This window comes from Cornus florida, unplaced genomic scaffold (genome assembly GCF_030987335.1).
Source record: "Cornus florida cultivar Cherokee Brave unplaced genomic scaffold, ASM3098733v1 CherokeeBrave_3.0.0_Hap2_Chr04, whole genome shotgun sequence".
Taxonomy (NCBI): Eukaryota; Viridiplantae; Streptophyta; class Magnoliopsida; order Cornales; family Cornaceae; genus Cornus; species Cornus florida.
In genome coordinates, this window is record NW_026775574.1 from 72,612,772 (window position 1) to 72,756,950 (window position 144,179).

Sequence of the window (144,179 nt, forward strand, 5' to 3'; positions counted from 1 at the left end):
TTTAACAAACTTAATTTACTAAATGAACCAGATCCACATAGTCCATTAGGAAGATTCTCTATAACTTCCATGTCTTCTAAAAGTAGTACTTCAGCTTTCTCCATCAAAATGTTAAGCTTCATCTTCATAGGAAAACCATATAGTTTCAATATCCTTGTTGCTGAATGGCAGTAGTCAAAACAGCTCCCAATGGATATTTGAAATCTGATCAACGACTTAAACAGAGGCTCAGTGAGGGGCGGCAGTAACACAACATCTGGCACAAAAACTGGTAAACTAATTAAGCGCTTCAATGAGTTTAGTTCATTAAGACTTGCATTGTCTTTAACCACCCATTGGCCAAACTTGTCTGGAATGTACAATTCCTCAAGCTGGAATAGACTTGATATGACACCCGAGGGAATGATCTTGAGCTCGTAACAGTACTTCACATCCAACAACAGCAAACTAGTCAATTGTCCTATTTCTAGAGCCAGTTCTTTGATATCAGAATCTTCAATGCATAGTATCTCAAGTTTTTTAAATTCCTTTAGAAAAGTTACATTCACCAATTTACAGTTGTATAGCCGTAACATCCTAAGATTTTTAAGTGACGACGGTAGTTCCGAAATCTGCATATTACACAATTGTAAAACTTTAAACTTCTTCATCACTTTAAAAAAGCTACTTGGAATTTCTGATGAAAGCTTACGGAATTCCAACATTAAGGTGCATACTTCTGTACATTCTGAATCATCGGGTAGCACACAATCATCGTTGAGCCTTAATGAGATTGCTTTGCATTGTTTATATTCATCCTCGTCTATCCACTTTCGGACACTAGCTTTCACTAGAAACATGGCATCTTTCTCTTCTAATGCAATTGATATTGCCACATCTCGAATGACATCGTGCATTTTGACAAAGTTTTAATTCCTGCCATTTAACAAGAAGTTAGATCTCTTGAGGGTACCAATCAACGTAGGTGTTCTCTGTCTTGCTTTTTCCATTGATTCTCTGTCTGTGCCTTCAAGAAATCTCGTTCCCAGCCCATATATTGCCAAGTCATCAATAGAAATTTCAACATCTCCCAGAAACAAACAATAATGCAGAAAGCATAACCGCTGATCTTTCAGCTTCAGATACTTGTAGCTCAACTGTATGCCCGAATACAGTTTGTCTGACACTCCTGAAATATTATATGCCTTCGAATGTTTCAATTGTTCAAGTGCATTATTCCACCCATCATTTTCTTCATACCGCAATGCTGCTCCAATTGTAACTATTGCCAACGGCAAACGATCACGTTCACGACACACTTCTTCAGCTACAGAATGCAGTTCACCAAAGTCTGTAAAATCTCCCACCGTTTTTTTAAATAAGTCCAATGCTTCATGTTCTGACAAAACCCCAATTTCGAACTCCTTTTCCGCCATCCGAAGGGACACCTTTTTATCGGGAGGTCAAAATAATCTTGCAGCCCTTGGTATGATTATCAGCGGCGGGTATTCCAATGTCCTCCAACTTAATTTCATTATTCCAAGCATCATCTATCATTACAAGAATCTTTTTACCATTTCTCAATCTATTGCATATTCGCGCCTTTCTCGCATTTTCAAGCTCTTCGTTCAATTCCAGATTCAAACTTTTGGCAAGCTTTTGTTGAATATCTGTCAAAATTGGATTCTGGGAGACAACAATCTGGGCGACCTCATCGAACAGGCTCTCTTTTTCGGCTTGTTGAGCAACTTCTTCCATCATCCTTGTCTTTCCAACACCAGGCATTCCGTGTATCCCAATCTTATAAGTCCCATCATCTTTTAGTGCCTTCATGATCTCTTCAAAAACAAACCCCCTGGATTGAAAACTCTCATAGTTTATGCTGTATGTCTTGTGCCAAATACGAGTGAGAGGACGTTGGTATCCAACATCAACAAAATTGTTGCCATCATCTATAAGCTTGGTAACATCAGGCTTCTTCTTTTTTTCCTTCCTTACCCAATCGGTACCGTGAGCAAACATCAAGACACTTGAGATTATCTTTGCTTTGGAGTAATCTGCTCTTGTCATCTTCCATGCTCTGCACTTTCCTCTGCCACCCCAAAACATCATCGTGAAGGTCTTCGTCATTGTTCCCGGCTGCAACAACCTTTATCTGGACCCTTGCCTTGGTAAGGCTGAGTTTATCAACTTCATCTGCAAAATCCTTAATGTTCGTCTTGCAGTGAACCAAATAACCAAATTGACGCCCGATGGATTTGTAGCAAAGGTCTCTGATGAGCTCCAACATGGTTCCCACAACAGCACTAAAGATGTCGCCCATTTTCAATTTTTTTTCTCTCTCTCTCTCTCTCTCTCTTGAAGGAGACGATGCAATACAGAATATAAAGGAAATGACCACAATAGAAATATAAAAAAACTAGTTTTTTTTTTTTTTTTTTTTTTTTTTTTATTTAAGGAGAGCTAAGAAATGAAAGGGAGAGACTACAACACAAATGCAGAGTATGATTTTGGATGACAAGCAGAGGTGAAGAATTTTTTTGAATTTTTTTTGGGAAAGAAAAGTGAAGATTCACAAGGAAACACACAAGAGAGATGCAAATTCAGTTGTAAGAGAGAGCCTAATTAAAATTTAACAGAAAAAACTAACAGAATTGATGTGGGAAATTGCACACACAGGAAGAAAACAAAGAAAGAAATCAATAGAAATGAATACAGAGAGAAGGTTGTTGTTGTTGTTGAGGAAACTAAAGAAGAGATTTAAAGACATACCTCTGAATTATACATATCCCAAATTCAAATGCACCAATTAGCTTTGATTTTCGATGACCAAGAGAAAGAAAATGGATGAACCAAAAGTGAAGAATCAGTGGATGGATGATGGCGACACCGTGAGAAGAGAGGGAACAGAGATTGTGTGTGTGTGTGTGTGTGAGACAGAGAGAGAGATGCAAATAGTAAAGTAATTATTGCTTAGAACGAAAAACAAAGAATACAGATTTTTCACCTCAGTCATCATCACACTCCACGATTTGACATGACACTGACAAAGTTATCTAACCAGCTTTTAAGACCAAATAGTAAATTTTACTCCCACTATTCCAAATTAAACACAAATCACATTTCCAAAGACGTTTAATTTTGTTTGTGGGTCACAACCTCTAAAAACGATTTTTAATTTAGAACAGAGGGAGTTGTATCTTATGTTAAATTCATAATTTTAAATTAATTATACTAATTCAAAGTAAATAAAAATTTTCTCAAAGGAATAAATTTTAATTAAGTGCATTTCACTTTAATTTACCATGAAAATTAAGAGTCTCTTAGGATTATTTTTGCTGGACAAAATCAAGAGACATAATTTTGTAAAATTTAAAAGTCTTTTTATCACGTTAGTAATTGTAATAAATTCTTATTATATTAGCTCTGTTACATGATAACTTAAATTTACAGTTCTTTTTTTCTAAAGTATGAATTTTTTTAAAAAGAGATCATGTAATTCTTAGAAATATAATTTTGATTTTGACTATAAATTTGGAGAGGCTGGATAATAGTTTTAATGGAAAATTATGAGAAGCTTGAATGAAATTACATCTCTCATTTAAGTAAAAAATATATATATATAAAAATGAATAACTTACTAACCAAATTTCAATTAAAAACTGAAGGTAGTTAACTTTTTATTAACGACATAGTAATATAAAATGCATTTCAGAATAACAGTAGCTCTAAATATGAATAGGTAATGAAGTTTAATACCTAAAATCTAAAACTAAAAAATACAGTCAAGATAGGGACATTGCATATTCTCAAAATAACTTGTAAAGTGTTTTTCAAGGTTAAATTTTAAAAACAAAATGGGAATTAGTTATTTTTTAAAATAATAATAATTTTTAAATCTTGTGAATCTTTTCAGTGACAAGATGTGAGAGTGAGTTGGGAATTGTTACAAATAAAGAAATAAAGAAAAAGGTCAAAGGACGTCATTAATATTCATGATTAATGAATCTTGGCGCACTAACACATTATTGTTGTCGGAGATGCTTTTGGTAAAAAGCAGTTGCAATGTATTCCAGAGTGACTCAGAGATTTAGGAGAAATATTTCATTATGATAATTGCAATTTAAATTCTTATACAACTAAACAAAAATTCATTTTTTTAGAATCCTTTAACCCATTAGAAACTTATCTCTAGTTTTTTAATTGAAGTTTTAAATCTTAATTTTGTATTCATCACAATTATCAAAACGTCAAGGCATGATTTATGTTATTACTACTTTGACATTCATATATTTTTTGTTTAATAATAAGTATATTTAAAAAAAAAAAAAAAAAAAACCAAAGGAGATAAAAATGACAAATGAACCAACGGGCCAGTGTCCAGCGGTATCTACCTCTTACCTTCCAAAGGGAGGTCAGGGATTCAAATATCATAAAAGACATATGTGTGTAAGTACTAATTAGGGAAAAAAATATATATATATGACAAATAAAAAAACATTATTTCTTGTTATGATATTATATTATTAAAGATCATAATAAAAAGGCGCGACTGATGAAGTCTTTCTTTCATTCATTCATGACTATTGTTACAGGCAAATCTAGATATTTTATTTATTGTTGAATTTATTTTTGACGATGTTCATATAATCATCTACAATAAAAAGTTTATTTTATAAATTCCATTAAGTAATAACATTTAATTTAAAAAGTTGGTGACAATTCCATTATCTAAAAATTTCACCCAAATTTGGTCTATACAGCAAGATACTTTATTTGTTCTCTCTGTTTTTTTTTTATTATTATTATTTAAAGGAGCGTCTTGAAATTATTGTAATTGAAAAAATTAAGTTGAAGTTTTAATTATTACATGAGCATCTTGACAATTAAAAAGCAAAATACAGTAACAATTTTGGTCTTTGCTTTTGATGGACTTTTCATATTCACATGGTGTGTCGGACTTTGGATTTACTTTTGCATCCAAAGGTCTCTCTATAAAGGTCTCTCTATAATTTGGATCTCTGATTCTTGTGCATAATTTATAATTACAAATAGTTATTGTGGTAAGTGATTTTTAACGGTGAATCTTAATAACAAAAAAAAGAAAGAGTCAGTTGTCTTTTTCAAAATATATATATATATAGTGTCGGACTTTGGATTTACTTTTGCATCCAAAGGTCTCTCTATAAAGGTCTCTCTATAATTTGGATCTCTGATTCTTGTGCATAATTTATAATTACAAATAGTTATTGTGGTAAGTGATTTTTAACGGTGAATCTTAATAACAAAAAAAAGAAAAAAAAGAAAGAGTCAGTTGTCTTTTTCAAAATATATATATATATATACATAATAGACAAAAAATTTGTACTAAAATCGTGTAATTTACAAAAGATTATTTTAATTAAATCTAAATTAAATTAATTATTATATAAATTCATAATGCAATTTTATTAAATAACTAAAACATGACCAACAAGAATTCAAATAAAGATAAAAGCCAAAGATAAAAAGGAATTGAATATCATTGGAGCAATGTGATAATTTTGCAATAGTGTTGGGGTTTTTAAAAATTGGTTGGGGTTTTATGATCAAAAATTAAAAATAGAGGGATTTTTATGATTTTAATCTTTAAAAAAATGAATTTATGTATGTTGTATTTGGCGGTATGGAATTTTTCTTCATTTTCATCAATTTCAATACTAATTCTAAAATTTCAATTATATACATGTCAAACATAGTCGAAGAGTATTTAAATTCACTTAGTCACCCTCTAAGAAAAATAAAAGATAATAATTGAAATATCAAAAAGACAAAATTAGTGATCATAGTAGATCTATGAGTATGACATTTTCATGTCATGACACCGTATTATTAAAGGCTGAAAAAAAAATGACTTAATTAACGCTTTAATAATTCAATTGGTGACGTATGTTGTGTAGTGTCGCCGGTCTGGTCACTCAATAAAAGGATAAAGTTTTGAAATCCAAGCCAAGTGGGAACTGCTTAGAGAGATTTAAGAATATTTTTCCCTCTAAATAACAGCTCACCTAATTTTTCAGGCAAGAGTTTGCGGTCTTAAATATGAGCATTGAATGAAGGGAAAAAGTACATGAGATTAATTGAGAAAGCTATCGCATATAAAATGTATGTCTATATATATATATATATAGAGAGAGAGAGAGAGATTTACAGAAATGAAAGGAATGGCGTTGACACGATATATATCTTGATTAATCACTGCTACCTTCAAATTTTCAACAACAAAGTTTACGAATTTAGCGTTGCAAGGAGTCGGTTAAAAATTAATCCATGGAGTTTTGACTTCTACGAGCATTTTTAATTAATTATCTCTATATTGTTCAAGTAAATGCACATGGAATATAATTTCTCTCTATCAATTCCCTTACAATCTCAATTAATTTTATTTTATTTTATTTTTTTATCTTTTAATAGTTTATGTTGTTCACCTGTGAATTACAATTATTTTTAATTACTTAAAATATGAATTTTAATTTTAATTTAATATTTGTATTTATATCTAATAACTAAGAATTATTTAATTAAGAAATTATAAACCCTTAAACTTTAATCTTTATTCTTAAAATTTTGCTTTTTACTAATAAATGTGCAAAATGACGACGCATTTGACTTCATAAAAAATTTAAAATTTTAATTACTCAAAATATGTTACTAATTGATTATTTGTAGAAAAAATTTTGATTGATGGAAATGAAGAAAACGGTGATTTATTTAATTAAGAAAAGCGGAGCAATAAATTGAGGGGGAGGCGGACAGTTGTATGAGAATCCGTTGAGAGAACTTATACTCCTAATTTTCTCTCTAAATAAAAAAGTTCACCTAATTTTTCAGGAAACAGTTTACTTTCTTAAATACGAGCATTGAATGAAAGGAAAAAGTACCCTAATTTTTCCGAAAAACAGTTTGCGTTGTTAAATATGAGCATTGAATGAAAGGAAAAAGTAGATTCATATAAATGTGTGTGTATATATATATATATATATATATATATATATATATATATATATATATATATATATATATATATATATAGGGAATATTCGACTAAATAAGAATTTCACTTAACATGGTTCAAAGGGAATAGATAAACTTAAAGAGATAAAAATAACAATTACTGTCCTATCCAATGATTTTGACAATCTGGCATGGATAAGGAAAATAAATCCTTCTATAAAAGAAGTCATCGGTCAACTTAAAAAGGTACGCCATAAATCCCATATTGGATCCTTTATCGGGGAGGGAATCGTCAAGTATTAACTTGATCGTCGGAGTGCACCCGGCCGGTACCACGCCGGTCATCACTTCTCTTTGTCTTACAGGATTGTTCCGGAGTTGACTTGCAGGAATTGCCACGGGCTCCGGAGCGTGTAGATTTTTGCATCAACAATATATATATATATATATATATAGAGAGAGAGAGAGAGAGAGTAAAGGAAGAAAACAAAAATGGTACTATGAGTCCATTACCTAAGTCACATAAAGTGAAAGCGAGAGCGTGAGAGCGGCATAATTAAGTCATAAATAGTAAAAATTTGAGCCACAACGCGCGCGGAGTGTGATAACAAGAGCGCGCTCAGAGTGTGAGAGCAACACCCGTTGAGAAAAATTGTGTAACTTAGACTATGACACTATAATCATCAATAAAGATTGAAAAAGAAATGTTGGTGGCCAGTCCCCCATCATAATGTGAAAGTCTAGGTCCACTGGATAAGGTTGGTTTTGTGATTTCGAACTAGTAGTAAAAAACCATGTGTACGGTCCAATGCAACACTATCATGTTCTATATGATTTACTCCTTCCGTCTCAAATTAGGTGTTGCCTTTAGTTACAGTTGCCAAAGGCGACACTTAATTTGAGACGAAGAGAGTAGATCAATAGTATGTCATCCCTCAGTTTAGTCTATTCAAAATAAAATTTGAGACAAGTTTCATAAATCAAAATTAGTTAGACATAGTTACTAAAAGCAATAATTTTGTAATCTTGTGAATTTTATCACATTTAGAATTGTTTTGAGCCATTATTAGCTCTTTTTGCTAGATCAGAAAAGAACTTAACTTCTACATTTTTTGCCCCAGAAAATAAAAAAATTTCAAAGATTTTTGGACTCCACTTGAGTAAATTCAAGAGCCAAAAGCATTATTTTGGCTCTTCTTTTCGGTACTCTCTCTGTCTATAGAAAAATAAATTCATATATCTAAATTCTCTTAAGTCACACTCTCTCGAAGATTAGTAAACGAAATAATTAGAATACGAAGGGCACAAAACAAAAGTAGTGCTCATTAATTTGATATAAGAGTCTTCCATAACCAAACTAGCTAATTTGACAAACTTAAAGAAAAAAATAATTTCAAAAGCTTGTGAAATTTTATCACGTGAAGAATTGTATTGACTTCTTATGTAACGGCCTACTCCACCACATGGTATGATATTATCCGCTTTGGGCCTGAGCCCCCACGGTTTTGCTCTTGGGTTTCACCCCAAAAGGCCTCATACTAATTAGAGGTGACACACTTCCATATAAGCACTTCACCTTTTCTCTACCCAGGGGATGTGGGACTATGCACCCGTAGCTCGCCAGTGTGGTAGCCTGACAGTGTCTCTCGCACCCGCCCACGGCACACCCGCCCACAAGGTCATCACAATCCACCCCCTTAGAGGCCCGACGTCCCCGTCGGCACACTTCCGGCTGTGTCAAGCTCTGATACCATTTGTAACAACCCACTCCACTACATGGTATGATATTATCCGCTTTGGGCCTGAGCCCGCACGGTTTTGCTCTTGGGTTTCACCCCAAAAGGCCTCATACCAATTGTAGGTGACACACTTACATATAAGCACTTCACCTTTCCTCTACCCAGGCGATGTGGGACTATGCACCCGTAACTCGCAGGGTGGTAGCCTGATAGTGTCTCTCGCACCCGCCCACGGCACACCCGCCCACAAGGTCATCACAATCATTTGTAACGACCCACTCCACTACATGGTATGATATTATCCGCTTTGAGCCTGAGCTCGCACGATTTTGTTCTTGGGCTTCACCCCAAAAGGGCTCATACCAATTGGGGGTGACACACTTACATATAAGCACTTCACCTTTCCTCTACCCAGGCGATGTGGGACTGTGCACCCATAACTCACCAGTGTGGTAGCCTGACAGTGTCTCTCGCACCCGCCCACAAGGTCATCACAATCCACCCCCCTTGGAGGCCCGATATCCCCGTAGGCACACTTCCGGCTAGGTCAGGCTCTGATACCATTTGTAACGAGCCACTTTACCACATGGTATGATATTGTCCGCTTTGGGCCTGAGCCCGCACGGTTTTGTTCTTGGGCTTCACCCCAAAAGGCCTCATACCAATTGGAGGTGATACACTTACATATAAGCACTTCACCTTTCCTCTACCCAAGCGATGTGAGTAACGAAGAGGCTTAAGCAGATTCCATTGTCAGGCAAGTTAATTCTTGCTTATATCCTGTATATATGATTATCTATGATTTAATTATAAAACTCATGATAATTATGTTTAATTAGACTTACAATATGGAGATTACACATGGAGATACTGATTTATTTGAATTACATTATATTTCAGTTGATAGTTATTATATATGTGAATTAGAATGATTTATTTTATCGAGGTATTGGTGTTTTCCTTGATCGGATTATGGATATATCAAAATGATTGGATGTAAAATCTCTCAACTTTTATGTATAGAAGAGAATGTCAGTGTATGATTTTAGTTGAATCCATTGGTTGATCTGGTATAATTATATAATAGGTATGAATAATGTTATTTGAACAGTGTAGATCTTATACATTAAGATTGGGATGGACTGCTACAGATAGATATATATGTAACAAATTGTCTATACATATGTACATAATTATCGGTGGGATTAATTTAATCTATTGTAGGTCACTACTAGGATGTGATTTTATAGAAGCTTCATGATTGATCTTTCCAGTGAACAATCAATATATCAGCCGGGACCAAGTGTCCATACTTCCACTGACAATTAATTGAGAAGTCAGAATCAAAGGGTTTTAAAACAAGAGCATCCTTGCATGCTTCAACCAGAATAATGCTACCATTTGTCCGTGCATTTGTCTCTCGGACTAGGCTTTATATGCACCTTGGATGGATATATATATATATAGATGTACCTATGTTAGTAGTTGTAGATAAGGCTCAAGAAATGCAAGTGATTTATTGCCTTATACTAACACAAGAACTATTATCTTATACTAAAATCTGGTACGTGACTCACATCATACATCCACTAAAACCATGATTAAATCCGTAAAAATACATTTTATTTAAAAATCCATCAATCCAAAGGAAATTTATCATATCCCCAACTAATAAAAATTCCAACAACAAAATGAATCTTATTACAAAATGTTTGCTCGGAAACAATAATAAAAGCATAATGTAGAAATTCGAAAATCTCCATCTCCCCTTGAGCCTCTTTTGCAACCTAAATCCATATGCACCTGAAAGTAATAAAGTGGTAAGCTCACAAGCTCAGCAAGAAATTGCTAAACACTGTCATCGTTCAGCAAGTCAATCCTTACTTATAATCCGTATATATGTACTTAAATAAGTGACCTTGAAAAGATTTACTAATTATTGTCATTCTATAACTTTAACTCAAACTGTAAACCTGTAACCCATCTAGAATTTAAATTACTAAAATTCCACTTACCTCACATGAGCCCCTGGGTCCCCTCAACCAGTTGGCGTTCTAATGCCAATACCTCACATGAGCCCCTAGCTCCACTCCAAATAAATGGTGTGAATTGCATAATCCCTGACTACCAAATACACACATGTGGCTGGGTTGTACGTCTACTCACCCAGATGGCCCCTGACCACGTCCACATACTAAGGGTACCTTTAGCCCAATGGCCATAACAAAAGAGTATTTCACTCCTGGAGACAGTCCTTGACTACGCTCAACAAACTTATCATTGGGTAAGTCCCAGACTACTGCTCCAACTAGTTTAATCTCTTTAATTAAACACTAAATATACTTAATCAACTTTTACTCATAATATCATGAGTTTATCCAACACCTTAATTAATCATTCACTAATTAATTAATACCAACGCATAGTCCTAATTAGAATAAATTACAAAACTATACTCTAAATTTCAACCTCAATATCATTCAAAATTGTTCTGCCATTAATTATATATAATACTCCATAAATAAATAATTGAAACCAAATCCATGAATCCCACTCAAACATAACGTCAACTGTAACAACCTATTTCTTATTGTTTTGTATTAAATTACTGTTACTAATCGATTTCATTGTTCTTGATCCTTTTCGTATTCCCAAAGAAGTCCCTACTTCGTAAGCCAGTTCTTCTGTTTTGAATTTATGATTCCAGTCACCGTAGCCAGGATTGCATCTGATTACCTAATAAAAACTCTCCAGCCAAAGCCAAAGGTTTGGATTTTTTTCTAAACTTTATTGGGTCCCACCACATCATCATTACCATTATTTATTCCAATTCTTTTCTCCACCTTCCAGGCTTCTACGGATTCCTTATCTTATTCTTTCATATCTCCTTTACTAAATTAACACTAAAAACAAAAACTATCATTAACCCCAATTACTAAATTTCCTTTACACAACCCCACAATCCATCAGTATAAATCTATGCTACTCTGCAACTCCAATTAAACAAAAAGAAATAATGAATCAAATAAAATTCCTAATCACTCAATAACTCCTTGTATAATCTCCATATCTCCAATTAGAAATAATTATCATGAGTTCTACAATTAAATCATATTTAATAATCTAACCATTAAAACATAAATAAATACAGAGTTATAAACAAGAATTAACTTGCATGAATTGCAATCACCACTTGAGCTTTTCTTTGCTCCACCACAACGAATAATCCTCGGGATAGCAACGTAGATAAAAAAAACTGAATACACAACTAAGTCTAGATATATCCATATATATATCCAATAGTTGAGTTCAATAAGACCTCTTTTAATTTTCAAAGTAAATTAAATGATAACTCTGTTATCCCCTTTTAAATACAATCACCTATTTATCCTTTTTTTGTTTTAAAAGATAATTCCTATACAACAATATGCGTCCATAAATATATATAATAATAATAATAATAATAATAATAATAATTTACGGGGTATTACATTCTACCCTCCATAAAAGAAATTTCGTCCTCGAAATTTTCTATAATAATCATTTCAACTCAAACTTCCGACTCTTGTTTCCATCTTGTAATGACGTAATATATAGACAATCTCCTCTCAATTGAATAACTTAGATGAATCTAAAGATATGAGAAGATTAACGCTCTAGAAAGTTCGTATAGGACATGCAACACATTCTATTCTATACAATTTTATAAAACTTCCATAAATTTCTAAAACTTCTCTCATATTCTAAAAATATTATAACCACTTCCTTATTACCCATGCTTCCATTGCGCACTCTGATCACATGTCATAACATCTCATAGGAATATCTATCTAGTCCATATATCCCTAAATCATGAGTAATAAATACTCTATCAAATCTGCAAGTTATTTGCTCTGATACCATTTGTAACGACCCACTCCACCACATGGTATGATATTGTCCGCTTTGGGCCTAAACCCGCACGGTTTTGTTCTTGAGCTTCACCCCAAAAGGCCTCATACCAATTGGAGGTGACACACTTACATATAAGCACTTCACCTTTCCTCTACCCAGGCGATGTGGGACTGTGCACCCATAGCTCGCCAGTGTGATAGCCTAACAGTGTCTCTTACACCCGCCCATAGCACCCCCGCCCACAAGGTCATCACAATCCACCCCCTTTGGAGGCCCGACGTCCCCATCCGCACACTTCCGGCTGGGTCAGGCTCTGATACTATTTGTAACGACCCACTCCACCACATGGTATGATATTGTCCGCTTTGGGCCTAGGTCCTCACGGTTTTGTTCTTGAACTTTACCCCAAAATGCCTCATACTAATTGGAGATGATGCACTTACATATAAGCACTTCACCTTTCCTCTACCCAAGCGATGTGGGACTTGTGCACCGGTAGCTCGCCAGTGTGATAGCCTGACAGTGTCTCTTGCACCCGCTTATGGCACACCCGCCCAGAAGGTCATCACATCTTAGCAGCTCCCCATTGCCTAACAAATATAACAACTTTAATTATTTAAACCAAAAACGAATTTTTTATATTTTTGGGCGAGATAGCCAACTATTTTTTTTGAGGTGGTATTCAATTCACTGGTGTGTAGGAAGATTTTTACAAACTGTACTGTTAGTGCATCTATTAGGGCATTCGCCTTCTCCACCTTCACTTCTACCTATTTCTTTCAACGCATAATCTTAGTTGTGTGTGAAGACTTGCTACTGAAAGTGAGAGTAAGTATCTCAGGCTCTGGCAAGCTTGAACCGTTAAAGATGTTAGATTTTGAAAGGCCAAAAGTCTCTCGAGGTCCATTATCTAGATATGCGCCAATTTAGATAAACAAATCAATGTCAAGTTTACAATGCACATGAAGTTTAATATTAGAGGTCCCATAACAAAATCGGTACATATATGATGCAGTAGCAAATTTAAAAAAATTTGGCAATGAAAGAGAGAGCCAACTACATCAACTTCAAGATACTGCAAGTCCAGAATAGGAGTGAGAACTTGGAAAAGGATCCCTTCAGTGTATGGGGAGAGGGTAAAAAGGTTTAATTACTATATATGTTGGTCTAGATTTTTGGGAGTTCTTTTTTATTTTATTTTTATTAAATAAGAAAAAAGAATCGGTAACTTAAAAAAATATTGTATTTTATACAACTTTAATAGAGTTGATGCTTTTACTATATTGAAAGAATTTGTAGGTAAACAAGCTTCACCCGAGCATAGAAATAGAAAAAGCTTATACAAGTTAAATTCAGAATTATAAAATTCGTGTAAAAAAAAAAAAAGAAAAAAAAAAGAATCTTAAATTTAAATAAAATTGTACAAAAAAAGAATAAAAATTGCATTAAGACAATAAAGTTAACCATATATTCAAATCATATTATGATACATGAATTGTCAAATTAGATATGCAAAAGGCTAATATCGTCTCAGAAATCAAATTTTATTCAAGAATGCCCTTTTTAAGTCCAGAAAACTTTCAAATTCAATAATAATTAATAAAACTAAAGAAAATTTATTTTTAAGAAGAAAACAAAGTGACTAATAAATGTTGATGAGATGAGATGACATCAGGTGACTCTTTGAATGTGAATGATAATTTATATTGCCATTGTTCATTTGTCTGGTTTTTTTATTTTATTTATTTGTTGATAAGTACAACACAAACCCACTAATATTGCTAGCCCCAAACAGGACACCCTCCCCATCTATTATTGTCCCAATGGAAATTTAATTAACGTGCAACCTTTTACATGGTCAGAAAACACAATAAAAATATTTGTTTGCATGTGTATTAGGATATCATTCTCCCTTACATTTTTGTATTTAAGAGAGTATTGTCCACACTTAAAAAATTTATTACTAATTTAATCTCCGTTTAGTCAATAATCTTACCGCGATGATTTCTTATTACTAATGATTAATCACAAGCCAAGGCAACCAATGACCAGCTATGCTCTTTGGTTTTAATTAATTTATTTTTTCAAAAAAAAAAAAAACAAAATAAACCAAATCGAGCATATCACCAATGAGAGGAGAGTGCATTTCGAATTATTGCATCTAAAATACCACACAAATTTATTGCTGCTTGTTGGTTCTTATTTAGTACACCAAAAATTAGAATAAAATAGAATAGTATTTATCTAGTATTTACACAAAAAAAAAATAAATAAATAACATTGTTCAATTATTCAATAAAAATTAGAATAAATTTTTTTTTTGGGGAATAATTTTTTAATGGTTACTTTTTATTTTTTTTTTTGCTCCGGTCAAAAGAGGCAATCAAAAAAAAAAAAAAATTTAAATTTTTTCTTATCTTATAAAAAAGAGACCAAAAATATTAAATATTAAAGATAAGGAGAGAAATCTAAAAAGACATTTGTGTGATTTAAAAAGTAATAATTATTTACTTATAAAATTAGGATTAGGGTTGAAATTGTCATTTCATTTAAAAATTGTAGTCCAAACATTGAAAAGTAGAATGCACCTCCCATAAAAAATTCACTTATTAGTCAAAAAAATTAACCATTTGACACCTACGGATCAAAATAATATAAGGTATGAGTAAATTCGGACCATTACTGATTACCAACAAAGACTTGGAATGAAGTTTATGTCTTCATTTTTTTTTTTTTTTTTTTTTTTCAACTTTTAAAATTATTTATTTATTTATAAGTAAGTAATGGATTATGTCAATTATATAGGAGTTTCCAGTGACGGAGCCAGGATTTCAAGTGAGGGGGGCACACTGCCAAAAAAAAATAATAATAATACGGAGTATATATATATATATATATATATATATATATATATATATATATATATATATAACAACTATAAAATTTAAAAAGACAAAGAAGAAGAAAATTATTAAAATATAAAAGGAAAATAAAAATGAAAAAACTTTAATAGGAAATAGTTAAAAAGTTTCAATTGAGGAAGAAAAATTTGACTTTTTCTATTAAGGAAATTTAAGGAATGTGAAAGGTAAAAGAGAAAATAAAGAAAAAATAAGAATATAATTTTAAGAATTACAAATTTGAGGGGGGCACTATATAAATTTTGTCATATATATGAATTTTTTTTTAAAAATTACCACATATATTATAGGTTGCTGGCCAATTCAGGGGGCACGTGCCCCCCTAGGTCTTCATTGATTCCGTCCCCGGGAGTTTCACTTTTCTATGAAATTCCACCATTAACTAATAACTAGACATACGATAGCATTGCACTCCTTCAACTTTGATCGCAGTTGTCTAAGTTGGAAGAAATGGGCCTGACTTTTCTAAGTAAAACATGGCCTGGCCCAAAACATTAATGAGCCGCTGAGTGGTGCATGGATTATTAGCCTTGTCATCATCATCCAACCTGGTTTGCCAAATAGGCAGTCTTCATAAACATCTAGTCCAAATGCATTTAATTTGGTACAGGCTCAAGTTGTGGTTATTAATTATACACTAAAAGAACAACAATTATACACAAAAAGAACAAAAATTAGAAGATTTGTATTTTATTTTTTTCTTTTCAAAATTTAGAAAAAAATTTGACACCAGCGTGTCTTAAGTTTCCACTTAACTGTGTAGTCTTATTAATTAAATTTTTTTGATAGAAAAAACAGGGTAAAGTACCAAAAAAAAAAAAAAAAAAAAAAAAAAAAAAAAAAAAAAACACACCCTGCCATAGCAAAATGGGTAAATATTTCTGATTTTCAAACAATCCTACATTTTTCAACTTGAGCAAATAATAATATTTTCTCCATTTGAAGATTAAAATACTTAAAATGCCCTTAAAGCAAAATTAAAATATATATTTTAATTTACATTTTTATTAAAGGTATTTTGAGATTTTATAAAGAAAAAAAAATGTAAAAATTAACTACCAAGGGCAATTTGTTACAAAATTTTAAATGTTAGGGATTTACATGCTTTTTTTTTTTTTTTTTTTTTTTTTTTTTTTTTTTTTACACATTTTTTTTGTATATGAATAGTTTGTTTTGCACTTTACCCGATCTCTCTCTATATGTATATATTTTCACATAGGGGAGAGAGAGAGAGATCTAAGTAACTAAAGAGTAGAGACACGGAAGAATTCAAGTGTGAAAAGACTCTAGTGAGATCTAAGTCAATGCAACTTCAGGCCTAGATAATCAGGTGTGCTAATGAATAGACTAAAAGGACCAAATGGGACACTTTTCATTCCTCTTAATTAGTTAATAAATTTAAAAAAATCACTACTTGCCATCCACAATTGAATTAATGAAAAAGATAATTACCTGAATTCATAATATAATAAGGTTGTGGGCGGTTGGATTAATGAAAAAGACAATTACTTCAAGTTCAAAAGTTATGTGAATTTTTATTATTGTACTAACCCTTTATACATAAGAAGAAAAAATAAATATATATGAAAGTAATTGGAAGTGGTTTTCTATTTTTAAGAATTAATCTATTTCCAAATGTCACCCTCATAATTTTTTACCTCATGCTAGTGGTGAAACTCAGGTTAATCTCGAGATTTAGTTCAGAAGCGCGGCTCAGAAGCAACTGAAATCTCTTGATTCATTGAAATGGCAGATGCTGCATTAGTATAGTTTTGGTACACTGCATTGGTTGTCTCTCTCTCTCTCTCACTCGCAGACACATTTTCGCGTCCATGACAATAGTAGCATTTCGCCTCAATACTGCATTTAGAGACGATGAAAAGAAATTCAATGCGATCACATGAACATGAAGAATAGCTAGCAGCTATGTGCAGATTATTATGAAATAAGAATAGCTAGCAGCTGTGTGCAGAAATAAGTTGCACCAAAAGAAAAAAAAATTCATTCAGCAAAATGCATACATGATTAATGAAAGATATATCAGTGCAGCGCAAAATCTCTAAACATTCTCTTTCGAAATCGAACAAGTACTTGCCAAAAAAATCGAATTAAGATAATTAAAAAATCCAAGGAAAAAACATTGTTCATGAAGACCTAAATTGAAGAGAGCAGGGGGTGAGTAAGTCACTTCACTTCCGTTAGGAAGTATATATTCTACAACTGATATGTTCTACTCTTACCTTCATCATAACCACTAAAATGTAAGAATATGGGTCACACTGCAGAATCTTGCCCAATGATTAGTACTCGGGTTCCTATTCTTGATGCAGGAACTTCAAAGGAAGTGGACCAAAGTAGTAGGACGGATCTTAGGCCCATATTTTGCAATCAACCTGTTGAATTTAGGATTTTTTCTGTTCCAAAGCTTGATTATATTTGGAAGTATGCCCTTCTCCACTCCTCTTATTATCTTATTTTGTAGTTTGTTAAATTCGGTTTCATCAAGATTGAGTAATTGCTGTGGTTTTTAAGAATGTCTTATACACATTTTCCTGACATGCCACGCAGAGGCGAATTTTTTCTGTTCCAAAGCTTGTTTCTGGTATATATACATTATAGGCGCAGTTTTCCTTGCAGACTTATTTTTAAACCTTTTCATATGCCTTTCTTGCAGCTATGGAAGAAATTATAAGAGCATGTTGGAGTGCATGATCAATTATGATTTACCTCTTATAGGGAAATTTGATGGAATTGAACTTTTAATATTTTCATCCAATGTTCTTCCTGAAAACTCCCAGTGTAAGGCCTAATCTTCATGGTCTTTGCTTATGCATTGGCATTTTCTCAGTTGTATGTTATGTTTTTGGCAGGTTGGAATAAGTTGTTTTTCTTATGGGGTGATTTTAGAGAAAGGAAGGTCAACAATGTAGAATGTCTTGGCTCTCAAAATAAAACTTCTAACCCCAGCTTGAACGATGTACCCTTGGACCAGAATTTGGCCTCACTTGGTATGTTTGGGTCTCGACACATGTATTCTTCTGGAAAGCCAAGTGAATGTTTATCTGCAGCTAAGTTACTCTACAATGTAGAACGATCATCTACTTACATCGATCCTCTAGAGTTGCCCTCTGTTTCTTCTACTAGAAAGGATGGGAATCGTAAACTTATATTACATTCTTCTAATATAATTATGTAATTGATTAGTCATTATAATTATGTAATTGATTCCGAATACAAAGTTCTTGTGTTAAATTATATGGAATGCCATGGGAATGTACTTGCATAGTGAAAAGAGTCGAGCCCATAATATACTCTCTCTCTCTCTCTCTCTCTTCAAGTAACTTCTTTGGAACATCATGTATTGAAGAGATGTAATTTCATAAAACAGAAACAAAATTGACAGTGGAGAAACGCTGCTGTTGTGGTATGTACTGTATGTTTAATATTTTAAAAAATAAACTGAAATCTACTAAATGGCTAAAAAGTAACTATGCTAAATAGAATGGAATTCTTGGCAGCAAAAAACATGTTCCATAGAATGTTTGTAAAATGAATTGAGGGTTCAGGTCTCCACTGGGGCGTAATGGGGGTGTGTGTGTTGAGTTGTGTGTCTGCACTCACTGAAATACAAAAGGGAAATGAATAAACGATGTTAATAGCAAGAAACATTTTGGCCAATGATTTAGTGAAGTATGCCAGTACATGTTGTAATAAAGTTGAATGGCAGAAAATGACTTAGCCCAATCTATTTGGCTGTTGTTGCCTTGGATTACAAAAAAAAAAAAATCTATTTGGTTGGTGGCTTAGGATTGGTGCTTGTATATTCTCACACTATTATAATCATCTATCAATGCTAAAATTTCAAAGCTTAATATTCTTCCCTGATTTTGTAAAATCGGTGCTAATTTCTACTTGTTCTAATTGCAGAAAGAACATGAAGTTACTGAGAGAAAGCAAAGAGTTTCAGCAAGTCAAGGTCCAGTGGGTGGCATGTCAGAGGTCATGTCCTCAAAATCGCAAGTTATGGCATCAGATTACAAGGATCAGCTGGGGTTTGAGTTTTTAGATCTTCAACTTTCATTAGGGGCTGGAAAAAATTTGACAACGCAGCGGCTCAGGCCTTCATTTCTTGGGATTGTGGAAGAAAAGCATAACCAAGACAAGGTTCCAAGTTCTGTGGCGAGCAAGAAAAACAATGATGGTGGTGAATTCCCAGTATCACTCGATCTTTCCCTTACTTTACCTTCTCATGATAAGTGAACAAGTTCCGAGGCCTCATTCAAACAAGAAGAAGAAAAAAGCAGTTTTTGCTCGAGAGTTTGAGTACTAGCTGCTTGTTTGGTGGTTTCTGGAAGACTTGGATATAGAAATGATGCACTGTAAATAGGGCTTGAAATGGATGTTGTTGGTATAGACTAGGCTAGCATATAATGATCTTGATGCTGGTTTTTGTAGAGAACAGATTTTCCATGATATCATAATCACATGACTTTTTTGCCCCCAAAACATTTCTATTGCCTCTCCTTTTTCTATGTTTTCCTGTTCATTTCTCGTTTGATGTCATGAATATCGAAGCAACTGTTTCTTGTTTCATCTTGTTTTATGAAGTGATGAAAAACAGTTTTCATGGCCGAGACAGTTTGATATCTAAAACCCCATTTTTAGGGTTTCTTTCTTTCTTCTCTCCCTTTTTTTCATTCTTTTTTATTTTATTTTTTATTCGGAAGGTAAAGCAATGTATTGATAAAATAAAAGCACGTGGCAGTTGCGTTTTTTTTTTTTTTTTTCCTAAGACTAAGAGAAGATGAAAAGAAATTGAATGCAATCTTGGTGGTTTTTGGAGTATGACAGGAAATAGCTTGTGGTGGTAATAAATAAATTAATGGATAACATGTTATTTTTAACAACCAACTATAGACACTACTTTTGGTCCTACTACATTTATTAAGGAACTATATTAATTGAAAAAAATAAACTGCAAAATGTTGGAAGCACCATTCCTTTCATTTTCTTCAAAGATAAAATTTGATAAAACAATAATATAAAAACAACTCATCAATTGATAAATAAATAAATAAATAACTACTAAGAATTAAAAAAGTTCAAGAGAAGTTAAGTCCAATACACACTTGCCAAAAAAAGAAAAAAGAATTGAAGTCCAATATAAGATAATTAAACATCAGACAAATGGATATAATTCCATTTGAGGATTGAATTCCATTCACCTCTAGTCTACTTTATTTTGTTATTCAACATTTTTTTGCATAGATTTTTCACCATTGTTTCGACAAATGGATATAAATTTTAGAAATGAATTAAAACTCAAATAAGCTTGACTACTTGAGCTCGTTTTTCACTGCTACTATTAATTATACACAAAAAGAACAAAAATTAGAAGATTTGTATTTCATTTTTTTTTTCTTTTCAAAATTTAGAAAAAATTTGACGCCAATTTGTCTTAAGTTTCCACTTAATTGTCTCTTCTTACTATTTAAAGGTCTTTGATAGAATAAAAAAGATAAAGAGCCAAAAAAAAAAAAAAGAAAAGAAAAAGAACCCTACTATATACAAAATGTGCAAATTTTTAGTCATGTTAAAAAAACTTTACATTTTTCAAATTGGACAAATAAGGACATTTTCTCAATTTGAAGATTAAAATTCCTAAAATTCCCATAAAGCAAAATTAATATAGATATATATATATATATATATATATATATATATATATATATATATATATTAATTTACATATTTATTGAGGGTATTTTGGGTTTTATAAAAAATATCAAAATTGACAATCATGGACAATTTGCTACAAAAATTCAAAAGTTAGGGATGTTTATGCATATAATTATAAAAAATTTGAAAATAAACTTTTTTTATGACTGAATTTTTATTACTTAATTTACAGAAAAATGACAACCAAACAAGTTTTTTTTATTTTTTTGAAGTTTTTTATTTTCAATTTTCTGAAAAATAAAAATTATTTCAAAAACTTACAATGGGCCCACATGCCTAACTATGATGCAGGATTTTTAAAGAAATAGAGAATAAAGTAAATCAAGACAACAAAATACAACATCAATTGTAATGTTAAATAGTACAGTATCTGATAATACATACAAAATAATTGTACGGTTTGTTACTAGGATCAAATACAACATCAATTGTATCAAACAATGAATTAATAAAAATGCACCTTTTAAGTTTATTATTATTATTATTTATTTATTATGTTTTATCAATCACACTGACACAACTTTACTCACCAAACACGCCACACAAATATAAATACAAAGTCTGATGCACTCAATGCACACTTTTTGGCCTTCACATCATCATCAAGACTTGTTGTTTCTAATTATCCTCCGCTTGTTCCTGAGAATCAAACACAAGTAGACTGGTTATATGAAAAGCATTGGCACAATCATTTTTTCACTAGTCAACATTTGACCACTACTATGCTGGAAAAACATCTTTTACTAAAATTTCATCGTACCTTTCCTTTCCCAACCAACCACCTCTGCACATGGCTATTATCCTCCGCTGATCATGGCTATTCATCATCATCATCATCATCATCTTCATCATCTTCTTCATCATCTTCATCATCATCATCCTCTTCTGATTCCTGAATCAAACAGAAGTAGATGTGTTATATGAAAAGCATTGGCAGAATCATTTTTTCACTAAAATTTCATTCTTACCTTTCCTTTCCCAACCAACTTCAAGGATGGGAAATTATCCTCCGCTGCACATGGCTATTAAGGTCGCTCACATCGTGTTGGTCCTCAAAATCAATTCTTAAGGTTATGCCTCCAGATGTGGTTATGCCTCCTGATGTGAAGGTCTGCAATTTGGGACATTCCTCCAGACAAACCAACTTCAAGGATGGGAAATTAAAAGCATTATTTGTCCCACAAAAACATGTAAGGTTTGGTAGCACCCACAAAAACAGTTTTTTAAGTTGAGAGAACACAATTTCATCCATGTCATCTTCTTCTCCTTGTCCTTCACTTCTAACTATTTCTTCCATCACACTACATTCCCTAATTGTTAGGTCTCTGAGTTGTGTGAGACCTCTTGCTATTGAGAGGGAGAATACATACCTCAGCCTGTTGCATGTACTAACATACAAAGACGTTAGGTTGTGAAACACCAAAAGCCCCTGCGATTCCAATTTAGGTAAATCCCTGAGTGTCAATTCTTTTGCTTGAGAAGACACAATTGCCTTTCTTTCAATGGCACCAAGTCCTTCAAGGTTGAAGATAACCTCCAATGAGTCACAAGATTCCAGACTCAGTTTTTCAACAACCTCAAACCACTGTAGCAGGGTACAAGCATTCACTAAGTTGTTGTATTTCTTCACCTTCATGGATCTTACTTTGTACAATTTTTTCTGAAAACCTCCAATGATGCTTTCATTACCTAGTACCAATTCCTCCAACAAGATAGGAAATTCAACCTGCTTGCAGAAATCAATCACTATGTAGAGCATGTATATATATTCATAAAAATAAATTTAGATCAAACCAAGCAATAATGACTACCCCTTTGTTATGCACATTCTAGTTTTCAGTTGTAATTCCATTTCATGTTCTACAGGTAAATAAAATTATTCTCAAACCATATATGTAACTGCATATTAGCCAGTGGAATTCATTTGAGACTCTGCTTTTGACTTTTGAGGCTCTGCTACATAAATAGATGGATGTAATTGATGTGCCAAAATCCATTAATAATTTCAGTTAATGAAATAACACAAAGCCACCAAAACACAAGGTTAAGTGGAAATCTAATTGAAATCCATTTTAAAATTTTCAGTTGTTTTGAGTGCACCAAATCATTAATTAAGGAAACAGGTGCGTGTGTACCTTGTAGTTGAAGAGATCAGCTTCTTGTTGGGGAATATCACTGTCCTTCAGTACACTTTCTTCTTCACCTCTTCTTGAGCAGCAGATACCGCTGAGCTTTGGCAACTCTTCAAGTCTTATAGTGTTTAATTGAGGGAACACCAAGGTCTTACCACCACCTTCTTCTTCTTCTTCTTCTTCTTCTTCTTTGGATCCACCAATATTACTGTAGCAGAAACTTTTGAGGTTTTGCAATTTTTTAAGCTCCAATTTCTTTAATTGAGGAAACCATTGAATCACACTGCCTTCTTCAATAGCAGCCACTTCTGCTCCATATACCATTGAATCACATGATACAACTTCAAGACTTTCAAGGTTCTGTAACATTGGGAATGCATTGGGTGGAATTACATTCACTAGTTTATCGCATTCATGAACGGTGACAAATCTTAGCTGCCAAAAGGATTCTTGTGCTTCTGAACCTAGGAATAATTGTTTGTCCCATATCACTGTGAGTCTTTTCAATTTTCCAATTTTCAATGCCTCCAAAGCTGGAAACCTAACCTGCAAAATTCATTACATCCCATTTTATTTTAATTAATGTGGGAAAAATCACACAAGGTCAAACTAAAATACCCCACTAAATTAGACTTGTTAGAATGTAATAGTTAATTTAGATAAATGAGTGAATTTGAAATTAAGAGATATAGGCTTGAATAAAATTGATGTCAGTTTTGAATGTTCAAGGTGATGTTTGGTTAGATTCAACTAAGCAGTAATGAGTAATGCAGTATCAGTCGATATTAGAAGTCAATGAAGATGCTTTTCATGCCGAAAATTTGCTAGACTAATTGAGAATACTATTAAACAATCAAACGAATTTTAAGAATATCAATTGGATTTCTGTTTTTCAAATATGTAATAATTAATTAGAGTCACCCCATTCATTTTCTAATTTTGCGAAAGTCGATGAAAAAAGTTGAGTTTTCTTTATATATATATATATAATTTAAATTTTGAAAATTTTCCTGACTTTATAATGTGAGTTTTCTTAATATATATATATATAATTTAAATTTTGAAAACTTTCCTGAGTTTATAATGTGAGTTAATGCCTAGAAGCTAGTTTTAGAATTTAAAAAAGGGAGCCGATATTTGCAATTCACTTTTTTAATTCTTTTAAAGGAAATAACAAAAAAAATTCATAAATTTAACTCTTTTTTTTTTTTTTTTTTTGACAAAAGATAATATTTATTCAACAAGACAAAATAAGAAATAAAATGATAATATTTTATGTCCAAAGCTCTTATTTAGCAATACGAAGTCAAATAGGCAATGCCAGCTCTATTGTGTGTCCAGAAGGGGATCATGGTGCATTTGAGCAGAATACTCATTGGTACGTGGTGCAAATTTACAAGACTTTTTTTTTTTTTAATTAAATGGTTCCATATAAATGGTTGAAATTAATTAAGAAGTCCAAACTGATTGGCTTGTGAAAACTTTTCACTAATTTATGGAGCTCAAAAGGGACACTGGCGGCATTGATGCAAAACTAACACAATCAACAAAAATAATCCCCAAATTCATGCATGTGTCAGTGAAAAAAAAAAAAAAATTGCGGTAGTATGATATCCATTCTATTTTTAATTATTTATAATTATTTCTATAGTTAAATTTTAGTTACTAGCTTGCACCAAATATATTATTAATATTTGGTGCCAAAAAAAAATATTATTAATATTTAATACTATTTTAGTTACTAGCTTGCACCAAATATATTATTAATATTTTGGTGCCAAAAAAAAAATTATTAATATTTAATACTATTACAGTGAGTTTGAATTCTATATATGTAGCGAAATCTTCTTGCCTTGGTTTAAAAAAAAAAAAGAGGAGAATGTGTACTTGAAGATTTAGATTGTAATTATATAAGAATAATATTTAAGTACTCATTGGTAAGATGTACACCGTCTTCACAACTGATATAGATTAATAACAAATGAACACGTCTTCTTTCATTACAAAATCAAAGATGGTTGTAATTATAATTATAATTATTTGTCCAAATATGAGATGGTACATCATCACTGGTGATAACCTAAATATTGTCCATTATATAATACAGATACTTGTCACTTAAGTTATAATTGGGTTCATTGAAAGAGAAAAAAAAAAAAATTAGAGAGGGGTTAAGATTAAAATATATATATTATTCCATATTTCAAAGGATAGATATTGCATTTGAGAAAAATAATCATTTATTTATAGAGTTAGGATTAAAAATGTCATTAACTAAAAAAAAAACTGAATTGAATTAGCGTTGTACAAAAATGTTCATCAAGAGAATAAATTTACAATTCAAATCATATTGTGATCTAAAAATTGTTAATTTAGGTATGCAAAAGCTAATATTGTTTTCTGATTGGATAGCATGCTCCAACCCAAGCATAGTGAATCAGATTTTATTTAGAAAGTAATTGAAAACTAAAGAGAAAATTCTTTTAAAGGCAAAAACGAAGTGCCTAGTAGATACTGAAATGACATCAGTTTGATCTTCGGATGTGTAGTGAAGGATCGGATTCTAACAATGTACATAATATGTAGGTGAATCTTCATTCCTTGCAACGTTTGTTGAACTAGTTAGCAAATAGAGCAGTGAAAAAGACAATTACGTCAATTCATCATATAAAAGGGTTGTGAGAACTGAGAATCCCAATTTGGATAAACAATAGTCCCTGCTTAATAGCTATTATGTTGTTATTTAGGAGATAGAACACATGTACCTTGTAATTAAAGAGGGTTTCCATTCTGCCAAAATTCTGCTCCGCAATTTCTTCTTCTTTCTCGGATCCACAAATGCTGCAGAAACTGTTGAGGTTTGGCAATTGTTGAAGGGTCAAGTGTTTTAATTGATGGAAGACAATGATCTCATCATGCCCTAGATCTTCTTCTCCGTCTTCGCTTAATAGTCCCCTTTCAACTGCAACAATCTCTTCCATCTTCTCACAATCGGTCACTTTTAATTCTTGGAGGTGCACAAGATATTTTGCCATGGATGATGAGAATACATTTATCAAATTGTGACTTTTAGAAATGTGGAGTTGTGTTAGGTTCTGTAACCTTGGGAGAACATTGGCTGGAATCACATTCACCATTTTGTTACATCCATTGACCTCTATGCACTTCAGGAATTGGAAGTTATCTTCTGCGTCATACAATAGAAGTGATTGTGATTGGTCATTCCATATGGCTTCAAGGCTTTCCAAATTTGTAATACTCAATTTCTCCAAGGCAAGGAATGCAACCTACAAAATTCAACATATATTTTGTAGTTACAAAACTTCAAGATTATATCTATATCACAAGTTTCTGCTCCTATCGTTTTAAAGAGCCCAGAGAAGAGAAAAGCAAAATGAGATGGGGAATTTCACTATTCTTCAATCTTTATTATAGGATTTTCATTTACTCTGTTTATTATGAATAATTGTCCTTTTAAATTGTTCAAATGTAAATTTATTTTGTATTAAATTCCTTGATATATAGGTGGGTTTGTAATGTGATTCATATAGTTCCTAATATACATAATATATTTGAGTCGTGATGCCCTAGGGTAAATTGAAAGCTTAATATATATATATTCATGAATATACCTCACTTATGGTATTTTAATATATGACACGTGCAATTTTTATTAAGTTTGATTGTTTGTTTGATATGTGACTGATATTTTTGGCAAATGCATAAATAATGGAGTTATGATACATGCATATGACAATTCAGAATTATGATTAAGTGTTACCGAATACATTTCAATTGTGTTAGCTCAATATATTCTTAAGGACTTACTATTGTGATTGGAAATTTATGATTGAAAATTTGTGATCAATTCTTGGGATAAAGAAATTGTCTGAATTCACAAGTGCAATGAACTAAATTTGACAGGTGAGTTCAGTAATTTGTTATATGGGTTGTACTGAAAATTGTTTGATTGAATAGATTGATACTGTTGAGATTTGTAAACTTGGATGTAAAGGGTGTAAAAACTTCACTTTGGATGGCAAAGAAATACCACTAGATTATTGCTTTGGTGTTAAAGCATGAGATTGTTAATGTCATCAAGTTTTTCAAGTTGTCTAAATTCTTCATAAACAATTCCTCCAATAAAGAAAATTTAACCTGCAAAAATCAGTTTCCACGTGATGATACCAATAACTCAACAAGTATATCTTAGTCATTAAGAGGAACATAAAGGAAATTTCAATTAGAACACGCACATTGGTAGCTCATTTTCTTCTACTAAGACTCGTTTATTGAAAACGAAGTTACTGAAAAATTTTAGTATGGTTTGAAACCAAGAAACATTTCTATATTCTATAATTTAACAGAAAGGAAATCTTATTTTATGATAATAAGTGCTTTACTTTTGGAAAATGTTTTTTTTTGGATAATTGCACAAATTTGAAAAGCCAATCAAGAGGTTCATCTTTATGCCAAAATCTTATTTAAATCGTAGTGAGCTGAATTTTTTTTTAGCGCACTGAATTTTCTTTCTACAATGACTGGTTTCACTCAAATTCAAAGAGAAATAAAATTTTCACAACTTATGCACATATAATAATCTTGTTTGTTACAAGTTTTAAGACATCCTAATGCATAAATTGATTGGGAATATGTTTCACCCACAATGTTTCATTGTGAGTATATAGTTGACTGGGTTTTCATATAAAATTAAGGAAGGTTTACATTTTGAATTAAAAATTATTAAATATCAAATCAATGAAATAGCACGTTTTTATATATTAAGAAATTCTATACATTCACATTGTTTCCATATTGCTGTAGTAGGACTTTTCAAATTATGAATTATCAGATCCTCAATACGACCAGCAAATTTCATTATTTATGTTACATTTTGTAATAAAGAATCCAACAGTTGGGCCAGATATTAGTATATTTTGTTATAAGTATTCAATCTGCAATAACAAGCATCCTTTCAATTTGTGAATATGTCAACTCATTGTGGTTCATTAGGCTATAGAAGCCTGTCACACATTTATAATATCACACTTTGTGTTCAATTAGTGAAATTTGGCACTCGTATCTCTTCCAAGTTGTCTAATTTCTTCATAAACAATTCCTCCAAGCAAGGAAATTTAACTTGCAAAATATCAGTTTGCAAGTGATAATACCAATAACTCAACTAATATATCTTAGTCACTAGGAGGAACAAAAAGGAGGGAAAGAGGGCACAGCTTCCCTTTAAAATAATGGTTTAAGTTTTCTTCCAATAATTACTTGGTATCTACTGATTTCATATATGAGCTTCACAATTAATGCTTGTAATAATTAATGATTTTAGTTCTTATTTTATTTAGATAATGATGTATAAGCAGATTAAATAAATCAACAAACAGATTACAGCACAATCACTTGATATATTCATAGGAGTTCACAAATGGTGTTATTTTTTCCCCCTCCTTTTTCGGTTGCTTAATGTGTGGTTTTCTTTTGAATTATAATACTTGGATGAGATTAGGAGAATACTCCTGGAATCCATATTTCCTAATTTATAACCAAGTCATCAAATAATTAAAATAGTCCAATAAATAAGTGAATATAGTAGTATTTTGTTCCGCCTGACGATTTGTCATATTGTCTTCATTGATGCAAGTCTCAACACTACTGGTAGTACTCACAAAGATTTATTCAATTTTATGGTAGCTTCATAGTTGTCATCCCAATGAGACCAGACCACCAAATAAATAAAATTATGCATCACTGCATATTTTTAGTTTGTAGTTGATTATAATTTCAAAGTTAAATTATATTAATTTTTTTGAGATTTTTAAATTTAATTATTCACACATACTCTCAGTTTAAAAATTTTACATTGACCTCCTAAGAGTAGTTGACTTAGTAAGAAGATCTAAATGACAGGAAGAAAAAAGAATACTAAAATTTATCAGAGACTATATTTAAGGACATGTGAGTGAAATAACACAAAGCCAAAACACAAGGTTTCGTGTACCCACTAATGGTTAATTAAGATTAATTAAGGACACGGGGGTGTATGTACCTTGTTGTTGAAGAGTGCTTGTTGTTGGGGAATATTACTCTCCTCCACTACCAATTCTTCTCCTCCTCTTGTGGAGCAGCAGAAACTACTGAGCTTGGGTAAGTCTTCAAGTCTCATGGTCCTTAATTGAGGGAACACAACTGTTCCTTCTGCCCCCTTTGACCCTTCAACTTTAAATACCTCTTGCAGGGACTCACATTGTAGCACTTTGACTTCTTCTAGGTTCTGGAAACTTGTATGCAATTCTGTTGAAGCAACATTTAATAGCTTGCGACACCATTCCAATTCTAACTTTCTCAGTTTGGAAACACAGTCGTTTGAAATTGTGCTGTGCCATATCTCTTCCAAGCTGTCTAATCTCTTCATAAATAATTCTTCCAAGCAAGGAAATTTAACCTGCAAAATATCAGTTTGCAGGTGATAATACCAATAACTCAACTAGTATATCTTAGTCATTAGGAGGAAAAAAAAGAAGGGAAAGAGGGCAGAGCTTCCCTTGAAAATAATGGTTCAAACTAAAAATGAGACCAGACCACCAAAAAAATGAAATTATGCATCACGGCGTATTTTTAGTTTGAAGTTGATTATAATTTCAAAGTTAAATTACACTAATCTTTTTTGAGATTTTTAAATGTAATTATTCACACATACTCGGTTTAAAAAATTTGCATTGATCTCCTAAGAGTAGTTGAGTTAGTTTGAAGATTTAAATGATAGGAAGAAAAAAAAAAACTGAAATTTATCTGAGACTAAATTCAAGGACATGTGAGTGAAATAACACAAACCCACCAAGGTTTGGTGGAAATCTAATTGAAATCCATAAATAATTTCAGTTGTTGAGTGCACCCCTAATGATTAATTAGGATTAATTAAGGACACAGGACGTATGTACTTTGTGGTTGAAGAATGCTTTTCGTTGGTCAATATTACTCTCCTCCACTACCAATTCTTCTCCTCCTCTTCTGGAGCAACAGAAACTACTGAGCTTGGGTAAGCCTTCAAGTCTCATAGTCCTTAATTGAGAGAACACCAAGATCTGAATGAAATAACAAGCTTTTAAGAACTAGAATTATTTTAATTTGAAATAAACCTTAAACACAAAATGTTGGGTCTCAGATTTTAAAATTCAGGCCTGACAAAGAGACTAGACCCTGGATTGTTACATTCACACTGTTTCCTCAGTCCACCAGCCTAAATTCTATATATTAAGAAATTCTATACATTCACATTGTTTCCATATTGCTGTAAGACTTTTCAAGTTATGAATTATTAGATCCTCAATGCAACCTGCAAATTTCATTATTTATATAGATTAAGTTGCATAGCACTTCCCATCCAAATCCAAATTTGGAGAAAGAAAAATCTTAACCGAAAACACAAGCCATCAACTCTAAATTTGGAGTTAAAATAAATAACTAATAGATTATTTATTGCATAAGTTTGTTTTAAAATAATTTAGGGGGGGAAAAAAAAATTAGTACTATACAGAAAATAAGAAGCGGAGAGAAAAATAGTACCCTAACTTGGGTAGGAAAAAGAAACGTAAGAGAAGAACCAAATTTTAACTTAAAAGACTTAAGAGAGCTGAAAAGGACATAGTAGGATGCTCAAACGTGCTTCTTCATCTCTTTTTTCACTAGTGAAAATTTACTGATTTTTCTAATTATGACAAAAAACATTTTTTTTTTTTTAATATGACAATTTATTTTATATTAGGCCGTGTTTGTTTTGACGTAAAATATTTGAAAATATTTTCTTTTTTAGGTAAAATATTTTTTTTGTTTTTAATTATTCAGCAGAAGTCTAGGTTGAGTCCATCGACAGGACGCGTAAAATAAAAAATATTTTACATCCAAACAAATGAAGGCATAATGTAAATTAATTAAAAAAATGCTTCTTGGGCCAACTATTCCAACCAAAACAATGGGATGGCATTCAAGTGGGACGATTGGGCTAACCATTTAAGTCGGAATGGTGGGCTTGTAAAGCACAATTAGCCATTCAATTAATAATTGCAATTAAATATAGAAATTTGAATAAGAGTTGTGATATGGAGATGTACTTTTAAAGCCCAATTAGAGATGGGGTTTGGGCCCATTTAGCTTTCAGAGTTTGAAGTCCAAATCTTTATTGTTTGAATAAAGAAAGTAGAAAAGTGTAAAAGTTTTGCTAATAAATGCATGTTACGATGGTCCTAATAGATGTAAAATCAAATACAAAGATTAAAAAGAATATAGAAACTAATGGAAGGTCTCTAATTTACGGAGTAATATATATAACCTATTGCATGAAAGTTTGAAACATGCTGTGTGTGGTTGCATGAAAGTTAGATGTAACGGTACAAAGTTTGGTAGTAGCTTAAAAACTAAAAATATATTAACTAGCATGCTGCCCAAATTTTCTTCTACAACACAAGTTTATTGTAAACGAATTTACTGAAAATTTTCATTATAGTTTTAGACCAAGAAACATTTTCTATATTCTAAAATTTAATGGAAATCGTATCTCATTTTAAGATACTGAGTGCTTAATTTTTGGCAAATACTTTTTTTGGATAACTGAGCCTGCACAAATTTTAAGAGCAGAGTTTTTCATTTTTTTTAGTAAGCTGACTTCGCTTTCTAAAATTACTGGTTTCACTCAAATTCATGGAGAATTAAAATCTTCATATTTCACAACATATGGACAGATAATGACATAGTTGATTGGGTTTTAATTTAATTTTTAACGGGAGGTTTACATTTTGAATTAAAAATTATTAAATACGTAGTCAATGAAATAACAAGCCTTTAACAATTAGAATTATTTTAATTCGAAATAAACCCTAAAATTGGTACAGTGGTGCAAATTTACATGACTTTTTTCTTTGGGCAAATTTTTTTAGTTAATTGTTTACATGATTGGTTAAAATTAATTATGACAACTTTTCACTAATTTTATGGGGCTCAAAAGGGGCAGTAGCGGCAATGAGAACAAGAAATTGCACACGAATGATGCAAAACTAACAGTCACAATCAACAAAAATCATAAAAAAAATTCATGTATGTGTCAGTTAAAAAATAAAAGAAAAAAAGTAATTGTGGTAGCATAAATCAAGTTAGATTTTAATTATTTCTATAGTTAGATTTTAATTACTATCACAATGAATCAGATTTTATTTAGAAAGTAATGAGAAAATTCTTTTTAAGGCAAAAATTATAATTAGATTTTAATTACTGTCACAGTGAATTTATGTACATACCTTGTGGTTGAAGATGGCTTCCACTCTGGGAATGATTTGATCCACTGTTTCTTCATCCTCTTTGGATCCATGAGTGAAACTTTTGAGATTTGGCAACTTTTCAAGTTGCAAATACTTCAATTGAGAGAAGACAATGATCTCATCATGCACTACATCTTCTTCTCCTAATTGTCCCCTTTCAACTGCAACTATCTCTTCCACTGAATCACAAAAATAGACTTTAAGTTTTTCTAGCTTCTGTAAGCTTGGGAGCATATCGGAGACAATCACATTCATCAATTTCTCACAACTCCATACACTCATGAACCTTAGGCTTTGAAAGGAAACTTGTGCTTCCTTCACTATAAGTGATTGGGATTGGCCTTCCCATATAGCTGTAAGGCTTTTCAATCCTTCAATATGTAGTTGCTCCAAGACAGGGAATGCAACCTGCAAAAGTATGAGTAAATTCATTACTATATATTCAATTGACTATTCAATTGACTAGTGGCAGCCGATTATTAGTAAATTTTGCAACCTACTATTTTAAAACGAAAATTATGAGCGCTGCATGAAGAGTCAACTATAGTTATTTTTTCTTTTTTTCCTAATTTGTTTTCCAGTAAAAACTAGTGGTGTTGTTATTTGATACACAATTACAAATCAAAAGTTAACTATTTTCGGAAAAAAAAAATGTATTTTAAGAAACTAAATGGTTTTATTATTATTTTTCAAACAAATGAAGCACAATCCAGCTATTCTTGGGCTGCTTTCTCATTTAGGAGCCTACTTGTCTTTGGAATTAAAAAAACCCAAGTAATACTTTGATTCTGCTTTGACTATTTTCTGATTTTTTTAATTAGATTTTTTAAATTTCTTATATATGCTATTTTAATATATGACGTGCTAATTTTATTGAATTTGAAGATTTTTAGATTAATTGTTTGTTTGATATGTGAAATAACAAGTCTTTAAGAACTAGAATTATTTTAATTCTAATTAAACCATAAATCCAAAACCTAGGATCTCAGATTTTGAAATTTATAGTATGACAATGAGACTAGAGTGTGACCATTCACGTTGTTTACTTAGCCTTAATTCCATCTATTAAGAAATACAGTTATATAACCATTATATCACAGTAGAGAAATCAGAGCAAGTTTCAATGTTGCACTAACAAAATGACTCTCCAATTAGAGAAAAACGAAATTAAAATTTTAGCACCTGCATGTATACAGCCAGAAATAATATATGGGAAAGAAATGAAAGCAGGTTTTAAGGTTATTGCATTACTTGAACTTGCTCCATTGGGACTTGAACCCTCACCTCAATTTTAAGAGCCTAGAAGGTTTTACTAAATTATAACTTTTGTATTAAAGCATGAGATGTCTTTCCCAATATATTCAATCAATGTACTGTTTTTGAAGCTTATTCAAATTTATTTATTTTTGTTAAGTTTATGCATTTATAAGCCACAATTAAGTATTCAATTTGCAATAAAAAGCATCCTTTCAATTTGTCAACTAATTGTGGCTCATTAGGATGTAAGATGGTCCTACACTGATACTCCGCATTTACTGTTTAATTAGTGAAATATGGCACTTGGATACACGGGTGTTAGTCAACATCATTCTCCAAGATTTTTGGTTGATTGTTTGGAGAACATCATATATTTTTTGCGGAATAATTACACTTATCCAAATATAAATAAAATTTTCATAGTAATTGTAATTTTGTAGGTTTTCAAAAAAAATGATTTCTTTATATTTCCGAAAAAAATTTTTTTGCCAAAAAACAAAATTGATTTCTTTAGAAATTTGAATAAGAACTGTGATATCGAGCTGTACTTTTAAAGTTGGAATAGAGATGGGTCTGAGCTCGTTCGGTTTTCAGAGTTTGAAATTTAAATCTTTCTTATTAGATTGAAGATATGTAGAAAGGTGTAAAACTTTTGCTAACAAATACATATTAAGATGGTCCTAATCGGATAGATGTAAAAACTTATACAAAGATTAAAAAGAATAAAAAAACTAATTGAAGATCTCTAATTATATATATATATATATATATATATATATAAACACTTGTTTGCATGAAAGTTTGAAACATACTATGTGTGTGTGCCCAGTTGCATGAAATGCGGTGCATGACAAAATTAGAGAGTCGGATAGGGCCGACTGGAGCCTCAATCAAATTAGGCAATTGTCAAAGGCATATGAAGGCCCGAAAATTTTCAAATTTCCTTTTATAAGTTATGCTTCAGTTATTTCTTAATATTATCAAACCCTAATCAAATACATAAATTTTATATTAGGCTCTAAATATTTATATCCTATAATAATCTCTTTTTAATCTCTTTTCTCTCTCATCATTCATTCCGTTTTTTAATTAAACTCCACGTATTTTGTTAAACCCCAACCACAAATTTAATATTGGCCTCAAAAATTTATATCCTTAAATAACCTTTTTTTTTCAAAAATTTATATCCCAGTTCTTATTATACACACCTACTTTACCTTGTCTTTCGAAAAAAAAAAAATTTTGTTGTACCATTTTGTTAATTACAAGATGCAACTGGATATTATCATGACAGCCACTAAGTTCTCTAAACTCGATCTTTTATTTAGAAAATTAGATATTTTCTGGATATCATCACTTTATATTCTGGAGTGAAAATAAAACACTAATATATTTTTAATTGCATAAATTTTTATAAAATAAAACATATAATAATAGTACTCTGGGGAAAATAAAAAGTGGAGAGAAAAATAGTACCCTAAGGAAAAAAGAAAAGTAAGAGAAGAGGAGCTAAATTTTAACCTAAAAGACTTGGGCTCTGTTTATTTGGATGTAAAATTATATTTTTATTTTATGGTGTTTGGTTGTTGTAAAATATTTAAGAAAAAAAAAATATTAAAATTTAACAAAAATAACTTACGTATCAATTTCGACAAGTTATTTTATATGTTTCGTCTGATAGACTTGTTCTTAACTTCGGTATAGACATTTACCAAATATCAAAAAATTAAAAATAAAAAAATATATATATATATTTTACCTAAAAAAGAGAAATATTTTCTTAAGAAAATATTTTACGTCGAAACAAACGAAACCTAAATGTAAATTATTTTAAAAAATAATTCTTGGGCTAAACATTCCAACCAAAATAATGGGATGGCATTAAGGTAGGCCCAATGGTCCCACCATTTCTGTTGGAGTGGGCTTGCAAAGCAAACTACCCATTCAATTAATATTGCAATTAAATATAGAAATTTGAATAAGTGTTGTTTCATGAAGCTGTACTTTTAAAGCTTGAATTAGAGATGGGGTTTGGCCCATTTGGCTTTCAGTTTGAAGTCCAAATATTTATTTATTTTTTTGTATAAAGATAAAAGTAAAAGAAAGTGTGAAAGTGTAAAACTTTTGCTAATAAATGCATGTTAAGATGGTTCTAATCTCATAGGTGTAAAAACATATACAAAGATCGAAAAGAATATAAAAGCTTATGGGAGATCACTAATTTAATATATATATATATATATATATATATATATATATATATATATATAAATACTTGTTTGAAATGGGGTGTGGTGTGCCTGCATGACATATATATTGACATGTTTGTATTTAGTAGAGTAACATGTTAATATAATGTGCTAATATACAATTAAGGTTACAATAGAATCAACAAGTTTGTTGGAGAAGCTTCAGCAAAAAACTTCTTTGTAATGCAAAAAAATAATATGTGTATATATATATATATATATATATTAATTTTCATTTTAATTCAATTTAGGGTACTAATAAAATATATAATTATATACCCTTATTATCTTATATAATATTATTATTAAGGAAATTTTATATTATTAACTATAATATTGTATTTTTCTTTATTTTATTTTTGGTTGAATTATATTTCTAATTAAAATAAAACTTCTAAGAATATAAAAATGACTAGAATATCTCTAATTATATTTAGCATGACACATGAATGCTTCATGTCTGTCTGAGAGTGAGAGTGGTGCATATATATATATTTTCTAGACAAGGGTCTCCTAATTGAATATGTGTGCCATGAAGACATAAAGCTCTTGTTGGCGGCGTTTCCAAATTTCACTCTCTCGTGGGCTCCTTGATCCTCAAACAAACCAGCCCATCCCCTTAGTAAATGGGCTTTGAGGAATAGGTCTAGTGACCTTGAGTGGGACACTTGGCCCACATGGCTCATTTCTGCCATTGATTCTTATTTTCTTGTTTTGCCATACTTTCTTATTCTCTTTGCATCTTGTCAGGGAAAAAAAAATGGTAAATTAAAAATATTGAACTTTGAATTTTATTTTCCTAAATAAGAAATATTATAGTTTATATAAGTGTACTAGTTTGTATTTTTTTTTTTTTTTTTTTTTGGGAAAGAAACCAGCCCTTGGTAAGTGTAATAGAATTTGCTTTTGATTTACTAAAAAAATTTGTAGTTAGCAAAGCATAAAAATAATTTATTCTAAATTATTTCAACATAATAATAATTATAATAATAATAATAAAGCAGAATTATAATGTTTTAAGAAAAAAATAGGATTCTAAATTTAACTAAAATTGTACAAAAAGAGTATATTAAAATATTAAAATTAACTACTATTCCAATCATATCTACAAATTATCAAATTAGACATGCAAAATGGTAATAATATTTCCCAGCTCAAAACCAAGAACAGGAAATCAATTTTTATTCAAGAATGTCGTTTTTTAGTCCCAGAAACTTCCTAATTTGACACTAATTCCAAAATAGATATATATTTTTTTAAGAAGAAAACAAAGTGGGTAGTAGATATTGATGAGATGATATAATTTGTTAATAGGTAATAAGTTAATAACATACAAACCACTCCCACCCACTTATTACTATCCCATTGGAAATTTAATTAAATGTGCGACCTTTCCTGCTAAAGGAGGAAGGAGAAATAAGCTGTTTCATTTTCATCATACAAACCACTCCCACCCACTTATTACTGTCCCATTGGAAATTTAATTAAATGTGCGACCTTTCCTGTGAGAGGAGGAAGGAGAAATAAGTTGTTTCATTTTCATTGTTTAGTCTGTTAATCTTATATATTAATTATTAAAGAAGTGAAGTGTGCCCATAATATTATTGTTGCTTAAATGCAATTACTTTACCGCATTAGAGACTTTGTTAGTAATACTCCATAAATAAATATTACTCCCATATTAGATGTCTATGTTTAGATATTGGAGTTTTTAAAGGGACATGCAATTAATGCATTGTCCCCTTTTAAAATTATCAATTTGTCCATTTTAGTTTAAATATATATAGTTACCAAGTTTTAAATTTTTTGAAAATGAAAGGACAATAATGAAAAGATAAGTTTATTTGTTTTGACTTTTCAAAGTAGAAAACTAATTTGGAACATCAAAAAATGATATAGTAGAGTACTAACATGGGACAGAGGTAGTATATATATATATATTTATGGACGCATATTATTATTTAGGCATTATCTTTATTTTAAATTTAGATGAGTGATTGTATTTAAAAGGAAATAGCAGAGTTATTTATTTAGTTTATTTTGGAATTTAAAAAAAGTTCTTATTTAACTCCATCACTGAATATATATATATATATGTAGACTCCGTTGTATCTAGTTTTTTACCTACGTTGCGATCTCGAGGATTTTATATGTTTATCGCGGAAAAGCAAAGAAGCTTAAGCTGATTGCAATTACATTCTTGCTTTGATCTCATGTATATACTATAATCTATTATTAATCATAGAATTAATTGCCTTGTGTTAGGAATTTGATTAAGCGTACTTGATCATGTGTTGCATTAAAGCACGAATGAATTTATGTACTTTTATACCTATATTTGTGTCCATGTATATTTCTTGTACATCTTAAACTTGTTGTCTAGGGTGTAAGGAGGTAGTAATGGGTGTGTGTAATCAGCATGTATATGATATTACATCTATATCTGCACAAAGTATGATTCAATTTGACATTTTACTGTTATGGGATTGAATTATGGAATCTAGTGAATCGGTAGTATTTTATATATTTCATTTGGTCATGCTTGGTAAATTTAGTTTAATGATATTACATCTACATTTGCACTAAGTAGTGTGAATTGCTGAAAAGTGACTGATTGACTGGTGGGGGTTTAGATACTAATCTAATCTTTTATATAGTAATTAATGAGAATGAGAAATTAGTTAGCTGACCTATAAATGATTCTATATATAGGTTATTTTAAGAATTTTATTTAGTGATTATATGGTCTGCTACGTATATTTGGTCTGCTAAGTATATTTGAAGGCACTAGAATTTGAATGTAAATTGGTGGATTTTGGAAGTAATTATTTAATGAAGGGTGCAAACCTTAGTTGAGTGAACTGTGGATTCTTGATGTGGGTATATGCATATAGGTTGTGTTGGAATTGTTTACTATATAAATGTACCAATGCAGGTGTGAGATTAAGTTATTATAACTAGGTTGTGGGTGCAATTGCTTCTATGTTCATATGTAATTACGGTTATATTATATGAATAAGTCTAGGACTGAGAAATTTGAGTGGAGGAGTCATGGAAGCAGTGTTTAGTTGATAGACATTAATTATGAATAGAAGCAATGAATTGAAAGATTTGATGTAGTTATACATGTGCTGTTAGGATTTAACATTGGCATGGATATAGATAATCTTTTGAAGCCCATAATATACGATACAGTTTGAAGTCTTTTGTACTTGGGTTTTGGAACTGATTTTGTCTAGATCATGGACTTGGAGATTTCAAATTTGGACCATAAGTATGTACTGGTATGCTAGTATTTATTAATTATTAAAATATTTTAAGTATACGAAGTGCACATTTAACGATGAGTTAGAATTGCTAAATGTTTGAGTCAATTATTAAATCAGTATGATTAATGATTTGTTGAGATTAGTGGTATAGTTAGGAATGGTCCAGGACCGGCCTATTATGAGTGCGCTATTATTGATATCGTTATTGGACTAAATGTGCCCTTAGTATTTGGATGTGGTCAGGAATCATTTGGGTGATCAGACATACAATCCAACCACATGTGTGTATTCGGTAGTTCGAGATTATACAATTCACAACATTTAATTGGAGTAGAGCTTGGGACTCATGTTAGTTAGTGGTATTAAAGTAGCCACCCGTTTTGAGGGGAACCCGGAGCTTATGTTAGGTAAGTGAAATTTAGTAATTTATATTTAGATAGTTTACATGTTTATTACTACTAATTTAAGCATGTGTTATTATGAATGAATTATGCGAGTCACGTATCATATTTTAGGGTGTTACATTATTTTTTAAATAAAAAAAGAAAAAAGAAAAAAGAAAAAAAATATATGATAGAGGAAAGAGGCCAATAGCTTGTGGTTGAAGAGAGCTTAATTGTTGCCCAAAAAAAAAAAAAAAAAAAAAAAAAAGGGCTTAATTAATATTATAGTTAATCCTGGAAGTTAATGACTCTGGATGATATTTTTAGTGGTCTTGTTGTATGATATTTTTCAAACAAATGAAGCACAATATTGTAAACACTTTCGAAGAAAAAAAAAGTACTTCAGCTTTCTCCATCAAAATGTTAAGCTCCTTCTTCAAAGGGTGACCCACAACTTTCAATATCCTTGTTGCTGATGAGAGATTTTTTCCAGGATTCCAGAAGTCTGAGGAAAGATGAAGCTTGCTCCCAATGGATACTTCAAATCTGTTCAACGACTTAAACAGGGGCTCAATGAGGGGAGGCAGTAACATAACATCTGGCACATAAACTTGTAAACTAAACAAGCGCTTCAACGAGTTTAGTTCATTAAGACTTGCATTGTCTTCAACCTCCCATTGGTAAAACTCACCTGGAATGTACAATTCCTCAAGCTGGGTTAGACTTGATATGACACCAGAGGGAATGACGTTGAGCTCATCACAGCCGCTCAGATCCAACAAACGCAAACAAGTCAATTGTCCTATTTCTGGAGCCAGTTCTTTGAGATCAGAATCTGCAATGCATAGTATCTCAAGTTTTTTTAATTCCTTGAGAAACGCTACATTCACCAATTGGCAATCGTATAGGCGCAACATCCTAAGATTTTTAAGTGACGACGGTAGTTCTGAAATCTGCATAGTACGCAATTGTAAAACTTTAAGCTTCTCCATCACTTTAAAAAAGCTACTTGGAACTTCTAACAAAAGATTGCGGGATTCCAACATTAAGGTGCATACTTCTGTCCATTCAGAATCATCTGGAAGCACACAATCATCATTGAACCTTAATGAGATTGCTTTGCATTGTTTATATTCATCCTCATCTGGCCACTTAGTGACACCAGCTTTCACTAGAAACATGGCATCTTCCTGTTTTGATGCAATCCATAAGGCGACACCTCGAATGACATCGTGCATTTTCACAAACTTTTCATTTCTACCTTCTAATAGCAAAGAAGATATCTTGAGGGTATTGACAATTGCATGAGCTCTATTCCTTGCTTCTTCCATTGTATCCACACCTAGGAGAAGCCTCAATCCAACTCCATACCTTACCAAGTCATCTATGGAAATCTGAGCATCTTCTCCAAACAAACTACAAAGCAAAAAAATTGATTTCGTATCTTTAAGCTCCAGATATTTGTAGCTCAACTCTATGGGTAAATAGAGTTTTGCCGGCACTCCCGGAATGTTCTCTGCCCTAGAAATTTTCAATTGCCTGAGTGCATCTTCCCAGTCCGACTTACTCTTATTTTTTAGTGCTCCTCCAATTGCAAGTATTGCTAATGGCAAACCTGCACATTCTTCACACACCGCTTCCGCTACAAAACGCATATCATGAGGTCTGATAGAATTTCCCACCTTCTTCTCGAATAGGGACCATGCTTCATCTTTCGATAAGTCTCTAATTAAGAAGTTCTCATTTTCAGGAACCCCCATTACTTCACACACATCTCGCCTCCGAGAGGTCAGCAAAATTTTGCAACCTTTGGTTTGATCATTTGTAGCTGGAAATCCTATGTCCTCCAACTTAATTTGATCATTCCAAACATCATCTACTATTACAAAGATTTTCTTACCATTTTTCAATCTGCTGCGCAGCAGCCCCTTCCTTGCATATTCAGTCTCTTTATCTAACTTCATATTCAAACCTTCTGCAAGCTGTAGTTGAATATCTTTCAAATTTGGATTCTCGGTGACAACTATCTTGGCAACCTCATCAAAAAGACTCTCTTTTTGTGCTTGCTGGGCAACTTCTTCCATCATCCTAGTCTTTCCAACGCCAGGCATTCCATATATTCCAATCTTGTAAGTCCCGTCATCTTTTAGTGCCTTCATAATCTCCTTAAAAACCAACTCCCTGGATTGAAAACTCTCATATCTTGTGCTGTGACTTCTTTGCCAAATACCAGTTAGAGGAGGTCGGTGTGCAACAGTGTCAAATTTGCCGTCCTCTATAAGCTTAGTAACAACAGTCTGCTTCTTCTTTCCTTCTTTACCCAACCGATAGCGCGAGCAAACATGAAGACACTTGAGATTTTGTGTGCCTTGCACTAATCTGTCCATGTCTTCTTCCATCGTCGTCAATGAGCTCTGCACTTTGTCCAGCCACCTCGAAACATTATCCTCAATGACTTCAGTATTGTTCAAGGCTGCATCAACCCTTGTTTGGACACTTGCCATGGCGTCTCTGAGTTTATTAACTTCATCTTCGAGATCCTTAACGTTTTTCTTGCAGTGAACCAAATAACCAAATTGGCGTCTGATGAATGCGTACAAGCTGTCTCTGATGGGCTCCAGCATCGTTGCCACAACATTACTAGCAATATTGTCCCCCATTTTTAATTCTCCAGCAACCTTCAACGTCTTTCTTTTTCTTCTCTCTCTGTAAGAGACGATGCAATTCAGAAGACAAGGAAATGGAAGCAATAGAAATACAGACAACTACAACTGCTATTAGAAAGCAAGAGACTCCAAGGAATTTACTTAGATGAAGCTAGCTACTAAGGTGTCTCACATCTATAAATAGACCTGACATATGTACAAATTCAGTTGTAAGAGAGAAAACTTCAAATTCAACACAAAAGCTAGGAGAGCGAAAGTGAGAAATCGCAGAGAGAGACAGAGACGAAATCAGATGTAAGAGAGACCATATAGAGGCAACATGAAAAAAAAATAAAAATTCACAAGAGAGAAACAACCTTGGGCATAAAAGTGTGCACAAACCAGAGAGGATGAGTGACGCAAATTTACGTAGAATACTAAAAGAATTTTAGTCTTTGCTAGATGAGAAAATTATTTGATTTATAAATTTTTTACCCCAAAAAAATTGGGCTCCACCTGAGTGAATTCAAGAGCCGAAATCATCAATTGGTTCTTCTTTCGGTTCTCTCACGGCCTATTACTCTTTTTTAAAAAAACTTGTCATCATTGTGCTGTAAAGAAAATTAATCATATATGTTGGGTTTGTTGACTCAAAATTGCATAAATTATTATTATTATTTATTTATTTTGAAAGACTAAAATTTGTGAAAGAAATTGTGTCCCATCATGCTTCTATTTTAGAGTTGAGATTGGTTTAGTAACTCCTTACCTACAAGTGTTATAATTCTTAAAACATAAAACGTACCTCTGGCTTGTGGATTTGTCTGGATGAGCTAGTAAGTTGGTCTCTAATTTGATTTTTGATTTTGATTTTGAATCCCAAAAAGTGAAGATTGACAAGATGATTCAGAGGGAAGGGGTTGCAGATGGTGAAAGCTAAGAAACTAAAGGAAGAGACTTCAAGACAAACACACACAGTTTGATTTTGAATGACAAACAAGTCCAAAAGCAAGACAAAGAAAAGTGAAGATTTTATTTATTTATTTATTTTCTCCGGAAAGAAAGTGAAGATTCACAAGGAGACAGTCGAGAGATAGAGATACAAATTGAGTATTTCAAATTGAACAGAAAAACTAAGAGAGTGAAATTGCAGACACAGAGGAAGAAAAGAAAGAAAGAAAACAAGACAGATGATGCAATACAGAATACAATAAAAATGAAATGGAAGCAATAGAAGCTAATACAGTTGTTGAGGAAACTAAAGAAGAGATTTGAAGACATACCTCTGGCTTATGCCAGTTTTGTCCAGATAATGCTATATATATTCCAAACCCAGTTGAACCGATTAATAAGTCCGATTATCAATGACTGACAGACCAAGAGAAAGAAAATGGATGAACAGAAAGTGAAGATTCAGTAGATGGATTACGGTGCAAATTCATATGTTAGAGAGAGACACCAGAATGAAAAGTAATTATTGCTTGGAATGAAAAACAAAATATGGTGCTGTCAAAGTTACCTAACTAGCTTTAAGACAAAATAAAGTGCAAGAAATTTTACCACTAGTATCCTAAATTTTAAATTAATTATACCAACTCAAAATTGGTAAAACTGAATAATAGTTTTGATGAAAAATTAGGAGAAGTTTTGATGAAATTACACATCTTTTCATTATCAACATAGTAAATCTAAAATGTACTACTTCAGAATAACAGTAGCTCTAAATATGAGTAGTAGTAAATGAAGTTTAATACCTAAAATCTAAAACTGAATAATACAGTCCCAATGGGGACTATTCAATAGACACAATTTTAATCAAATTGGTTCGGATTGCTTTCTTAAATCATTGATCACAAAAAAAAAGTTTGCCATAAAAAAATTTTTGAATGCCATAGACACTCATGTTTCACTCAAATTTAGATACTGGAATATTTTTCTTACAGAATTTCAATAAATAGAATTTCATTGTGTGCTCTCACGGGCTTAGAAGCGTTGGCAGGGATTCGAGAGATAAAGTCTTTAAAGTTTAGTTTTATAATCGCACCATTGACTTGAATGATGCGTGTATTGTGGGGTTGATACACGCATTCTACTAAAAAAACAAAAAATCTGAATGCCATAGACACTAATGTTTCACTCCAATTTGGATACTGGAATATTTTTCTTGAAGAATTTCAATAAATAGAATTTCATTGTGTGCTCTCAGGGGCATAGAAGCGTTGGCTCCGAGAGGTAAAATCCTTAAAGTTTAGCTTTTGAATCGCAGCCCCGACTTAAATGGTACGTGTATTGTGGGGTTGATATACGCATTCTACTAAGAAAAAAAAAGTCCATTGTGCAACTTTGGGTCCTATATGAGAATAATTACTTTTAAATTTTTTTTGAATCACCCTAGGATAATCTTTTTAAGTATTTGGAACATTAGAACAAAACTCTTTGCATATTCTCAAAATAAATTGTAAAGTGCTCTGTGAGAAAGAGAATCCACATTAGAACAAATATTTTGCATATTCTCAAAATAAATTGTAAAGTGCTCAGAGAGAGAGAGAGAATCCACACCATTGTTATTTATTAAAAGACAATTTTATTATTATTATTATTATTTTTAGAGAAGCAAATCTAACATAGAGTTATCTCATTATGAATTCTCCATTTCAACTAATTTTAAAATATATTAAATAATTTATTTAAATTTTTACACATCTTAAAAAATTGTCTCATTTCAATGATCAAATATAACTTTTAAAATATTATATTCAGTTTACGAATAAGCTCATGTACGTCAACACTATATAATTTCTTTTATTTTTTTATAAGTTAAAACAACTGACATATATGAGATGAGACTCAAACTTGAAGCATTTGACCACAAACACCAACACCATGCCACTGAAATCTTGAATTATTATAAGGGACCAAGAAAGGAAAAGGCAAAAGGACGTCATTAATGTTCATGTCATGACTCATTATCATTGCATCATTGACTTTTGTTCACAGGAACAAGGTAAATGAGATTCGCTCTGACAAGAAGTAAAATTTGCATTTTGATGTTCAAAGTGACTGTAAATTAGAGATTTAGGAGCAATATTTTATTACGATAATGGCAATTTGAATTCTTATACAACTAAACATAAATAAATTTCTTTAGAACCCTTGAATCCATATAAAATCTATCTCTAGTTCTTTCATTTAGGTTTCCTTAATTTCGTATTCATCACAATTATCAAAACATCATAGCATGATTTATGTTATTACTAATTTGAAGTCCATATATTTTTTGTTTCAATGTAGAAAAAATAATAAGTATATTTCAAAGAAAAAGTAAAGGAGATAAAAATGATAAATGAAAAAAACCCAATTTCTTAGCTATGATACTATATTATTAAAGATCAAAAATGGAAAGGGCTAAACTGATGAATCCTTTCGATAAATTTAGATATTTTATTGGGTGTTGGATTTATTTTTGATGGTGCACCTGTAATCATAAACATTAAAAAAATTATAATATAAATCTCATTAAGTAATAACATTTAGGCTTTGTTTGTTTAAACATAAAATGTTTTCCTTGTAAAACATTTTTTAAATAAAATATTTTTATCTAATATATATATATATATATATATATATATATATATTATTTTTAGGTGTTTGGCAACGGTTGATAAAATATTTTTTAGATCAACTTTTATGCACAATTAACTCTTTATTTCTTTAGTGTTCCTCACCAACACGCAATAGCTTGTGTAAAATGATTTACGAAAAAATTTTGGTAAATCATTTTCAGTCATTTGGGGATAAAATGTTTTACATGAAAAATAATTTTATAACCTTGAAATCTTCCAAATACCGAAAAATAAAAAATAAAAATAATTTTTGAAAATTTTTTTGCAGTGAAACTTACGGAGCCTTAATTTATAAAGTTGGTGACAAATCCATTACTATCTTTATTTGGTATATACAATGCTTACAAAACTTGATATAAAATTTAAAGATTTTGAAAACAATATATTTTATTATTATTATTATTTTTTAATTAGTACTCACATAAACATACCTGATCTTTTTTAAAAAAGTAAGAACATGATATCAATAAAATGTCTCCATTTTATTGGTTCACATATTAAATAAATATATATAATTCTCTTAAACTCATGAAATTATATTCCTTATACAATTGAACATACATATATTACTTTGGAAATTTGTTTTAAACTAATCTCGTATCCACCACAATTATCAAAACATCGGAACATAATTTATGTCATTACTAATTTAAAATTCATATATTATTTGTTTCATTTAATTTGATTTCAAGTCTTTAGTCACTTCAAATTAATTTTTTGATAAATCAAAAAATTAATTTTTGTACAAAGGTAAGGTCATTGCAAATTTAAAGAGAACCTCAGTGTCAAACTGTAACCAAATGATAAACCTCAGTGGCATCTATTGATGAGATGTACTGTAAATAATCTTTGTTTTGAAGTCTTCGTGTTTAGAACCATTTATTCACGCGTCCGGTGCGCCCTTGCGAGTAGGTGTAACTCGCTATTTCACGCGCACACGCGCATCGATTCAAAAGGAAAAGTCAAGAATAATAATTGGATACGAAAAAAAAAAAAAAAAGGACAAAGCAATTAAAAAAGCAGATAATTGTGGTGAGTGCTTTACTGCTTTTGCATTTTGGGTGGACTTTTTCTAAATAAAATGACTTTGGATTTACTTTTGCATTCAAAGGTTTGGATCTCCGATTCTTGTGCATAATTTACAATTACAAATAGTTATTGTGGTAATAGCTTTTTGAGGGTGAATCTTAAAAATATTATTTAGGTACCCATTACTATGGATTTCCATTATACTTAATGTTAGTAGATTAATAATAAATTAATACATTTTATTTTAATTATCAAATTATAGATGGTATATTTATTTATTATTGATTTATATCAATAATGGTATGATTTACACCCTCATTAATAGATACCTAAATACTATGCGAATGTAATGACAAAAACAGAGTTAAAGTAAATATTTTATAAAATTAATAATACTTTATTGTTGTATAGTAAAGAATTTATATATACTCTTGTTATTAGGTATAAAATTTAAACTCAAACTTTCATATATATACATGTTTACAAAATTTAAAAATTGAGAAAATAATATATTTTATTAACTATTCATAGAAAAAATAAAAAATATTGTACTAAAATCGTGTATTTTACAAAAGAATTTTTAATTAAATTTAAATAAAATTAATTATTATATAAATTAATAACGCAATTTTATTAAATGACTAAAACATGGCTAACAAAAATTCAAATAAAGATAAAAGGGAATTGAGAATTATTAGAGCAATGTGATAACTGTGTAATAGTGTTGGATTTTTAGAAACAGATTGGGAAATTATGAACAAAAATTGAAAATAGTGGGATTTTTATGATTTTAGTCCTTAAAAAAATGAATTTATGTATGTTGTGTTTGGCGACATGAAATTAAAAAAAAAAAAAAAAAAAAAAAATTTAATTTCATCAATTTTAATGCTAATTCTAATTATATACCTGCCATACATAATAATACAGTATTTAAATACGCTTAATCACTCTCTAAAGAAATAAAAAAATAATAATTAAAATATTAAGGAGACAAAATTAATAATTATAATGGTCCCATGAGTATGACACTTTCATGTCTAACGATGGAAAAGGAAATGACTTGATTAAAGTTTTAATAATTCAATTGAAGAAGTAGGCCAATGTTGCTCTTAATAATGAGGAGTAAAAAAGGTTTTAGTATCAGTATCACTTATACATATGGAAGAAAACAAAACTGGTACCATGACACTGCAATCACCAATGAAGACTGGAAAGTTAAAGTTGGTGGCAAGTCCCATCATAATTGACGGCTCTGAGTCACCGGATAAAGTTTTGCGAGTTCAAACCAATAGTAAAAAAATACATGTATGATTCACATCTGGTGATAAATAATGTCTCTCTTATTTAAAATTTTATTTTATTTTTTAATAATTTTTACCATATTTACTAGACTCAAATTATAATATTAAATAAATATTTAATTTATTCAAAATTAAGCAATGAATTAAATAATTAAATAACACTTTGCCGATTAGAGTTATGTCCGGCACTTAGATTTAAAGCGTTTTTTTTACACGCACACAATTGGTTGATGCATTCTAATTGTGGTAACTGGTAAGTGTTTTTTAAGGCTAAATCTTAAAAACAAAATTAGAGTTAGTTGTTTTTTTTCTAAAAAGAAAGAAAAAAAAAAAAACAAAGACATAAATGGAGTGTAAACTATAGAGTAAATATTTTTTAAAATTATATGCTTTATTATAATGAAGTAAAGAATTTATATATATTTTGTTATTAGATACTATAAAATTTGGACCACCCAAACTTTCATATATATATACATGCTTACAAAACTTGTATCATTGTGCTGTAAAGAAAATTAATCATATTTGTTGGGTTTGTTGACTCAAAATTGCAAAAATTATTATTATTATTTATTTATTTTATTTTGAAAGGCCAAAATTTGTGAAAGAAATTATGTCCCATGTTTCTATTTTAGAGTTGAGATTGGTTTAGTAACTCCTTACCTACAAGTGTTATAATTCTTAAAACATAAAACGTACCTCTGGCTTGTGGATTTGTCTGGATGAGCTAGTAAGTTGGTCTCTAATCTGATTTTGATTTTGATTTTGATTTTGAATCCCAAAAAGTGAAGATTGACAAGATGATTCAGAGGGAAGGGGTTGCAGATGGTGAAAGCTAAGAAACTAAAGGAAGAGACTTCAAGACAAACACACACAGTTTGATTTTGAATGACAAACAAGTCCAAAAGCAAGACAAAGAAAAGTGAAGATTTTTTTCTTTTCTTTTTTTTTTCTCCGGAAAGAAAAGTGAAGATTCACAAGGAGACACTAGAGAGAGAGAGATACAAATTGAGGTGTAAGAAAAAGCCTATTTCAAATTGAACAGAAAAACTAAGAGAGTGGATGTGGGAAATTGCAGACACAGAGGAAGAAAAGAGAGAAAGAAAACAATAAAAATGAAATGGAAGCAAAAGAAGCTAAACCCAATTGAAACGATGAAGTCTGATTATCAATGACTGACAGACCAAGAAACAGAAAGTGAAGATTCAGTAGATGGATTATGGTGAGACAACAGTGAGAGGAGAGAGAACAGAGATTGTGGGAGAGAAATATGCAAATTCAGATGTTGGAGAGAGACTCACTATAATAAAAAGTAATTATTGCTTGGAACCAAAAACAAAATATGGTTCTGTCAACGTTACCTAACTAGCTTTAAGACAAAATAAAGTGCAATAAATTTTACCACTAGTTACAATCCTAGACTTTAAATTAATTATGCTAAATTAATCAAAATTGGTAAAACTGAATAATAGTTTTGATGAAAAATTAGGAGAAGTTTTGATGAAATTACACATCTTTTCATTATCAACGTAGTAAATCTAAAATGTACTACTTCAGAATAACAGCAGCTCTAAATATGAGTAGTAGTAAATGAAGTTTAATACCTAAAATCTAAAACTGAATAATACAGTTCAAATAGGGACCGTTCAATAGTCACAATTTTAATCAAATTGGTCCGGATTGCTTTCTTAAAACATTGATCGCAAAAAAATGTTTACTATAAAAAAAATTCTGAATGCAATAGTCACTCATGTTTCACTCAAATTTGGATACTGGAATATTTTTTCCTGAAGAATTTTAATAAATAGAATTTCATTGTGTGCTCTCAGGGAGTATAGAGACGTTGACACTTGACAGGGGTTCAAGAGGTAAAGTTCTTAAAGTCTAACTTTTTAATCGCACTGCTGACTTGAATGGTACTTGTGTTGTGGGGCTAATTTATGTTATTACTAATTTGAAGTCCATATATTTTTTGTTTCAATGTAGAAAAAATAATGAGTATATTTCAAAGAAAAAGTAAAGGAGATAAAAATGATAAATGAAAAAACATGGCACAATTTCTTTGTTATGATACTATATATTAAAGATCAAAAATGGAAAGGGCTAAACTGATGAATCCTTTAAATAAATTTAGATACTTTATGGGGTGTTTGATTTATTTTTGATGGTGCACGTGTAATCATAAACTTTAAAAATATATATAAATAAATCTCATTAAGTAATAACATGTAGGCTTTGTTTGTTCAGACGTAAAATGTTTTCCTTGTAAAATATTTTTAAAATAAAATATTTTTATCTAAAGTATATTTTTTTTATTTTTAGGTGTTTGGCAACTATTGATAAAATATTTTCTATATCAACTTTTATGCACAATTAACTCTCAATTTATTTAGTGTTCATCACCAAACAGGCAATAGCTTGTGTAAAATGATTTACAAAAAAATTTTGGTAAATCATTTTCGGTCATTTGGGAATAAAATGTTTTACATGAAAAATAATTTTCTAACCTTGAAATCTCTCAAATAACAAAAAATAAGAAAAATAATTTTCAAATTTTTTTTTTACAGTGAAACATGCCGAAGCCTTAATTTATAAAATTGGTGACAAATCCATTACTTATCTAAAGATTTCATCCAAATTTGTTTTATACAACAAGACACTTTATTTGTTCTCTCTGTTTTTTTCAAAGGAGCGTCTAGAAATTATTGTAATTGAAAAAAATTAATTAACGTTTTAATTATTTTTTTTTCCTAATTCTAATTATAAGGCCCGATTTAATGCTTTAAAATGTAACAGAAGTGAAATAGTCAGACGATGCGAGATTGCAGATGGTGAGAGCGAGGACGACAGAGTAAAAGAGGTTGAAAGAGTGAAAGAGTGCGTGTGTCACGAATGTCAAGTTTATAAATTATTATTATTATTATGAGCAGTGATAATTACTTAATGGAATAATTTTTAATTAGTTATGTATACTATATCAAATATAAGTATGTGAAGGATTTTATTTTCTTATTTGTTATATAATTGACCAATTAATTGGTACTTACACACTTATACCCTAATCTCTCTTTAAATGGTAAGAACATGTATCGCTGGGCCACTAATCTATTGATAAAATGACTCCATTTTATTGGTGCACATATTAAATTCATATATATAATTCTTTTAAACTAGTAAAATCTTATTTCTTATATAATTAAACATACATCTATTCCTTTGGAATCTTGTTTTAAACTAATATCGTATCTATCACAATTATCAAAACATGGGAACATAATTTATGTCATTGCTAATTTGAAATTCATATATTATTTGTTTCATTTAATTTGAATTCAAGTCTAAGTATAAAATATAATTGTTAATATAATTAGATTATATTATAGTTGTTGTATAGATTAGTCACTTTAAATAAAAATTTTGAATTTTTTGTACAGATTATTACAAACTTAAAGAAAACCTCAGTGTCACACTGTAACCAAATCTCATGAGAGAAATATACCGATCATTCATATGATTCCTTTGCATTACTTTTCTGTCTTTTTTTTATTTATCATAGGATCATAGCCATCGATTGATGAGATGTACTGAAACAAATGCCTCTAAATCCTACATCTGATCTTTGTTTTTGAAGTCTTCGTGATTAGGACCATTTATTCACGCGTCCGGTGCTATTGCGAGTAGGTCTAACGCTCTATTTTCACGCGCATCGATTTACAAGGAAACGTCAAGAGTAATAATAATTGGATACGACAAAAAAAAAAAAAAGGACGAAGCAATTGAAAAAGCAAATAATTGTGGTAAGTGCTTTACTGCTTTTGCTTTTTAGGTGGACTTTTTCTAAATAAAGTGACATATTCACATGGCGTGTCAGGCTTTGAATATACTTTTGCATCCAAAGGTCTCTCTAGAAATGTGGATCTCCGATTCTTGTGCATAATTTACAATTACAAATAGTTACTGTGGTAAGTGGGTGTTTGTTTTTTGGGTGAACTTAAGAACAATATTTTGGCACTTATTAGCAGAGGGATTTATACTTATACTCATTTTTTTTCATGTGAATTAATAATAAATAAATATATTTTATTTTAATTACTAAATTATAGATGGTATGTTTATTTATTATTAATTCACATCAACAATGATATAGTAAATGTTTCTTAAAATTAATAATACTTTATTGTCGTAAAGTAAATAATTTATATACACTCTTGTTATTAGGTATAAAATTTAAACTCAAACTTTCATATATATTACATGCTTATAAAATTAAGGGTTAATTACAACGACACCCCTTGAAATTTGTCATATTGACATTCATATACAACTTAGCCCTTTTTTGGACAAAGACACCCCCTAAAGTTACAAACTTAAACAATGACACCCCAAACATGATGAAAGTACATGTTTACCCTTTTGATCACATAAAATGACCAAATTACCCTCATCCAAAAAAAATTTTCTTCTTCTAAATTTTCAATCTCCCATTCATTCCGGCCAATACACAACCACCACTCACCACCACCACCGCAACCTCCACAACCATCATCTTTTTCCCCATTTCACCACCATCACACAAACCCAACACACATGGATCACACCATCCAAAAAACAAAAAGGAATCTCGCGGCGAGCAAAGAGAAGCCTTCACCGGCCAAGCCCTCACTAGCCATCGCAAGTCCTTCACGACTGAGCCATCCACAGTCAATCCAATTCCTAACTCGCCTCACCCACCTCCGCCTCTCAGCCATTGCTCTTTGCATCGACAACAGCACCGGCGTCTGCCACCTCACCCTCAACCGATACCCAACACACCAACCCTGCTCACAGATCTAAGATCCTCCTCAACAAATCTCTCTCTCCCTTAATCTTTTATTCTCTTCACCTTCATTCCCTGACATTATATCTATAGTCTATATATATATAAATGGGGAGTCAAGAGTCAAGACAAAGCATAGGAGACCCTTAACTATCCAATCAAATTATCACACTTGGTGGGTCTCTCCCTCTCCCTCACTGTTGTTTCTCTCTGCAAAAAGGCCCGGCAATTTGGTTTTAATACGGACTGGGGGTTTGAGGGTGTGGAAGACGATGAGGACAATTGAGCAGTTTATGTGTGTGTGTGTGAGAGAGAGAGAAAAAGATAAGATGAGAGGAGAGGAGATGATAGTTTGGTCATTTTAGGTGAAATTAAAATATTTTTAGGGCATATTAGACATTTCACATAACTTAAGGTTGTGTTTGGCTCTGCTTTTTTTAAATTGGGTGTCATTGTTCAAGTTTGTAACTTTAGGGGGTGTCTTTGTTCAAAAAAGGGTTAAGTTGTATACGGCTGTCAATATGGCAAACCTCAGGAAGTGTCGTTGTAATTAATCCTAAAATTAAATATAAAATTTAAAAATCGAGAAAATAATATATTTTATTAACTTTATAGAAAATTTTAGGGTTAATTATAATGACACCCCCTGAGGTTTACTATAATTACAGCTATATACAAGTTAGACCATTTTTGAACGATGACACCCCACTAGGTTTGATAAAGTTAACAAAGACACCCCTTGCTAGAATTTTTTATCCAAACAGACCCTTAAAAGGTGAGAAAAGACTAAATTGCCCTTCAATAAAACACTAATTTTTAATTTAAAATATCCAAATCTTCAAATGACAGAATTACCCTTATGAATTCTAATTTTATATCTCTATCCTCTCTCACTGAAAACCAGAAATTTTGCCCCCAAAACCACCACCACCTACCACTGCCACCTCCACCAAAAAACGAAACAGAGAGATTGCAAATGGGTTTAGTGAGAATTATTGTATACTATTAATTAATTTTTCTGTGCCTATCCAATGTGTTTCTTCAATTTTGTGGGCAAAAAAATATATATATATTTCTTGAAATAATGAACAGGGGCAATAGTGGTAGAGAGAGTGGAGGCGGTGCCGGGCCTTCGTCAAAGCATCCACTGGCCGTGGAAACTCGGCGGCGAGCTTGCGAGCAAGATGGAGAGCACGGGTGTGGATGAACTGCGGCTAAGCGGTGACGGACTAGCTGTGACGGCTTGATGAAGCCGATAGAGACGGACTGGTTAATTGCGGCGGTGAGCGAGGAGGGACTCTCGGCTTTGATGATGTCCACCGGCGGGCAAGGAGAACTCGGTTGTGGATATCTGCGACCGGCGATGAGAGCGACGGCGAGCTCGGCCAGTGGCTGTGGATCGGTGAGACAGATCTGAATGTCCACCAGCAGGGACTCTCGGCTTTGATGATGTCCACTGGCGGGCAAGGAGAAGTCGGTTATGATTTGCGACTGGCGATGAGAGCGACGGCGAGCTCGGCCGGTGGCTGTGGACGGTGAGACAGATTCGGCGAGGGAGGTGGAGCTCGGCTGTGGTTGGCAACGGTGCTGCTATCCCAATTTTTTGTTAGACTTGGTTATATATATATATATATGATGGTGTTGATGTAACAATGTATATATATAAGGGCAAATTTGACTTTTCATAAGTTCTGATATTTTCCCACAAAAATGAATTAAACATTGAAGGGCAATTTCGTCTTTTTAACATTTTAAGGGCTTGTTTGAATCAAAATTCTCACAGGGGGTGTCATTGTTCAAAAAATGGCTAAGTTATATATGACTGTTAATACATCAAACCTTAGGGGGTGTCGTTGTAATTAACCCAAAATTTTAAAAAATGTGTACTAAAATCGTGTATTAATAATGTAATTTTATTAAATAACTAAAACACGGCTAACAAGAATTCAAATAAAGATAAAAGGAAATTGAGAATTATTGGAGCAATGTGATAATTTTGTAATAGTGTTTGGTTTTTAGAAATAGATGGGGGTTTTATGAACAAAAATTGAAAATAATAGGATTTTTTTTTTAGCCTTTAAAAAAATGAATTTATGTATGTTGTGTTTGGCAGCATAGAATTGAAAAAAAATAAAATTAATTCAATTCCATCAATTTTCATACTAATTCTAAAATTCTAATTATATACCAGCCAAACATAGTAGTAGAGTATTTAAATTCACTTAGTCACCCTCTAAAAAAAATAAAAGATAATTATTGAAATATCAAGGAGACAAAATTAGTGATTATATTGGCCCTATGAGTATGACATTTTCATGTCATGATACTGTATTATTAAAGATTGAAACAGAACTGACTTGATTAAAGCTTTAATAATTCAATTGAAAACTTAGGCCAATGTATTGCTCTTAATAATGAGGAGTAAAAAGTTTTAGTATCACTATCACATATACATACATACATATATATATATATATAGAGAGAGAGAGAGAGAGAGAGAGAGAGAAAAAAAAAAAGGAAAGGAAGAAAACAAAACTCGTACCATGACAATGCAATGACCAATGAAGACCCAAAAGGAAGTTGGTGGCAACTCACATCATAATTTTACAGATATGGGTCACTCGATAAGATTTTGCGATTTCGAACCAATGGTAAAAACATAAAGGTATCATTCACAATAAGTAATGTCTTTATCTTACCATACTAGTATACTCAAATTATATTATTAAATGTATTTAATTAAATAAACGTTTAATTTATTCAAAATTAAGCAATGAATTAAGTAATCAAATAGCACTTTGCCGATTAGAATGATATTCAGAACTCAGATTTAACACGTTTTTATACACTAACACAATTGGCTGATGTATTCTAATTGTGATAAGTGTTTTTCAAGGCTAAATTTAAAAAACAAAATCAGAGTTAGTTGTTTTTTTTCTAAAAAAAAAAAAACATAAATGGAGTGTAAACTATAGAGTAAATATTTTTTAAAATTATATGCTTTATTCTAATGAAGTAAAGAATTTATATATATTTTTGTTATTAGATATAAAATTTAGACCACCCAAGCTTTCATATATATACATGCTTACAAAGGTAGATATAAAATTTAAAGATCAAGAAAATAATATATTTTATTGATTTTTTTATATTTTACAAAATAATTTTAAAATTAAATTAAAATTAAATTAATTATTATATAAATTCATAATAAAATTTTATTAAGTAACCAAAACAGGGCCAACAAGAATTCAAATTGAGACGGCCCAAACCCGGATAAAGATAAAAGGAACTGAAAAGTATTACGAGCAACAAATAAATATAAAGGCGAAAGGACGCATGGGCCAATGGCGAGTGCTATTATTACACAAAGAAAGATCAAAAGGAAAAATGGCTCCATTTTATTAGTGCTCATGTTGACAAATAAAAATGCTATTGAAGCTACATTTTAATATTAAAATTGATTGTAAATTAAAAATCATGATAAATATTGTATGACAATCATGCCAATTTGAATTCTTATTCGCATGGATTGCAAATAACTTATTTTATTATATTATTTTAAATTTACATATATAATTTTTTTAAGCCCGTGAAATTATATTTTTATTTTAAATTTACATATATAATTTCTTAAACTCCTTAAATTATATTTTATGCTTTTAAAATCTTATTTTAAACTAATCTGGTATCTAGCTCATTTATCAAAACATCATAACATAATTTATGTCGTTACTAATTTGAGATCCATATATTATTTCTTTTATGTAATTTGAATCCAGTTTTAGGAGAAAAATAGCAACATCCCAAAAAAATCATCAAAATGTCAAACAAAAATAATTTTTATTTGTTTGCTTGCAAGAGGAGAGAGAGAAAGAGACTGATTCAAAAGGAAAAGTAGAGGACAATGATTAGATAGGACCAAAAAAAAAAAAAATAATAATAAAAATTGCAAATGAACACAATTAGTTATTGCATTCACAATTAAAAAGCAAATACAGTGACAAATTTATATGTGTCCATCGTTGGATTTTGCTTTTGCATTCAAAGGTCTCCGGGATTTGGATCTGTCTGAGTCGTTTCCTTCATTTACATGATTATATATACATATATATATTGTATATAATTTACTCTAACAAAAAGAATCAATCAGAAAAGAAAAGAAATAAAATATTTGAAACTTTTTAAGAATTTGGTTGAATATAAAAAGAAAAGTTATGAAAAATTAAAATTTCCGCAATCCTCAATTTTTTCAAAAATGTTTCTTGTACAAAATACACAAAAATAAAATTTTTGTCTGAAATTAACATTTTATTAATTTGTATTTTTATTTTACCCAACAATTTTTTTGATATTAATTTATAACCAACAATAACATTTTTTTTTTATTGATTAAAAAGAATTGCAGTCCAACAACAACTTTATTATACGCCAAATAAAAAAAAAATTACTTTATTATTGATATGATTTTAATTTACCTGACTTTCATTCTTAATTGTTTTCCATCATAAATAGAAATGAAATAAATAGTAATTTATAAGGTCTAAATTAATTAAAAATACCGTCGTTATTTTTATATATACCACTACTAATTAATTCTTTATTGTTATTCTACTATTTATTTTATTAATTTATAAAATGAGGGCAATTTAAGTTGTTTATAATTCTCTTGAATAAATTTTCATCCTAACCAAATTCATGTTAAAAATTTAGGCCCTATCATCCTAACCAAATTCATGTTAAAAATAATTATTTTTTTTTCATTCACTTCACTTCTTTTTTTTTTTTTCCTTTCTTTTTTTCTTTTGTTGCTATTTCCATCTAAACAAAAGAAAGCCATAGTGACTAATAAAGATAAAAGCGAAAGAACACTAAGTTCACATGAATCATGTCATGGCGCACTAGCAATCTAGCACCGCTTGCATTATTATACTAAGAAAGATCGAAAGGAAAATGGTTGACTCCATTTTTTTATTGGTGGACAAATTGGCAAATTAAAAATCTATTACATTTGTTGGATACGCTTTTGGTAAAAAGGTATTATAAGTATTGCAAAATGATTTAGGAAAAAAAAATAAGTATTGCAAAATGTATCATTGGCTTTTGTTCTTAGGGAGGTAAATGAAGTTGTCCATCCCAACAAGTGGTTTGTTAATTTCTCTTAACGTTCATTTGAATAAATAAATAAATTTGAAATTAATTGATGTTGAAAATGACAGTAAATTAGATTTTTAAGAAAAGTATTTTGTAATAATAATGACACTTTGAATTCTTGTTGTCATGGATTACAAATAACTCATTTTACTATATTATTTTAAATTTACATATATAATTCTCTCAAATTTCTAGAGTTGTATTTCTTATACAATTGAACATCAGTCCATTCATTTGGAATCCTGTAATCCATATGAAGCTATCTCTAGTTCTTTAATTGAGGTTTTAAATCCCAATCTCGTAACCATCAGAGTTATCAAAACATCACAGTATAATTTACCAATTTAAAGTCGATATATTATTTGGTTGATGCATTGACAAATAAAAAGAAAATACAACGTGCAAAATAAATAAATAAATAAAAAGCAAATAGAGTGCACATGGTGTGTCAGTCTTGGATTTGCTTTTGCATCCAAAGGTCTCCTACAGCTGGATCTCTCCTCCATATTTTTGTGTATAATTTTACCCTAACAAATACTAGTGCAAGTGTTTTTTAAGGGGAATCTTAAAAGCAAAAACAGAGTACTAGTTGTTTTTTTTAAAAAATTGGGTTTTAAAAACAAACATACTCTGTAAATGGAGTGTAGAACGTGGATATTTTCTAAAATTTAAATTAATTATGTTTTTACTCTCATAAAGTAAATAATTTATATATACTCTTGCTACAATATTAGATTTAAAATTTAGACTCAACTTTCCAATATACCCTTACAAAATTAGACATATTTGTGTATTCTACACAAGAATTTTTTAATTGAGCTTAAATTAGATTATTATTATTATTTAAACTCATAATAAAATATTATTAAGTAACCAAACTTAAGGAATATATATATATATATATATATATATATATATATATATATATATATATATATAATAAGTTATTTATCAATTCTTGAATTTTTTATTTTGAATTCTTGAATAAATTCATAATTACAAAATTTTACTTTTATTTAGTAAGGTTATAAATGAAAGATGACGTAATTTAGGACTTAAATGGGGAAAAAAAAATGGACTCATTGGTCTTAAAGAATTTTTTTTGAATTTATTTGTCATGATACTATTTAGCCTAGATGGACTTTTCTAAATAGAACATGGCAGGGTCCAAAAGCCAATCTGCTAACAAAAAAATGAGGCTGATTTGGAAGTGGTGCATAGAATAACTTAGGGTGGGACAAACAATCTTTGAATTCTCGAATTTGATCCGATTCTTGCTTATTAAATTGAATTGCTACAATTATGGATTGACGGTAGATTCAAAAAATCGTATTCATAACTCACGGATCGGACTTTTAAAATTCGATCCAATTCATAAGTTCGATTTGATTCGATTCGTGAGGTGTGTGTGTGTATATATATATGTCCGTAAGGTGTGTGTATATATATATATATATATATATATATATATATTAAAGAACATATTAATTAATTTAGTTAGTTAATGATCATTTAATGAATTCTAATGGCTTATTAGTTAATAATCATTTAAATATATAAATTTATATTAATAAATTAAATTTGTATTTATTGGACTATGATTAAAAAATAAATAATAAATAATATTACTTATCAAGAAAAGTTAATAAATAATTAATATTGAATTATTTAAGAAAATTTTAATTCGTAGATCTGATCTGTTATCTCACGGATCTAATTTAATCCGTTATTTCACTAATAAGTATAAAATAAAGTGTATAAAATGAAAATGCACCTAATATTTCAGACACAGCCAGCCAAAATGGTTTCTAGCAACACAATATTTAGAACTATCAATTTGGATTACTCCTAATAAAGTTGGGCACATTAAAAAGCCATCTTGAGGGCCACATATGACATGTTCTTGGCAATTGGACGAGACAACCCAGCCGGCCACTGGATTAGATCTGGTCACCCATCTCCATATTTCTAAGATTTTATAATAAATGTTATCAATTTCCATCACCTCCCACTGATTCAGATTGGGTCCCACCCCACTGACTCAGCTTGGGTCCCACCTGCAAATAATAGAGGCAGACGCCGCAGACCGGCATAAAACAGAAAATGGACACTAATGAAGTACCAAAGGCAGCAACTCACCATTATAAAAAAAATATATATATATATATACACACACACTATAACTGCAAAGCATACTAGTGATGGAGCAAATGATTAGTCAAATTATACTACCACCTTTGTTTTTAACAAAAATGTTCATAATCTCATTTTAACAAATGCACTACTACCGTCCACAGTTAAATAGTAATAAAAAATATTTTGGTGGCAACATCATTTGCCAGCATTGTAAAATTCAATGTTTATGAATACGAACTTGCACTAGGCCAGATAAGGGGACTCTTGGGACAAATGGTAAATTCAAAAGTTTGCGAGATTACACAGTAATTAGGATAAAAAGATTCTTCATTTAAATCTCTTACATTTTACATAATCAGATTGACAATATCATATTAATGTTAAATCTGCAGGGTAATGAATATTATATATTTGTTGAAACAGCATAGGGGCGAGAAATACAAAAATCCAACAAAAGCTAACAAAGTAATCACACACAAACACAAGATCTACGTGGTTGAGTCAAAATCGGCCTACGTCTATGGATAAAAAGAGATTTTATTATGATTTATAGAGATATTACAACAATAGAGTACCAACACCACGTACATGTCTTTTCACCGTGTACCACTCCACTCCACGAGCCTATCTTCTTCTACTAGTGTCATTGGTGTTTTTCCTACTCCACGAGCCTATCTTCTTCTACTAGTGTCATTGGTGTTTTTCCTACTCTAACAATTCGCGTATTACCTCTATCCATCAACTCCCCCGTAAAATTACATCTCCCTCAATCTCATAAATCTCAACCCACAACATGTACATTTATTCATAGAGTTACAAATATAATTTTTTATTGGACAATGATTATCATTATTATTTTTTTTTCAATTCTATTTTTACGATATGATTTTATGCTTTCAAATGCAACAAACGTAAAAAAAAATTCAGATAAATCGGATGAGAGAAGGCAGATGGTGAGAGAGAAGATAACAGAGGAGATTAGGGATTACAGATTGAAAGAGTGAGAGAGGTGTGTGTGTGTGACACATAGATGCAAATTCAGATGCATCTTTTTCCAGGAGGAGTGAAAAGGTTGATTCAAAAGGAAAAGTAAAGAAGGATTAGATTCGACAAAAAGGACAAAACAAATGAACACCATTGGTTTGGTTGATGCATTGACAATTTAAAAGCAAACAGAGTGCACATGGTGTGTCAGTCTTGGATTTGCTCTTGCATCCAAAAGTGATCTGTCCTCCATATTTTTGTGTGTAATTTACTCTAACAAATACTAGTGCAAGTGTTTTTGAAGGGGAATCTTAAAAGCAAAAACAGAGTACTAGTTAGTTTTTTTAAAAACAAAAACGCAGTAGTTGTTTTTAAAAAAATTTAGATTTAAAAAAAAAAAATACTACGTAAGTGGAGTGCAGAACGTGGATATTTTCTAAAATTTAAATTAATTATGTTTTCTCTCATAAAGTAAAGAATTTATATATACTCTTGCTACAATATTAGTAGATATAAAATTTAGACTCAACTTTTCTATATACCCATGCAAAATTAGACATAAAATTTAAATACAAAAAAAAACAATACATTTTATTTATTTTTATAGAATAATTATTATTATTTAACTAAATTTGTGTATTCTAAATTAGAGTATGAATTTTTTTTTTCAAAAATCATGCAATTCTTGAAACTATAATTTTGATTTTGTTTTTAAAATTGGTAAAACTGAATAATACTTTTGATGAAAAATTAGGGCGTAGTAATCTAAAATACACTTCAGACTAGCAGTAGCTCTAAATATGAATACTAAATGAAGTTTAATACCTAAAATCTAAAACTAAAAAATACAGTCCAAAATATAGGGACTGTGCAATATTTTTTGTTTTAGTGCTACAATTATCAGTTGTGTTGCAGCAGCCATGAATGAAGGAGGTTTTAATTGGTTTAAATTTAAGTTTGAACGAGTGATTAGTATATTTAATTTGACTCAAATTGGTTTGGACTGTTTTCTTAAAATCTTTGATCACCAAAAACGTTTGTCATAAAAAAGTATAAAATTCTGATTGCTATAGTGACTCATGTTTCGATCAAATTAGAGATTTAGGAGAAAGGTTTTATTATGATAATAGCAATTTGAATTCATGTACAACTGAACATAAATTTTTTTCTCTGTGATCCTTTAATTCATATGAAATCTATCTATAGTTCTTTAATTGAGGTTTTAAATCCCAATTTCGTATCAATCACGATTTATGTTATCACTAATTTAGGTTTCATATATCACTAATTTAGGTTTCACAATTATCCAAATATTAAAGTTCATATATTTTGTTTCATATCCCAAAGAAAAGGTAAAGTAGTGTTCTTATATTATTAAAGATCAAAACGAAAAGGGCTCCACCAATGAATCCTTCCAATAAATCAAGATATTTTATTGGGTGACGGAATAACTTTTGAAGGTGAACGTGTAATCAGTCATAAGCAATTAAATAAATTATAATATAAATCTTATTAAGTAACAATATTTAAGTTTAATTTGTTTAGACTTAAAATATTTTTTTTATAAAATAAATTTTAAATAAAATATTTTTATGTAAAATATTTTTTTATTTTTAATTTTTTGATATAAAATATTTTCTGAATTAATTTTTGTGCACGATTAACTCTCTATTTTTTTTTAATTTATCAACAACAAAAATTAGTACCCATAATTCTCTCTCTTCTCTTTAATATTCTTCACCAATTAAAAATAGTACCCCTAAAACATCTCCTTTTCTCGTAATTAACTAAACCATCCCGTTACTTTCTCTCTCTACTCTCTTACTAGAACATGCTTTCAATTCAAATCCGTTCATCAATCAACCAAAATTTGTGTCATCTTTTTTTTTTTTTTCTCTATTTTTATTGTATGTATACATAGAGCGAGAGAAGACATGAAAATTATATATTTAAATTGTAATGATTGATAAAATATTAGTTATTAGAGAAATATGTGGTTCAATAAGATTACAATGGTTAGATGACTTAAGCTAGTGTGTAAAATGATTACGAAAACTTTTTTGGTAAATCATTTTCAATCATTTGGAGATAAAATGTTTACATAGAAAACAATTTTCAAAGTTAACTGAAAATTAAGAAAAATAATTTTCAAAATTTTTTTTACAGTGAAACATCCGGAGTGTTAATTAAAAAAGTTGGTGACAAATCCATTACTTATCTAAAGATTTCATCCAAATTTGGTCTGACACTTTATTTGTTCTCTGTGTGTTCTTGAAGGGGGCAACTTAACCTTTCAAAATAATAAATAAATAAATAAAATGTGCGTGTGTCGCGGATGCCAAAAAAGGATGACAATTACAATTAGTAATTGTGGTAAGTGTTTTTTAAGGGCAATCTTAAAAACAAAATCGGTGTTAGTTGTTTTTTAAATATATATATATATATATATATATATATATATATATATATATATGCAAAAATGTAGTGTAGACTGTAAATATTTTCTAAAATTAATAATGCTTTATTCTCATAAAGTAAAAAATTTATATATACACTCTTGTCTCTTGTTATTAGATATAAAATTTAGACTCAAACTTTCATACATACATGCTTACAAAACTAGATATACAATTTAATGATCTAAAAAATAATATATTTTATTGATTTTTTATACATGATTTTTTTGTAATATAATTTACATAAGAAATTTTTAATCGAATTTAAATTAAATTAATTATTTTATAATTTCATAATGCAATAACTCAAACATGGTGAACAATAATTCAAATAAATGTGAAAGATAAAAAGGGAATTGAGAATTATTACAAGGGCCAACACTATCACTGCATTATTACACAAAGAAAGATCAAAAGGAAAATAGTTTCATTTTTGTTTTTCCTTAGTTAGTATTCTCACACATATGTTGTTGATTTTTTTTTTTTAAAAATAAGAACCCGATACTGCTAGACCACTAATTCATTGATAAAATGACTTCATTTTATTGGTGCACATATTGACAAATTAAAAACCTATTAAAGGTTAACTATCGAAGCTACATTTTGATATTGAAATTGATTGTAAATTAGAGATCAGGAGGAAATATTTTATTACAATCATTGCAATTTGAATTCTTGTTAGCATGGATTGCAAATAACTCATTTTACTATATTATTTTAAATCTATATATATATATATATATATATATATATAATTCTCTTAAAACTCACGAAATTATATTTCTTATACAATTAAACATACATCTATTCTTTTGAAATCTTGTTTTACGCTAATCTCGTATCTTCCACAATTATCAAAACATCGTAACATAATTTATGTCGTTACTAATTTAAAATTTATATATTGTTTGTTTTATGTAATTTGAATTGAGTTTAGTAGAGAATATAATTATTAACATAATTAGATAATATTATAGTATAGATTAGTCATTTCAAATCAATTTTTTGACAAAAAAAAATATATATTATTTTTTGTACGAATGGGAGGTCATTACAAAATTGAGAAGCCAGTCTACTCTTATTGTACAGATCATTCATATTATTCTTTTACATTACTTTTTTTAATTATTCTATAAAAAGCTAATAAAATATATTATTTTCTTTATTTTTATATTATATATTCAATTTTGTAAGCATGTACATTTTTGTACGCACCGCTGATATAGAAGGAAAAATCAAGTCTAATAATTGGATACGACAAAAAGAAAGGACGAAGCAATTTAAAAAACAAATAATTGTGGTAAGTGTTTTATTGTTTTTGCTTTTTACCGCTAAAATGGACTTTTTCTCAATAAAGTGACTTTGGATTTACTTTTGCATCCAAAGGCCTCTCTAGAATTTGGATTTTCGATTCTTGTGCACAATTATAAATAGTTATTGTGGTAATTGTTTTTAAAGGGTGAATATTCAGAACAAAAATGGAGTTAGTTGTCGTTTTTCAAAAAAAAAAAAAAATATTACATAAATGGAGTGTAGACTGTAGAGTAAATATATTTTAAAATTAATAATGCTTTATTCTCGTAAAGTAAAGAATTTATATATACTCTTGTTATTAGATATAAAATTTAAACCCAAACTTTCATACATGTGTATATATATATACACATGCTTACAAAATTAAATATAAAATTTAAAAATCAAGAAAATAATATATTTTATTAGCTTTTTATAAAATAATTAAAAAAATTGTTCTAAAATAGTGTATTTTACAAAAGAATTTTTTAATTAAATTAAAATTAAATTAATTATTATATAAATTCATAATGCAATTTTGTTAAATAACTAAAATATGGCCAACAAGAATTCAAATAAAGATAAAAAGGGAATCTAGAATTATTGGAGTAATGTAATAACTTTGCAATAGTGTTGTGGTTTTAGAAATAGATTGAAATTTTGTGATAAAAAATTAAAAGTGATGAGGTTTTATGATTTTAGCCTTTAAAAAAATGAATTTAGGTATGTTGTGTTTGACGGCATAGAATTTTTCTAAAAAATTGGCTTAATATTTTGAGTTATTTTTCTTCAATTTCATCAATTTCAGTATCAATTCCAAAATTTCAATTATATGCCTACCAAATATAGTCGTACATTTTTTTTTGTTAGGTAAAAAGGTAAGCTAAATATAGTCGTACATTATTTAAATTGCTTAGACACTAAGGAAAATAAAAAATAATAATTGAAATATTAAAGAGATAAAATTAATGAATTATCGATTATAGTGTTTCTACGAGTCTGACGTTTTCATGTCACGACACACTGTATTATTAAAGCATGAAAGAGAAATGACTTGATTAATGCTTTAAAATTTTAATTATAGACGTATGTCGTTGAGGTGTCGTCGGTCTCAGTATGATCACTCAATAAATGGATAAGATTTTGAAATCCAAGCCAAGTGGGAATAAAAGCTCACCTAATTTTTCAGAATAGAGTTTGCTATCTTAAATATGAGCATTGAATGAAAGGAAAAAGTAGACGAGATTAGTTGAGAATGCCATCAGTATCACATATAAATGTATGTGTGTATGTGTGTGTATATGTATGTGTGTGTATATGTATATATATATATATAGAAAGAGAGAAAGAAAAGGAAGAAAATGAAAATGGTAGCATGACAGTACAATCACCAATAAAGATTGGAAAGGAAATGTTGGTGGCGAGTTCCCGTCATAATGTGATGAGTCTGGTACATTATGTAAAAATTCAAGTGTATGATTTATTGCCATATTCATTGTTAAGCGTTTCAAATTAAGTCTGGTAGTTTATATATCAATTTATAATTTATGACAATAAATAATTTCATAACACTACACATTTTCTGTTAAAATTTGACAAGAGATTCATAAATCAAAACTAGTTGGACAATAGTTACTAAAAAAGCAAATGAACATGGACAATTAAAAAATCAAATACAGCCACAATTCCAGTCTTTGATAATGTTAGAATACAGAGACAGAATACAAAGTAGTATTCCAGCCTACGAAAGAAATTTAAAATTAAATTAATTATTATATAAATTCATAATACAATTTTATTAAATAATTAAAAAGAATTCAAATAAAGATAAAGATAAGAGGAAACTGAAAAGTATAACAAAAAATAAATATAAAGGCGGAAGGACATGATGGGCCAATGGGGCTCTAGCACTACATTATTACAAAAAGAAAGATCAAAAGAAAAAATGGCTCCATTTATTGGTGCACATGTTGACAAATAAAAAAGCTATTGAAGCTATATTTTGATGTTGAAATTGATTGTAAATTAGTTGGGGTGGACAAATAATTCGCGAACCCCATCTAATTCGATCCGATTCGTTCGAATCGAATCGCTATACTTGATCTGATCAGTGAAATATATATATATATACATATATATATGTATATATATTTAAAAATAATATATTAGTTAATAATAATTTAATTATTTTAAGGATGTATTAGTTAATAATTATTTAAATATATGAATTAATATAAATAAATTAAAATTTTATTTATTGGGTTATGGTTAAAAGACAAATAATATTAATTATAAAATAATAATAATAAATAATTTAGATAAAATTCAACATAAATAGTGTGTATAGAGAGAGTTTCACGAAATCAATATTGACATTTTTAAGTACATTTTCAAACATATAGTTTGATTAATCACTCTCTGTCTATTACTCTCTTTTTTAAAAATTGTCATTATTGTGTTGTAAAGAAAATTAATCATATTCTTAAGTTTGTGACTCTTGCGTAAATTAATTTTCCTTTTTGTTTTGAGGTACAAAAACACAAATTAAGGTTTAAAAAAGATGTAATTACTAATTAAATATTAACACATAATAATTAAAATCATTAATATAAAATACTTATATAATAAAATATACTGTAATTAGCTGACAACACAAGGTGCTTTTAGTAAAACAGGTACAATCAGTCAATCACCAATAAAGATTGAAAAAGAAATTTTGGTGGGCTATCCCATGGATGTGACAATATGGGTCACTGGGATAATGTTTTTGGGATTTCCAACCAATAGGGATAACCAAGTGCATGATCTAGATCATTTCAGCAGTGGTTGAAGGTGTGTGGTGTCGGTCACTCAATAATTGTATAATGTTTTTGAAATACAAAACAATTGTCAAGAGCCCTTGTATAAGATATTAAGCTAGTCTAATATTAAACTTTTAAATAATTATAATACTATTTATATTTCTTAAGAAATTAAAATTTGTCTTAATTTGATATAAATTTGATAACTCGAAAAAGTAAATGAGAAAATGTTGGTGGCAAGTGCCCATCATAACGGTCCAATTTGAGCTATTGGATAAGATTTTATGATTCCAACACAATGTATGGTCCAACGCAATGCTATTATCAGTCCGTCATCCCTCAATTTAGTCAAAATTAAAATTTGACACGAGTCTCTTAAATCAAAATAAATTTTTTATTATTTTTGGCAATGAAAGAGATAGCCAACAACTCCCTCCATCCCACTTTAGACGTCGCGTTATTAAATTGTGAATCACGATTTCCGAACGCGACGTCTAAAATGGGACGGAGGGAGTATTTTTTTGAGATGGTATTAATTTACTGGTCTGTTGGAAGATTTTTAGAAAGTGTACGGTATTCGTCTTGTCCACCTTCACTTCTAACTATTTCTTCCCACACATAATCTTAGTTGTGTGAGAAGATTTGCTACTGGAAGTGAGAGTAATATCTCAGACTGTAGCAAGCTTGAACGGTAAAAAATGTTAGGTTTTGAAAGGCCAAAAGTCTCTCGAGGTCCATTATCTAGATATGCGCCAATTTAGATAAACAAATCAATGTCAAGTTTAAGATGCACATGAAGTTTAATATTAGAGGTCCCAGAACAAAAAAATGGTACATATATGGTGCAGTAGCAAATTTAAAAAAAATTGGCAATGAAAGAGAGAGCCAACTACATCAACTTGAAGATACTGCAAGTCCAGAATAGGAGTGAGAACTAGAAAAATGATCCCTTCTGTGTATGGGGAGAGGGTAAAAGGTTTAATTACTGCGGTCTAGATTTTTGGGAGTTCTTTTTTTATTTTATTTTTCTTAAATAAGAAAAAAGAATGGTAACTTGAAGAAATATTGTACTTTATACAACTTTAATAGAGTTGATGCTTTTACTATATTGAAAGAATTTGTCGGTAAACAAGCTTCACCCAAGCATAGAAATAGAAAAAGCTTACACAAGTTAAATTCAGAATTATAAAATTTGTGTAAAAAAAAAAAAGGAATCTTGAATTTAATTAAAATTTTACCCAAAAAAAATTGTATTAAGACAATAAAGTTAACGGTATATTCAAATCATATTATGATATATGAATTGTCAATTAGGCATGCAAAAGACTAATATCATCTTCAAAAATTAAATTTTATTCAAGAATGCTCTTTTTAGTCAAGACAACTTCCGAATTCAATAATTATTAATAAAAAATATATATATATTTTTAAGAAGAAAACAACGTGACTAATAGATGTTGATGAGATAAGATGACATCACCTAAATCATTGAATGTGAACTGATAATTTCTATTTGCCATTGTTCATTTGTTCGTTTTTTTTTTTCATTTGTTGATAAGTACAACACAAACCCACTAATATTGCCTTCCCCCAACACGACACCCTCCCCATCTATTATTCTTCTCCCAATGGAAGTTTAATTAATGTGAACTTTTTATATTTATTTGCATGCGTATCAGGATATGAACAGGGGTCATAATTTATATCCAAATCCATTAAATCGCTTAAATTTGTTCATTAAAATTAAATTATTTGGATAATCAATTTAAATGAATGGGTAAAAAATGGATACACATTATATTCATGGGTAAATAATGGGTGAATAGTGAGTATCCATCTCATCCCGTTCAAACAAAATGTTTTTTTTTTAATCTCTTTCGCTTCATCTCTCAAAAAATTTCCATCTCATCCCGCTCAAACAAAGTGTTTTTTTTATCTCTTTCGCTTCCTCTCTCAAAAATTTAGAGAAAATAATTTCATCTTTTTTTCTTTTTCTGTACTTGGTTTTTTTTTTTTTTTAAGAAAGTAATTTCATTGGCCGACATAGTTACTGTTAAGTTGGTCTCTCTCTCTCTCTCTCTCTCAAATGTGGCAATGCTTTATTCTGAAAAAAAAAAAAAAATGGTATAGAATAATTAAAATTCGCCTCTCCAAATTTTTCTCTCTATTTTCTCTCTCGTCTTTGTTTTTTTTATCTTTCCCTGGGCTGTGGCACTGCTCTCTCTATCGCAAATGTTACCTCAACTTATATATATATATATATTTGCACTACAAACCTCAATTTCTATTTTATTGGTTAAAAAAATAACAATTTTTTATTTTTTTATTTTCAAGAATTAAAAATATTTGACAATTTGTCTTTAAAAACATTCGGATAATTGGGTTGGGTGTGGGTTTAACTCAACCCATTAAATACCCAATTTATCCCGCCTATTTATGATCAACCCAAAACCTACCTAGACTCACCCAATTGTCACTCTAGAATGTCATTTTCGCCCAATAGTCAGCCCTAGAATGTCATTCTGTCTTACATACACGTATTTAAAAGAGTACTGTCCACATTTAAAAGAAATTTATTACTAATTTAATCTTCGTTTAGTCAATAATCTTACCGCGATGATTTCTTCTTAGTAATGATTAATCACAAGCAAAGGCAACCAATGACCCCCTATGCTCTTTGGTTTTAATTAATTTATTTTTTCACAAAAAAACAAACCAAACCAACCAATGAGAGGACAGTGCAGGCACTCATTTGCGAGGTTTTCCATTTCGAATTACTGCATCTAAAATACCACGCAAATTTATTGCTACATTTGTTGTTTCCTATTTATTACACAAAAAATTAGAATAAAATAGAATATTATTTATCTAGTATTTACACAAAGAAAAAAAAAATTGTTCAATAATTCAATAAAATTAGAATAATTTTTTTTTTTTTTGGGGGACAATTTTTTAATGGTTACTTTTTATTTTTTTTGCTCCCGTCAAAAGAGGCAATAATATATATATATATATAATTTTTTTTTTTTTCTTATCTTGTCAAAAAGAGACCAAAAATATTAACTAGAGAAAATCTAAAAAGAGAGTTGTCATTTAAAAAGAAATAATTATTTACTTATAAAATTAAGGTTAGAATTGTCATTTGATTTAAAATTGTTGTGTGCCCCCCATAAAAATTTCACCTACCAGTCAAAAAATATAAACCGTTTGACACCTATTGATCAAAATAATATAAGTTATGAGTAAATTCGGACCATTACTGATTACCAACAAGGACTTGGATTGAAGTTTATGTTTTCATTTTTTAAATTTTTTTATTTATTAATAAGTAAGTTATAGATTATGTCAATTATATAAGAGTTTCACTTTTCTCTGAAATTCCACCATTAACTAATAACTAGACATATGATAACATTTCGATCCTTCAACTTTGATCGCAGTTGTCTAGGGTTGGAAGAAATGGGCCTGACTTTTCTAAGTAAGACAAGGCCTGGCCCAAACATTAATGAGCAGCTCAGTGGTGGATGGATTAGCCCTGTCATCATCCATCCTGGTTTGCCGAATAGGCAGTCCTTTTAAACTTCTAGTCCGAATGCATTTCATTTTGTAGGGGCTCATCTTCTGGTATTTAATTATTCACAAAAAGAACAAAAAAACAAAAAAAAATTGACGCAAACTTTCCACTTAATTGTCTAGTCTTATTAATTAAAAAAAAAAAAAAAAAAAACCCAAACCTTGTCATATGCAAAATGTGCAAATATATCTGATCTTAAAAAAAATCTTACATTTTTCAAATTGAGCAAATAATAACATTTTCTCCATTTGAAGATTAAAATACTTAAAATGCTCTTAAAGTAAATTCTAAAATCTCAAAAAATCCTTAATAAAAATGTAAATTAAAATAGAAAAAATATTTGTCAAAATTAACTATCAATGGCAATTTGCTACAAAATTTTATATATGTATATATGTATGTATTTTCACATACCAATCAAAAAACATTAACCGATTGACACCAACAGATCAAAATAATATAAGCTATGAGTAAATTCGGACCATTACTGATTACCAACAAGGACTTGGATTGAAGTTTATGTTTTCAATTTATTTTTTATTTTTTATTTATTTATATGTAAGTAATAGACTATGTCAATTATATAGGAGTTTCACTTTTCTCTTAAATTCTACCCAGGGGCGGCTGGAGTGTTAGACAAGTTAGGTCGTTCTCCTAAGGCCCCAGCCAATAAAAAAGCCTCATAATTTTTCATTTCTTTATATATTATTATTTTCTTAAAATAATTATGTTAATTATTAAATATCAACAAATAGAGGGATTTGACATTGACTTAAAAAATTTCTATTGTTTATGACCTTCTTTCTTTTTTTGGACCCCAAAATTTTTTCCTTATATATTATAAGTTACTTAAACCTCAATCAATAGAGAAATTTAATATTAGGCACAAAATATTTCTATATTTATATTACTCTTTTTTGGACAATACTTAGGTCCTCACTAGTGAGGACCTACAACATAATGACTATTGAGGTGAACCAATGATAAATGGATATATTTAATTGCCAAATCAAAGTTGATGGGTAAATACTATTACCATCAATGATTTGGTAATTAAAATAGGATATATCCATTTATTATTGGTCCACCTCAATGATTAGTACGTTATAGATCCTCATTAGTAAAGACCTAAGTATTGCCTTTTTTTCTCTACATATTTTTTCTCATCTCATTATAATTTTTTTTTTTCATCTTCTTCACTCCTACAATTTACAACCTTACTCCATCACAAGACTTTGAATGAACTTTTATTCTATTAAATAAAATTTTGGAGTATTGGACCAAATTCTTCGAAATCAGTTTCTATTGTTTTATAACTTCAATTAGTTTATAATTTTATTAAATTTTGTTATCATAAAATTATTTATTTTGTTTATAACTTTCCACCATTAACTAATAAATAGACATATGATGGCATTGCCGTCTTTGAACTTTGATCGCAGTTGTCCAGGGTTGGAAGAAATGGGCCTGACTTTTCTAAGTAAAACAAAGACCTGGCCCAAAACATTAATGAGCAGCTCAGAGGTGCATGGATTAGCCTTGTCATCATCCATGCTGGTAGGCCGAATAGGCGGTCCTCATAAACATCTAGTCCGAATCCATTTTATTTGGTACAGGCTCACGTTCTGGTTATTAATTCTAAAACAACAAAAATTAGAAGATCTGTATTTTTATTTTATTTTAGAAATGAACTAAAGCTCATATAAGCTTGAGCTCATTTATCACTGCTATTATTAATTACACACAAAAAAGAAAAAATACTTAGAAGATTTGCATTTTATTTTTTAAAATTGACGCCAACTTGTCTTAAGTTTTCACTTAATTGTCTGGTCTTATTAATTAAAACTTTTTGATAGAAAAAAGGGTAAAGTAGAACCAAAAAAAAAAAAAAAAAAACACCTTGCCATAGGAAAATGTGCAAATATTTCTGATCTGCAAAAAATCCTACATTTTTCAAATTGAGCAAATAATAACATTTTCTCTATTTGAAGATTAAAATACTTAAAATGCCCTTAAAGCAAAATTAAAATATATATTTTAATTTACATTTTTATTAAAGATATTTTGAGAATTTAGAAAAAAAAATTGTCAAAATTAACTATCAAGGGCAATTTGCTACAAAATTTTGAATGTTAGGGATTTACAAACTTTTTTTTTTTACACATTTTTTGTATATGAATAATTTGTTTTGCACTTTACCCGATCTCTCTCTCTCTCTCTCTCTCTATATATATATATATTCACATAGGAGAAAGAGAAAGCCACACGTGCATACTTTCCATGCATCTAATTTGTATCTCTTTGACACAAAATCTAATTTATGCAAAAGCCCAAGTAACTAAAGAGTAGAGGCAAGGATTCAAGTTTGAAAAGACTCCAGTGAACGCTAAGTCAATGCAACTTTAGGAATTGTACTAAAGCCTTATTAACCCTGTATTACATATCGAAGAAAAAAATGTATATATATTCCCATAGGTCACCCTCATAACTTTGTGATCCAAAGTGAATGATAAGAATATTTCTGAAAGCCTTATTAACTCTGTATTACATGATGGAAAACTAAATCTTTCTAGTGAAGTTAAATTTGCTAGTCTTTTAAGTGAAGTTAATGTTTACAAGTTGAAGCACTGATCCAATGAATTTTAATCTGCAGAATATTTACATGCTGAAGAGAAATTCTAATTTGATGTTCCTTGTACAGTTGTACTTGCTAGCAATGGTTGAATCCTCAGAGCTAATTTTTCTTAAATTACTTTTTTTAGTAATTCCAACTAAAAGGAAAATGTGTTTGCACTCAAGTGTCCTCAGTATAGCATGTCTTTTCTGTTCTAATTGTGTCATTACAACTAGGTGAACCAATGGAGTGCTATATACATTTCTTCTACCTCATGTTAGTGGTGAAACTCAGGTTTAGTTGATGAGTGTCCCTAAACCATTCAAGTGCAAATACATATACCATATGCATTTAATATGGAAATCTCGAGATTTAGTTCAGAAGCGCGGCTTAGAAGCAACTGACATCTCTTGATTCATTGAAATGGCAGATGCTGCATTAGTATAGTTTTGGTACATTGCATTGGCTATCTATCTCTCTCTCTCACTCACAGACACATTTTTCGCGTCCATGACAATAATAGCATTTTGCCTCAATACTGCATTTAGTGACTATGAAAAGAAATTCAAATGCAATCACATGAACATGAGGAATAGCTATCAGCAATGTGCAGATTATTATAAAATCCCACAGAAGCTGGGCTTAGGGAATCGGAACAAAATGCTACTCGTATATCAAAGTAGAAATGAATTAAACAATTATTGAGTTTATCTACGCTTCAAATTACGATTGAGAAGATCTTGTAGAGTCAGAGTTGCACCAAAAAAAAAAAAAATTCATTTAGCAAAATGCATACATGATTAATGAAAGATATATCAGTGGCAGCACAAAATCCCTAAGCATTCTCTATCGAAATCGAACAAGTACTTGCCAAAAAAATTGAATTAAGATAATTAAAAAATTCAAGGAAAAAACATTATTCATAAAGACCTAAATCGAAAATAGCAAGGGATGAGTAAGCCACTTCACTTCCGTTAGGAAGTAGATATTCTGATATGTTCCACTCTTACCTTCATCATAACCATTACCACATGATTTTGAAAGTTCCAATTTTTCTTGATATAGTTTCAACAACTGAGGAGCTTCCTCCTCATAACAGGTCGCAAGCTTCTTATAGGGAAATTTGATGGAATTGAACTTTTAATATTGTCATCCAATGTTCTTCCTAAAAACTCCAAGTGTAAAGCCTAATCTTCATGCTCTTTGATTTTATTTAAGACTGTCAAACGCATGCAAGGTCATGCATTGGCATTTTCTCAGCTGTATGTTATGTTTTTGGCAGGTTGGAATAAGTTGTTTTTCTTATGGTGTGTTTTTAGAGAAAGGAAGGCCAACAATGTAAAATATCTTGGCTCTCAAAATAAAACTTCTAACCCCGGCTTGAACGATGTACACTTGGACCCGATGTTTGGGTCTCGACACATGTATTCTTCTGGAAAGCCAAGTGAATGTTTATCTGCAGCTAAGTTACTCTACAATGTAGAACGATCATCTACTTGCATCGATCCTCTGGAGTTGTCCTCTAGAGGATAATGGGATTTTAAAAGAAAATTTATAAGGTAAAGAAATTCGAGAAAAAATGATAGGATTTGAATGTAATTACAACATTATCATTTTATTAACTTTTTTTAGTCTCTAATTCTAAAAACTACATCATAACGTCATGTTTCTATATCTAAGTCGGTATAAAGCTTATTTTATTTCAAATTTCATTTTTTAAATTTGAAATACTAAAATAAAATTTTATTTAAATACAGTCCAATCCATAATTCTTGTTTCTTTCAAATACTCAAATAAAATTTTATTCAAGTACAATCCAATTCATTTTTCATTTTCAATTTCGAATTCCAAAAGTAAGGGAATGGCGGACTGGGGTCCTATGTTGGTGGCGGTGGTGCTGTTCGTACTATTGATGCCAGGGCTATTGTTCCTGTTGAACATGTGGCTTAATTTGAAGCTTGCATCACCCATGACATCATCTTCTTGGCCTCCAAATATGTGTGTTCATCAAGCTTTATTCTTGGCCTTCAAGAATGTGTGCCTAGCAAGTCTTTTGAGTGGTCACCAAGTAGCCTCATTTTGATGTCCCATTTTGGCTATAAATAGCCTTGCCCTCCATGGTGTTGAAGCATCATAAATCAATTGAGTGAGTTTGTAATATTAGTTAGTGGGTAAGAGAGTTTGGGTGTAATTGGGTTTTAGGTGTGAGCCACTTTGTCTTGTATCTCTTTATTTCTATAGTGAAATATTGTTTTGTCTTCTCCCCGCGGACGTAGGCATAGCTGAACCACATATAAATTCTTGTCTCGATTGTGTGTGTGCCTATTTATCTTCTTGTCATTTATTTTTCTCTTATTCTCATAAACTTCTATTCGATCCTTATTTCATAACAAACTGGTTTTAGAGCTCAGATTCGTGTATTATGTACAGATACTGTTCACACATACGGTACTATTCACAGATACTATTCGGGTACTATTCACAAATATGGTACTATTCACTGAGTAATTTTTTGGGGAGTTTTTTGAGATGTCGACCAGATACGAGATTAAGAAATTTGATGGCAAGATTATCTTCAGTCTTTGGCGCGTTAAGATGCAGGCCTTGCTGACTCAGCAAAGTCTAAAGAAAGTGTTGTTCGGCAAGGACAAGTTTCCAACAACTATGTCCGATGAAGACAAGGATGAGGTCGATGAAAAGGCGCGTAGTGCAATTATTTTGAATCTAGCTGATGAGGTGCTGCGTGAAGTTATTGATGAAGACTCGACGACAAAGTTGTGGCTGAAATTAGAAAGTCTGTATATGACGAAATCTCTCACCAACAGACTTTACCTAAAACAGAGACTCTACACCATTCGTATGAAGGAAGGTATGCCTCTTAAGGAGCATATTGATAATTTCAATTCTATTATTATGGATTTGAAAAATATTGATATTAAAATTGATGACGATGATCAAGCCCTTATTTTATTGTGTTCTTTGCCTCCTTCCTTTGAGCATTTTGTTACCATATTGCTATATGGAAAATATACTATTAGTATGGAGGATATTAAATCCTCATTAACTCTCAGGAGTTGAGGAAAAAAGTGTCTGGGAATATTGAAGATGAACAGGCTGAGGGTCTATTTGCAAGAGGCAAAAGTGACACAAAGGGTTCTGATAGTAGGGGCAAATATAGATCTCATAAAAATGTGGAATGTTACTACTGTCACGAGATAGGGCACATCATCAAGCACTGTCCCAAACTAAAGGCAAAGAATAGGAATGGCAAAGAGAAGGTTCAGGAAGCAGCTTCTGTAGCAACTGCTACAACGAGTGATTCGGAAAGTGACGATTATGTTCTCATGACAACCTTGTGTTCAGGTATGTCATTTAATGACAGTTGGATTCTTGATTCTGGTTGTTCCGTTCATATATGTCTCAGTAAGGATTCTTTCTCTTCCTATAAAGAGGTGAAAGGTGGTTCGATTTTGACGGCAGACAGGAAAGCTTTCAAAATTTTGGGAATTGGAACAGTCAAGATCAAGACGCACAATGGGTTGGTAAGAACATTGTCAGATGCGCAACATGTACCGGATCTGAAGATGAATCTTATTTTAGTAGGTGTGTTAGAGTCCAAAGGTTACAAGGTTATAAGCAATGATGGTCGTGATGGATTCTCTTGTGCTGCTACAAGGCACCAAGGTGAAAAATTTGTATCTTCTCCAAGGGAATACAGTAACAGGTGGAGTTTCTACAGGGTCTTCTACAGTTAGCAGAAATCTGCGTTTAGGTCTTGGCAAAAGAAGAGTTAGAAAGAGGAGTGACGATCCTAGTTCTCAAAAGGATTGTGAGGGGACTACACAGCATGGTGGGAGAATGAAATCCATTTTCAGATGGCAACCGAAATTGCAGTAGTCTTTACAGAGAGGCAGACCCATAAGGACATGTGTGATAAGACATCTTATTCTCCACAAGGGTGAGAAGATGACTTTTCATTACCAGCCGGTGGTTTGTGGGTTGTTAGAGAAAGTTGCTGAAGGAGATGTCAAACTTGGAATTTTTGAGATTGCTTTTGGAAAACATTTAGAGTTTGACACAAATACTGGAGGTATGCTTGTGGCTGCGCAAGACATGCATGGGTTGAAGAATGAAAGCCTGAGGGTTAAGTTTGAGGATGACTCAAACTTAACTAAAATTCTTAATTAATTTGTTTTGTGGAGAAGATAGTTTATTTTGCAGAGATACAGTGGCTCATTTAAATTTTCGCCAAGGTGGAGATTTGTTGAACATGTGGCTTAATTTGAGGCTTGCATCACCCATGACATCATCTTCTTGGTCTCCAAATATATGTGTTCATCAAGCTTTATTCTTGGCCTCCAAGAATGTGTGCCCAACAAATCTTTTGAGTGGTCACCAAGTAGCCTAATTTTGATGTCCCATTTTGGCTAAAAATAGCCTTGCCCTCCATGGTGTTGAAGCATCCTAAATCAATTGAGTGAGTTTGTAATATCAGTTAGTGGGTGAGAGAGTTTGGGTGTAATTGGGTTTTGGGTGTGAGCTACTTTACCTTATATCTCTTTATTTCCATAGTGAAATATTGTTCTTGTAATGTTTCTGTTTTTTCAGCATTTTCATTTTTCAAATAATTCGTGAAGACAAGGGTATTTCTGTCTTTTCGCATGTTGTGTTCGGGATTGTGGTTGGGTCCATTTGCATTATGTACATTTTAAATTATGTGGATTAAGTAGTATTTGCATGTGGCGCACTTGTGTGTGTGGTGTATAAATTGAAGTAAAAGTAAAAGAGAAACGAAAATAAAATTAAGGCAGGACCCACCACTACCTCAAATGTGGTCTTGAGATCATATTTTTTGCTCTCTCATTTTTCATTCTCCCGTAAGTTCTTTCTCTCCCTCTTGCTCCTAGCTTTTCTTTTCATTTTTGGCTTCAAATCTTTGAATCTTCATAACTTCTTCACTTCTTAGTGAAATTGAGAGCCGTTTGAGGCAAAACGTCGAGCACATCGAGCTTTACGCATCCATACCTGAAATTCCAGATTTGGTGCCCTCCTTGGAGTTCGAATTTGAGAACCCATTTCAAGGGTTTTGTCCATTTTCGAGGTAGGGGCCCTTAATCCACTTCCTTCTTGTTCCATTGCGAGTTATATCTCCTTTGTGTGATAAACATGCTTCGTTTAAGTTAATTGTTTCAATGTTGTATAATTGATGTCTAGAGAAATTCATGATTTTGATTATGATTTGTTTTATGTGAAAAGCATGTTGTGGTGATAGTTTTGTTGTGTTTAATGTGTTGATGACTCAATTGATGATGTTGAATATGATATATGCTTAGTTGTGAAGTAATTATGAAATCTAAAACTTCTACATGCTATAATATTGTAAGCTTGGGACACATATACATGTACATGCCATTGGGTTGCATGAAATGGGAGAAATCAGTTTTTGAAATGAAAACAGAAATTTTGGGAGAAGAGTTTTTGTGAAATGGTTTTGATAAACCCGGTCGCTGCGGGTTACCAACGGGGCGGAGGTTAATATAGCTTGGAGGGGACTAGGGAGTCACCCAAGCGTGGTTGAGCTAACTGGGCCCCATAATGACGCCGCGGGGTTACCAAGGGTCAGGGACACTAGCCAATCCTCCTCTCGTGTCGTGGCGGGGTTACCAAAGGGCGGGTTGTATTAACAGTTGGAAAGTATGGTTTTGAGAAATGAAAATGGGGAGTGACATATCATGCATTGCATTGCATTGTTTACACTTGGAATTGACATTGAAGTTGTTTTAACCTTACATTGCATGATCCCTATTTCCCATTGGCCTATGCTTTGATTGGATTCACAAGGACACAAGATGTGTGTCTTAAGTGTCACTTACTGAGCATATAGCTCACCCTACTATATATTATTTTTTTCAGGTCTTGGAAAAGAACCGGCGGATGCCAATCCACCTCAAAATTGAGAGTTGTTAGAAGATGATTTTTGCTATTTTGTATTTAGCCATTCCATGTATAATCATAATTTTTGGAGAATGTAAATAAGTTTGTAATTATGGCCATTGGATAATGTAATTAAGTTTTATCCAATCATAAGCCTTTTGTGTATTTAAGTAACGTGTGGTGATTCATGTTGTTGATGGTTGTTGTAGTTTTATTTGATGTTAAAATGTAATTAACTTTTAATTGCACTAAATCTAGTGTATTTTAGTGACGTGTGGTAAATTACATTAATAACGTGGTTGTTGTACTCGAATTTATTGTTGAAATGTATTAATTTTGTACGTAAGTGTAGTGACGTGGGTGGTTGAACGACCAAAAGTTGGAATACAGGGTCACAGGACAGTGGAAAGTGGGAGTGAAGATTTTCTAGAACCGGTCGACGTATAACCCAAACCGGTTAACCGGTATCTTTGAGCAATTCACGTCCCAAACCAGTCGACCGGTATCCCAAACCAGTCGACCGGTATCTATTGTAACTTATGTTCAGAACCAGTCGACTGGTATCCAAAACCAGTCGACCGCTATCATGGCAGTGGGTTTTCCCACTGTTCATATCCCAAACCAGTCGACGTATAAGGAGTATACGTCGACCGGTTCTATCTTTTTATGTAATTGCCAATTTAAGTTCTTGACATCCAATTGAAGTTGCAAGTAATTACATTATGACCCAATAAAATAGGATAATTATATTTTAACCCCTGAAAGGACTATATTGCCCCGAACCATATTTTATTTACTATGTGATTCAAGTTAAGGACTATTAAACCCTTGAGTCTCAATTTATGGATTCATGGCAAATTACCAATTTGCCTTTTTTGGACCTTGTTATTTAATTTTGACGTGAAATGACCGTTTTACCCTTGGATGATTTTGGGTCGGGTAAGGACCCGTTTAATGATCCGGATTCATGAGGATTTGGGTCGTTACAGTTTTGTCTTCTCCCCGTGGACGTACGCATAGCCGAAGCACGTATAAATCCTTGTCTCGATTGTGTGTATGCTTATTTATCTTCTTGTCATTTATTTTTCTCTTGTTCTCATAAACTTCTATTCGATCCTTATTTCATAACAGTTCTAGATGCCGGGTCGAAACAAGGTGATTGAGTTCGGGAACATGCAAACCAGTGGTGCTTCCATTCTAGTCCACGCCGTCATCTAATTTGGCCTCATCACCATCCTCCTCATCACTGTTGGCGTCCACATCTACGCCGGCTAATTACCCTTCATTTCTCTATTTATCACATCGATCTGCTCTTATTTTTGTTGTTGATTGACAACTTTGCTGCGATTTTTTATTTTTTGAATTTTTTTTAAATTAGGCATTTTGTAATTGTTTTCTGGAATTTATAGATGTTGGAGATACATTGGAGATAAGTAAGCTTGTGAATGTCAAATGGTCCTTAATAGACTAAATCTTGGAGATTTCAGGTGTGTGGATTGTGTCAATTGTAGTTGCTAGCTCTCTGTTTCCATTCTTCCATCACCACACTGAAATCATCATTGGGAAAGAAAGCAATATTGCAGAATGTTTTCCAAAATAGTTTTGTTTTGTTTTGTTTTGTGTGTGTGTGTGTTTTTTTTTTTTTTTTTTTTCAAAATGGTGACCATGGAAGAATATGAGTATCATAGTATGTGTCAAAATATTGAGTCATGCGCATACAGCTATAGAAGATGGAGATGAAGCCAGCAAAGAACACAAACCACAAATTTCTTCAGGCTCAATCACTACTATCTAAGTTGAGTTTGCTCTAGAAACCCATTATGACTTAAGTATGACTTTTAAAATTAGGATTGTTGATAACATGGTTTTTGGGATTGGGGATTTATACAATGTCATAAACTTCAATATTTTGAAAGAAAATTTTGTTAAGTCCAGAGAATTTCGATCAATCAAAAACTTGTGTAAGTATCGATTGAAGTGTCTATCAACTGAACCTTACGGATTATATTTTTGGATACTCACTCAAATCAAAATTTTAGAAGAATTTTACTTGCCAATCGGTACTACTAAGCATAGGGTGTTTGTTATAGGATTTTTTAACTTATTTTTCCAAGACAACTTATTTTCCACAATTACAACCTAATCATCAACACTGAAATGGTTTAGTTACACAATGTTTATTACATGATCATTCCATTCACTAGCTATAATTTCACTCTTTTTTTATTTTTATTTTTAATATTATAGGGATGATATACATTCAACAGCTGTAATAAATTGTATATTTATTATTTTATGTTGTTTTCCTTTTTCTCGGTTATAACTTTCCACTTTTTGCATGTCAGGAGTTATCTGGGACTGAAAATATATTTGTGAGGCATTTCACAAGTGGGAAATTTTGCACAAGAACAGAATCTGGGACGTGCAGTCTTGCTGCCACCTTAAGTTCACTTTGTTCGCATTTTAACTCAGCATTAGCACCTACGGGCTTGAAGCCCGACAACTTATTAGATGAATTTTGTCTAAGAAAGGTGGCTTGCCGAGGCTTCTTTACTACTGCTGATATGTTATCTCCTTTTAAAAGCAAAGAACACAAAACATCATACAAGTAAAACTGGTGACATTCTCAGTGCTTGTTCAAGTCATGATTCATCCTCTGAAAATGCAGAAAGCAAAGCTACTTTGATGGCTCCTGATACCTCTGGCATTGCAATGCTTTCAAAGGCAGCTGCCGATCTAACTATTGCAGATGATCAGGGACTTCTTGAGCCACATATTTTTTGTGGTAAGAGAATCTTCTCAGATCAGCATAAGCAGCAGAAAGTTTCAGAATGTAATGGTCACTGGAGATGACAGCCCAAACATGATCGTTGGTGATCATAAAGGTGACACGACAGGAAGAATGTGCCATGTAGTTCGACTTCAGTTAGTAGTTCTAGTCTAGAAAGATTTGAGAAGGAAGTTAATGTTCAACCTGTTGGAAACAGGGGCATTAAAAACGTAAACTTTGGATGAGATTTGGAATAGATTCCGCTAATAATTTTTTGCGGATCTCTAGACGAGCGCATTTCTCTCCGTAAGGAGATGAACGTGGTATATTTACTTTCTCAAATCCGTTTCCGGGTGAATGAGAAATTAGCTCCAAAGTGTGGTGTTTTGATAAGCTTAAATGGGTATGCAAAATGTGGGAAGTGTTTGTCCCACATGAAAAAAATGTTGAAACAAATTGAAATTTAAATAAGCTGAGTTTAGGATTTGGGCTTGGGCCTAATTGTAAAGTCCAGATTATTCTTTTTTAGAATTTTGGATTGGGCCTAATTTTAGGCTGGGCTTATTTAAATGGGTTTCACAAATGGATGGGTTTTTTGAATTAAAAAAATTACTTTTTAGTTTTTCTAAAAGGTTACACCTTTTAAATTAAAAAATCATATTTTAGTTTTTCTAAAGGGTTACACCTTTTAAATTAAAAAACCACTTTTTAGTTTTTTCAAAGGGTTACACCTTTTTTTGAACCATCATAACCCATGGTTGCACCCACTCGAAAAGGCACATTGCAACCTATTGGAATGGATGTGTCTATTGGTGAACAGACACCATGTAAACCATTGCAACCTATTGGAATAGATGTGTATAGTGGTGAATAGACACCATGTGAACCATTGCAACGTATTACAATGGTTGTGTCCAATAATGAAGAGATACACTCAATTCGAAAAGGCATTTATGTTTCTACAAATACCCCCATTTGGATCATTTGCAAGTTGTTCATTTTCATTTTCTTCTATCTCTGTCTCTAGACTTGAACCCAACCTAAGTGGGTTCAAACCATAGGTTAAGTGGTCCGAACCACTTAGACTCTAATCCAATTTCATCGAGCCATATTAAGATTGGTCCGAACTATTTGATTCGAATTGCACCCAATTCAGCATTTATATAGCATATATGTATTTTTGAGTCAGAGAGAGTATTACACGGAAAAAGTTCACCGTATCCACGAGTTTGTAGTGCTGCTACTGGTGGAAGTAGACCGTTGTATCCTGGGAGATAGACGCCACTGAGTCCATTAGCACCATAGCGGGGCAAATCTGTCTTAAGGACATAGTATCCAATACTAGCCTCGGTCCAGGTTTTTTATTTATAATTATTATTTCATTAATTTATTTTGCATATTTAATTAAATATAGAGTTGCATATTTAATTAATGATTTCTTAGCATATTGTTAATTATCTCATGACATATTAGTATAAGGTTTGTTATATCTTAGATGTCACATGAAGCATATATTTTACCATCAATCTTAAGACATAATTGTTCCTTGGGTAGATTTTATTATATGCTTCTATTTAAGATATAAATAAGTGGATATCATACTAATAGTTGAGATATAATAAAATAATATTTTACATATTATTATATGATAATATGCTAAATATTGATGTGTTCAATATTATATGAAATTGAAGCATGTTATATAAGTAGACTATTGAATTATTTATATATATATAATTCAATATTGGTTGAATTATTTTAATTTTGTAATATGATATTAGAAGTATATGACATTACCTTAAACATGTGCCAACTAGAGGTGAAAAAAGGTATTTCGTTACTTTTATCAATAGTTGCACAAAATACTGTTATGTATATTTGCTACGAAGCAAAGATAAACCTTAGAAATATTTAAACATTACAAAAATGAGGTTGAGAATTTGTGAATACAAAATATCTTGTGCTGATATTTGTTTAGAATATGGTATCATTCACGAAGAAATGATGAATGCTATATTGATAAGTTCTGGTTTAACTCAGAATTTGTGGAGGGAAGTTCTGCTTGCTGCAAATTATTTTACTCAATAAAATACCTCTAAAGAAGACGAATGAGACACCATATGAATTATGGAAAAGTCGAAAACCTTCCTATAAATTCTTAAAAATGTGGGGGTGTCTAACTAAGGTTGTACTTTCTCCTAAGAAAGTTAAAGTGAGACCTATAATGTGGCAACCTTGTGGGTGGGTGTGCCGTGGGCGGGTGCAAGAGGCACTGACATGTTATCACATTGAGCAAGTTACAGGTGCACAGTCCCACACCACCTACGTAAGGGAAAGGGAAAGTGATTTTATGTAGTGGTGTAATCTCCAATTGGTATGAGGCCTTTTGAGATAAAACCCAATAACAAAATCGTGCAGGCTTGATCCCAAAGTGGACAATATCATACTATATGATGGAGTGGATCGTTACATAAAACCTTTGATAGGTTATAACATCAGTGCATATCATTTTCTTGTAGGCTAGAACGTCTACATCTTTTGGTCCTAATTTTCTAGTATGTTTATTGGAGAATGAGCCATAAATCTTTTTTCTTAAATTAATTATGTGATATAATTAATCATGTGATATAATATGAAACTATATTGTTATGCAAGTTCAATATTATTTTTACAAAAGTTTATTATTTGAGATTATAATATTGAGATATGTAGTTGAATTACTTAGTGTACGTAGTAATTTAATTTTACAATATTGCTTATTTAATGTGTGATATTATTAATTTTGTATGAGTTCATGACTGGTTTGTGTATTTAATACAACAGACAAAAATTGATTAGTCTAAGTATGTCAATTCTTCTAATAGTCAAGGGAGAAAGATTTATACTAGTGTCTGAGACACGTATAACTGTGAATGGGCTAAATAAGAAAAGATTTTCCGATAACTCTAAAGAGTTTAATGGAAAATGTTATGGATACACTAAGCTAGTACACTGGGACAAGCTAAATCAAACTAGTTAGCTCTAATGTACAATTTAGCTAAAAGCTAAAATGTTACTGAGTTGCAAACAAGGTAGCTTAGCTATAAGTAAAAATGATTAATGAGGTGCACAGAACCTAAGAGGAAGATGAAAAATCTGTTAGTTGGTTCTAGCTCTCAACTTGGTAGTAAAAAACACGAGGGTGATGAGTAGCTATTTTAGCCATAAGCTATTTGAGCTATTCATCATATCTGCTCATGTAGAAGGGAATAATACTACTTGTAAAGTAGTAGTTTTTGAAGAATATTCTTCAAAACAAATTACTCGACTACCAAGGTAGACTACTTAGATAAGTGTGTACTAAAGCTATGAACTACTAGAATTGATAGCTAAACAAACTTAATTTCAAGCTAGCGGTAATAGCTGAAAAGTAGGTGCTCATCATAACCTAGTAGTGAGATATGAGAAGAGTGTACTTAATCTAAGCTAGTAATGATGGTTAAGAACTCACTTTTAACTAGTAATGATAGCTGAGAAGTGAGTGCTCACTCTGTGGTGATTGTATCTAAAGCTTAAATAATAAGATAATTATTTGCTTAAATGATTGAATTATGTAATGTGTGACACATGAAAGGTTATAACATGTTAATATGACTGACTTAACATGAACCTAAATATGAATAACTCAATTTATAAATATAAAAGAGGTAAAAACAAATATTAATTAGAGCCCATTGTAATTAATATCTTTAGCATTAATTCACAGTAATGTCGGTGAATTATCATAAAAATATACTAGAGATAAAGTGAGTACATATGCACTAGAGACTGTTATATATGCTTGTTGAGAAGCGAATATGGAACCTTGAAAAGGTAGATGAGGTGAAGTATTTAATATATGATACTTTCATAGTTGAAAAATCATAATAAATACATTAGAGATAAAATTTTAGGATTATCCCAAAGTTGTGGGGAGATATTATCCATAGATGAAATTTGTTACGAGTCACTCATCTTAACAGAAATACTTATAAATGTGGGGGGTTCCAAGTCCTAAGAGCTTTAGGATAGAACCAAAAATCATTTATATTATTATAACAATAGTGCATATTATTTCCTATGAGGAAAATATTATGGAACAATTAGAAGAGTTCTTTTTTCAGTTGAAGTGCTGAGTTATTTGCTCCAGTTGAAAAGTCAAGTGTGCAAGCTTATAAGTCCTTGAATGGATTAAAGCTACTACCGAGACAATGACATAAATGTGATACGTAAGTCATTGTATGCCTTAAAAAATAAATCATATACTGATTGGTATATTTGATATGAAAGATTTAACATCTGATAATATAGTATATTCTCAATAGAGTGAGATTTCGATAATACTAGTTATGATAACAAAAGCCTAGCTAACTTTTATAGATGTAAATCTCAAATATAAATACTAGTCAAAGTATATCATTGGTTGAGATTGCAAGGCATCTTAATAATTGTGTTTAATTGCACATTTTCAATCAAGGATTGGATCACTGAAAAATAATAAATTGGGTAGTTGAGATACACCCTAAATCCAATATTGCATAGATCGAGGTATTTAACTAAATTGGAGGTGTAACAGTGATGCAATTTGGATATGGGATATTAAAGACTTCAAATCTAAGAGTGGATATGTCTTTTATATTAAAGGTGTAATTGTATATTCTTAATATAACTCAAAGTTAGAAACTTTGAATAAATCAAATAGGAAAGTCAATAGACTTTACCTAGAGGACATTTCAATGTAAGTCTACACCTGTGCCACTAAAGAAAATGATATTGCTAACAATAAGCAATTTTAGGGCACAAAGTATACAGTTTCTCTCACTTGGAAAAATCTCTGCAGAGTGTAATATTTCTAAACACAACCTTGTGACCACATATAAAATTGAGGGTTGTACTAGAGAGCAATTGTACAGATCATCGAGGGGAATGGGATTAAAAGTTGAAAGCTAACGAGTCACCTTAATAGAAACCCAACCTAGTTGACTGGAGATCCCAAGATCTAGGTTCAAAGGGACAACAGAAATTTTGAGTAACTCACCAGAAGCACTGGGAAGATATAAATCTTCTGCCTATTTCTATGATGAGATAGTGCTACCTACAACGAGGATTAGGATAAGCTACGCTTTTAATGACTCTTATACGTTGAAAATTCAAGTGGGGTATGGTAGGATACTCTTAATAAGAAGTCACCTATATGAGTGTGAAGTGGGGCCGCTTCTATGAGAACTATAAAGGCTAAGTTTTCTAGAGCACTCATTGAATACCAGGAGTCGTTCAAGGCCAAAATGAACACAATAATGAGAACCAACTTTGTGAGGAAAGGTATTGTGTGTTTGTTATTGTCTTGGTTTACACAAACGGCTGAACAGTTCAAGACATCGCGTTCACTGGTTAGCCAATAAATCCGATAGCAATACACTAGGAAAGGTTTAAAGCCAAAAGCTACCTATCCTGATGCAGTAACTTTCTGATTATACTTTCTCTAGTGTCTGCATGATCATCTTTTACATTTTACGCAAATTTCCATTCACGTGGGGGATTGTTGGAAATGGGGGCATTAAAAACATAAACTTTGGATGAGATTTGGAATAGATTCCGCTAATAATTTTTTACGGATCTCTAGACGAACGCATTTTTCTCCGTAAGAAGATGAACGTGGTATATTTACTTTCTCAAATCCGTTTCCGGGGGAATGAGAAATTAGTTCCAAAGTGTGGTGTTTTGATAAGCTTAAATGGGTATGCAAAATATGGGAAGTGTTTGTCCTACATGAAAAAAATGTTGAAACAAATTGAAATTTAAATAAGCTGAGTTTAGGATTTGGGTTTGGGCTTGGGCCTAATTGTAAAGTCCAGATTATTATTTTTTGGAATTTTGGATTGGGCCTAATCTTAGGCTGAGCTTATTTAAATGGGTTTCACAAATGGATGGGTTTTTTGGGTGGTTGGATTTTTGAATTAAAAAAAACTACTTTTTAGTTTTTCTAAAAGGTTACACCTTTTAAATTAAAAAACCATATTTTAGTTTTTCTAAAGGGTTACACCTTTTAAATTAAAAAACCACTTTTTAGTTTTTTCAAAGGGTTACACCTTTTTTCGAACCATCATAACCCATGGTTGTACCCACTCGAAAAGGCACATTGCAAACTATTGGAATGGATGTGTCTATTGGTGAACAGACACCATGTGAACCATTGCAACCTATTGGAATAGATGTGTATGGTGGTGAACAGACACCATGTGAACCATTGCAATGTATTGCAATGGTTGTGTCCAATAATGAAGAGATACACCCAATCCGAAAAGGTATTTCTGTTTCTATAAATACCTCTATTTGGATCATTTGCAAGTTGTTCATTTTCATTTTCTTCTATCTCTCTCTCTAGACTTGAACCCAACCTAAGTGGGTTCAAACCATAGGTTAAGTGGTCCGAACCACTTAGACCCTAATCCAATTTCATTGAGCCATATTAAGATTGGTCCAAACCATTTGATTCGAATTGCACCCAATTCAGCATTTATATAGCATATATGCATTTTTGAGTCAGAGAGAGTATTACACGGAGAAGGTTCACCGTATCCACGAGTTTGTAGTGCTGCTACTGGTGGATGTAAACCGTTGTATCCTAAGAGATAGACGACACTGAGTCCATTAACACCACAGCGGGGCGAATCTGTCTTAAGGACATAGTATCCAATACTAGTCTCGGTCCAGGTTCTTTATTTATAAATATTAGTTCATTAATTTATTTTGCATATTTAATGAAATACAGAGTTGCATATTTAATTAATGATTTCTTAGTATATTGTTAATTATCTCATGACATATTAGTATAAGGTTTGTTATATCTTAGATGTCACATGAAGCATATATTTTACCATCAACCACTTCTTATTGTTCTGCTGGTAGTCCTGATGAAATAAAAGAGAAACACATTTGCTCAAGTAGGCCAACCGAGTTTAACAAGGGATCTTTACAGGAGACTGCGCCTATTTTTGATACCCGTCAGTGACTTCTTCTTTAGGAGATGATGTTTGTGCTGGAGGTAGTGCACTGAAGGTGCGAAGTCAATTTTTTATTTTTTTTTTAACTTCAAGTGGAAAATACTTCCTTTAATTCAACTGCTGATAAAAAAGATAATTTATGTTTCTCATTTCCAGGGAGATTTTTCTGTCTGTTCCATGGAACAAGTAGATTCGTTTCTTGCAAGATTGCCAACCTTTAGTCATGATGGTCAAAACCATGATGCGCTTGTCAGTGCTGAATCTGTTAAATTCAAAACTGAATTGGATGAGGGGGATCCAACAACCAAAGCTATGAATTGTACAGGCCAAAATGAAAACTTGGTAATGCTTGAAGTGTCCTATGCTCAGGAACCTCCGGTGCAATCTCAGCCTATCGGCTGTAATGATGGATCAGATCTTTTGGAGGATGTACGTACTGTTTATTTCTTGAATTATTTTAACATTCTCAATGTGGCACTGTTCGCATTGCATTGACTGACTTTCCAGGAATAAAAGCATGGTCACCGACGCAGACAAGACCTGGACACATCAACCTGGTAAATCTTAAAAAATTAGGACACAATCTGTTGGAAATAGTGGCCTAGTTACACACACAACACTATACTATTTGGAAGAGAATAGAAATGGAGGAAAATATTTCTTATTTCACTTGATAGAAAATGAGTACAATGCATATATAGGCCTCACATATGTATGTATAACCATTACATTTAAATGTCCATAACTCTCCTATCTCCCACTAACATAATCTTCAATATGCATAACTCCCACTAACATAGTATTTGTTAGGCTTAACTCTCATGACTCTTTATTTTACATAACCTTAACTCCCACTAAGACAATTTACTACCCACTAACATGCTAAATTAACACATGCATCATGGATACAAAAATACTTGAAAATACTAAATACTAAAATCAAGTTTATTTTCAACACCCCCCTTTAAACTTGATTTTGTAACTTGAAAAACCTTCTTATTAATCTTGGGGGCTTGATCAAAAGTTCGATAGTTGATCTTCAATTCCACCTCCTTCAATAGCTTCTATCTTCTTGGCCATTTCCATTGATGTGTAGGGCTTGTGAAACTTCTTCAAATGCTTGTTTGATGTCTTCACATAATCATATATCATCATCTTTATACAAGCACACCATCGATCTTTTTTCTTCTTAAATTTTTTATGGATCTTCAACTTCACATATACTTCTTCTTTAGAGTCAAAAAATAATTCCATATTCACCCAACCTGTATCAATTACAAAATTCTCCAAACTATTTTTTAAAAAATAATATGAGAATTTCTTATCATCCTGGGCTTCAATCTCATACTTCTTTGGAACAACTTTCTTTAAGAGAAGTTTATCATTCTCCACAAAATAAGCATTATTTGATGAATATGAAGAAATAATAATTTCATCAAATAAGTCAAATATAACTTCTTTCAAGGTGGAATTTGTAACCATACCTGAAGATGTTAATTCACCAACTTGAACTTTTGCCTCTTCTTTAGCACTTCCTTCTTCTAAATCTTCTATTTTCACTTCATCCTCCTTCACTTTTTCAATCTCTTCTTTAACACCTTTTCTTACCTCTTCCTTATTCACCATTTCAAATTCTCCTTCAACTTTTGAATCTCCAAAATCTTCAACTTCTTTTGCATGATACACCTCTTCATTCTCCACAACTTTGTCTTCAAGACTTTCATAATCATCTTTCGTAAACTCATCATTCTCAAAGCATTGTACCCAATACTCCATGGGTAGTGATTCACCTCTATGATTGGAAACGATGGTCTCGAGCATCTTCCAAATACAACTTGGAGTTTTGGACTCTCCAAAATACTCCCAAATTTCTTGATGTATTGCCTTTTGCAACACTACCAATGCCTTATCTTCTTTCTTTTCATGAAGCTTGTTGGACATGCCATTCTTTGGCTCTTCTCCAACAACATCCCACAAATCGCATGCTTTGAGGTATGAAGTCATGATGATTCTCATTCTCTTATAATTAGAGAACATCATCTTTTCACTAAGAAAATACATTTTCTCCCCTTCATCATCATCAAGGAGAAACATGTTTTTCTCAAATATTGAACCTTCTAGGATCAACTTCGTCTGGCCTTCAGGATCGTCTAGGCTCTGAACATGAAATCTGGCTTTGAACATGAAATCTTGCTCTGATACCACTTTGTTGGAAATAGTGGCCTAGTTACACACACAACACTATACTATTTGGAAGAGAATAGAAATGGAGGAAAATATTTCTTATTTCACTTGATAGAAAATGAGTACAATGCATATATAGGCCTCACATATGTATGTATAACCATTACATTTAAATGTCCATAACTCTCCTATCTCCCACTAACATAATCTTCAATATGCATAACTCCCACTAACATAGTATTTGTTAGGCTTAACTCTCATGACTCTTTATTTTACATAACCTTAACTCCCACTAAGACAATTTACTACCCACTAACATGCTAAATTAACACATGCATCATGGATACAAAAATACTTGAAAATACTAAATACTAAAATCAAGTTTATTTTCAACACAATCATGGCAATGAAGATACATTTTTAATGTCTATGGTTTTATTTTGCATGCTGGGGAGTGTCTATCACATATCTGAAATTATGGATTTTAAATTTTATGTTCATAGGCACGCCTAATATGTGTTGGATACGAGTCCGGAAGATTTGAGCAAGAGCCCATGTCTAATAAATTCTAACATACACGACTCCTTATTAGTATTTGTACCTTCTAGGATGAACGCAATGAAGTTAACAAAGCATAAAAATGACAGTATTTTCTTTCATGTAATTGAAATTGACTAATAACACAGTTTTTACCATGAAGAAAAATCAGTGTCTCAAGGTACACCTAGAAAGTACAAGTCCTGACTCTGATCATTGAATGGGGGACTAGCGTTGATTGATTATTTAAAGGGCTAGATAGCTAATGCAGGAACCCTGACAGGGTGTCAAGGTACACCTATTTATATTTGTTGTTAATTCTCTATAGTAGTAACATTGTCTGGTTGGTGTCATAACAGGTAAAAGTTTGTAATATCTTGTAGCAGGTACGGTGATGGGGCAGAGCACATGTAAGTCATTTATAATTATCCTTTGGATGTTTTGTTTTTCTCTTTTTTCTGAAACTATTATTTTGCAATAACTGCATGTTTCAACATTTTTTTTTTTTTTTTTTTTTTGTATTTCCTTTGTGGTCATTGACACTTGTTTTCTATCAATCAGTTACTGCATGCGTGTTCTGCTGGATAAGGTTCCTGAAGGCAATTGGATGTGTGAAGAATGCATGCTGTATGAGGGAACTGAGAAACAGACGCAGAATAAATATGGAAAATTAGTTGGATCTTCAAAAGGTCCAGCCTTGAATGAAATACGCCAAGACGTTCGGAATTCTTGTACTGCCAATACCAAGACTTCTTTGTCATTAGACGACAAATATTCAAATGTCGATAAAAGCAGAAGAGAGTCGAGGAACAAAGTTAGTTCGATTCAACAATTCCCTGATAAGAGACTTGCAGACAATTCGGAATCTGTCTCAGTGGTGAAAAGAAGGGCTCTTGAAACAAGTGCTGGATCACCCAGGGTGTCTTGCCCCTTGAGAAAATCTTTACTGTCTCGGGATTCTTCGTACAAGGCCGTGGATGGGGGGTAAACAAAACCAACCTACAAGATATCTTCTCTTGAAGATCACTGTTCTAATAATACATTGGGGAAGGCACATTTGCTTACTAAATCAGTTCATAATGTCACGAGGTAATTTTTTCTTGCATAGCTTTTGCTCAATATAAATTATCTCAATCATTAGGCAGACATTATGTTATAATGAGAATGCCATGTTTCACCTGCGTTTGGATTTATGAGTTCAAAATTTGGTTTTACATGTACTCTCACAAGGTCAAATTCGGTCACCATTTTAGCCTCAAAATGAAAAATCCAACTGTCAGAAAAAGATACTCTTCAAAAGCAAAAGTTCCCTAGAGAAACTGCTGCTACCGAGAAGAAAAAGGATGGCACTTTCAGAATGATGAGTAAATCTATGTCATTTAATAATGTCAGCTCTGGCCATTCAAATGCTGCTGATTTAAATTTCAAAATGCTCTCTTCAAAATCTTCTCATGTTGAGGATTTCAAGAGATTAAGACATGCAAAAGAATGTAATTCGATTGAGAGGAAGCATACAGGAAAATTAGATAATACACTAGGTAGTTCAACGATGGCTAGTTCCTGTCCATTAAAAAATGATGGAAAAATTGAATCTCATGCTGAAACACTATTACGACATCCTTCTGGAACTTATCATGATCTGAAGGCTGTTCAACGTCATGGAAATTCACAGAATTCATCCAAACCAGCTAGGCATCGGGTTCATAAAAGCTCCAAAAATCCCAATCATCTAGGTAGGGGTTCCTTTCTTTTCCTGATAAACTATCATTTTTACTCTCTTTCTGTTCCTTTTCTTTTCTTTTTCTTTTTTAAAGTTTATTGGTTGTCTGTTCCACACTGAGTAATTTTCTTTTGGTTAATAGATAAATCTGGTGTGGTAAAGCGGATGCGTACGAGTGGGGATCCATCTTCTCATGCAATATCTGACTCTTGTCAGGAAATGAAGCCAAGTCTAGTTGTCCTTACGGATGATCTTGCATCTAGTTCTTTATTGAGTTTTGGTTGTCGTTGTGGTAATTCTGATTCAATTGCAAAAGATATATCACCTCAGTCACGGGAATCTTCCAGTGGGGGTGAGAAAGTCAAGGAGACCTCTGATTTCAGCAAGCCTGGGCAGCATGTTTCAGCTGGAAGTGGAAGTGTATGCTGTCATAAATGTAAGAATATGGGCCACGCTGCAGAATCTTGCCCAATGATTAGTACTCGGGCTCCTATTCTTGATGTAGGAACTTCAAAGGAAGTGGACCGAAGTAGTAGGACGGATCTTAGGCCCATGTTTTGCAATCAACCTGATGAATTTAGGATTTTTTCTGTTCCAAAGCTTGATTATATTTGGAAGTATGCCCTTCTCCACTCCTCTTATTATCTTATTTTGTAGTTTGTTAAATTCGGTTTCGTCAAGATTGGGTAATTGCTGTGGTTTTTAAGAATGTCTTATACACATTTTCCTGACATGCCATGCAGAGGCGTATTTGAAATTCAGAGTAGTGGAAGACTTCCCAGTTTCTGTTATGGGATTCAGGCTCACTTATCTACTTGCTCATCGCCTAAAGTTCCTGAAGAAGTAAAGAAATTCCCTCACAAAATCCTTTTGGAGGAAGTACCTCGTTTGAGTACATGGCCAAATCAGTTTCTCGGGAATCATCCCGAAGAAGACCTGGAAAGGTTTTTTATTTTTTATTTTTTGGCATATTTGCTTTACATTATACACATTATAGGTGCCATCTTCCTTTCAGACTTATTTTTTAACCTTTTCATATACCTTTCTTGCAGCTATGGAAGAAATTATAAGAGCATGTTGGAGTGCATGATCAATTATGATTTAGCTCTTATAGGGAAATTTGATGGAATTGAACTTTTAATATTTTCATCCAATGTTCTTCCTGAAAACTCCCAGTGTAAGGCCTAATCTTCATGCTCTTTGATTTTATTTAAGATTGTCAAACGCATGCAAGCTTATGCATTGGCATTTTCTCAGTTGTATGTTATGTTTTTGGCAGGTTGGAATAAGTTGTTTTTCTTATGAGGTGTTCTTATGGGTTGGAATAAGTTGTTTTTCTTATGTTCTTGGTTTTCTGATTAGTTTTAACATTTTTAAATATGAACATGGATGCGGAAAATATGTATGTTTGTTGTTGACAATCTAGGTCTAGGTGACGAATGTACAGGGATTAATTAATCGTTATAATTATGTAATTGATTCAGAATTCAAAGTTCTTGTGTTAAATTATGTGGAATGCCGTGGGAATGTGTTTGCATAGTGAAAAGAGTCGGGCCCATAATACTCTCTATCTCTCTCTTTTTAAGCAACTTTTTTGGAACATCATGTACTGAAGAGATGTAATTTCATAAAACAGAAACAAAATTGACAGTAGAGAAGCGCTGCTGTTGTGGTATGTACGGTATGTTTAATATTTTAAAAAATAAACTGAAATCTACTAAATGGCTAAAAAGTAACTATGCTAAACAGAATGGAATTCTTGGCAGCAGAAAACGTGTTCCATAGAATGTTTGTAAAATGAATTGAGGGTTCAGGTCTCTACTGGGGCGTAATGGGGGTGTGTGTGTTGAGTTGTGTGTCTGCACTCACTGAAAAACAAAAGGGAAATGAATAAACGATGTTAATAGCAAGAGACATTTTGGCCAATGATTTAGTGAAGTATGCCAGTACATGTTGTAATAAAGTTGAATGGCAGAAAATGACTTAGCCCAATCTATTGGCTGTTGTTGCCTTGGATTAAAAAAAAAAAAAAAAAAAAATCTATTTGGTTGGTGGCTTAGGATTGGTGCTTGTATATTCTCACACTATTATAATCATCTATCAATGCTAAAATTTCAAAGCTTAAATATTCTTCCCTGATTTTGTAAAATCGGTGCTAATTTCTACTTGTTCTAATTGCAGAAAGAACATGAAGTTACTGAGAGAAAGCAAGGAGTTTCAGCAAGTCAAGGTCCAGTGGGTGGCATGTCAGAGGTCATGTCCTCAAAATCGCAAGTTATGGCATCAGATTACAAGGATCAGCTGGGGTTTGAGTTTTTAGATCTTCAACTTTCATTAGGGGCTGGAAAAAATTTGACAACGCAGCGACTCAGGCCTTCATTTCTTGGGATTGTGGAAGAAAAGCATAACCAAGACAAGGTTCCAAGTTGTGCGGCGAGCAAGAAAAACAATGATGGTGGTGAATTCCCAGTATCACTCGATCTTTCCCTTACTTTACCTTCTCATGATAAGCGAACAAGTTCCGAGGCCTCATTCAAACAAGAAGAAGAAAAAAGCAGTTTTTGCTTGAGAGTTTGAGTACTAGCTGCTTGTTTGGTGGTTTCTGGAAGACTTGGATATAGAAATGATGCACTGTAAATAGGGCTTGAAATGGATGTTGTTGGTATAGACTAGGCTAGAATATAATGATATTGATCCTGGTTTTTGTAGAGAACAGATTTTCCATGATATCATAATCACATGACTTTTTAGCTCCCAAAACATTTCTATTGCCTCTCCTTTTTCTATGTTTTCCTGTTCATTTCTCGTTTGATGTCATGAATATCGAAGCAACTGTTTCTTGTTTCATCTTGTTTTATGAAGTGATGAAAAACAGTTTTCATGGCCGAGACAGTTTGATATCTAAAACCCCATTTCTAGGGTTTCTTTCTTTCTTCTCTCCCTTTTTTTCATTCTTTTTTATTTTATTTTTTTATTCGGAAAGTAAAGCAATGTATTGATAAAATAAAAGCATGTGGCAGTTGCGTTTTTTTTTTTTTTCCTAAGATTTAGAGAGGATGAAAAGAAATTGAATGCAATCTTGTTGGTTTTTTGGTGTATGACAGGAAATAGCTTGTGGTGGTAATAAATAAATTAATGGATGACATGTTATTTTTAACAACCAACTATAGACACTACTTTTGGTCCTACTACATTTATTAAGGAACTATATTAATTGAGAAAAATAAACTGCAAAATGTTGGAAGCACCATTCCTCTCATTTTCTTCAAAGATAAAATTTGATAAAATAATAATATAAAAACAACTCATTAATTGATAAATAAATAAATAAATAACTACTAAGAATTAAAAAAGTTCAAGACAAGTTAAATCCAATACACACTTGCCAAAAAAAAGAAAAAAGAATTGAAGTCCAATATAAGATAATTAAACATCAGACAAATGGATATAATTCCATTTGAGGATTGAATTCCATTCACCTCTAGTCTACTTTATTTTGTTATTCAACATTTTTTTGCATAGATTTTTCACCATTGTTTCGACAAATGGATATAAATTTTAGAAATGAATTAAAACTCAAATAAGCTTGACTACTTGAGCTCGTTTTTCACTGCTACTATTAATTATACACAAAAAGAACAAAAATTAGAAGATTTGTATTTCATTTTTTTTTTCTTTTCAAAATTTAGAAAAAATTTGACGCCAATTTGTCTTAAGTTTCCACTTAATTGTCTCTTCTTACTATTTAAAGGTCTTTGATAGAATAAAAAAGATAAAGAGCCAAAAAAAAAAAAGAAAAGAAAAAGAACCCTACTATATACAAAATGTGCAAAATTTTAGTCATGTTAAAAAAACTTTACATTTTTCAAATTGGACAAATAAGGACATTTTCTCAATTTGAAGATTAAAATTCCTAAAATTCCCATAAAGCAAAATTAATATATATATATATATATATATATATATATATATATATATATATATATTAATTTACATATTTATTGAGGGTATTTTGGGTTTTATAAAAAATATCAAAATTGACAATCATGGACAATTTGCTACAAAAATTCAAAAGTTAGGGATGTTTATGCATATAATTATAAAAATTTGAAAATAAACTTTTTTTATGACTGAATTTTTATAACTAAATTTACAGAAAAATGACAACCAAACAAGTTTTTTTTTATTTTTTTGAAGTTTTTTATTTTCAATTTTCTGAAAAATAAAAATTATTTCAAAAACTTACAATGGGCCCACATGCCTAACTATGATGCAGGATTTTTAAAGAAATAGAGAATAAAGTAAATCAAGACAACAAAATACAACATCAATTGTAATGTTAAATAGTACAGTATCTGATAATACATACAAAATAATTGTACGGTTTCTTACTAGGATCAAATACAACATCAATTGCATCAAACAATGAATTAATAAAAATGCACCTTTTAAGTTTATTATTATTATTATTTATTTATTATGTTTTATCAATCACACTGACACAACTTTACTCACCAAACACGCCACACAAATATAAATACAAAGTCTGATGCACTCAATGCACACTTTTTGGCCTTCACATCATCATCAAGACTTGTTGTTTCTAATTATCCTCCGCTTGTTCCTGAGAATCAAACATAAGTAGACTGGTTATATGAAAAGCATTGGCACAATCCTTTTTTCACTAGTCAACATTTGACCACTACTATGCTGGAAAAACATCTTTTACTAAAATTTCATCGTACCTTTCCTTTCCCAACCAACCACCTCTGCACATGGCTATTATCCTCCGCTGATCATGGCTATTCATCATCATCATCATCATCATCTTCATCATCTTCTTCATCATCTTCATCATCATCATCCTCTTCTGATTCCTGAATCAAACAGAAGTAGATGTGTTATATGAAAAGCATTGGCAGAATCATTTTTTCACTAAAATTTCATTCTTACCTTTCCTTTCCCAACCCACCACCGCTGCACATGGCTATTAAGGTCGCTCACATCGTGTTGGTCCTCAAAATCAATTCTTAAGGTTATGCCTCCAGATGTGGTTATGCCTCCAGATGTGAAGGTCTGCAATTTGGGACATAACATCACCCTAACCTCCTTCAAGGATGGGAAATTAAAAGCATTATTTGTCCCACAAAAACATGTCAGGTTTGGTAGCTCCCACAAAAACAGTTCCTTAAGTTGAGAGAACACAATTTCATCCATGTCATCTTCTTCTCCTTGTCCTTCACTTCTAACTATTTCTTCCATCACACTACATTCCCTAATCCCTAGCTCTCTGAGTTGTGTGAGACCTCTTGCTATTGAGAGGGAGAATACATACCTCAGCCTGTTGCATGTACTAACATACAAAGACGTTAGGTTGTGAAACACCAAAAGCCCCTGCGATTCCAATTTAGGTAAATCCCTGAGTGTCAATTCTTTTGCTTGAGAAGACACAATTGCCTTTCTTTCAATGGCACCAAGTCCTTCAAGGTTGAAGATAACCTCCAATGAGTCACAAGATTCCAGACCGAGTTCTTCAACAACCTCAAACCACTGTAGCAGGGTACAAGCATTCACTAAGTTGTTGTATTTCGTCACCTTCATGGATCTTACTTTGTACAATTTTTTCTGAAAACCTCCAATGATGCTTTCATTACCTAGTACCAATTCCTCCAACAAGATAGGAAATTCAACCTGCTCGCAGAAATCAATCACTATGTAGAGCATGTATATATATTCATAAAAATAAATTTAAATCAAACCAAGCAATAATGACTACCCCTTTGTTATGCACATTCTAGTTTTCAGTTGTAATTCCATTTCATGTTCTACAGGTAAATAAAATTATTCTCAAACCATATATGTAACTGCATATTAGCCAGTGGAATTCATTTGAGACTCTGCTTTTGACTTTTGAGGCTCTGCTATATAAATAGATGGATGTAATTGATGTGCCAAAATCCATTAATAATTTCAGTTAATGAAATAACACAAAGCCACCAAAACACAAGGTTAAGTGCAAATCTAATTGAAATCCATTTTAAAATTTTCAGTTGTTTTGAGTGCACCAAATCATTAATTAAGGAAACAGGTGTGTGTGTACCTTGTAGTTGAAGAGATCAGCTTGTTGTTGGGGAATATTACTCTCCTTCAGTACACTTTCTTCTTCACCTCTTCTTGAGCAGCAGATACCGCTGAGCTTTGGCAGCTCTTCAAGTCTTATAGTGTTTAATTGAGGGAACACCAAGGTCTTACCACCACCTTCTTCTTCTTCTTCTTCTTCTTTGGATCCACCAATATTACTGTAGCAGAAACTTTTGAGGTTTTGCAATTTTTTAAGCTTCAATTTCTTTAATTGAGGAAACCATTGAATCACACTGCCTTCTTCAATAGCAGTCACTTCTGCTCCAAATACCATTGAATCACATGATACTACTTCGAGACTTTCAAGGTTCTGTAACATTGGGAATGCATTGGGTGGAATTACATTCACTAGTTTATCGCATTCATGAACGGTGACAAATCTTAGCTGCCGAAAGGATTCTTGTGCTTCCGAACCTAGGAATAATTGTTTGTCCCATATCCTTGTGAGTCTTTTCAATTCTCTAATTTCCAGTTCCTCCAAACCTGGGAACCTCACCTGCAAAATTCATTACATCTCATTTTATTTTCATTAATGTGGGAAAAATCACACAAGGTCAAACTAAAGTACCCCACTAAATTAGACTTGTTAGAATGTAATAGTTAATTTAGATAAATAAGTGAATTTGAAATTAAGAGATATAGGCTTGAATAAAATTGATGTCAGTTTTGAATGTTCAAGGTGATGTTTGGTTAGATTCAACTAAGCAGTAATGAGTGATGCAGTATCAGTCGATATTAGAAGTCAATGAAGATGCTTTTCATGCCGAAAATTTGCTAGACTAATTGAGAATACTATTAAACAATCAAAAGAATTTTAAGAATATCAATTGGATTTCTGTTTTTCAAATATGTAATAATTAATTAGAGTCACCCCATTCATTTTCTAATTTTGCGAAAGTCGATGAAAAAAGTTGAGTTTTCTTTATATATATATATATATAATTTAAATTTTGAAAATTTTCCTGACTTTATAATGTGAGTTTTCTTAATATATATATATATATATATATATATATATATATAATTTAAAATTTGAAAACTTTCCTGAGTTTATAATGTGAGTTAATGCCTAGAAGCTAGTTTTAGAATTTCAAAAAAGGGAGCCGATATTTGCAATTCACTTTTTTAATTCTTTTAAAGGAAATAACAAAAAAAATTCATAAATTTAACTCTTTTTTTTTTTTTTGAACAAAAAATAATATTTATTCAACAAGACAAAATAAGAAATAAAATGATAATATTTTATGTCCAAAGCTCTTATTTAGCAATACGAAGTCAAATAGGCAAGGCCAGCTCTATTGTGTGTCCAGAAGGGGATCATGGTGCATTTGAGCAGAATACTCATTGGTACGTGGTGCAAATTTACAAGACTTTTTTTTTTTAAAATTAAATGGTTCCATATAAATGGTTGAAATTAATTAAGAAGTCCAAACTGATTGGCTTGTGAAAACTTTTCACTAATTTATGGAGCTCAAAAGGGACACTGGCGGCATTGATGCAAAACTAACACAATCAAAAAAAATAATCCCCAAATTCATGCATGTGTCAGTGAAAAAAAAAAAAAATTGCGGTAGTATGATATCCATTCTATTTTTAATTATTTATAATTATTTCTATAGTTAAATTTTAGTTACTAGCTTGCACCAAATATATTATTAATATTTGGTGCCAAAAAAAAATATTATTAATATTTAATACTATTTTAGTTACTAGCTTGCACCAAATATATTATTAATATTTTGGTGCCAAAAAAAAAATTATTAATATTTAATACTATTACAGTGAGTTTGAATTCTATATATGTAGCAAAATCTTCTTGCCTTGGTTAAAAAAAAAAAAAGAAAAAAAAAAAAGAGGAGAATGTGTACTTGAAGATTTAGATTGTAATTATATAAGAATAATATTTAAGTACTCATTGGTAAGATGTACACCGTCTTCACAACTGATATAGATTAATAACAAATGAACACGTCTTCTTTCATTACAAAATCAAAGATGGTTGTAATTATAATTATAATTATTTGTCCAAATATGAGATGGTATATCATCACCGGTGATAACCTAAATATTGTCCATTATATAATACAGATACTTGTCACTTAAGTTATAATTGGGTTCATTGAAAGAGAAAAAAAAAATTTAGAGAGGGGTTAAGATTAAAATATATATATTATTCCATATTTCAAAGGATAGATATTGCATTTGAGAAAAATAATCATTTATTTATAGAGTTAGGATTAAAAATGTCATTAACTAAAAAAAAAAGTGAATTGAATTAGCGTTGTACAAAAATGTTCATCAAGAGAATAAATTTACAATTCAAATCATATTGTGATCTAAAAATTGTTAATTTAGGTATGCAAAAGCTAATATTGTTTTCTGATTGGATAGCAGGCTCCAACCCAAGCACAGTGAATCAGATTTTATTTAGAAAGTAATTGAAAACTAAAGAGAAAATTCTTTTAAAGGCAAAAACGAAGTGCCTAGTAGATACTGAAATGACATCAGTTTGATCTTCGGATGTGTAGTGAAGGATCGGATTCTAACAATGTACATAATATGTAGGTGAATCTTCATTCCTTGCAACGTTTGTTGAACTAGTTAGCAAATAGAGCAGTGAAAAAGCAATTACGTCAATTCATCATATAAAAGGGTTGTGAGAACTGAGAATCCCAATTTGGATAAACAATAGTCCCTGCTTAATAGCTATTATGTTGTTATTTAGGAGATAGAACACATGTACCTTGTAATTAAAGAGGGCTTCCATTCTGCCAAAATTCTGCTCCGCAATTTCTTCTTCTTTCTCGGATCCACAAATGCTGCAGAAACTGTTGAGGTTTGGCAATTGTTGAAGGGTCAAGTGTTTTAATTGATGGAAGACAATGATCTCATCATGCCCTAGATCTTCTTCTCCGTCTTCGCTTAATAGTCCCCTTTCAACTGCAACAATCTCTTCCATCTTCTCACAATCGGTCACTTTTAATTCTTGGAGGTGCACAAGATATTTTGCCATGGATGATGAGAATACATTTATCAAATTGTGACTTTTAGAAATGTGGAGTTGTGTTAGGTTCTGTAACCTTGGGAGAACATTGGCTGGAATCACATTCACCATTTTGTTACATCCATTGACCTCTATGCACTTCAGGAATTGGAAGTTATCTTCTGCTTCATTCAATAGAAGTGATTGTGATTGGTCATTCCATATGGCTTCAAGGCTTTCCAAATTTGTAATACTCAATTTCTCCAAGGCAAGGAATGCAACCTACAAAATTCAACATATATTTTGTAGTTACAAAACTTCAAGATTATATCTATATCACAAGTTTCTGCTCCTATCGTTTTAAAGAGCCCAGAGAAGAGAAAAGCAAAATGAGATGGGGAATTTCACTATTCTTCAATCTTTATTATATGATTTTCATTTACTCTGTTTATTATGAATAATTGTCCTTTTAAATTGTTCAAATGTAAATTTATTTTGTATTAAATTCCTTGATATATAGGTGGGTTTGTAATGTGATTCATATAGTTCCTAATATACATAATATATTTGAGTCGTGATGCCCTAGGGTAAATTGAAAGCTTAATATATATATATTCATGAATATACCTCACTTATGGTATTTTAATATATGACACGTGCAATTTTTATTAAGTTTGATTGTTTGTTTGATATGTGACTGATATTTTTGACAAATGCATAAATAATGGAGTTATGATACATGCATATGACAATTCAGAATTATGATTAAGTGTTACCGAATACATTTCAATTGTGTTAGCTCAATATATTCTTAAGGACTTACTATTGTGATTGGAAATTTATGATTGAAAATTTGTGATCAATTCTTGGGAAAAAGAAATTGTCTGAATTCACAAGTGCAATGAACTAAATTTGACAGGTGAGTTCAGTAATTTGTTATATGGGTTGTACTGAAAATTGTTTGATTGGATAGATTGATACTGTTGAGATTTGTAAACTTGGATGTAAAGGGTGTAAAAACTTCACTTTGGATGGCAAAGAAATACCACTAGATTATTGCTTTGGTGTTAAAGCATGAGATTGTTAATGTCATCAAGTTTTTCAAGTTGTCTAAATTCTTCATAAACAATTCCTCCAATAAAGAAAATTTAACCTGCAAAAATCAGTTTCCACGTGATGATACCAATAACTCAACAAGTATATCTTAGTCATTAAGAGGAACATAAAGGAAATTTCAATTAGAACACGCACATTGGTAGCTCATTTTCTTCTACTAAGACTCGTTTATTGAAAACGAAGTTACTGAAAAATTTTAGTATGGTTTGAAACCAAGAAACATTTCTATATTCTATAATTTAACAGAAAGGAAATCTTATTTTATGATAATAAGTGCTTTACTTTTGGAAAATGTTTTTTTTGGATAATTGCACAAATTTGAAAAGCCAATCAAGAGGTTCATCTTTATGCCAAAATCTTATTTAAATCGTAGTGAGCTGAATTTTTTTTTTAGTGCGCTGAATTTTCTTTCTACAATGATTGGTTTCACTCAAATTCAAAGAGAAATAAAATTTGCACAACTTATGCACATATAATAATCTTGTTTGTTACAAGTTTTAAGACATCCTAATGCATAAATTGATTGGGAATATGTTTCACCCACAAGGTTTCATCATGAGTATATAGTTTACTGGGTTTTCATATAAAATTAAGGAAGGTTTACATTTTGAATTAAAAATTATTAAATATCAAATCAATGAAATAGCACGTTTTTATATATTAAGAAATGCTATACATTCACATTGTTTTCATATTGCTGTAGGACTTTTCAAATTATGAATTATCAGATCCTCAATACGACCAGCAAATTTCATTATTTATGTTACTTTTTGTAATAAAGAATCCAACAGTTGGGCCGGATATTAGTATATTTTGTTATAAGTATTCAATCTGCAATAACAAGTATCCTTTCAATTTGTGAATATGTCAACTAATTGTGGTTCATTAGGTTATAGAAGCCTGTCACACATTTATAATATCACACTTTGTGTTCAATTAGTGAAATTTGGCACTCCTATCTCTTCCAAGTTGTCTAATTTCTTCATAAACAATTCCTCCAAGCAAGGAAATTTAACCTGCAAAATATCAGTTTGCAAGTGATAGTACCAATAACTCAACTAGTATATCTTAATCACTAGGAGGAACAAAAAGGAGGGAAAGAGGGCATAGCTTCCCTTTAAAATAATGGTTTAAGTTTTCTTCCAAGAATTACTTGGTATCTACTGATTTCATATATGAGCTTCACAATTAATGCTTGTAATATTTCATTTTAGTTCTTATTTTATTTAGATAATCATGTATAAGCAGATTAAATAAATTAACAAACAGATTACAACACAATCACATGATATATTCATAGGAGTTCACACATGGTGTTATTTTTTCCCCCTCCTTTTTCGGTTGCTTAATGTGTGGTTTTCTTTTGAATTATAACACTTGGATGAGATTAGCAGAATACTCCTGGAATCCATATTTCCTAATTTATAACCAAGTCATCAAATAATTAAAATAGTCCAATAAATAAGTGAATATAGTAGTATTTTTTTCCGCATGACGATTTGTCATATTGTCTTCATTGACGCAAGTCTCAACACTTACTGGTAGTACTCACAAAGATTTATTCAATTTTATGGTAGCTTCATAGTTGTCATCCCAATGAGACCAGACCACCAAATAAATGAAATTATGCATCACTGCATATTTTTAGTTTGTAGTAGATTATAATTTCAAAGTTAAATTATATTAATTTTTTTTGAGATTTTTAAATTTAATTATTCACACATACTCAGTTTAAAAAATTTACATTGACCTCCTAAGAGTAGTTGACTTCGTAAGAAGATTTAAATGACAGGAAGAAAAATGAATACTAAAATTTATCAGAGACTAAATTTAAGGACATGTGAGTGAAATAACACAAAGCCAAAACACAAGGTTTCGTGTACCCACTAATGGTTAATTAAGATTAATTAAGGACACGGGGGTGTATGTACCTTGTTGTTGAAGAGTGCTTGTTGTTGGGGAAAATTACTCTCCTCCACTACCAATTCTTCTCCTCCTCTTGTGGAGCAGCAGAAACTAGTGAGCTTGGGTAAGTCTGCAAGTCTCATGGTCCTTAATTGAGGGAACACAACTGTTCCTTCTGCCCCCTTTGACCCTTCAACTTTAAATACCTCTTGCAGGGACTCACATTGTAGCACTTTGACTTCTTCTAGGTTCTGGAAACTTGTATGCAATTCTGTTGAAGCAACATTTAATAGCTTGCGACACCATTCCAATTCTAACTTTCTCAGTTTGGAAACACAGTCGTTTGAAATTGTGCTGTGCCATATCTCTTCCAAGCTGTCTAATCTCGTCATAAATAATTCTTCCAAGCAAGGAAATTTAACCTGCAAAATATCAGTTTGCTGGTGATAATACCAATAACTCAACTAGTATATCTTAGTCATTAGGAGGAACAAAAAGAAGGGAAAGAGGGCAGAGCTTCCCTTGAAAATAATGGTTCAAACTAAAAATGAGACCAGACCACCAAAAAAATGAAATTATGCATCACGGCGTATTTTTAGTTTGAAGTTGATTATAATTTCAAAGTTAAATTACACTAATCTTTTTTGAGATTTTTAAATGTAATTATTCACACATACTCGGTTTAAAAAATTTGCATTGATCTCCTAAGAGTAGTTGAGTTAGTTTGAAGATTTAAATGATAGGAAGAAAAAAAAAAACTGAAATTTATCTGAGACTAAATTCAAGGACATGTGAGTGAAATAACACAAACCCACCAAGGTTTGGTGGAAATCTAATTGAAATCCATAAATAATTTCAGTTGTTGAGTGCACCCCTAATGATTAATTAGGATTAATTAAGGACACAGGACGTATGTACTTTGTGGTTGAAGAATGCTTTTCGTTGGTCAATATTACTCTCCTCCGCTACCAATTCTTCTCCTCCTCTTCTGGAGCAACAGAAACTACTGAGCTTGGGTAAGCCTTCAAGTCTCATAGTCCTTAATTGAGAGAACACCAAGATCTGAATGAAATAACAAGCTTTTAAGAACTAGAATTATTTTAATTTGAAATAAACCTTAAACACAAAATGTTGGGTCTCAGATTTTAAAATTCAGGCCTGACAAAGAGACTAGACCCTGGATTGTTACATTCACACTGTTTCCTCAGTCCACCAGCCTAAATTCTATATATTAAGAAATTCTATACATTCACATTGTTTCCATATTGCTGTAAGACTTTTCAAGTTATGAATTATTAGATCCTCAATGCAACCTGCAAATTTCATTATTTATATAGATTAAGTTGCATAGCACTTCCCATCCAAATCCAAATTTGGAGAAAGAAAAATCTTAACCGAAAACACAAGCCATCAACTCTAAATTTGGAGTTAAAATAAATAACTAATAGATTATTTATTGCATAAGTTTGTTTTAAAATAATTTAGGGGGGAAAAAAAAAATTAGTACTATACAGAAAATAAGAAGCGGAGAGAAAAATAGTACCCTAACTTGGGTAGGAAAAAGAAACGTAAGAGAAGAACCAAATTTTAACTTAAAAGACTTAAGAGAGCTGAAAAGGACATAGTAGGATGCTCAAACGTGCTTCTTCATCTCTTTTTTCACTAGTGAAAATTTACTGATTTTTCTAATTATGACAAAAAACATTTTTTTTTTTTTTTGCAATTTTGGGGGGGGGGGGGGGGGGGGGGGGGGGGATTCCATATTAGAGAAATATGTAGATAAAAAATCAATAAAACAAAATTAGTGTGGAGCAACTGCTTCTTAATATGACATTTTATTTTATATTAGGCCGTGTTTGTTTTGACGTAAAATATTTGAAAATATTTTTTTTGTTTTTAATTATTCAGCAGAAGTCTAGGTTGAGTCCATCGACAGGACGCGTAAAATAAAAAATATTTTACATCCAAACAAATGAAGGCTAAATGTAAATTAATTAAAAAAATGCTTCTTGGGCCAACCATTCCAACCAAAACAATGGGATGGCATTCAAGTGGGACGATTGGGCTAACCATTTAAGTCGGAATGGTGGGCTTGTAAAGCACAATTAGCCATTCAATTAATAATTGCAATTAAATATAGAAATTTGAATAAGAGTTGTGATATGGAGATGTACTTTTAAAGCCCAATTAGAGATGGGGTTTGGGCCCATTTAGCTTTCAGAGTTTGAAGTCCAAATCTTTATTGTTTGAATAAAGAAAGTAGAAAAGTGTAAAAGTTTTGCTAATAAATGCATGTTACGATGGTCCTAATAGATGTAAAATCAAATACAAAGATTAAAAAGAATATAGAAACTAATGGAAGGTCTCTAATTTACGGAGTAATATATATAACCTATTGCATGAAAGTTTGAAACATGCTGTGTGTGGTTGCATGAAAGTTAGATGTAAGGGTACAAAGTTTGGTAGTAGCTTAAAAACTAAAAATATATTAACTAGCATGCTGCCCAAATTTTCTTCTACAACACAAGTTTATTGTAAACGAATTTACTGAAAATTTTCATTATAGTTTTAGACCAAGAAACATTTTCTATATTCTAAAATTTAATGGAAATCGTATCTCATTTTAAGATACTGAGTGCTTAATTTTTGGCAAATACTTTTTTTGGATAACTGAGCCTGCACAAATTTTAAGAGCAGAGTTTTTCATTTTTTTTAGTAAGCTGACTTCGCTTTCTAAAATAATTGGTTTCACTCAAATTCATGGAGAATTAAAATCTTCATATTTCACAACATGTGGAGAGATAATGACATAGTTGATTGGGTTTTAATTTAATTTTTAACTGGAGGTTTACATTTTGAATTAAAAATTATTAAATACGTAGTCAATGAAATAACAAGCCTTTAAGAATTAGAATTATTTTAATTCGAAATAAACCCTAAAATTGGTACAGTGCTGCAAATTTACATGACTTTTTTTTCCTTGGGCAAATTTTTTTAGTAAATTGTTTTCATGATTGGTTAAAATTAATTAGGACAACTTTTCACTAATTTTATGGAGCTCAAAAGGGGCAGTAGCGGCAATGAGAACAAGAAATAGCACACGAATGATGCAAAACTAACAGTCACAATCAACAAAAATCATAAAAAAATTCATGTATATGTCAGTTAAAAAATAAAAGAAAAAAAGAAATTGTGGTAGCATAAATCAAGTACAGACCTGTTTTATCCATTCTATTTTTAAATATTTCTATAGTTAGATTTTAATTACTATCACAGTGAATCAGATTTTATTTAGAAAGTAATGAGAAAATTCATATTCAAATTTATTTAGCATGACACATGAATGCTTCATGTCTGTCTGAGAGTGAGAGTGGTGCATATATATATATATATATATATATATATATATATATATATATATATTGTCTAGACAAGTGTCTCCTAATTGAATATGTGTGCTATGAAGACATAAAGCTCTTGTTGGCGGCGTATCCAAATTTCACTCTCTCGTGGGCTCCTTGATCCTCAAACAAACCAGCCCATCCCCTTAGTAAATGGGCTTTGAGGAATAGGTCTAGTGACCTTGAGTGGGACACTTGGCCCACATGGCTCATTTCTGCCATTGATTCTTATTTTCTTGTTTTGCCATACTTTCTTATTCTCTTTGCATCTTGTCAGGGAAAAAGAAATGGTAAATTAAAAATATTGAACTTTGAATTTTATTTTCGTAAATAAGAAATATTATAGTTTATATAAGTGGTACTAGTTTGTATTTTTTTTTTTTTTGGAAATAAACTCACACACTCACATACAAGACTTGAACCCTCTATAATTATATTTGGAATGTGAAGAAGTACCATTAGGCTACACAGCCCTTGGTAAGTGTAATAGAATTTGCTTTTAATTTACTAAAAAAATTTGTAGTTACCAAAGCATAAAAATAATTTATTCTAATTTATTTCAACAAAATAATAATTATAATAATAAAGCAGAATTATAATGTTTTAAGAAAAAAAATAGGATCCTAAATTTAACTAAAATTGTACAAAAAGAGTATATTAAAATATTAAAATTAACTACTATTCCAATCATATCTACAAATTATCAAATTAGACATGCAAAATGGTAATAATATTTCCCAGCTCAAAACCAAGAACAGGAAATCAATTTTTATTCAAGAATGTCGTTTTTTAGTCCCAGAAACTTCCTAATTTGACACTAATTCCAAAATAGATATATATTCTTTTAAGAAGAAAACAAAGTGGGTAGTAGATATTGATGAGATGATATAATTTGTTAATAGGTAATAAGTTAATAACATACAAACCACTCCCACCCACTTATTACTATCCCAATGGAAATTTAATTAAATGTGCGACCTTTCCTGCTAAAGGAGGAAGGAGAAATAAGCTTGTTTCATTTTCATCATACAAACCACTCCCACCCACTTATTACTGTCCCATTGGAAATTTAATTAAATGTGCGACCTTTCCTGTGAGAGGAGGAAGGAGAAATAAGTTGTTTCATTTTCATTGTTTAGTCTGTTAATCTTATATATTAATTATTAAAGAAGTGAAGTGTGCCCATAATATTATTGTTGCTTAAATGCAATTACTTTACCGCATTAGAGACTTTGTTAGTAATACCCCATAAATAAATATTACCCCCATATTAGATGTCTATATTTAGATATTGGAGTTTTTAAAGGGACATGCAATTAATGCATTGTCCCCTTTTAAAATTATCAATTTGTCCATTTTAGTTTAAATATATATAGTTACCAAGTTTTAAATTTTTTGAAAATGTAAAGGACAATGATGAAAAGATAAGTTTATTTGCTTTGACTTTTCAAAGTAGACAACTAATTTGGAATATCTAAAAATAATATAGTAGAGTACTAACATGGACAGAGGTAGTATATATATATATATTTATGGACACATATTATTATTTAGGCATTATCCTTATTTTAAATTTAGATGAGTGATTGTATTTAAAAGGAAATAGCAGAGTTATTTATTTAGTTTATTTTGGAATTTAAAAAAAGTTCTTATTTAACTCCATCACTGAATATATATATATATATATATATATATATATATATATATGTAGACTCCGTTGTATCAAGTTTTTTACCTACGCTGCGATCTCGAGGATTTTATATGTTTATCGCGGAAAAGCAAAGAAGCTTAAGCCGATTGCAATTACATTCTTGCTTTGATCTCATGTATATACTATAATCTATTATTAATCATAGAATTAATTGCCTTGTGTTAGGAATTTGATTAAGCGTACTTGATCATGTGTTGCATTAAAGCACGAATGAATTTATGTACTTTTATACCTATATTTGTGTCCATGTATATTTCTTGTACATCTTAAACTTGTTGTCTAGGGTGTAAGGAGGTACTAATGGGTGTGTGTAATCAAGCATGTATATGATATTACATCTATATCTGCACAAAGTATGATTCAATTTGACATTTTACTGTTATGGGATTGAATTATGGAATCTAGTGAATCGGTAGTATTTTATATATTTCATTTGGTCATGCTTGGTAAATTTAGTTTAATGATATTACATCTACATTTGCACTAAGTAGTGTGAATTGCTGAAAAGTGACTGATTGACTGGTGGGGGTTTAGATACTAATCTAATCTTTTATGTAGTAATTAATGAGAATGAGAAATTAGTTAGCCGACCTATAAATGATTCTATATATAGGTTATTTTAAGAATTTTATTTAGTGATTATATAGTCTGATACGTATTTTTGAAGGCACTAGAATTTGAATGTTAATTGGTGGTTTTTGGAAGTAATTATTTAATGAATGTGGGTATATGCATATAGGTTGTTTTTGAATTGTTTACTATATAATTATAAAGATGGAAAATTGATTATATATATAAATGTAGCACTGCAGGTGTGAGATTAAGTTATCATATTCACTAGATATTATAACTAGGTTGTGGGTGCAAGTGCTTTTATGTAATCATATGTAATTACGGTTATATTATATCAATAAGTCTAGGATTGTGATTCATGGACTGAGAAATTTGAGTAAAGGAGTCATGGAAGCAAATGTTTAGTTGACAGACATTAATTATGAATAGAAGTCCATGAGTTGACTGCCATAGGATTAAATAGGATTGACGGCCATGAGTTGGCCAAAAGCAATGAATTGAAAGATTAAATAGGTTCTGGGAATGATTTGATCCACATGGCTTATTTCTGCCATTGAATCTTATTTTGTCTTAGTTTTTTTTTTTTTTCTTTCTTTTTTGGTTCTCTTTTGCTTCTTGTCAGGAAAATAATAAAATAACATAAAATAAAAATAATTATAATTATAAGGTAAGTGTTGAGCATACCTTATGGTTAAACAAAGCTTGCACGAGGGTGGAAGTGTTGCATTCCCCCCTAGTTGTTGACTTCTTCTTATTGGCATAGAAACTTCTGAGCTTGGGTAGATCCTCCAACTCTATTTTCTTTAAATGGTGAAAAATAATAACTGCATCCATGCCTTCCTCGTCATCTCTTACTATTTCCTCCATGATTTCACAACCACTTATAGTTAATTCTTGGAGTTGCGAAAGACCTCCTGCAGTGGCTGAGGAGAAGAGATATATCATTAATTCACAGTACACAACTTTTAACCAACTTAATTTACTAAATGAACCAGATCCACACAGTCCATTAGGAAGATTTTCTATAACTTCCAAGTCTTTTAAATATAGTACTTCAGTTTTCTCCATCAAAATGTTAAGCTCCTTCTTCAAAGGGAAACCCACTACTTTCAACCAACTTGCTGCTGAGAGAGAAAAATTATAATTCCCGAAATCTGAAATAAACTTGCTCCCGATGGATATTTTAAAACTGATCAACGAGTTAAACAGGGGCTCATTGAGGAGCAATGACATAACATCTGGGCGATCTGGCACAGAAACTTGTAAACTAATTAAGCACTTCAATGAGTTTAGTTCATTAAGACTTGCATTGTCTTTAACCTCCCATTGGTCAAACTCATCTGGAATACACAATTCCTCAAGCTGGGATAGACTTGATATAACACCCAAGGGAATGAATTTGAGCCTGTAACAACCCCTCACATCCAACAACCGCAAACAAGTCAATTGTCCTATTTCTGGAGCCAGTTCTTTGAGATCAAAATCTTGAATGCATAGTATCTCAAGTTTTTTAAATTCCTTGAGAAAAGCTACATTCACCAATTTGCAGTTGTATAGCCGTAACATCCTAAGATTTTTAAGGGACGACGGTAGTTCCGAAATCTGCATATTACGCAATTGTAAAACTTTAAGCTTCTCCATCACTTTAAAAAAGCTACTTGGAATTTCTGATGAAAGCTTACGGAATTCCAACATTAAGGTGCATACTTCTTTACATTCTGAATCATCGGGAAGCACAAAATCATCATTGAACCTTAATGAGATTGCTTTGCATTGTTTATATTCATCCTCGTCTATCCACTTCCGGACACCAGCTTTCACTAGAAACATGGCATTTTTCTCTTCTAATGCAATCAATATCGCCACATCTCGAATGACATCGTGCATTTTGACAAAGTTTTGATTCCTGCCATTTAACAACAAGTTAGATCTCTTGAGGGTACCAATCAACGTACGTGTTCTCTGCCTTGCTTTTTCCATTGATTCTCTATCTGTGTCTCCAAGAAATCTCGTTCCCACTCCATATATTGCCAAGTCATCAATAGAAATTTCAGCATCTTCCGGAAACAAGCAGCAATGCAGAAAGCATAATTGTTGATCTTTCAGCTTCAGATACTTGTAGCTCAACTGTATGCCCGAATACAGTTTGTCTGACACTCCTGGAATATTATATGCCTTCGAATGTTTCAATTGTTCAAGTGCATTTATCCATGCATCAGTTTCTTTCTCATACCGCAACGCTGCTCCAACTGTAACTATTGCCAATGGCAAACGATCACATTCACGACACACTTCTTTAGCTACAGAATGCTGTTCACCACAGTCTGTAAAATCTCCCACCGTTTTCTTAAATAAGTCCAATGCTTCATGTTCGGACAAAACCCCAATTTCGAATTCCTTTTGAACCCCCATTCGTAGGCACTCCTCTCTCATCCGGGAGGTTAGGATAATCTTGCTGCCCTTGGGAAGATCATCCGCAGCCGGTATTCCAATGTGCTCTAACTTAATTTCGTCATTCCAAACATCATCTACCATTATAAGGATCTTTTTACCTTTTTTCAATCTATCGCATAACAGACTCTTCCTTGCATCTTTAGTGTCTTTATTTAATGTCAAATTCAAACCTTCCGCAAGCTTTTGTTGAATATCCTCCAAAATTGGATTCTGGGAGACAACTATCTTGGCGATCTCCTCGAAAAGCCTCTCTTTTTTGGCTTGTTGGGCAACTTCGTCCATCATCCTTGTCTTTCCAACACCAGGCATTCCATGTATTCCAATCCTGTATTTTGTATCATCTTTTAGTGCCTCCATGATCTCCTTAAAAATCAACTCCCTGGATTTGAAACTCTCGTAATTTATGCTGTATGTTCTGTGCCAAGTATCAGTGAGAGGAGGTCGGTGTGCAACAGTGTCAAATTTGCCGTCCTCTATAAGCTTAGTAACAACAGGCTGCTGCTTCTTTCCTTCTTTACCCAACCGATATCGCGAGCAAACATGAAGACACTTGAGATTTTGTGTGCCTTGCACTAATCTGTCCATGTCTTCTTCCATCGTCGTCAATGAGTTCTGCACTTCCTCCAGCCACCTCGAAACATTATCCTCAATGACTTCAGCATTGTTCAAGGCTGCATCAACCCTTGTTTGTACACTTGCCATGGCATCTCTAAGTTTATTAACTTCATCTTCGAGATCCTTAACGTTTCTCTTGCAGTGAACCAAATAACCAAATTGACGTCTGATGAATGCGTACAAGCTGTCTCTGATGGGCTCCAGCATCGTTACCACAACATTACTAGCAATATCGTCCCCCATTTTTAATTCTCCAGCAACCTTCAACGTCTTTCTTTTTCTTTTCTCTCTGTAAGAGACGATGCAATTCAGAAGACAATGAAATGGAAGCAACAGAAATACAGACAACTACGACTGCTATTAGAAAGTAAGAGACTTCAAGAAATTTACTTAGATGAAGCTAGCTACTAAGGTGTCTCATATCTATAAATAGACCTGACATATGTACAAATTCAGGTGTAAGAGAGAATACTTCAAATTCAACACAAAAGCTAGGAGAGCGAAAGTGAGAAATCGCACAGAGAGACAGAGACGAAATCAGATGTAAGAGAGACAATTAGAGGCAACATGAAAAAAAAAAAACCAAGGAAATGATGCAATACAAAGGTAACAGAAAGCAAATTGGAGCAACAAAAAAACATAAAACGTACCTCTGGCTTATGGATTTGTCTGGATGGAGCTAGTAAGTTGGTCTCGAATCCACAAAACACCAAGTCTGATTTTGATTTTGAATCCACAAAGCGAAGATTGACAAGATGATTCAGAGGGAAGGGGTTGCAGATGGTGAGAGAGAGAGAGAGAGAGAATGACAGACAAAAATTCAGATGTAATAGATCCAAATTAAAACAAGTAGTAAAGGAAAAAGATTAGAAGCAAAACAAAAGGACAATACCAATCAAAAAAAAAAAAAAAAGCGCAGAAATAGATACACAGAGAGCAAAAAAGTACTGTTGAAGAAATTTTAAGAAGTACCTCTTCTAGCTGATGCACTGGAAAGATCTAGTAAGTGAATTTTCTCAAATCCCCAACACTCCAAGTCTGATTCAAACTGACCCAAAAAAGAGACAGCCAAAAACAACAGATTAAGATAGTACTGAGGCATCAATTGCAGATGGAAAGAGATAGAGAGAGCAGAGATTGAGGAATTGGAGATTTAGATGCAAGAGTGAATGGCATATTCAAAAGTAAACCAGACAAAAAACAGGGGAGAATAATTAAATAAAGAAAAACAAAGACCACTTTCAAGTCATTAAATAATTAAAAAATGCTCTGCCGATGGAGGCAGTAATATTTAAAAATTATTGCAAGAGTAGGAAATGGTTTGGATTTTGTGAGCACGCGAAGAATCTTCCAGCCACTCTCTCTTTTAAAATTAGAATAGGTGCAACAACTATTGAATGTTATTTATCTTTTCAATCCTCCAGTTTTAAAAATTATTTTATGGCCCTCTCGAGTTGAGCTAAACAAATTTCTGTGAGTAAATTTTTACCTTAAAAATTTGACGTGGGAAAGTCCGATAATGAAACTAGTAAGATATAATTAAGAGAAAAAGAAAATCAAAATCCCCGTATAGTTGTAGATACTGAATACTTACTTTGCATTACCAGATATTAAAAGAAGAAGAAGAAGAAAATTTTATGATATGTGGATGCAAAATGAGAACTTACCAGAGCAAAAGAAAAAAAAAAAAAATTTCAAAAAGAATATTTTACGTTTTTTTTTATAATTAAGGTTTGGACCCCTAACTTTCTTTTGAAAAATAAGAGTTTGATATGGCTAGGTTTATTTGCAGTTGATATTTTTTTAATTTTTTATTAAATAACCCAAACGAACATATTTCATAAAAATTAGCACTTTTATTATATGTTTTTTAAAGACAATACTTCTCTGCTCACCAATGAATAGGAGTTCCATACTTACCACGTTTGTGACCCAAGGCTAAATTGACACATCCTCATAATTTAAATAAATAAAAAATAAAAAATTTTGTAGAATATCTTGTTAAACCTGATAACGAATCGGATCTAAATTCAAACCCTAATCGGATCTAAAAAAAACATAAAACGTACCTCTGGCTTATGGATTTGTCTGGATGGAGCTAGTAAGTTGCAGATGGTGAGAGAGAGAGAGAATGACAGACTAAAAGAAAGCAGAGACTGGAGGTTTGAAGTTTGAGAGAGACGTAGAGATGCAAATTCAGATGTTAGAGACAGAAAAGCCTAATGAGAAATATTGATTAGAAGCGACAAAGAAAAGAAAAGGACTGCCATTTCATTAATGACTTTAATGTTTGTTCAATTCTAATGGTACATTAAAGACTCTATGTGTGGTCAATAATGAAACATTTAAAAAGCTGTATTTGCATTTTACAGGGGATAGTTTACAATAACAGGATATAGTTTCCAAGAGAGAAACAAAGTGTACACAAACCAGAGAGGATGAGTGATGGAAGCAGTAGTAAAGTAGACAGACCCAAGAGAAATAAAATAGATCAACATAAAGTGAAGAAGATTCAGTAGATGGATGAGACTGTGAGAGAAGGATAAAACAAAGATTGAGGGATTGCAAATAAAGAGAGAAAAGAGTAGATGCAAAACAAAAGGACAATACTAAGCAAAAAAAAAAAAAAAGCACAGAAATAGATATACAGAAAGCTAGCTATGAGTACTGTTGAAGAAATTAAAGAGAGAAAATTTAAGAAGTACCTCTTCTAGCTGATGCAGCTGAAGGATCTAGTAAGTGAATTTTCTCAATTCCCCAACACACCAAGTCTGATTCAAATTGACCCAAAAAAGAGAAACTGAGGGATCAATTGCAGATGGAGAGATAGAGAGAGTAGAGATTGAGGAATTGCAGATTCAGATGCAAGAGTGAATGGCATATTCAAAAGTAAACCAGACAAAAGAAAAAACAGGAGAGAATAATTAAATAAAGAAAAACAAAGACCACTTTCAAGTCATTAAATAATTAAAAAATACTCTGCTGATGAGGCATTCATATTTAAAAATTATTGCAAGAGTGTTAAATGGTTGGATTTTGTGAGTAGGCGAAGAATCTTCCAGACCCTCTCTTTTAAAATTAGATTAGGTGCAACAACTATTGAATGTTATTTATCCTTTCAATCCCCAGTTTTAAAAATTATTTTATGGCCGTCTCAAATTATTTTATTTATCCTCTCAAGTTGAGCTAAACAAATTTGTGTGAGAGTAAATTTTACCTTAAAAATTCGATGTGGGAAAGTCCTATAATGAAACCAGTAGGATATAATTAAGAGAAAAAGAAAATCAGAATCCTCGTATAGTTGTAGATACTGAATAATTACTTTGCATTACCAGCTATTAAAAGAAGAAGAAGAAAATGTTATGATCTGTGGATGTAAAATGAGAAGTTACCAGCAACAAAAGAAAAAATAAAAACTATCTGCATAATGAAGAAAATAGCTTGATTGGTGAACATAAACAAAAAGTTGGAAAGGACAAAATAAAAATTTACGTGCTTTTTCGTGTGGTCCGCCTATGGATTATTAAAAGAGGGTGAATTTAGGGGTGACAAAATTTGACACGACTCGCCAACATAATTCGAACACAGCACGAGTTAAACGGGTTTGGATCATAAACGGATCGACACGATTAACCAAACGGGTTAATCGTGTCGTATTTGGATTGAGGAGTTCAACCCGTTTAACTATATGTATCATAAGTAAATTTATATTTAAGTTCCAAAATAACTATCTAAACTTGTATCTTATAATTTATTCTTTTGTAAATTAGAGATTATTTAGTAATTTGGTTGAATTGAAACTTATAATTTTCTAGTATTTAATGATTGATCGAGTATTATTAATAGTTTAACTAGTAAAATATTTGATTTTATTAAACATGCTATTAAACGGGTTACACGTGTAACCCGTTTAATATACAGGTGTGGTTAGTGTTGGGTTCCTAACCCGATTATTAAATGGGTCGTGTTTGGGTTGAACTGTTTAGTAGAATACTTTTAGATCGACACGACATGATTTTAACTTGCGAATATGAATTGCCACCCCTAGGAAAACTACATTAAACCCTCTTTTCTATCTGCGTTTTGCACTAAACTCTCCTTTTCTATTTTTTTACTAAAAAATTTCATTAACTATCCGAGGGGGGTAATTTAATTGATGGAAGTTAGCTGAAAGGGAACTAAAATAGAAATTGACTTAAATACTCATTAGGCCTTTTTGAAAATATACTTTGTGGGTGCGTCTTATTTTTTTTTATTTATAACTTGAACCCCTAACTTTCCTTTAGAAAGTAAGGGTCCGATACCGCTAGGCTATTAGCCATTGGTATTTTTAAATTTTTTTATTAAATAACCTAAATGACATATTTCATAAAAATTAACACTTTTATTATATATGTTTTAAGGACAATACTTGTCTATATGAGTAGGAATTTCGTACTTACCACGTATGTGACGCAAGGTTAAATTGACACATCCTCATTAAATAAATAAAAAATAAAAGATTTTTTAGAATATCCGGGTTAAACATGATAACGAATCGGATCTAAATTGAAACCTTAATCTGAATCTCTGCCTCTTTCATATCTCTTTGTACTCTTTAAGAATTTAACGGAAGACAGACTTGCAAATCGCTCTCCCTCACCATCAACCATCTCTTTTTTTCTCCATCACTATAGATACCTATAGAGGTGTCGGTCGATGTTTTGAGTTAGCCATGGTGTTGTACATAGCACGGTTATAATAGGGTATTTTCCCTTTCATTTAATTAAGAAATAAATTTGCAGCGTCAACGTGGGATTGTAAAAGAACATTCAAAGACTTTTCGTCACATTTCGACCCAAATTCATCCAATGTCCAAAGAATTTGATTGCTTTGGACACTTACTAGCTCCAATAAAGCTGTTCATAACTATTCCTTTCATCCTCATATCATGCTATGTAATGAATTTGCCTAATGCTTCAAGCTGTCCTATTGATTGATGATTATGTGGTAATTAACAGTGTTCCAGGATTTCCAGTTGTTAGATCGCCCACTTGAAGAACATAACCATTGCATCGCTTCACGTCCTAAATTCCCTCTGTCAACTATTTTGGCCACCACATCTTTGTTTGAAGTCCATACGCTGATGGAGAAAATTTGAGAGGGATTTGCAAGTAGTGAGTGTATAGAGAGGGGAAGAATCAAATTGGTGTTTCAATTTGTGTAGGATTTTTTATTGGGTTTAACTCGGATGTCCTTTGGATCTTTTATTTTTTATTTATTTAAATATTAAGTACATTTGTCAATTTAGCCATGCACCACATACATGGTAAGTATGGACTTTCTATTCACCGGCAGGCATATATTGTCATTTTTTTATAGACAATACTTGCATACTCACTGGTGAGCAAGTTAATTCTACTAACCGATTTTGTGTTCCAATAATAAGTGGACACATCAGTGTTAATGACAAATTCAAAAAAAGTAATAAAAAAAGGAGAGAATTTCAATTGGGTAACTGACAGCTTGCATTCAAACCCTTTGTTTTTTTTTTTTTTTTCTCTCTCTTTCACCCCCTCCCAGTTTCTCCACTGTTCTTCTTCCTCTCACAGGACATCATCAATCAATAGGACTCGTATTGTTAATTCTCTTCCTAGTGCATCTTCAATGGGTTTGTAGATGTACCTCAATTGGATTATATAATTTTTGTTATTTATAAAATATAATGTGATATATAAAATATTTTTTCCCAGTAAATAAATAAAGAAATTTTTTTTGGGAAATTAATCAACCAACTTTTTTTTACTAAGATTGTTGTAGCAGAAACTTAAGAAACTCTGTTTGCTATTACATCAGTTGCAGTCTTGATCTCAAACATACATATTCCACGGTACATGGCCTACATACAACCAATTCGTACTAGAAAGCATATATAATCAGGATAATATTGATCAAATATGATCAGAAGTTCAACTTCTTAGAAAGTTGTGAGAAAAAGTGGGAAAAGTAACACCACGGCCCACCCTTGCCTATTGAGTGATATGAAGCCCGAGATAATTTGCAAAAGTGCTTGCCTATTGATTGATGATGTTCATGAAAGATAAGAGGAAGAAGAATACTGAAGAGATGACGGTGTGAATATGGGAAAGGGGTGAAAGAGTGAGAAAAGATATACATAGGGTTTGAATACAAACTACCCAATTGAAGTGGATCGATCCGGCTTTATTCTATTTTTAAATTTTTTTTTTTACTTTTTCATTAAAACTGTATTATTGGGACACGTAATCAGTCAGATAAAAATAGTCACTAGTGAAGGGGAAGTATTGTCCTGTTTTAAATATTTTAACCTTTCACTAGATTATCAAGGAGATACAAAATAAGGTGTAGAAAGCAGTCTTTTATTAAATTAAAAAAAAAAAATCTATTTTGTTTGTAAAAGTACAGGTTAAACAATTTCAGAATAATGTTACAATGATGGTCACATTAATCGCATGGAAGGAATATAGTTTTTATATATATAAAAAAAAAAAAATTAAAAAAAAAAAAACAGAAGAAGAAGAAACACATGTAAGATTAATATTCACAAAAGAATGAAAACAGAGAGTGAGGGATCAATTGCTGATGGAGAGAGAGCAGAGATTCAGGAATGGCAGATTCAACCAAAAAAAAATAAAATAAAATAAAATAGAAGAGAGTAATTAAATAAAGAGAAACAAAGACTACTTTCAGGTCATTAAATAATTAAAAAATCTGGTGGAGGCATTAATATTTAAAAATTATTCCAAGAGTGTGAAATGGTTGGGTTTTGTGAGCACACGAAGAATCTTCCAGACTCTCTCTCTTTTAAAATTAGATTAGGTGCAACAACTATTGAATGTTTATTTATCCTTTCAATCCTTCAGTTTTAAAAATTAATCTGATGGAGGCATCAATATTTAAAAATTATTGCAAGAGTGTGAAATGGTTGGATTTTGTGAGCATGCGAAGAATCTTCCAGACTCTCTCTCTCTTTTAAATTTAGATTAGGTGCAACAACTATGGAATGTTATTTAGCCTTTCAATCCTTCAGTTTTAAAAATTATTTATAACCCTCTCTCAAGTTGGGGAAAATGTAGAATACTCCAAGGATACCACGTCACAAATACCCCAAGCCAATCAGATAAAGACAACTAGAACAGGTGGACCACAGCTAGTCTATTAGATATTTACAGATCTACCACAGACTTTAGATAAAATTATAAATTCACCCTTAAAGTTTCATTTATGCCCAATTTGTCCAGAAATTCTTGAATCCAGTAGCACTTAGAAACTGTTATACTTCACTAGAATTCGGAAATGCGACACGTAACTTACAATGACGAATATAAGAAATTAGCTATAAAATTATCCTTATTCAAAAAATTTTAGAAACTAAATGACAAAGGTTTTAAATATTAGGTTTTAAATATTTTTATGAATATAATTGAATTTAATACTATTGACTCTTCACTTAAACGACTCGGAAAAAACTTAAATTATATTAAAACACAAATTGATCATAATTCTAGTCTCAGAAATTTAGATAATGAAATAATAATTTCTGCTATTAAAGATATAAATAGTGAAGTTAAAACTATTTTAGAAAATCAAAAAATAATTTTAGAATATTTCAAATCACTAAAAGAAGATATCCAAAGGCTATTACAATAATTTATAAGCACCAGTAATCCGGATTATTTACAAGCTATATCTAAAATCTATAAAATAGATAAAGAACCTATAGCAAATATTGTCCTTTTTTTTATATGTTAACCTTTGACTAAACTATCGGGGGGATAAAAAATAAGATTTTGAAAGTAGTCTTTTATTTAATTAAAAAAATTTCTATTTTGTTTGTAAAAGCACGGGTTAAACAATTCCATAATAATGTCACGATGATCGTCAAGTTCACATTAATCGCATGGAAGGAATATATATATATATATATATATATATATAAAGAAAAGAGGGAAAAAAAAAAAAAAGAATAAGAAGAAGAAACACATGCAGGATCAAGATTCACAAAAGAATGAAAACAGAGAGAGTGAGGGATCAGTTGCAGATAGAGAGAGAGAGAGAGCAGATATTGAAGAATTGCATATTCGACTGAATGGCATATTCAAAAGTAAACCCAAAAAAAAAAAAAAAAAAAAAAACAAAAGAGAATAATTAAATAAAGAAAAACAAAGACCATTTTCAAGTCATTAAATAATTAAAAAATCTGATGGAGCCATTAATATTTAAAAATTATTGCAAGAGTGTGAAATGCTTGAATTTTGTGGGCACGAAAAGAATCTTCCAGCCTCTCCCTCTTTTAAAATTAGATTAGGTGCAACAACTATTGAATGTTATTTATCATTTCAATCCTTTCAGTTTTAAAAATTATTTTGTGACCCTAAACAAATTTGTGTGTGAGCAAATTGTACCTTAAAATTTTGATGTGGGAATTAGGGCTGCTGATGAGCGCTGAAAAGTGCATATTTAAACCCCTTAAGCTTAGGCATTCTAGTACCTTTATCTATCTTACTTTACCGTTTTAGATTAATTTCGTATTATTTCCATTTTCAGGCACTTATCCCGAAAATAAGCTAACTCAGCCAAATAAGAGCAAAAATGAAGCAATTCTGGAATGAAACAAAGAAAGAAGCAAATGAAGCCAAAGGTAGGAAGCAGCAAAATTCGATCGATCCAAGTCCAAGGTTCGATTGATCGAACACTGATCGATCTCAGTACTTCAAGATAGATCCAAGCCTTGACCCAAAGCAGAAAGTCCAAAGTTCGATCGATCCAACACCATTCTTCGATCGATCGAATACTTTGTCCTTATCTAAATGATTGATCTTATCTAGTTGTACCACCCTACTAACCACTTTTGTCCTTTTCCCAAAAATATCTCCAAAAATATCCCGGATTTGTCTTTTCCCAAAAAGCTCAACCAGTTGGATCGATTCAGCCTAAGTTTGATAGATCTCAGCCAAGTTCGATCGATCCAAGTCCAAGGTTCAATCGATCGAATTTCCTCCAGTGCGAAAAAGTTAAAAAGCCAGCTTGTTCAATCCGTCCTCTATCCAATCATTAGAGAATATTCTTTGCACGACCCCAACTCATTTTGTGTGTCATTTAAGCTACTTATAAAAGGAATATGATGCACTTATTGAGACATATATAATTCTAGGGATTATTCTCAGAAGGAGGCAAGCTTAGAGAAGGAGGAGGCTAGAGACACCAATGGAGTTCTTCATCAACAAGGAGCAGATTTCTTCCATGGAGTTAGCCCTTGAGGGTTGGAGCAACATCACCATAAGTGGCTAGACATCCTCTTGGGGCTAGAGTTAGCCCCAAGCATGCTTTCTATATCTTAATCTTGTGTATTATTGAGGGATTAGTGTTGTAATTAATGTTTTGACACTTTGATATATATAGATCCTGATTGTTCAATGATTTATGTGGTTAAATGCTTTCAATTGATCATTTCATTCTATCCATATGTCTATGTATGTTAGAATAGATGTTCATGTGTTTATTTCTAGATTTTGTGTTATTGATGCATGTCTATGTGTATTGATGCTATAGATTTAGAGATTGTCAAAACATAGTGCTAAATGGAATGCTCTTGTGATTTTCTTGATAGTTCATACCTATTCCTTGATGGATTATGCCTTTCCCTTAGTTTATTTTCATGCTAGTAGTGTAGATGTAGTGTAGTTGTAGTGTAATATTAAATGGGAGGACAATCCATGCTTGTTATTTGATGATTCATGTTTTTGAATGCAAGTAGCATATGTCTCTAACCTTGTGTTGTATTTAGATTATGAGATTAATGAAATGATTAAAGATTTGTTTTGATCTATTATGTCTTTCACATGTTGTTTAGACAATATATGCTTCATTGCTTAGATATATTGTGCCTTTCACATGATGTTTAGACAATACATGCTTAACTAGTCATCCTTATTTGTTGAATCAACCAAACACACACACACACACACACACACACACACCCCAATATTGCAACACACCATTTGCCCTCATTAGTCACTTGTCAATGGTATAGAAATGCATTGCTTAGTGGTGATCTCTAAACCCCAAGACTCTTCTCTCTCTTATTTGTTCTTAATTGCATTCTTTTGTTATCACTTAGTTTAATTTAGTTGCTCTCTAGTCTACTCAACTAACCAACTAATTATTTGATCACTCGACCTACTAGCCCTAATTTTGATTCCACAAGCTAGTACGACAACCCAATCCCTTGGGACGATCCCTTCTCACTCATACTATATAGTATAGGTGTTAATCAGTTTATAAATTTAAATTATGGTGCCCACTTGACACTAATTTCCAACCTCAAAGTTTTGTGCATTGTTTTGTGCACATGCCCGAGAAGACACCATAGTTTTTGGCGCCGTTTCCGGGGATTAGGCAACGTCGTATTTGTGGAATTCAATTAGGAATTAGTACTCTTTTGATCGTGTCTTTACTTTATTTTTATTTTTCTCTTGATTACTTATTGTGTTTGCTCATCTTTGACAAGGGGCATTGAGCTAGGAGCCAAGCAAGGGAGCATCCAAGCAAAGGAGCTAAGCAACAAAGGAAAAGTGTTTAAAATTTAAAAAAATTTGCTAAGCTAAGCTTTAAATTTGGAGTTGAAGTGCTAAAGGACCTTTGTGAGACTTTCTTACTCAATCCCTTAGTTAAATTGTCGGCCCGCGTGGAGGCTTGTTTTTAATTTCTTAGATAAATCATGAGCTCGCGTGGAGGCATTTTTCTTGTCATTGCATTGTTGTGAAGGCATAGTGTTTGTCATTCTTTGTGCTTGTTGTGTTTTGCATTGTGCATGCATGAACGTCGTTCATTGAGACTCACTCTTGTCCCTTTAGATTTGCATCTTGAATCCATCGTTAGAAATCCTAGGGGAAGAGGAAGTTCAAATAGAACCAATCTATCAATGGATGACCATAATGATGATCATGTTGAAGACCTTAGTCACATAGACCAACAAGGTATCCTTCATCCAAATGTGCATCATGATAACATATAAGTACCATTAGGCATGCCTAGGCCATACATTCACCAACCATCACAACAACAAGGCCAAATTCCATATGGAATGCCAAGGCCAATGTATGCACCACAACCTCCCATCATCAATCAAGGAATTCAAAACCAAGGTGTTCATGTTGCACCTCAAGTAGCTAATTCACCTCTTGCTTTAAGTGACGATTATGTGCCTAATGAGTATAATGCACCTACATGCATCCAATTACCTCTATTTAGAGCACATCATTATAAAATCAAAGCACAAACCATTCAAATGCTTCCTAACTTTCATGGACTTCCTAGTGAAGAACCTTACAAGCATTTGGATGACTTTCTTAAAGTTTGTTCCACCGTAAAATATACGGACATGCCGGAAGAGGTCTTAAGACTCAAACTTTTTTCATTCATCTTAAAAGACAAGGCAAAGTATTGGTTTAACAATCTTAGGCCTTTTTCAATCACTTCTTGGGTAGAAATGCAACAAGAGTTCTTGAAGAAGTACTATCCGGTTTCCAAGACCAATGTCATGAGAACTTCCATTAGAGAATTCACACATAGGGATGGAGAAACGTTTCATGAGGTATATGAACGCTTTAATGAATTGCTTAGGAAGTGTCCACACCATGACATGCCCAAATGGCAATTAGTTCAATATTTCTTTGAGAGCTTATCGGACAATTATAAGGGTATGAATGATACTTCCATGGGTGGCCCTTACATTAATAGGCATGAGGATGATGTGTGGTGTCTCTATGAGAGCATGGGTGAAAATTCATTACATAGAACATTGCCTTCAAAGAATGGTAGAAATACACAAGGTAGGAAGAGTGTTCGCTTATATCAAGTTGACCATTCAAATGAAATAGCCGCCGAAATGAAGTCTTTATCTCAAAGGTTTGATTAATTTTTTATTAACCAAAACTCGGCAAACCAAGTATCTTCCTTCCCTAACCATTCTCATCGTGCATCAAATGAATCATGTATGACTTGCTCCAGTGTTTTTCATTCTACTTCTCATTGTCCTCATGGACAAGTGCAAAATGAACCTAATGAACAAGTCAATGCAGCTTTTGTGAACCAAGGGAACAATCCTTATGGTACTCACTATAATCCAAGTTGGAGAAATCATCCGAACTTCTCTTGGAAAAACCAAGGAGAGGGCTCAAACCCTTCCCAATGCGGTTTTCAAGGGAAGTACATTCCACCTCCATTTCAAAACCAAGGATTCCAAGGTTATAGACCTTATCAATCACAAGGGAATCAATTTGCTAATTCTCATTTTCCCAACCAATCTTATTCCTAAGGAAATGCTAGAAGTCCCGCCTTTGAAGAAAAAGTTTTGAATGCTTTGGGCACTCTTGAGGCAAATACACAATTGCTTCATTCTCACTCTAAATCTATTACGAAGCTAGAAACCCAAGTAGGGCAAATAGCTAGCACTCTTAATGTTAGAGAGAAGGGAAAGATGCCTATGAATGCCGCAATCAAGCAACAATGTGTTGTGGAAACCCATTCCTCATCGGAAGGGTGTACTATAGAACATGTCAATGCGGTGACTATCTTGCGGAGTGGTAGGATTGTGGACAATCAAGTTAGAATGTCCAATGAAGAGAGTGAACCGGGGCAACCTCAAGTTGTCACCCGTCCCGTTTCACATCCCATTCCTCCTTCATTGCATGTGCATGACTTAATGAATGAGAAAGTTGAAAAATGTGATTTGAAAAGTAATTTTGAAAATGATTCATTGAAAAAAGTCTTGAAAAATGTGTTTGAAAAAGAAGTTTTGCTAAAAAATGATTTGAAACAAAGTGATTTGAAAACTTCTTGTGTTGAAGAGAGTTCAAAAGAAAATTCTGAAAAAGTGTTTGAAAAAGTTTCATTTCCGGATGCCTTAAAAGGATCCATTTCGAAGGAAAAGCAAAAGGCTAAGACCAATGAAATAATGGAAATGTTTAGGCAAATAAAAGTTAATCTTCCACTTTTGGATGTAATCAAGCAAATTCCGGCTTATGCCAAATTCTTGAAAGACTTGTGCACCCAAAAGCGGAAGAACAAAAGCCAAGCACCAAGGAAAGTGGTCTTAACCGAGCAAGTGAGCTCAATTTTGCAACATAACACTTTACCAAAGTTTAAGGACCCCGGTTCACCCACTACATCATGCATCATTGGTGAACACATCATTAATCGAGCGCTTCTTGATTTGGGAGCAAGTGTTAACCTTCTTCCATACTCGGTTTTTGCCAAATTGGGCCTAGGTGAATTAAAACCGACGTCGGTAGTTTTACAACTTTTTGACCGATCTATCAAGAAGCCTAGGGGTGTCATTGAGGATGTTTTGATTAAAATTGATAAATTCTTCTTCCCGGTTGATTTCGTTGTCATAGACACGGAACCGGTTTCCAATCCTAAGAGCCAAATACCTGTTATCCTTGGTCGTCCTTTCTTGGCAACTGCAAATGCCAACATCAATTGTAGGACGGGGATAATGAAGATCTCATTTAGCCACATGAAGGTGAAGTTGAATATCTTTAATCCCACACCTAACTCATTTGACAAATATGAAGGAGAGGTCAATGTTGTAGAAAAATGTCATGATCTTCAATGTCAAGTGTACTACCCCTAATTTTAAAAAGGATAGTCCTGGCCTTTATTTTAATTATTTATGTGTGTTTTTACTAAATTTATTGTTAAAATTGTATTTTGTTTGTTTAAATAAATTATTTGCTTGATTAATTGCATTACTTGAATTAAATTGTTTTAAATATTTGTTTAATTAATTATATGCTTGATTGTTTGCATTTCGTGATTAATTGTTTTCAATAAAACTGTTTTAGGTTAATTGGTTATTTAATTATGTTTATTAAGTTTTGTTAATTACGTGTTTATGTAAATTAACTGTTTTATAATTTAGGCTTTATTTTATTTAGCCGACACAGGTTTTAATTAAGTTCTATGGGCCGGTTAGGAGTTAGTTAGGGCTTGAATTAATTCAGGGTTTGGTATAACTCTATAAATATATGGGTATACGTCTGCCTAGGGTTTTTGTAAACCCTACTCACCACCTTCAGTAATAGAGTCACGTAACAGAGTCATACAAAGAGTTATGAGGGTAGAGAAACAGAGAGGGAACTTGTGTGGTTTACAGAGAGAAACTTTAGGAGATTAAGGGAGGGATTCAAGGAGGAGTTCTGGTCTTAAATAGGAGTGGCAGAGGTTGATAACAACAAGTTGACGTTGCCGGAATTTTTAGAGACGACAGTTAGAGTTTTTGATTCAAACTCTCAGAGGCAAGTCTTGTTCTTCTCTATCCCTCTAATCTGTGTTCTGTGCATGGTTAGGAAGACTCTAGGGATTCAACTAAGGCTTAATTATAACCTTTATGCATATTTAATCAATGTTTAAATTCATGGAATTGAACCTGTTCTTCGTTGTTTCAAAAAGATAGTAAATAAACTGTAGTTCTGTAACCTTGCTTCGCTGTGTAGTAATTTGTTTTCAATTCAAGTTTGATGGTATATCATTATTTTACAATCAATATGGAACTAAATTAGACCTTAAAACATGCACTAAAAGTTACTGCAAGAATTGGTACTCACAGAAATCAGAGAAGACGACGAAACGGATGAAGCTGCTAAGAAGAAAAGGGAGCAGGCTCTTAAAACCCCTTAGAGCCGACTCCTAGAAGGTAGAGCCTGCTCTAGGAAGTTGTGGAGCCAGCTCTAATGAGCCTAGAGCCAGCTCTGAAGAAAAGAAGAGCAGGCTCAGAGCCTGCTCTCTCTTAAAAGGTCCAGAAACTAATTTTTGTGGTTCGTTTAGCTGAAATTGAATTTTCTGGAACTGTTTGAAGCTATTGAATGTTGTAAATATGTGTTTGAGACTTATAATAATGTTAAGAAGCAAGCTCACATTCAGTTATTGAGGATGGGAATTAATTTAAGATCAAATAGAGGGCTCATAGGTGAATGGTTAAATATTTACATTACACTGCTTACTGTTTTAGCAATTGATTTTACTGCATGATCTTAAATTATGAATCATGTTGTTAGTTGTGTTAAGAGCATATGACTGTTAAAATATATGTGTTCTTAGTTGGAATTAACTGATGTTTACAAACTGACATACAACGCATCAGTTATGGTATCATATGGAGAAATAAATTGTATAATCTTGATTTGTTAATTTAATGGACTGGAACTGGGATTCTAAAATTGTTATTGGATGCATAATTTAGTTATACACATGTTAAACTATATTTATGTAAATTTTGGAGTATGGTTGATTAGAATCTAATACTGTTTCCGTCAACTACGCTAACTGAAGGAGCTAAGTGTATAATCTTTTTATTTTTATAAAGAACTGCAATGGGATATCTAAATGTTATATTGGATGCATAAATTGGTTGTATACATGCTAAACTATATTTATGCTTATTCTGGGATGTGGTTAATAAATAGATATACTGTGTTATTAACTATGTAAACTGGAGGGTGGTATGCACCGGTATGGGACGGTGTCATACTAGGTACGGATTAGTTCAGACACTAAGCCTACCTAAATCTGGATTAAGGTATGGATTAATCATAAAGGTTAAGTCCATCACCTACATGTGTCATATCAATTGTGAATTGAATGACCTACTATGGTTTCAGGATGGATTTGTTATACATATATCAGATCACTACACAGATGGATGATATACTGTATTAGGAGGAGTTCGGACTATATATATACATTATATGGTGCCATGGTATGAGTTTGAGTCTCTTGACCATGGTTAGGGCGTGTATATCGCCTAGGATGGATAACTGGACATAGGTGTTGTTCCCTGGTAGGTCTAGGTACTCATGCCCACCTTAGGGTGCGTATTCGCATGTTGCCTTCTATTCAAGCTGAGACAGACCTATTGGACTAGCAAGCGTCCTATAGTGTGTACTATATACTTATATGGACTACTCTAGATATTGTTGAGTCTTCTTAAGATGTATCTGTGTATCGGATTACTGTTTGGATTGTAGTAGATTAGGACTTGCATGTGGGCCTGACCCACTTCTTTATTTTTCAGGTGTTCGTCAGTTCCAGGGTTAGAGCTTGGACGTGCAGAGCAGATACAGATATTCATTCCTCCGGCTATGTAGGAATCTTCTTTATATTAGCTTTAGACTTTATTTCTATTATTTCAGTTTCGGTTTGAGAATCTTTAATAAGGGGTCCAATAGATGGATTCTCAAGTTGTAAACCTATGGAGTTTGGATTTAACAAATTTCAATAATTATAATTTTTTAAGGATTTTCAATTAGCATTCTTTCAACTTATTATTATTATTATTTATTTCGTCTTGTATTTTGTGTTCAATTACATATTAATTATTTGATATCCCTCGGGTTTGGGCCTAGGTTTGATCAACCCATGTCTCAGATTCGAGGGGTATCACATCAAGGAAGTGAGCTTTATATAAGACCAAAACTTCAAAGGGATCATCTTCAACCGTGCATTCTCAAAGTATTGTTTCAAATTCTTGCTTTGAAAGGGCATAGAAGCCCAAAGATTGTTCTTGCATTGACAAGGGAACAAAAGTTTCTTTTGAGCTTAATCCAACAAGTTCTTCAAAGAACCATTTGTTGGGTGAAGTTCAAAGTATCTATCACCCCAACAAGGAGGGGATGCATTATAAGATCTTTGATCCGGGCTAAAAGAGCCCAATGTCTTGCTAGAGACGTTAAAGACTAGCAAAAACATTTCGTAGAGTGTCAAAACCATATTCCTCCCTCATTTCTATCTTAAATTTCATTTCTTGCGAAGTCTAGATACTTGTTTTTGATTCATATGCATTGCTAGGAACTGTGATTAGAATTGCATGAAATTTTGTGTTGTAATTGAGCATTCTGCATAGTTCGATTGATCTCAAATGAGAGTTCGATCGATCGAACTTCCACCTGCATCCAACACTTAGAAAAATTTTCAACCTGCATCCACCTGCATCCAAATCACCTCTCTGTCTCATCGTTCGAACTATTTTTCAGATCGATCAGAAGACCTTCGATCGATCCAACTTCAAAGTTCGATCGATCTCATGATTCAACACTTAGAAAATTTTGAGCTTGCATCAACCTGCATATTTCAGCTCTCTGTCATATCGATCGAAAACATTTCAAGATCGATCTGAAGTTCTTCGATCGATCAAACTTCATCATTCGATCGATCTGCAAGTTCCAACACTTAGCCAAATTTTTTAACCAAAAATCTGCATATTTTTGCCCTCTGTCTGATCGATCGAACTCTTGTTCAGATCGATCTCAGTTCTCTATTTTATTGTTTGACTTTGTTTTGACTTTTTCAATTTTTAAAAGTCCAAAAATATTTTTATTCTCATTTTATTTTATTTTTCAAAAATACAAAAAGATTTTGTTTTATTTTTATTTATTGTTTATTAAAAAAAAAAAAAAATCAAGTTCGATGGATCTCATCGAAGGTTCGATCGATCGAACTTTGTCGGGAATGTTTTTAAAATAGACCTGGAGGGTCTTAAGATCGATCATTTAGATTGATCCAACCCTCTAAACCCTTGCTTCCCTCGTCGCCGCCGCATCTACTCATCTCTTCCATCTTCGGCGAGATCTCCGGCAAGATCCAAGCTACACTCTCTCCCTCATCTCGGATTTCACTTCCTTCGTACCTTCTCCACTTCTCTCATCGTTTTGAGGTCTCCACTTCTATGATTTAAGCTTTCATATGATGATTACATGCTTTATATGTTACATTCATGCTTTATACATGATTGAATCTCCATTTTTGAAGCTTCAAAGCACTGAGTTTACATGTTTATATATATGTGTATATGCTTCGTATGTATATATATGTGTTTGATCTATTTTTGGGAGGTTGGGCCATGATTGGGTGATGATTATTGTTGATGTGTTGTGTTGATGGGCCCACGAACACGTTCGTGTGGGCCCTTTGCTTCCAAAGTCACAGATCTGTGACCTTTGAGTTTTCACCTTCGCACAGTTCGATCGATCGAACTTCAATCTCAGATCGATCTTGAGAGATCGATCGAACTCATATCTCAGATCGATCGAACTTTTGTGATCGATCTCACTTCTTTTTATGATCGATCGAACTTTACAGATCCCACACACACACTTCATTCATCATGCATTATGTTCATGCTATCTCATATATGCCCAATGCCTGTGATATTCCACATTGGATGCATTTCATACTTACATTGTTTAGCATGCTTCATATCTTACCACTTGCATAGATTCATGTCATCTATATGATTTGTCTATCTTATTTGACATGCATGTTTCTATTTTGTGCTTTCAATTCTTTATTCTGGCACTAACTCCCCTTGCAAGTTTTTAAATTATTTTTCAGGCCATGACAAAGCGCAAGACTGTAGCCCGCGGTCACTATCACCGCCGGGGCAAGCACACTTTTGATGTCGAGGTCGTCCTTCTCATGACCATGACCACTCATAGGAGGAGCCAATATAGCCTACTCCACCTCAGTCACCTGCTCATGAGGCTGGGGATGATCATATTCCATCTCCTTTTCAGGCTCAGGCTGTATTTACACCATCACCATCTCTACCACATGCTGGAGCTGAGCATTCACCAGTACCATCTCCACCACGCTAGCCAACTTAGCCAGCTCAGGAGCGTGATAGGCTCGTGCCTAGATATGCGCATATGAGAGTGGACCATGAGTCAGTGTTCGACACAGAATTTTTCTCCAGATCGGTGCTGACCCGATCAGCTTACCATGATATTATTCAGAGGGGCCTTGCAGCTATTTTTGCCATAGTCACTCAGCCAGTCTACCCGCGGCTAGTACGGTTGTTCTTCCAGAACCTCCGACTGTCCCCGCGTACCATAGCAGAGCTGGTCACTACTATAGATGGCTATCAGATTATGATTACTGTGGACTCGCTAGCCCGCTCTTGCCATTATCCACACAGATGCCCTCCGGAGCTACATGAGCTATATCCGAGGCTATACAGGCCTTCTTATGCCGACATGGCAGTATTTCTTACAGGTCACCATGCCGATGGCAAGACTTTCGCCACCCCCACATTCCTTCCAGATGACCTATGGTTCTTTGATTCCGTTTTCTTTTGGAATATATATATATGGCCGGGCACAAAATCCAGTGGCGATGAGACTATTTGACAGCCCTTTACAAATTTTACACAGGCCACTGGGTATCTATTTCTGTGCTCATCTGGAGCGTGATGAGGAAGCTATTTGACGAGTATATCAGTAAGGAGAAGCCCAGAAGGGCTAAGTCTCTCCCATTCGGCCACCTCATCACCCAGATTCTTATTGATCAGTGCTATCCTATTCATCCTCGGGAGCACCCTGAAAGAGGTTCTTGTCACTTCTTGAAGAAGGACTGGGATAAGAGCTACAATGCCATCATTACTAGACTGCAGGACCACGCAGTATTGGCTGCAGATGAGCTAGAGGCTGAGGAGGCAGAGCCAGCAGCAGCAGATCTCGCAACGGACGACGTACCAGTCGATCCAGCTGTCGAGCGCATGGACATTGATTTAGAGCGCCCTGCAGATGCTACAGAGCAGCACTCTCCAGCTCGGTCTCCCATTCACGAGCAGGAGCAGACTCAGGACCTTTCTTCTGACTCTTCTATACCTGAGGCTCCAGATCAGACCCCCAGCTTTGGAGTACGCTTGCTGACTCTTGAGGATGCTGTTGTTGCTATACGAGCTGATCTTACGGCCCACAGAGCTGATTTTGCTACCTTCCGTACGGATGTCGCGACTATGTTCCGAGATCTATCCAAAGATATCCACAGAGCCCGACCTGCCCGTCTTACCTCATCTTCCTGAGTTCCCAGTACCTTCTATCTTTTGATCCATCTCTACTCTCTGATCTATATTTTTGTCACTGTACAGTACTATTATTTTTACAGTCAGTCTGTCGGCTTTGATATTTCTGTTGTACCTGCACTTTATCTGTTTTATATATTTGCTTTTATTATGGATGTCATATATTATATTCTCATATCTGTATGTTTGACTCCATCAGGTGCATCACAGTGATTTCAGGACCACCCTTATACCTCTCTCATCTCTTTATTTGTTTATTTCATTTACACTTGCATGTCCATTGTGCACTAATTATCCCATTTTGTTATCTGATGAATTTATCCAAGTGCCAAATTTCAGGACCACAGTTCATCCCAAGTTTGGGGGGGGGGGGGGGGGGGCATGCCACCCATTTCGGATACTTCATTCCCGATCATTCTTGCTTACTTGCACTGGTATACTCTTTCCTTTGTTCTCTTGCACATTGAGGACATTGTGCCATTTAAGTTTGTGGGGAATGGTACTTTGCAATGTTAGTTTTAAATTCAAAATTTTGAGCATGACTTGTATATTTGAGAGATTTTCTATGATTGGTCCATATCTAGTATGATTTTGATCTTTTGAGGACTATATTACTTTAAATTTAAAAATTGCTTGACTTGAGAGTCCAATACTCCTTGTATGCCTTTTGAATGTCATTTAAGAGTAAATTTTTTGAAAGATTGATATCTTGCTTGCACTTGTGGTCCGCATCATCTTGATTTTGTGATTGTTTTGAGATTCATTTTAAGATTCTACATTAGCATCGGCGCACACTAACATTCATTTTTGGGGTACATGTGTGACGTCTCCGATTTTCACCAATTTTAATTTTTCTGAAATTTTGTCTATGCAAAGGCATTTTCGTCTTTTCGCGTTATGTGTACGGGATTGTGGTTGGGTCCATTTGCATTGTGTGCATTTTAAATTATGTGGATTAAGTAGTATTTGCATGTGGTGCACTTGTGTGTGTGGTGTATGAATTGAAGTAAAAGTAAAAGAGAAAAGAAAAGAAAATTAAGGCGGGACCCACCACTACCTCAAATGTGGTCTTGAGACCATATTTTTGCTCTCTCATTTTTCATTCTCCCGTAAGTTCTCTCCCTCCCTCTTGCTCCTAGCTTTTCTTTTCATTTTTGGCTTTAAATCTTTGAATCTTCATAACTTCTTCACTTCTTAGTGAAATTGAGAGCCGTTTGAGGCAAAACGTCGAGCACATCAATCTCTACGCATCCATACCTGAAATTCCAGATTTGGTTCCCTCCTTGGAGTTTGAATTTGAGGACCCATTTCAAGGGTTTTGTCCATTTTTTAGGTAGGGGCCCTTAATCCACTTCCTTCTTGTTCCATTGTGAGTTATATCTCTTTTGTGTGATAAACATGCTTAATTTGAGAGTTAATTGTTTCAATGTTGTGTAATTGATGCCTAGAGAAATTCATGATTTTGATTATGATTTGTTCTAGGTGAAAAGCATGTTGTGGTGATAGTTTTGTTGTGTTTAATGTGTTGATGACTCAATTGATGATGTTGAATATGATATATGTTTAGTTGTGAAGTAATTATGAAATTTAAAACTTCTACATGCCATAATATTGTAAGCTTGAGACATATATACATGTACATGCCATTAGGTTACATGAAATGAGAGAAATCAGTTTTTGAAATGAAAACGGGAATTTTGGGAGAAGAGTTTTTGTGAAATGGTTTTGATAAACCTGGTTGCTGCGGAGTTACCAACGGGCTGGAGGTTAATATAGCCTAGAGGGGACTAGGGAGTTACCCTAACGTGGTTAAGCTAGCTGGGCCCCATAATGACGCCGCGAGGTTACCAAGGGTCAGGGACACTAGCCAATCCTCCTCTCGTGTCGCGGCGGGGTTACCAAAAGGCGGGCTGTATTAACAGTTGGAAAGTATGGTTTTGAGAAATAAAAATGGAGAGTGACATATCATGCATTGCATTTCATTACATTGCATTGTTTACACTTGGAATTGACATTGAAGTTGTTTTAACCCTACATTGCATGATCCCCATTTCCCATTGGCCTATGCTTTGATTGGATTCACAAGGACACAAGATGTGTGTCTTAAGTGTCGCCTACTGAGCATATCGCTCACCCCACTATATATTATTTTTTTTCAGGTCTTGGAAAAGAATCGGCGGATGCCAATCCACCTCAAAATTGAAAGTTGTTAGAAGATGATTTTTTGCTATTTTGTATTTGGCCATTTCATGTATAATCATAGTTTTTGGAGAATGTAAATAAGTTTGAAATGTTGGCCATTGGATGATGTAATTAAGTTTTATTCAATCTTAAGCCTTTTGTGTATTTAAGTAACGTGTGGTGATTCATGTTGTTGATGGTTGTTGTATTTTTATTTGATGTTAAAATGTAATTAACTTTTAATTACACTAAATCCTCTAGTGTATTTTAGTGATGTGTGGTAAATTACGTTAATAACGTGGTTGTTGTACTCGAATTTATTGTTGAAATGTATTAATTTTGCACGTAAGTGTAGTGACGTGGGTGGTTGAACGACCAAAAGTTGGTGTATAGGGGTTACATAGGACAGTGGAAAGTGGGAGTGAAGATTTTCTAGAACCGGTCGACGTATAACCCAAACCGGTAGACCGGTATCTTCACAGTATGTTTGAGCAATTCACGTCCCAAACCATTCAACCGGTATCCCAAACCAGTCGTATCTATTGTAACTTATGTTCAGAACCAGTCGACTGGTATCCCAAACTAGTCGACCGGTATCATGGCCTAGTCGACCGGTATCATGGCAGTGGGTTTTCCCACTGTTCATGTCCCAAACCAGTCGACGTATAAGGAGTATACGTCGACCGGTTCTTCCTTTTCACGTAATTACCAATTTAAGTTCTTAAAATTACACTTTGCCATTATTTGAAGTTGAAATTAATTATTATTATGACCCAATAAAATAGGATAATTATTTTTTTTACCCTCGAAAGGACTATATTGCCCCGAATCTTACTTTATTTACTAATGTGAAACAAGTTAAGGACCGTTGTACCCTGAGTCTCAATTTATTGAATTATGGTAAATTATCATCTTTCCCTTTTTGGACCTCGACATTTAAATTTAACGTGAAGTTACCGTTTTACCCTTGGATGTTTTTAGGTGGGTCAGGACCCGTTTAATGATCCGGATCCATGAGGAGCTGGGTCGTTACAACATGCTTTGTTGATTATTGAATTGGTTATATCCCAATTGAGCTAGTAGTGTATTGAAAGTTTTCATTCTTGATAAAGGTGGATAACAACCCCTTTTCACTAAGTAGCCGGGATTTTAGCCTCATCAAGCACTGAACTTCTCGCGCCGAAAGGTTAAGGGCCTAAACTCTAGGTTAATAATTGAACTTAAAAAAGAAAAAAAAGAAAAGTTGCAAAAGTAATAAAAAAGTGAGGACTTCTCCTAAAATGTGAGAAGTGGAAAATGATTAGATGGTTATTATCTTGATTTGTAGCCTAGTTGATTTGAGCTTGTAAGTCTGTAGGGGTGTTTGAATGCCTAATGCCCTAAAGCTGTCTGGTTTGGGAGTCATTGACCTAACGCTCGACCTCATGAATCGCTAGAAAGCTTAATAGATCAACACATTGCACTATGCTTCCATCTTTGATCCTATAAAATAAATAAATAAATAAATAAATAAATCGAGTGAAAAGAATAAGCACACCAAGAAAAATAAAGCTTTAATAAAAGGTCCACTTTTTGTCTTGATGATCGGTACTAGATTTGTGTGCTAGTTTGAGGGTAAGGATGTGATTAATTCTTTAGTTGGCTAAGATTGTAATATATTTGATGCCGGTCCACTCAAAAAGGATTCTAGAGTTGTTTTAATTTGCATGATCATTTTCTTGATGTCTGGAGGACCATACTTGCTTGCTTGATGTTGAGATTTTGGGAGATTGCTTAGAAATGTTTGAAAAATTACATACTTGAGGTTGTTTTCGCCCAATGCTTATTTGCAATATTGGTGCCACTTTAGAAAGAATGAGCTTAATGTTTGTGGGTATCATTTCTGGAAACCCTCACGAGACTTCATTCGTCCACTAGGAGTTTAAAAGGCTTGTTGCATGTGCTAAGTGCAATCGTGTTCCCTACGAAAGTGGCGTTATCCATTCCTTTACTTTCTAGATCATACTTGTATAGTTGTTTATTTCATTCCTTTATTTTCTAGTTCATTGCTAGAGACTAGCAATATTTAAGTTTGGGGGTGTGATGAGCACTGAAAAGTGCGTATTTAAACCCCTTAAGCTTAGGCATTCTAGTACCTTTATCTATCTTATTTTACCGTTTTAGATTGATTTCGTATTATTTTCATTTTCAAGCACTTATCCCGAAAATAAGCTAACTCAGCCAAATAAGAGCAAAAAGGAAGCAATTCTGGGATGAAACAAAGAAAGGAGCAAAGTGGAGAAAGAAAGAAGCAAATGAAGCTAAAGGTGGGAAGCAACAAAGTTCGATCAATCCAAGTCCAAGGTTCGATCGATCAAACACTGATCGATCTCAGTTGTGACAACCCTGGTTTTTAGGCCAGCGTGTCCTGTGATGAACCGTAAGGATGATCCGATAACGGATCCGAATGCGGAAGCGAAAACAGAAAACAAGACTCTAAGAAGTAAAAGTGACCTTCCATGAGGTCGTGGAACTCAACAAGAACTGATGCGGAAGCAAAAGATCGAAAATATGACAAATAAGCCCCCAGGGGCAAAATAATCATTTCTGAAAACTGTAGATTCGGGTGCCACCGAGCACACCGCTGGAAGGACAACGAAAAATTAATCAAGATGAACTCAAGAATCGCATGATTCGGAGTCCAAACGAAGGAGAAACGGCATGACGAAGAAAAACGAGCACTTAAAGCAAAACGGGTAAACTGGTAATTATCCAGGAAGAACCGGGTGTAATCGAGCACACCATTGGAAAGACAGCGAAAAATTAGTCAAGTTCAAAAAAAAATTCACTTCAATCGGAGTCCGGACGAAGGAGTAAAGCCCAAAAGAAGAATTGACGTCTCGGCGGCCCGACGAGGGGCCTTGGCGCACACGGCGCCCATGCGCGAGCCCACCGGCGTGCATGCCGGCACCCAAAGACATGGCTGGTGGCAGCCCTTGGCTGCTGCTACATTTTTTTTGATCTGGCCAGAACTAAGGCTTGAAACGGAGGTCAAGACGAGTTTTTCTGGAAAAACACGAAGAAGAAACCCCCCCCTAAAATCGAGTTTTCTACCCGACATTATGGACGGAATCGAAAAAAACTCACTGTGAAATTCCCAAAATGCCCCTAAATCAGAACTGAACAAGAGGGTCATAAAGCTGCTAAATGAAAACTGGAAGCTGAAACTTCATGAGGGATTTCCGGTACCAAGACGACATTTTCTGGAAAAACACGAAAAAGAAACCCCCCCTAAAATCACGTTTTCTAAGCGACCATATAGAAAGAAGAAAATAAAACTGAGGTGAAAGGTCCATAATGCCCCTAGATTAGAATATGCAAAAAAAATGCGAAATGAATTCACAAGAGGCTCAAAACACAAACGATGAGGTTTTGCCCGGAAACGACTATGCACGCAAACGTAACTTACTTATTTAGACGCGCTATAATGGTCCATGGCTTAAAAATATAGCCGATGCAAAATCCAACCCCCCAACGGGCAAAAAGGCAAAAATGGACTTGGAATGGAAAACATGGAATCCAAAAATGCAAAACGGGATGAAATGACCATTTGGCCCTTGGCCACACTTCATACAAGATTAATAAGACCCTATGAAAGAATGAAAATGGAATTCTCACACCCGATGCAACCATGGTGAAGCAATGACTTGCAATTTTTCAAGGTTTTCATAATATTTCATGAAGTTAAAAAGTTATATAAAATACAATACACATGTCATTGGTCTCCGGCCTCATCTCATACATATCAAATACATTGAAAGGAGTGTACTTAAGTACACATTACATACATGGAATCAAATATACGTATTTTGACATATAAGTCTGCAAAATGATATTCCATGCTAACATTTGCATGAAATGGAAACTTGAAAGCTACACGACATCCAAGGAATGCTAGGATTCACGAACCAAGTCTTCGTACCTGAAATATACCCCAGTATCGTAGGGGTGAGTAACATAAAGCTACTCGTAGGAGATGAGCATGCATCGACCTAGCATTTTACAAATTTATCACCTTAAGGTGAAACATGTTAAAGGGGCTCATGCCACCTAACGTCTATATCCAAGTGAGACTCGGGGAGCATCCTAAGCTACCTTAGAGTCTAAGCAACAAGAATCATGATATACATACGTGTATGAAACGAATCATGGTTGGGATAATCCAAAGAACATGACAAGAAGAATGCTTGAGCATAGATTAACATGAATTGCATTTTCAATACAATTGAACTAGGTCTAGAGTAATCCATACAACATGACAAAAGCATATTTGAATACAAGTTAACAAGAATCACATTATCCATGCAATTCAATAACAAAAGAGCATGTTATACAATGCAACAAGGTTTAAGTTCTCAAAGCCATCAACTTAGAATCTAAAGCACAAAATAACAGTAGTGGTTCATGCCACCTAACGTCTATGTTATAAATGAATCAATAGGATCAATCCTAAGCTTTATTAGAACGTTAAAACACGATTTTCAATATCGATGCAATTTAACCAACATTGAAACTTCCAATACAACGCATAAAGCATAATTTCGCAAAGTTAACATCCTGTAACTTAAAATGGAACGAGAAATAAGAAACAACAAGTTACAACATCATCTAGTTATCAACTTGAAAATGAAATGCGAAATCAAACAAAGTGAATACTCGGACGTCACGCCGGATCAGACCGACAACATAGTTACTTTAGGGTTACTAGCCCATGGGTAACCTCCCTATGTGCGCACTAGACTATATATAGAGGGACTATCCCCCGTACTAGAACCACGTCCTAGCCATAGTCAAACAACGACATCCCCAAGTTTCTAAAATCAACAAGTTGTGCAACAACGCATATATCAACAATAATATGCATGATAATCAACTATCTACTAAGCACAACCAAATTTGGAAACCTATACGACATATGCTCTAAATCCACAACTAATATGATATGATGAATGTCGAATCTTCAGTGTGCGATTCGTTACACGCTATGCATGAAAGATGTTAAACACGAAGTGTGCAAATCATTACACAAGGCAACAATATATTCAATAAGGAAAACATATTCTCATGAATACAAACATAGCAACTATGTTATCCAATGTTCAAAACATAACCAAATGAATATACAACAAATCCAAGTCCATGATTTTGATATAGAAACGACTTTCAAACACAATTAAATCCATGGCTCAATTCGATAGAATTTAATTAAATAAAAATAATTAAATTCCCTAGATTCTAATTCAATTCCAAATAACCTCAAATTAATACAAATTAAAGAACATGGCATGGTCATTACCTATATCCATTCTAAAACTCAATTAGGTTATTGGAACAACAAAGTAGAACTCTAATTAAATCATGCTAATTTAATTACTAAGGTTCTAAAGCAACTTCAAATGGTTCACAATTAATATATACTAGTAAATAAGTCATGGCCAATACAAACATCAAGTTAAAACCTTAATTAAGCTAATGGGACCACAAAATAGATTTTAATTAATTCTTTTAATTAAAATCTCTAGATTTTCAAACTTAACCAAATGCTCTCAAGTTAACCTATGTTGGAAAGCATGCCAAGAACTAATGTAATATCACATTATAAGTTTATTTCATTCAATTTAAGACCATGTGAATTAAACTTTCACTAAAGTTAAATATAAATTAAAAGTTGCAATTCTCATGCAATTAATCCCAATTTAATATATGTAAACAACTATACCTAAGCTTAATTTTCTAGCATGCCATAATTCAATTCCAAGTTGTATATCACAACGAGGATTAAATCTTAAACAAGGAAATTAATTAAATGAAAGGTTTCAAAACCTCACCGAATATTCTAAATCAAATATATGTGAAGCTATATGGCATGTAGATCAAGAATATCAAGTCGAAATTCAAATGGAGTGAATAGTGCACTCGGAGCAAATTAATTAATCAAATTAATTAATAATTACTAATTTTCAAAACACCTCCAATTACTTTCAAATTCAACTATGTTGAAGAGCATGCTAAGGCCTAATATAATATGCTAACACATATTAATTTCAAACTAGTTAAGGCCTTGTGAATTAATCTTTCACCTAAGATAAATATTAAATAAAATTTTTAATACTTATTCAAATGTTCCAATTTTAATACACGACAATAAGCATATCAAGGGGCAATATAAAATTATGCTACATGTTTAAACCAAGTCATGAGCAACCGGAATTATAGATCCCGTACAAGAAAAATAAATAATAAAATCTCTAAATTTTATATTTAATCATGCAAACAAGTAGTATAAGCATCATAAGCATGCTATATAACAAGAATGTAAACTTAAAACATCCCCTACCTCAATTTGAGATGAAAATCCCAAAGGCCTACCAAAATAAAAGTGCTCCGAATTCGACGATACCGAGAGGTTTTGTCGGGGACAACACCGTGAACAAGAATCTGCAAAAAGCCCTATGAAAATCATAACTGAAATGGTCAAAACTGAATTCTAATAAGGGGGAAAGGTAGAGCACGGCGAGGGGAACAACAAACGTTAAGGCCGAAGACTTTCCATCAAGGAAAAGTGAACCAAAAGAGGAGAGAGAAGATGACAGCACCCTTTGGGCTGCCATGGGAGCTCCAGGTCATGCATGAAGAGGGGAGAAGATGAAAAATGAAATATCTCACCCCCCTTTTATAAAAATCTCAAAAAGTGCCCCGAACGGGCCCCG

General features: G+C 32.2%; 4 protein-coding genes and 1 pseudogene across 5 annotated transcripts; 2 read left to right on the forward strand and 3 right to left on the reverse strand.

Moving 5' to 3' along the window:
• Positions 1-1,431: 1,431 nt before the first annotated feature.
• On the reverse strand, positions 1,432-2,302 carry LOC132305112 (probable disease resistance protein At1g61190). The gene is made up of 2 exons (XM_059802791.1): positions 1,978-2,302; positions 1,432-1,817 (listed from the first exon to the last, which is right to left on the reverse strand). Exons 1-2 carry the CDS (start codon positions 2,300-2,302, stop codon positions 1,432-1,434), a joined length of 711 nt encoding a protein of 236 aa, XP_059658774.1.
• A 19,951-nt stretch (positions 2,303-22,253) lies between these two features.
• On the reverse strand, positions 22,254-116,411 carry LOC132305113 (uncharacterized). Its single transcript, XM_059802793.1, has 8 exons — positions 116,018-116,411; positions 112,983-115,656; positions 32,697-33,125; positions 30,348-30,491; positions 29,456-29,851; positions 26,163-26,684; positions 23,401-23,943; positions 22,254-22,991 (listed from the first exon to the last, which is right to left on the reverse strand). Exons 2-8 carry the CDS (start codon positions 115,608-115,610, stop codon positions 22,254-22,256), a joined length of 5,400 nt encoding a protein of 1,799 aa, XP_059658776.1. The 5' UTR covers positions 115,611-115,656; positions 116,018-116,411.
• On the reverse strand, positions 37,061-49,816 carry LOC132303518 (probable disease resistance protein At4g27220). Of its 2 annotated transcripts, XM_059800803.1 has the most exons (3): positions 49,173-49,816; positions 43,804-43,888; positions 37,061-42,581 (listed from the first exon to the last, which is right to left on the reverse strand). In XM_059800803.1, the coding sequence occupies exon 3, from the start codon at positions 42,533-42,535 to the stop codon at positions 40,199-40,201; it is 2,337 nt and encodes a 778-aa protein (XP_059656786.1). In that variant the 5' UTR covers positions 42,536-42,581; positions 43,804-43,888; positions 49,173-49,816; the 3' UTR covers positions 37,061-40,198. The 2 variants fall into 2 exon arrangements, with proteins under 2 accessions (XP_059656786.1, XP_059656787.1); XM_059800804.1 differs by lacking the exons at positions 43,804-43,888; positions 49,173-49,816 and adding an exon at positions 43,326-43,797.
• On the forward strand, positions 76,163-82,125 carry LOC132302260 (uncharacterized; annotated as a pseudogene).
• On the forward strand, positions 94,077-97,045 carry LOC132304569 (uncharacterized). Its single transcript, XM_059802327.1, has 4 exons — positions 94,077-95,085; positions 95,212-95,412; positions 95,521-95,623; positions 96,650-97,045. The coding sequence occupies exons 1-4, from the start codon at positions 94,634-94,636 to the stop codon at positions 97,043-97,045; spliced, it is 1,152 nt and encodes a 383-aa protein (XP_059658310.1). The 5' UTR covers positions 94,077-94,633.
• Positions 116,412-144,179: the final 27,768 nt, after the last annotated feature.

Bases quoted from the DNA above. Each gene is read 5' to 3' on its own strand.
- LOC132305112 (XM_059802791.1), bottom strand. From the start codon at position 2,302: ATGGGCGACATCTTTAGTGCTGTTGTGGGAACCATGTTGGAGCTCATC. The intron at 1,818-1,977 runs GTAAGGAAGGAA...TTGTTTTTGAAG, and splicing joins TTGCTCACGGTACCGATTGG to AGATCATGAAGGCACTAAAA.
- LOC132303518 (XM_059800803.1), bottom strand. From the start codon at position 42,535: ATGGGGGACAATATTGCTAGTAATGTTGTGGCAACGATGCTGGAGCCC.
- LOC132304569 (XM_059802327.1), top strand. From the start codon at position 94,634: ATGCGTACGAGTGGGGATCCATCTTCTCATGCAATATCTGACTCTTGT. The intron at 95,086-95,211 runs GTATGCCCTTCT...CATGCCATGCAG, and splicing joins AAGCTTGATTATATTTGGAA to AGGCGTATTTGAAATTCAGA. The intron at 95,624-96,649 runs GTTCTTCCTGAA...TTCTAATTGCAG, and splicing joins TTTTAATATTTTCATCCAAT to AAAGAACATGAAGTTACTGA.
- LOC132305113 (XM_059802793.1), bottom strand. From the start codon at position 115,610: ATGGGGGACGATATTGCTAGTAATGTTGTGGTAACGATGCTGGAGCCC. The intron at 26,685-29,455 runs GTACATACACCC...TGAATTTTGTAG, and splicing joins AAGCACTCTTCAACAACAAG to GTTGCATTCCTTGCCTTGGA. The intron at 22,992-23,400 runs GTACACACGCAC...TTCTGCAAGCAG, and splicing joins CTGATCTCTTCAACTACAAG to GTTGAATTTCCTATCTTGTT.